The following is a 143,825-nucleotide window of genomic DNA, read 5'->3' as shown; positions in this document are numbered from 1 at the left end:
TTTACAATAGGGAGGTACATTATTCCCTATATATTCCTCAGTATAACTGAGTGAAAGGGTACATTTTATATATGAAAACATGCAGAGGTATTTTATGAAAAACACCAGTGGTGAAAGTTTGTGTGTACTGTCAGACTTAGGACCATTTGACTTGAAAGCTCTGGACAACTGAATGTGATCATTTTTGGTTTACATGTGATGCCAATTTTATTTTTTTTATCATTTCAATATGCAAACTATGGTTCAGATTCAGCGCTTTTAATATTTTGCCATTAAAATTTTAATTGTAAAAATGTGAATATCATATCCTTGCTAGGGGATAATGCGAGGGCGGGCGGCGCTGTAGTGCAAGCAGTGGGGGCCTAGGGCGCGGGCATCTTGAAATCCAGGCCCTGTAAAGCTGCAAACATTTTCAGCTCAGAATTAGTTTTACTAATGATGTGTCATTAGTTAAAGGGCAGGTAAAGCCTTTAATTAAATTTAGCTTAGGGCTGTTGGTTTTACGACCTGTACCACATAAGACATGGACTAGTGCAATAAATATCTGGGAATTGTCTCTGCGACAAACCCCCAAGTCAACGACCAGAAACCACCTTTTCTTATAAATCCTATTGACCCCAGTGCAAAATTTGCAATGGGGCCAAGTGGTTTTAATTTTGCCACTAGTTTTAAAGAGAGTTACCTTTAAACTAACTGCACTTGGTTTTGATTTTTTATAAATTTTTGTTTTTAAGTTATTTAGCTTTTTATTAGGCAGCTCTCCAGCATGCAATTTCAGCAATCTTGTTGTTAGGGTCTACATTTCCCTAGCAACCACATGCATGGCATATGCATATAATGGCACACCAAACTGCAAGGTGATGGTTCATGTTTCTGCCATTTACTACTAAATGCTGGACCTGGAGGAGGAGAACCAGAGCAAACTTGAAAGTATGATTTCAGTGAAAGGATGTCCCGAAGAGTAATTAAAGTACTCTAATAAGTTAATTAGAGGATTTAGTTGCCTTTTAAAGGGATAATGAATATCTCTAAATTAATGGCTGTATTTTGTGGGCGTTTTTTTTGAAGGTAAAGGTATGGGATCTATTATCCAGAATGCTTGGTTCACCTAATCTGCTAAAAGATATTTAGACAAGCACCTGTCTAGGGTACAGCTATTTTGGGAAAAGGATGGGTTTCTCATGCTTATAGCCCCGCCCCCTCTCGAGTCTGATCCATGCTAATACCATGCTCCCTAGCTTGACCCATACCTAAGTGTCTATAAGGTATTACTCCACTGCAGCATATCTTATGGTACATGCATTATCTTTATACAGTGTACTACTACTAGCGGCTGGAGTAAGTGTCATTTGTCAAGTGCCATATTTTTACATGCATTTGGTACCTTACTTACATTTATCACATACCTGACACATTAATCTGAAGCTTTTATTTTCCTATGCTCTCCAGGTAGCCTGGGCTTCCAAGTGTCAGGGTGACAAACATTTAAAATGGTTATTTAAATAAGGCAGAGAACTCTTCCTAAGGCTAAGGCCACACTAGGCGATAGCGCCGCGATTTGACTCGCGGCGACTTTTAAGCCGCAATCGCTGGGGAAACTTTTGCGCTGGCGTCTATGGGGAATCGCGAAAAATCGCCAGCGTAAAAACACACGCGGCGATCTTTTTTCTATTGTCGCTCGAAATCGCCTAGCGAGGCAATTTCAAGCAACAGTAGAGAAAAGATCGCCGCGTGTGTTTTTACGCTGGCGATTTTTCGCGATTCCCCATAGACGCCAGCGCAAAAGTTTCCCCAGCGATTGCGGCTTAAAAGTCGCTGCGAAAAGTCGCCGCGAGTCAAATCGCGGCGCTATCGCCTAGTGTGGCCTTAGCCTTACACAAGGAACTAGACAAAGCCCTGCCCCGACACCCTCTACGAAAGGAAGTCAGATTTCAAATATTGACATTAGCAGGTGTCAGTGTGTCATACCTCTTTCTCTTGCTTTATAGGGCTCACTTATGATTCTATGAATCAAATCCAAAGTATAGGTATGGGACGTATATGCTCAAACCTGGGGTTTTCCAGATAATGAATCTTTCTGTAATTTGGATCTTCATACCTTAAGTCTACTAGAAAATCATGTAAACATAAAATAAACCCAATAGGCTGGTTTTACTTCCAATAAGGATTAATTATATCTTAGTTGGGATCAAGTACAAGCTACTGTTTTATTATTACAGAGAAAAAGGAAATCATTTTTATTTGGATAAAATGGAATCTATGGGAGATGACCTGTCTGTAATTCTTAGCTTTCTGGATAACAGGTTTCCTGATAACATATCCTATACCTGTATAGATATGGGACCTTTTATCCTGAATGCCCTGGAGTTTACTGGTTTCCTAATTTGGAAACCTCTACTTTAAATTAATTTAAACATTAAATAAACCCAACAGTCTGGGTTTGCCTCTAATAAGGATTAGTTATATCTTAGTTTGGATCAAGTACAAGGTAGAGAGAAAAAGGAAATCAATTTTAAATATCTTAAATGGAGTCTATATGGCAGATGGCCTTCCTGTATTTCGGAAATTGCGGGCACTGCAACTTGTACCCAATTCATCAAAATGGACTCAATTTAGAATTTGTGTTTAAAATCTGGGCCTAAGCTGTGGCGACTATTTGGGAGAGCAACTATTGATTGCATGGCTGCACGGCGTCAATAATGCCCCAGCTCACTATTCTCTTAGCTCTAATGGCCTGTGTTCATAGACGCAACTTGCTGAGAGAATCATGGAATAACCCTGGAATTTATGTTTTATGCCATAGATTACTTTCCATGCTGTGCAACGGCAATTTTCCATTCTTTCTTTCATTTGTTGGGCATAAGCTCCAGCCGGCATCACATGGCCTTCACAGAATCACTTTTATCATAACACTTTCCCATGGAACCCGCTAACCTAAAAATATAAATATGTGCATGTCTGCTGGCTAGAAATACCATATATGGCACTGGCATAAGATGAATTCCTAGGACTGAGCTGAGATAATCAGAACAGCATTGATCCGACACAATTCTGATTAAGAAGCAGTATTAGTATTTAATCATTTAGTGACGTGTAGTGTGCACAGACTTTGCTACCATTGCTCAGCTTTCTTCTTATATTACATATCTGGCAAGTATAGGTTTTGCTTCTCCCACTGTCCCTGCTATGGGGTAAGAAGCATGTTAAAAATGCCTTTGTTACATTCAAGATTCATTTTCTTTCTTAGTTATGTGAAAAATATGCTTTATTGATATATACAGTGTCCGGCATCCGGCCGAACCCCCGAATCCTTCGCGAGAGATTCAGCCGAATACCGAACCGAATCCTAATTTGCATATGCAAAGGAAGTAAAAAAAATGTTCTCTTTTTCCCTCTCACTCCCTGATTTGCATATGCAAATTAGGGTTCGGATTCGGTTCGGTATTTGGCCGAATCTTTCACAAAGGATTCGGGGGTTCGGCTGATTCCAAAATTGTGGATTCGGTGCACCCCTAATTCTGAGACAACTTGCAATACTTTGATTGGATAACTGAAGACTCCAGGTGACAACTCTATGCATTTCAATGGAGCAGGTAAGTTACGTTTTGGGTGCAAATTACTGACAGTGGGTGTCTGATCCTTTACTGCAGTGAGGGTGCTTAAATAGAGTGAATTGACTTCCGAAAAGTTTGCTACTACTGCTATATGTGTGTAAGTTCAAGTCCCCAGTAAATAAATAGAGCTCTGTTGTTTTTGTGGTTGCCAAGTTTATTGTGAGCAGTGTGCAAACCCTTCCTCAAACTTGTGAGGTCCTCCGAGAGAGAGTCTAATTTAGTATGTGCTGTACCTGGAGTAGTCAGGGGTGGCCAGAATAGTATTTCCTTTTCCCAATAATGCTTTACACTGCTTAGACGGAGATGGGTGGGGAATGTGCAGAGAGGTCAAGGGCGTGGGTGGGAAGAAGCAACAACTGGTTAGGGAAATATGTGAAGATTAGAAGACCAGAGATGATTTCTTTTAAAGGGGACCTGACACCCTTAAAAATAATTCCAAATTCCGTTTTATGATGTTAGTCAAGCAAAATAAACTTCACTTACACTATATAAAGTATTTAGATCTTGTTTCTTTTAGTCTTGGAATTCACAATCACATGAAACAGGCAGCAGCCATTCTGTGGACACTGTTATTAAGGCAAGCTTTAGATCATGCCAAAATCTTGTTTATGCACCACAATGGGGCACCCGATGCCCATGTACTGGGGACCCAATAGAATTTTGGAGACAGAGGGGGAATGTAAGGAGAGCAGTGACATCATGCAGAATGGAAAGTGAAAGTAATTGCCTGCCCCGCCTCCATGCCTAAGGCATAGTTGAGGGGCGTGCAATATATGATTGACAGCTAAGCGTTTTAAATGAGTTTATAACCAGTATGGTTGTTTGATAAAAAAAAGAATTTGGGTTTCATGATTAATTTTAAAAGGACTTTTAGTATACAGATTTTCAGGTGTGGGCGACGGGTCCCCTTTAATATAATATTTTGTCTAAAATGTTGCTAAATGTATTACTCACGGCCCTAGGTTGTTTGATCAATATATATGATCTATCATCTTCACTGGCAAAGACTCCTACAAAATACCCCAACTTCCCCTCCCGAACATCTAACCCCCTTCCATCATTGTTCCATGCTCTAACATCAAGGGGCACCCCCGGGCCAAGCTGGCGGGCCACCCGAGATAGCCCACTTGGCCACCATGTCCCCTCCACCATGCAAACGCATGCACAAGTGAATAAGCTAGTGCACATGCAAATAAGTGGACACGCACACTAGTTGCTGATGGGTTGTGATATCCAAATTGCGGGCGGTGTAAGGAAAAGGTCCTAGACTAGGGGTCGGCTGCATATGAGGTACGTTTCAGCACCCACACAAGCTTTGCCGCCCTAGGCACATGCCTGTCCTGCCTACCCCGAGTTCCAGCCCTAGTAAAAGCTGTGCATAAACCTTATAAATATATATCTTGACCATCTTGGCCTACTGAATGGAGCTAACACTACAACAGGCTATGTCATTTTCCTAACCTGAATTTAGCTGGGTCAATTTGACCTGATGCATTGTGAAATAAAAGAAAAGCAGATAAGGGGCAACATTTACTAACCATACTGACAGCAAATGACTCTAGATTATAAAAAAAATCTCTCTAGTTTCACGCGGGAAAATAACATTACAGTAGAAATTACATTTTGATTACATTCTACTTATTTTTGCCAACGTGTATCTTACTGTCTCTGCCATAAGTAGATTTTACTGGACCCCACAACACTTCCAGGACTCAACCGTATTATTATGTCTGTATTATAACCCCATTCAAACTGGCCATTCCCAGTTATACCTAACCACGCTCAAATGCTTTGGTAGACACAACCAGCCTTTTTGCCCCTTCCCTTTTTGCATGGTAGTGTGATATCACTTCCTTTGCATGATGTCACGGCCTACAGGGAATTGCAGACTGACCCCCTCAGCTCCAGATTTGTGCAGGTAAGCTCTGCTGACAATAAGGGAGGTTTTTTATTTTTCAAAAAAAACAACTATTTAGGTACGCGAGGGCTGCCCCCTTAAAGCTGCCGCACTCTGGTGCCTATATATAAATACGACCCTGCCTAACCCTTGTGCTGTTGGCTCTGAGCTCACATAGGAAAAGTGCATCTAAAAGTGTCTGAACTAAAACAATTAAGTAAACATTTACCATAATTATTTCTGAGGATTTCTATGGCCTTTAACCAGCTTGCAGTGAACTTGAGCGCCTTACTGACTGACGCAAGAACATTATGTTCCTCTGTGACCTTATTTTAATCCTTAACAGCTGTCACATCTGGATATTGATATTAAGCTGCCCGACCCTATGTAGAGACAAGTGATACAGTCGTACTGTACTGTTAATTGTTTCATACTGTACATATGCTACGCTCATCTGAGCAAGGAATGATATTAGGCAGCTATTACTGCCATACCATAGACTATAGCTAAATGCACTATCCCTACCTTCTTGTAGGCTTCCACAAATGATAAAATAGCTTACTCCCATAAAACTTCTATTGCATTCTTGCAACCTCTAATGCTGTTTCTAGATATCCAGCAGGATAATTGCTCAGATATGGATTCAATGTGTCCACATAGCTCAATATCCATATTGGATTGGTCAGACCAAATGGCATGGACTGATTGATGACATCACTAAAAGGAAGTTGTGCTGTGTAACTGATGCAGTTCCAGGCCACCAAATGACTTTACCAACTTGGTGAACTAGTCTACCGTAGTGAATTAGTCGACCCAGTATTTTCACTGGAAATTGGACATGATCAATCCAGAGACTCACTGGCAAAGATGTTAATTAGGGGGCTAACATAGGGACAGACAGGGTTGGACTATGCACGTACCTCCCACCTGTCCCGTTTTTAGAGGGACAGTCCCTCTTTTGACACCTCAACCCGCAGTCCCTCATTTGTACTGGAAAGTCCCATTTTTCTCTGCACTGAACAGCCAGAAAAAGAAACAAAGTTTCTCACTTAAGTGACTTTTGGCAGAGAGCCCCAGAACAGCCACAACAGAAGATAAGATACATTTGTAACAATTCAAATGTATCTAGATAAGCAATCTAGATAAGCAAATAAGCAACAGACGGTAGTCCAGTTCAGTTAAAAAATGAAAAATCACATTGTACATGTGGCCCTATTTACTCTACAGATAAAAATGCAGTCTTTGGAAATTGTATCTGCTTCACTCATCCTTATTGGTAGGATTACACTGTACACCAACAACTTGTTATTCAACTAAAACTGAAGTACATTTACAAAACAGGAGGGACACCTGAAATAACCAGCTAGTTTTAAGCCAATTATTTATGGTATTTCATGATATAATTTAACATGATCACTCATCTTGTGTCTATGTACTTAAAGGGTGCAGGGGGAGGGGGTTAGTTTCCTTAAGTGAAATAAAATAATTATATTTGCTGATCCAAAACAAACACACATACATGCATTGTTAGAGTTTCATATTTGTTCCTAATACTAGTGGGGGAATATCAATCCTCTGTATAGTCATTTAGTTACAGTGCGTCTCCAAGCCTGTTCTGATTGGCCAAACAGAGCTGGGCTGCATTGTGCATTCTCCCACTGAATGGTATTCGCTGCCAGTTTAGAAGTATCAGATGATTTTCTAGATAGATTTTTTTCAGTAGGAAGCAGACTGCTTTTAAGAATTTTTGAGGACTGATTTCCTCAGTTCATTAATTTATTAATTTTTTTTGTGTTCAACAAATCGACAAATATTTAGCCAATTTATGTACAAAGCAAATAGACAATTTTTGGGGATTGTAATGACAATTCCACACTTGCCCCTATCCAAAGTGCACTGAATGAGTGTAGTGTTGTACAGATGTGCAGACACCAGAGCTTATAGGAAATATATGGCCAATAAACACAATATATGCCTATACTGCATGTCTGCTGTTTGTTTCAAATGATTTATGGCTTTCTGTATGTGTGTGTGTTTGATTGGTCAGATAAGGGAATCCACAGAATAGCGGTAATGCTCATAGTTACAATGACACTGAACTGTTTTGAAATCCAAGTTTAATTTTTAATTGAACACCAAAGAAGGTCAGTTATAAATCCACTGATGATGCAATAAAGCCTGGGAGTAGAATATTCCTCCTGTTACCTGGCAGAGTAAGGACTTGAGAGTAGAATGCCCAAATCTTTCTTCAATCTGCTGAGAAAAAAACTTTATTTTGTTTTGGGAAAAGCAGCATACCCACAGTCACCCACACTATAAGCTGTCGAAACCTCAGAATGACCATCACTGATATAAGGGCACACAAATATCTGATGCAGTTCCGAAGGTGCAAGCCAACCCATGAGCTGATTTGGAGAGGACAATGGGCTGACCCAGAAATGCACTTTCTCCAAGGTTGCAGGTTAAATAGCTATATCAGTAAAATACTTGGCAAGGAAGGTATTATCACTGAGGGGCATCAGATATCCTTACCCCAGGTCTATATTAAGCCATCTGTAAGGTACCCATACATGCTCCATTTTTAAGGTTAAACTGATCATTCTAACAATCAATTATTTGCCTATTACTGATTTGATTATATATAATACACAGGTATGAGATCCATTATCTGGAAACCCGTCATTAACAAAGATCCGAATTACAGAAAGGCCATTATAATCAAATAATCCAAATTTTTAAAAAAAATTTCTCTGTAATAGTAAAACAGTACTTGTACTTGATCCCAACCAAGATATAATTAACAATCCTTATTATTATTATTATTATTATTAATAATAATCCTTATTGGAAACAGAACCAGCCTATTGGGTTTGTTTAATGTTTACATGATTTTCTTTAGACTTAAGGATGGACATTCAAATTACGGAAAGATCTCCCCCCAAAAAAGCCCAGGTGTTTTATCGTAAAAGTATCAGCATGAAGGACATGGAGCACTCATGGGATTGAATTTATGTGCAGAAATTTTATGGTATAAGTCAGCGTTTTGGTCCTACATGGAGGACTTTTATCAAGACATCGTGTCTTGGTGACATCTTGTTAAAGGTCCTCTGTGTAGGACTGAAATGTCAACTTACACTACTAAAGTTTTGCACATACTGTAAATTAAGTCCCATGAGTGCTCGGTGTCCTTCATGCCGATATTCCATTTGCAATATATATAAAATACACAAGAGCCATGAATATCCTGTAAATTATATCCTTAAAAACCGTGTTTAGTGATATCATCAGTTATAATTGGAGCTTAGTGATGAAATTCCTGTCACATGACTCACTGAAACGTGTGTATTATAATAAATACAGTTCCCCCTGTTACAAAATATGAGGATATTAGAAGTTACCTCGGAGTTCCTTGAGCTGTATACAATATGGTCATGGAACTCCTCTGTAACTTATAATATTCTTATATTTTACAAGAAGGGGCTATCACATTTCTCTCAGTGCCTGACTAAAATCAAAGTATTTAAGGACCATTGTCCTCAGATTTTCTTGCAGAGATTTGCTCATGTCATTGGCAATACCTATACTGGCATATATTTATATAAGAAAACCCATGCTGCCATTCCCTACCCCAGAGAGTGTTATTAATGACCCTGTTTAACTGGTCACATCCCCAGTGATTTCATGCCAAGCCCCCATTTGTTATCTTGACATAGAAATTGGAGACCAACGAGTTGTATTAAAGGAAAACTATACTCCCCAACAATGTAGGTCTCTATATAAACATATTTCATACAACTGCTCATATTTAAAACCCTGCTTCATGTAAATAAACCATTTAAATAATAATATTATTTGTTAGTAGTTTGTGCCATTGGGTAATCATAAATTGAAAATTGCCATTTTAAAAAATAAGGGCCACCCCCTGGGATCCTATGATTCATGGTGCACACAAACAAACCATACATGTTAGGTCACATGAGCCAATTAACACAGACTTCTGTCTTTTGCTTCAACACGTCTTCCTGTTACAGTTAGAGCTGCAGTATTTCTGGTCAGGTGATCTCTGAGGCAGCACACAGACCATCATGAAATGGTGGTTCAAGGCAAGAGATGTAAAAGGGCAATGTTTACTTAAATATATATTCCAGTTTGGTAAGATTCTTTAATATGCCACTTTAAGTATTTATTTTGGGGTATAGTTTTCCTTCAAGTAAGATTCTGATCATCCTGGCTGAGAGATAATGCCTGCTGCAGGCTGAGCCATTATCACATTTATAAAAGCTGGCAAAATAAAGGGAAACTCCATAGGCAAAATAAATAAGTGATGGTACAGTGCATAGCAAGGAACTTTAGATTGTGAGCTGCACTGGGAACCAACGTAAATGATAAACAATCCATATAAAAGCCCTGATGAAAATGTGTCAGCACTATATAAATAAGGGAAAATATAATGGGAAAACCTAACAAAAAAGAGTTATTAGTCAACTTTTGGTGTATGAAACCTTATTTTCACCTGTTTAGCTGGCAACATATCATTGTGCATCATTACACTGCAGCTGATTACACTTTTGCTTCCTGTATTGTAACTCTGTTTAACTAGTAGTATAATTACCACTCAGCAGCAGAACTATTATGGTGTCACGGATGAACCAGGGAATCCTTCCTACTGAGCACTCAAGGGTGACTGTTTTACATTCAGGCTTCAGCTCGCTGTGTTTGCTTTGCCTTGTTTTCCATATTGCAGCAATCGGGTCAGTTTGTTCTAGAAATGCCCCATGTACATGCAAACATTTCTGTCCAACTCTAAGCGCCCTGTCTCTATACATCCTGTTTGCCTTTCTCAGCTCCTACTGGAGCTCTGGCCATAAATAAGGCCCAGTGAAAGTAGCTGTCAGGGTGCAGTGAAGCAGTCATTGTCTCTAGCACATTATATCTATTCTAATTTCTATTTAACTAGCAAAGGATCACAATTACAGAGTACACAGTCTGTCAAGTGGGCGGTAGCATTCATTTCTATTCCCTCAAAGCAATGCCCTTGTGGATTAAGTATTAATATTAATGTGTTTCTAAAGTGCCGACATATTCCACTGCGCTGTACAAAGGATGGGTGTGATTACATACAAATACCGACCAGAACGATGGCAATGGTAAAAGAGGACTCACATGCCAAAGTTGAGTGGTACTTAGATACACCCACTTGCTCTGGGCACACTTTTCTAAGAAAAGAAAAAAAAGTATTTACATAAGATGATTTTTGTGCAAGAAATTAGAGGGAACGTTGCTGCCAGTTTGAACATTTAAAACAGGTTTAGAACTCTGTTCAGTTAGGGATGAACTGGCTTTAGACTAATGTCAAATGTAGTGGATCTTGGACTGTGTTTTTCAAGAGTGGCGTAATGCCGGAGCGCAAGGGGGTCCCATTCCATGTCTGCTTTATAAGCCAATGACACGAAATGCATAAGGCTGAGGACACAATAAATCTTTTTATTTTGCTGCAACTATCTGGTGGAATATTGCCTTTATTTGAGTGCCTGCTCCACATTTATCTTTCCATGGGGTCTGTTTCCCCTATAGCTGATCAATGAAAATTTACACCCCAGCTTCCTGCAGGCATGCATACACTCACTCAGGCAGGCCAGGCCGGGCTCCTTCAAAGATGTTTTTTACTGAGCACCCGGCCCTGGGTCGTTAGTCGATGTTTGTCAGCATCTTCTCCTATACTTCTTGATATACCTGTTTCTGGATACATTGAGTCGGCCCTGGTGCAGGCACCGAAAAGTGGATTTTGGCATCAAAACGCATTTTGGCACTAAAATCTGTGCATATGCCAGCACCCAGGCTGATGAATCTCGGTGCAGACACATGACAAAGTGTAGGAGCAGATTCTCGGCCTGCATTTGTCCACATCTGACATTCTCCTTAAAAAAAAGATTATTTTCTGGGGGCCCCATCAAAAGAAAGCACAGATGGAGGAAAACACAGGGCATATTAAATTGTGACTAGTAGGTTTCTTGAAGCCGTAAGTGTGGTTGCACAAACTTGGACTCAATTGTTGTGCCTAAACATGCTCCTTGGACTATCTGGAGTGAAGGAAATTTCTGGGCTCCAAGTGTTCTCTGCATAAATAGGTGCAACATACATAACTAAAGAATCATGCACATATCTCATATTAATACCAACACCAAAAATGATGCAATCTCTACTCCAGCAAATTTGATCTCAATTTGTCTTTCGCACTCAACAATCACTTTGTTTCCAAACTAAGCCTTCCATGCTAAGCTTGCTTGTCTAAAGAAAAGCATAAGGGCCCCTTTAAAGGACCAGTAACATCAAAAAAATCAAAGAAAAAAAAATTGTTAGTATACTAACGAAAAAAAAAACACCAAGACAAATTAAACTTTAAAATCACAATGCCTTTATTAAGAAATAACTTACCGGAACTGCGCTTTCGCTTCTCTTCAGAAAAGGCGGCAGGGCAACTATCCAGCATGCGCCGCTCGATTTCTCCTCCCTGGCTATCTTCTATAAGGAAGGCAGGGAGGAGAAATCGAGCGCTGCACGATGGATCACCTGATCACCTTTTCTGAAGAGGAACGCAAGCGGAGTTTTGGTAAGTTATTTCTTAACAAAGACTTTACGATTTTAAAGTTTAATTTGTCTTGGTGTTTTTTTTTTAATGTATAATAACAAATTTCTTAATTTTTTTTTTATATTACTGGTCCTTTAAGCCATTTTATGCTTCAAGGCCTGCTACAGTGAATGCAATAAAAACAGTGCTTAAGTGGGCTCTTTAGATTAATTGTTGCAGAAATATCAGACCTGGAACATGTAGGTGCCGTATGTGCTACACACAAATCCTCTGGCTCCCTTAGCTGTAACTTGACACATATAAAACAGTCGGGGAACAGGCCTTGAGATCCCCATAAATGCCCAATAAACATTTTATTAAAACTGTAGAAATCCTGAGGGGAAAAACCAAATTCTAATTCAATAAACAAAGTCTCCTAAATATGTAATACTGTACTACAAAGAAACATTTGACTTGGGGACTGGAAAGCCAAAATGAATAAAATGTTTATGTCAGTGACATATATTGCCCTTATCACTTCCTGTCATGCCGACCCCACTAACCAAATTTGCAGATACTGCTGAAAATATTATGTTTCAATTAATTTTCCTATGTACATTGTAATTTGTCCTAATGTTTCTACAATCAGTTACTGTGGATTTTTAGGTTAAGGGCCTGATGTTGGGTTTAGACCATCGCTGTGTGTGGTTTTTTTTTTTTTAATAGATTATAAATTCTGATGAGTCGGACCCTCCTTACCTTCTGTATAGATCAGTATTTGTATCAGTGTTGTAACTAGATATTACTGGGCCCCATAGCAAATTATTTTTCAATCCCTCAAAATCATACCTCCCAACTGTCCCTTTATTCGGGGGACAGTCCCAACTCGTCCCAGTCCCAACTCGTATGTCCAGGCATGTTACTAAAACCGTTTGATCTCCTGCACTGAGCAGCCAGAAAAAGATACAAGTTTCTAACTTAATTGGCTTTTGCCAGAGAGCCTAGAACAGCCACCAGGTGCACTTGGATAACAATTTAAGATAAGCAAATAATTGTAACAATTTAAGATAAACCAGTCTCTTGGGGAAAACCGAGATTAGCAGTTTAAAGTGCAATTCACTTTCATAAGCAAAACTGTACTAACACAACACAAACAAAAGAAATGTGTTCAGACTTTCATAAGCTGCTAAATTTTGTAAAATAAACATGGTAATTAAGGGGTGTGGCCACAAAAATGGCCATAGATAAAAAACATTGCCACGATACGCACATCAAATCTTTTTATCCCTCTTTCTATTTCAAAAATGTTGGGAGGTATGCCCAAAATGCCTAGAGGTTAACTTGTTTTACAAATATTTATTGAAACTGTATATGAATAAGGGTCTCATGGGGCTCCTATACTTCCTGGGCCCCGCTGCAGGGTCTGCTTCCTCGGTAGTTACACCTCTGGTTTGTATGTTTGATATATACCCTTATTGTACAGTACAGGTAAATCTAAAACATAATATAAATTAACATTAATTAAACCAAATATGATTGTTTTGCCTCCAATAAGCTTCTAAGCAATATTTAAGCAATATAAAAAGCAAGAAGGCTTAAATATCTTATTTGGGATCAATGACAAGGTACTGTCTTATTACAGAGAAAAGGAAAATTATTCTTAAAAAATTGGATTAATTGGATAACATGGAGTCTATGGCCTAGGTAATTCAGAGCTTTCTGGATAATGGATTTCTAGATATGGGATCCCATACCTGTACTAACATTTGCAAGAGATAGTTAGAGTGACAATTGGGGTTTATGGTTAAAAAGTCACTTGGGGTGAGATTAAGGGTGAATAATTTGCATTTGCTGTCCTAGATATTCTTGAAACTATGACTAATTGGCAAATACATAGAATATTTTCCTATATTCATACCAACATTTGGACCTTAAAGAGTTCCCTGGCCAAGACTGGACATTCAAGAAGGGCTTGGATAAAAACCTTACGTAGTGCAGCAACCTGAAATAAGAAAGCTATCCATGATAACGCTGTTTTGCAGAAGAAAGGCACACCCAAGTATGCTTACGTGTGGCTTATTTCAGAATAAATATTTGTATTAGTAACACTTTCTATCACAGAGGGAAAACGGGATATCAGCCAAATTTTCCATTCCCTTATAACATAAAAATCTTAAAGGATTAAAGATGTTTGGAAGGCTATCATATATATATATATATATACATGACATGGAACATACATACCAATAGAAAATAATTTATTTCTTATGTGTAATAGCTGACGGGGGTGTTTTTTTTTTTAAATGTATTGTATTTTCACTAGGAATATTATGGGGATCAAACCCCTTTTAACTAAAAAATAAATAAAATAAAAAAAGGTATCAGTACAGAGATTAACTCACCCCTACATTGTTTGCACCTCAGATTCAGTAAGTAAACTCCTGCATTGTTCAAACCTGTAATCCTCCCAATATTGTTCACACTTGTGACACCTCTATTGTTTATATCCTAAAACCCTGTACTGTTCACACCTGAGACCCAGACTGAAACTGCCCACATTGTTCACCTGTTCACACCTTATATAAAATGCTGATGTGGCACCAGCACTGTGTCACTGTATGTAGTATAGTACAAACTGTTAATCTTAGAGTGGTCCTGATAGGTTTCCCCGTCTCCTGCTCTAATCTGCCTGCCATATGCTCCCTGTGTGTGCTGTACTCTGCCTGCCATATGCTCCCTGGGTGTGCCATACTCTGCCTGTCCTATGCTCCCTGTGTGTGCCATCAGCGGAAGACAGATCAGGCTTCTTCTGTTTCTTCCCAGCTTTTGAATTGGGGTCCCTGACCCCTGTGGCCAGGGCCGCTCCAAATATGACCCTAGCAGCAGACTGATGCTGGAATTCCAAACTGCATAGCTTCCAAATAAAAAGCTAAATAATTAACTTTTTAGAAGAAATAAAAAAATGAAGACCAGTTGCAAAGTGTCTCAGAATATTGCTGTCTACATCATACAGGTATGGGACCTGTTATCCAGAATGCTTGAGACCTGGGTTTTTCTGGATAACAGATCTTTCTGTAATTTGAATCTCCACTCTTTAACTCTACTATAAAATCATTTAAACATTAAATAAAGCCAATTGGCTGGTTTTGCTTCCAATAAGGATTAATTATATCTAAGTTTGGCTAAAATACAAGGTACTGTTTTATTATTAAATAGGAAAAGGAAATCCTTCTTAAAAATTTGAGTCTTTTCATTTAAAAGGAGTCTATGGGAGACGGCCTTCCAGTGATTCAGTCTTTCTGGATAACAGGTTTGCGGATAATGGATCCCATACCTGTACTAAAAATTAATTTAAAGGTGTATCCTTTTATTAGCATCACAGTTGTGCAATTATATATTTTGCCGAGTGCAGAAGATAAATAATATAAAGCACACACCATTCACTCTTGTTGCAGGTGGAGGCTGTAATGACACAATTTTCCAAAAATCCATTTAAGCCTATGGCACGTGTAGCATTTTCTTGCATAAAAACAATTACACCAAACCTCCAAAATCACCCTTTTCCATCCCATTGTTGCCAGAAAGGGTGACATTACATAAAAACACCATCACTGGCACACAGACAAAACCGCATACCACACTTTTTGGCAAAAATATTTTTTTTATTTTTATTTTGATGACAGTATTCCTTTAGTATCCCTATGCACTGTAGTCTATGCCTCACAATCTAACCATTTCAATTGTGGATAATAAATGCTTGCGCCTAGTCACAATAACCCTTGTAACGTATTACTTTTAACCTCTTCACAGTCTCCCGCTGTATCTGCAATGAGCCAGTCTCACAGTATAATGCAACTGATACTGGATAAGACCTGCACTTATGTGTTTTCCTCTGTAAATGACAACTCTGAATGAAAGCTGAATGTTATTTGTGTGAGGAAATGCTTTTATCCCCACTACTCAGGTATTCGGAGGCGGCCGATCCTCTGCGTATAGTTGTAATAAGGAGCAGTGATTGGTTTACGAAAGACAGGATTAATCATAAATCAGAGAACCTCAATAAACATTTAACATAAACTGAAAATAATGAAGTTGCGGGTACAGGTAATTGCAGGGTTCCTTTTCTTAGAATATCAGGCTGGATATCAGTGGAAAGCATTCTTAGGCCTGTACTTCCACACAGCACAGATCAGTCAACAGCTGTAATTTCCTCTGGCCCATGATCCAGTCTGTCATTGCTAGCGGCTGAGTGAAGCTCATCAATCAGTAGCAACATTCTGTGCTTCATTCTAACCGTCCTCAATGCTCCATTGTGTTCTCTTCCCATTAGTATAACATGGACTTAATCAAATGCAGAATAAAGATATACTCGCCATATTAGTTTATTCCATACATGATGGGCGAATAAATTCGCCAGTCGCCAGCGTCAAAAAAAATTGGGACGTGCATCGGAAAAGCAACTTTTCAATTGGTCTTCATTGTTTATTTTTGATAGCTTTTTAATTTATTTGCCTTCTTCTGACTCTTTCCAGCTTTTTAGACCTCATCTAAAAACATGCTCTGTAAGGCTACAAATGTATTGTTATTGATATTTTTTATTTTACTTTTTTTCTTTCTATTCATGCCCTCTCCTATTCATATTTCAGTCCCTTATTCAATTCAATGCATGGTTTCTAGGGTCGTTTGGACCCTGGCAGCCAGATTGCTGACACTGCAAACTGGAGAGCTGCTGAATAAAAAGTTAAATTACTCAAAATCCACAAATAATAAAAAATGAAAACCACTTGCAAATTGTCTCAGACTATCACTCTCTACATCATACTAAAAATTAACTCAAAAGCGAACGACCAACAACTTCATATGCATATTATTCTCACAAAGATGGCATGTTTTGTTTGGCCAGACCAAAAAGATGAAAAACAAATGAAAAATGGCCTGTCAAAATTGATCAAAATCTTGACTTTGAAAGTCAAGATTTTTGACTTTAATATTATTACATTTTCATCTCAAAATTCTGTACAAAAAGGCCAAAAACTGTAATGGCATGCCATAAAGCAGACTTTTCCAGTGCAGTAAAGTGCTTGCTCACAAACTATGATAGAGCAATGGGGCTATTAAAAATAAGTTAATTAATTTTTACTTTTGAAGATCAAAATGATGATGCTTAATCTCAAACTTCTGACTTTATGGGTCAGGCCACACTGGGCGGTTTGGGGAGATGTGGTCGCCTGGCAACCAATCGCCTCGTTTTTGCGGCGTCCAATCTCCCCAAACGCCTTCCCTCACTCTGCGCCGACTAAAATAAAAAAACGCCGGTGCTAATCACACGTGTCGATTTGTTTTCCGAAGTCGAAAGTTGAAAATTCTGACGACTTCGGAAAACGAGTTGCCGCATGTGATTAGCCCCGGAGTTTTTTCATTTTAGCCGGCGCAGGGTGAGGGAAGGTGTTCGGGGAGATTGGTCGCCGCAAAAATGAGGCGATTAGTCACCAGGCGACCAAATCTCCCCAAAACGCCCAGTGTGGCCTGACCCTAAACGTAAAGTTTTATTCTGAATCTCAAAATTCTCTTATGGTGATTTTTTTAAAATGTTGAAATTTTGTCTTTAATATCAAAATTAAAACATTCAACATGTGAATTTTGAGATCACAATTCTGACTTTTAAAAACTGAAAGTTTGACTTCTAATCTGAAAATTTTTAAGCCAAAAACAAATACAAAACAGTATTGAGGCCAGAAAAGAGGTGTGCTGAATTTCAACTTTTAAAAGTAAACATTTTTATCTCAAAACAATTCTGGCAAATTTTTACTTGAAATCTTTTTAAACTCCTAAAACTCAAAATAAAAATTTCAACTTTTTAAAGTGAGATGTTTTAGAGCAATCGTTATTAGCCCCACACTAAATGCTATACCTGCATTAGGAGATAAGTAGCTGCTGTTTGTCACTAAGGAAAGTTGGCCTTTGAACTCCCAAGTAACGACTACTAATATACTTCTGTGCCACTTATTGAAAGCATTAGGGCCATGGAAAAAAAGTATATTGATGCTTAGAAGGCCTGAATCTTGACTGTTAGAAGATTCTTGCCTTGCATTGTAACTTTCCTAGAACTCTGCTTTTTGCAGCAAAATATCCTGTGCCATGACCAGTTATCCTTGGCTCCTGCTTTGTGTACTTTTTCTTGGTACAGGTATGGGATTCCTTTTCCAAAAACACATTATTCAGAAAGTTCCAAATTACAGGAAGGCCATGTCACGTAAACTCCATTTTACACAAATAATTCTAATTTTTAATAATTAAATTTTTCTCTGAAATGATAACACAGTATGAATCCATATTGGTGGCAAAGCAATCCTTTTGAGTTTATTTAATGATAAAATAATTTTTTCATGAAGGTTGAAATCCTTTATTTGGAATACCCCAGGTCCCGAGCATTTTGGATAATAGATCCTATACCTGTAGTTGGTTTATATGTATCTTACATTGCTTCTGATTACTGAATATAAGTTTATGGGGCAAATTCACTAAGCGCGAAGCGACTAACGATAGCGTCAATTCGTTAGCGTTGGTCATTTTCGTTACTTCGCAAATTCACTAACGAACGCTGGCGTCAATTCGCTAGTGTTACTTCGCACCCTTACGCCTGGCGAATTTTCGCAACGGACGTAACTACGCAAATTCACTAACGCGCGCAGTGTACTGAACACTACCTTTTACGCTAGACTTCCTTCGCCACCTCAGACCAGGCGAAGCGCAATAGAGTAGATAAGGATTGTTTCAAAAAAAGTTCAAATTTTTTCTAAGTCCCAAAAAACGCGGGCGTTTTTTCTATATTATGGGTGATAGGCTGAAAAAGATCGAAATTTTTTTTGGGGCTCCCCTCCTTCCCCCCTACATTTCTTAACTCATGGCAACTTAACTATACAGTGGGCACATGTGTAGGGCAAAAAAACATTTTTTATATGATGTTTTGAAGGTTTCCCAGGCATTTGTAGTGATTGTACGTATTCCTCCATTGAAATTTGAATTTGGCGCCGTATGCAAATTAACCATCACTAGCGTAACTTCGCTTCGTGAATGAATGCTAGCGCAACTTCGCAACCTTACGCTACCCCTGAGCGCAACTTCGGATTTTAGTGAATTTGCGGAGCGCTGGGCGAAACTACGCCTGGCGAAGTGTGGCGAAGTTACGCCTGGCGCAACTACGAATCTTAGTGAATTTGCCCCCAAGTCTTTAAAGCATCAAATGGCGCCCAGAATTCCCATTAATATTAATTGTGTAAAACATGGTAATATGGTGCTAGTGTGCATACGAGCCGGGAAACAGCTCATACCATGTGATTAATCTCAGGCCAGCTGCCTGTTTCAGAGGGCGGGACAGTTGGCCAGATGTGACATGAAGCCAGCTGGGAACCTGCTGTTATGTTTATACTTGTCATGTAGGAACCCACATTGAAAGTTTATATAGCAATTTATAGTGCCAAATTGAAATATAGGTTCACATCTGACAAGAAACATGTATTTTAGCCCTAGAAGGGAAAAACCTTTTAGCTTAAAGAGATATATATTGTGCCAGTGTGCCAATACATTATACTCTTTAAAATATAGAAGAAATGTGCTTAGTGTTTCAGGTCGATTTATTGGAAATATCTTCAAAAACCCTACTAGTCCCGCCCATCCATTCCACTTCCTGCTGCCTCCTTTCCCAGGTTGTGCAGTGGAGCCGGTGGCACTCAGCACTGTAGGATAGGAACCAATCAGCAGCTAGGCTGACTTGATAGGAAACTGAAGCCTGTCTTTGCTTTTCTGAATAAAGGGTTGCGATTGGCTATCCCTCCTCCTACTGTGCTCAGGGCCGTATTTCCTACTTGGGCGCCACAAATCCGGGTCTGACTGTGCTTCTGGCGGGAACCATTAGAACACGCCCACCCCTCATTTGAAACATCGATAGGGACTGTATCAGATCTATAGGGAGCTCCAGTAAAGGGGACATTTTTAAAGATATTATTCATTTTTAGCCAGCACCATATATAGTTATGCTTAGGTGTAGGCAATTTCTGAGAGTTCTCTAAGAACTGAGGGGGCTGTTACAGGAGAATTTCTTTGGCAGAGTGGGGAGTATTGGCAGCCAGGACTGCTGCCAATGCCAATGATAAACTGGCAGTATGTGCGGTTGTCTTAATCTTCCAGCCTGGCTGCATCTGCTTCATGCATGGCACACAAATTATATGGCACATGTCACTCTAATAAATGAGCCCCATGAAGCAGATATCATTCTGCAAGCTCAGTTGCTTATGTGTGTGTCACTAATACCGGTTTTGCTCTGAACTCAAATCCAAATGGAGGCAGCTCTCAGCAGTGTAGAATCGTCAGCTTCATACACACCAACATGAAAATGCTTAAAAAGAAAAAGAGAGTGCACAAGAGAAAACCATAGTGTATCACCAATGGTATAGTTGCAAGGTTTCAAAATCCTGTTACCAATTAGCAGGGAATGTGAGTAATATGTAACAGGTAAGAGTCCACCACAGTGCCCCCCCCCCTTTTTAAGCTTATGTGTGTATATATATTTTTTTATTTATTTAGCAATATTCATATAAACAACATGGTACAGCAGAACAATAAATAAACAGGGGTCATTATTATAATAAATACTAATGCATACAAACTACAATAATAAATACAAATACATACAAAGTACAGTTACAATCAAGATTAAAAGCTTATTGCATAGGCAACGTGGCATAATTATCTGTGCAGAATGGTGGTTGGCTGGTATCATTTTGCACAAGCTACATTTTAAAATAATGGCAGCTTAGCCTAAAAATATCTTACTTTCACTCGGAGGGGTAAATTTACTAAGCGGCGAAAATTCTCCAGCGACGGCTTTGCAACCATCCCAACACTTCGCCAAGTGAAAATTCGCTCAGACAACGCTAATTTACTAAAATGCAAAGTTGCGTCCAGGGCACTGAACGATGGCGAATTTTCGCTCAATTCTGCCTAGCGCAACTTTGTTAGAGGTCTTTGCTCAGGCTAATTTGTATACGGCGGGAAATTTAAAGTTGAATGGACGTATATGTTGCAGCAAATACATTACATTACACAAGTCCAGGGAAGCTTAATAAATGAAAATAGAGTTGTTATATTGCCCTACACATGAGCCCACTATATAGTTTATGTTCCATGTGTTAGACAATATATGGAGGAACCCGGTTACCCAAAAAATTTTTAAGGTCTTTTCAGTCTATCACTCTGAAAAAAGGAAAAGACGCCAGCGTTTTTTAGACTTAGAAACTTTTTCCACTAAAAAATATGATGTAAGTAACAGAAGAATGAGGAAGATCTATACACTCCAATGCACTTTGCCTAGTCTGAGCTGGTGAAGGCAAGTCTGGCGAAAGAGGTAACGTTCAGTAAAATCCGCATCTTAATAATTTGCGGAGTAATGTCCATTTGCCTGAACGAAAATTCGTCTGGCGATAGAGTGCGAATGACCACTAGCATCTGTCTCTTTCACTAGCAAAGTTACGCCTGCATCCATTTTGCTGCTGTTCAAATCTGCTTGTTCAGACCACTGGCTAAATAAGGGTAAATGCATGTTATTTGGCCATCCAGGTAGAGGCAAAAATCATACAATAATACAATATCCAACCTTCAAGCCCAGTAGCTGATTGATCAGTAAATAACCTAGCCAGTCTGTGTAGATGTTCCTTAATGTGTATGATGTCAAGAATAGAATGCTTTCATTGGTTCAGAGGACTAAGTATCCATTTGAGCATTTTCACTGCAAAATCACAAATACTGAGCATTTAATTAGAGGCAAACCTAGTGTATGTGGATTCTGCATTTCATAGCTCAGTACCAGGCACAGGAATATGAGTCATTACTTCACATACTTCTGCACTGACAGAATAGTATGAACCTGAAACCAGTTAGAAAATAAGCAAATAATGTTTCTTCTAAGGATTTGGAGCTGCTGGAATGGGGAACTGTAGCAGAACATCCAGTGGTGTAAATGCTGGAAAAGAGATGAAATAGTCTTTCTTTTCCTCTTATATCAGTTATTCATTATTTTATATGTATTCTGTACGTTCCATGTATAAACCTACTTACTTATTGTAGAATATGTTGGTGCTTTATAAATACTTGTTAATAATAATGCTCCGAATCCAATAAATTTGGAAGCTCAATCTTTCATGAAGAATCCTAAAACAAATCGGAATCCTAATTTACATAGGGAAGTGGTGAAAAGAGCCGTGCGGAAAAAAAATAGCATATTTCCTTATTAGTGTGACAAAACGTCAAGTAGTTTTAGGGATTTGGATTTGGTTTGGCCAAGCACTTGGATTTGCCAGATCCTGCTGAAAAACACAGAATCATGGCCAAATCCATAACCAAATCCTGGAGCTGGTGCATCCATAAATAATAATGACATTAATAAAGTACAATAATAATAATAATAATGACAATGTTGTCCTTTAGGCTTGTGTCACAGGAGTAAGACAAGGTAATATCTGCACCGGCTTTGATAAAATGCACCCTATATCTGTAAAAGAAAAAGGGGGTGCCATTGCCCCTAAGGTGTGCCTGTGCATATTAATAAGACACATGCCAGGACACAAGCCTTTAGGATGTCACTAAGGTCAAGTATATAGTGATTGGTTTCTATGGTGTAACACGGTCCTAAATAATTAGGTCAACAACAAGGATGATAATACAGGTATGGGACCTGTTATCCAGAATGCTCGGAACCTGGGGTTTTCTGGATCCCGGACCTTTTTGTAATTTGGATCTTCATACCTTAAGTCTACTAGAAAATAATTTAAACATGAAATAAACCCAATAGACTGGTTTTGCCTCCAATAAGGATTAATTATATCTTAGTTGGGATCAAGTACAAGCTACTGTTTTATTACTACAGAGAAAAAGGAAATCATTTTTAAAAATTTGGGTTTATTTGAATAAACTCGAGTCTATGGTACATGGCCATCCTGTAATTTGGAGCTTTCTGGATAACGGGTTTCCGGATAACGGATCCTATACCTGAGATTGATCAAAACAGTCCACCAAGTTCACCCTTATACTGACCCCACAGTTAAACCGTTGTGTATTTATTTCTTGAATCAATACAATAGAAATTAAGTTAGGACTATACATTTATGCAAAAAGTTGCAAAAAGTTCGCTTTTGCAAACCCAGAAAATGTTTAGTCACCTCTTCCGACAGTGGAAGAAAGTTTATGGCTTAGAGTCCCACGCAGGTCCGTTTTTTGGAACCCGTACCCGACCCGTACCCGCAACCTGCAATCCACAACCAGGACCGACATTCTTACCCCCTTGAACCCGCTACCCGACCCGCAAGTACCGTATCCGCAACCCGTACCCGCGACCCTCTGACCATCAAAAATCAGGAAGTGCTGTCATTGTAAATGGATATGACATCATCGAAAGTAGGCGTGATCAGAAAAAAAGGAGTAAGGCAGGAAGTGCTGTCATTGTAAACCAGAAGTGACATCATCAGAAGTAGACATAATCAGAAAAAAAGAGTAAATATCGCTATTGAGAAGAATCGCAGCCCGACCCGCAAACACGAAGAACCGCTGACCCGCGTCTATACCCGCACCCGGAACTTCTACCTGCAACCCGCAGGTTACCGCTGCAGGACTCTAGCTTATGGTTTGCTCCAGTGCGCAGTGAATATAATGAAACATTTTACTGTAAAATTTGTTATTTTGTTCCAAGTTTACAATGCCTTCATGCACTTCGCAATGTGCAATTTAAATTTGCAATGCAATAAGAGTTGAAGGAAGAATATTACATTGCAAATGCAAATATTTATTCTTATTTGTGAAAATAGTTTTTTTATTTGTGAATTTTTGCAAATTTTATTACATTCTCCCAATATATGATGGTTTGGAATTGGCTGTCGGTTGGTTAAGGTGCATTCTATGGGTAACATGCACATACATAAGGGCACAGAGGAGAGGACTTTCATTTAAAAGTCATGCACAAAATGATTACATTTATAGCTAAATCCAAATACAGTTTTTAAAGGAGAAGGAAAGTCTTTGTGCACCTCGGGGTGCTAAATGTTAGGCACCCCAAGTGATTACATTGACTTACCTGAAACCTCGGGCCGGTGCTCCTATCAGCAGAAAACTGCACCGGCCCGGGGGGTCGTACCAGTGAGCACCACGGAGCGATTTTTTTATGTCCTCCTCTTTCTTCATGCGGCTGCGCATGCACAGTAGAACGAAAAGCTGAACTTTAACTAAAAAGTTGGCTATTTCGTTCCACAGTGCATGCGTTTGCCTCCTGGGAAATTTTAAGAAGCCAGAAGAGGATCGCTCCGTGGTGCTCACTGGTATAACCCCGGCCGGTGCAGTTTTCTGCTGATAGGAGCACTGGCCTGGGGTTTGAGGTAAGTTAATACAATCACTTGGGGGTGCCTAACATTTGGCACCCCCAAGTGCAAGATGACATTCCTTCTCCTTTAATGCTGTTAATTAAATATGGATACCTTTATATTCCCTTAAATGGGGTTTTCACATTTGCGGTAACTTTAAGGGGCATATTTATCAAGGGTCGAATTTTGAATTTGAAAAACTTCGAAATTAAAATTCAAAAAGACCAACCGAAATGAAGTCAAAGTTTTTTTTTGCCCGAATAGGTCCGTTTTCGATGGAATAGTTCCGAATTCGAACCGTACGAATTGAAGTAATAGCGCATTCGATCGAATTCGAATCAAAGTTTTTCCAAAAAAATAACTTTGACTTTTCAAAGTCCACCAATTGACTTCAAATAGTTTATAGGAGGTCCCCCATACGCTAAAATAGCAATTTAGCAGGTTTTAGATGGTGAATGGTCGAAGTCAAATTTTTAAAGAGACAGTACATAATACATTTCGATATTCGAATTTTCAAATTTTTTTTTCAAATTCGAATCGAATATAGACTATTCCCTAGTCGAGGTACACAAATATAGCTCAAAATTTAAATTTTTTTAATACGAAAATTTACCTCAACCTTTGATAAATCTGCCCCTTAATATGATGTAGATGCAATTGGTGTTTTTTCTTTTTCATTTGTGGTCTTTGAGTTATTTTGCTTTTTATTCAGCAGCTCTCCAGTTTGGTAGGGTCAAAACTATCCTAGCAACCATGCATTGATTTGATTAAGTACCTTCTCTGGAGCAATGTTGCTGGGGAGAGCTTTGCCTCATGTTGTGTATATTTAGGGGGTTATTTAAAGGTCGAATTTTAGAGGTTTGTGAGGTTTTTTATACCTCTAATGAAATTACTCGATTGTTTTCTTATTTAAGAAAAAACTCGAATGGAAAAAACTTGAATCAGTGAATTCAGCGTGAAAAACCTGAAACCTCGAATTAATCGAGTTTTCAGCTAAAAAAAACCTTGAATTTATTGAGCTTTCGAACAAAACCAACAGAAAAAAACCTGAACATCATAAAGGCTACAAACATCTTCAAATGGTTCAAGGGACCTCTGCCATTGACTTCTACATGACTTTGACAGGTTTTAGATGGAGTATTTTCAGATTCAAGCTATTTTCAGCTTCAGGGTAAAAATTTTAAATCTCTAAAATGTTAAAACCCCAAAAATTTTTTATCTTTAACCTGCAAATTTGAATTTTGACTTTAAAATACCCCAGAAAAAATCAACTCGACCTTTAATAAATAACCCCCTAAGTGTCAGCTCTTCCTTGAGACTCCATTGCTGGCTTCTGCTACATTTTTTCAATAGTTAGAAACACCAGTGCAGGGAATGCAGTGCAGCGACAAACACTGTTTTCAGGAGCAATTCAATTTACAAATAACTTTAAAACCACTGAAAATGAATCCATTTCTTTAACAAATGTCTGTTGTAAAGTTTATTAGAATATTTTCGGTTACATTAGGCAACATTTTAATTTTGGTTTTACATCGCCTTTAAAAAGGGGGAGACATCTCTTGAAAAAAAAAAGTAGGGAAAATAGAGGGTGACAAATTATTATTAACGGCCAGTAAAAACACACAAGCACTTTCTGTAACGCAGAATAATCATGTTATTCATAGATGTAACCACAAGAGCAGCAGTGTGAAATGTCACAATCTATCAGCCACTATTTGGGGAGAGGCAACAGTGAAACAGCCGGCCCTGATTAAACTTTAGTATGTTATAGAATGGCCAATTCAATGCAAATGTTCAATTGGTCTTCATTATTTTTTTTATAGTTTTTGAATTATTGGCCTTCTGACCCTTTCCAGCTCTCACTGACCCCATCTAAAAACAATATCTCTGTAAGGCTACGCATTTATTGTTATTGCTATATTTTATTACTCATCTATTTGACCCCTCTCCAGTCTGCTTTTCAAATTAATGCATGGTGCTAAGGTAATTAGGACCATAGCAACCAGATGGCTGAAATTGAAAACTGAACAGCTGCTGAATAAAAAAGCTTAATAACTCAAAAACAACAAATAATAAAAAATGAAAAACAATTATATCTTTTCTCTGAATATCACTCTCTACATGATACTAAAAGTGAACGCAAAGGTAAACAACCCCTTTAGCCCAATTCCTTTTATGGTTTGTGCCAAGTATTTGCTTTGACATGCCAAGGGACAGGGTCAGACTGGGGGGCCCAGGGCCCATCAGGAATGATGTTTCAGGGTCCCCCCGAGCCTGCCGCAAATCCCCCTCCAGACCCCAGTCGCAGCCCGCTTCTGGATTACCAGCTGCCACGACCCCACCCGTGCGTCAGGTCAAGGAGCGGTTCTGGGCTGGCGGGGCCCACAAGAGCCGGGGCCCACCGGGTTTTTAATTATCACCGGCCCAGTCCGACCCTGCCAAGGGATACTAAGTAATAAATGGCAAATAGTAAACTGGCTATTTAATAGTGGTGTAACCAGGGTCGGACTGGAGCACGGGGGCCCACCGGGTTCCACAGTTCCGGGGCCCCCATGCCCATGCGTGAACGCTGGCACATATGCCTGAACGCCGCTGCGCACGCGCAAACACCATCACGAACGCCAACGCACAAGCGTGAACACTGTCACAAATGCTGCCACATAGAGTGCCGCACAGTTTTTACTTGGGGCTCGCCAGATTAGAGGAGAGGGCCCACCGGGGTTTTTCCCCGGTGACTCGTCGGCCCAGTCCGACCCTGGGTGTAACTAGAGAGGAAGCAGACCCCCCCAGCTGCATAGTGAGAGCAAAATTGTACCCCCGTGTGACTTCCCCACTACAAAATATTTGCAGATGGGTCCTGGAAACTTTTCCCATGGGGGGCCCCCAATTTACGCCCCTATCATTTAACGTTGATAATGATTGTGTGTTAAAAGTGTAACCAGCAGTATAACCTGTGAGGCCCTTCTTTCCCTTATTACCTTTTGGTATTCTCCCCCTTAGGGTAAGCTTGATTTTTGCTGTTAACATTGTGCAAGCAGAGCTCCCTTTAAACATATATGAGCCTGTAGCAGTTTTTAAGTTTATAGAGTTTAAATAAAAAAAGAAGCTTGAGGTTAAAGAGAGTTAAACAGCTGTAGATCCATCAAATTCAACTGAAGACCCTGATAACTATCTGAGAATGAAGAGGAAAGCAGGTGAGGATAACACACATATATACAGTCTGGTGTATTGGCCCATTCCCATATAGCTGAGTCAGTATATTTTGTACACCCTCAAGCGATTGGCAGAATTCCCCCGTCTCAAGCAAAGCATTCCTTTAGGATTAGCTAGAAACTGCTAAATGACTGGAGACCGTTCAACAATAACAGTAAGTCAGCTGGCAAGTCTGGTAAACCTGATTTATGCCAGGTATGGATCTGGCACAGAGAGGCCGGAGACATTCCAAGCAAACAAAATCTGAATATATAATCTGCAGGCACATACAGGGCATACTGGAAATAAAGACTGTGGCCCTGAAAGCTTCATTACTGACAAATTAAACTCGAACATTTTGATTGTCCACAGTCTGATAAAAGGAGAAGGAATAGTAAAATGATTGGGGGGGGATTGTTCAGCATACCCCAGTGATTATACAGACTGGCAGGACACCGGGAAAATATCTGGTAGGCCCCAACCCTTGTGGGCCCAGCTGACCCAGGAGGAGGAGGAGGAGGTATGGCGTGAGGGGAAGGAGGACAGTGTTGGAGGTTGGCTGTGGGTTAGCACATCATGGAAATAGGAGTTTGCTACTGGGATGAGGGTAGGGTTTCCACCTTTTGCAACGGTGGAGACCGGGCAGGGGGCGGACTGTGGTGTAGATAGGTGTATCTGTGAGGTCAGGGGGCGGGGCTATGATGCGGTGATCGCCCCATCGCCATGTCAATAAAGGGAGTCCTGTCTGGTTTTCCTTATTTGGAAAACCGGGCAGGAAGTTTTGACCCGGGCAGCCTTTCAAAATACTGGACTGTCCAGGTCAAAACCGGACAAGTGGCAACCCTAGATGAGGGGCCCTAAGGTGGCAGGCCCCCTGATCCCCGGACACCCCAGTCTAACACTGACGATCACTAACCTGGTACCCCTCATTGTGCTTCTATTATCAAGAAACGTCACCAGCCCAGGTTACTTTTCAGCCATCATCTTCTACAAAGAAAGAAGAATTAAGAAAATGATAGCTTGTGGTGCTTGCAGTGACGTAACTATAGAGGAAGCAGACCCTGACGTCACGGGGGGCCATGGAACAAGGTTGGGTGCTTGCCAGACAGACCGCAGGCAGGTTTAGTTGTCTGCTAACAGGAACACCGTCCTAGGGTATCAGGTAAGGGGGGTACCTAACACTTGGCACCCGAACGGCACTACAGCAATTTGTGTGAGTTTTGGCGCAGTTGTCGTGCAGTGTAGGACTGGCCCAGCGGGATACCAGGAAAACTCCCGGTGGGCCCAGGTGTCAGTGGCCCCTCATGCTGCTAAACATTTGGCCTATTTCATGGTCATTCCCTATTTCTGTGAGAACAAAGAGGCTAAATAGATGGAATAATGGATTATTGTATTATAGTATGTAAAGAAAAGAGACTAGGAGAATAGTTGAGTGAGGAGAGGAAGAATAATCGCACCAAGAGTGGGCCCCTGGTCTAAGGTTTTTGGGTGGGCCCCCAGTGTCCCAGTCCGTCACTGTTGTTGCAAAACAGAAAATTGCTCCAACTGCGCATGCGCTGCTTCGCCGGTCTCATTCCGAAGATTACCGAAGAGAAGAAGATGGCGCCCATTAACTCAGCTGGACAGAATCTGTTCGGAGGATAAAGTAAAGAGTTGGGGGCATTGCATTTGCCTGGGGTAGCAGCTAGGGTGGGGGAGAGGAGGGAGGGGGTCTATGTAGGGTAGGGAGTAGGGTTTTTTTTTTTTAACTTCTGGGTTGAATTCTACTTTAAAAGGTAATTCATCTTCATTAGCAAAACTGTAATAACACATAAAAACCACAGAAATGTGTTCAAACTCTCATAACCTGCCCAATTTTTCGTCCTGCTTTCTATTTCCAAAATGTTGCAAGGTATGGGTTGCTAGGGCCCAAGTTTTTTAGATGGGGTCAGCCAGTCAGAAGAAGGGAAATAGTTCAGAAACTATAAAAAAAAGAAAAAAAATGCAGACCAAATGAAAAGTTGTTTTGAACTGGCCATTCTATAACATACTAAAAGTTAACTTAAAGGTGAACCCCTTTAAAGAAACATCAGAAGGGAGGAGAAGGGGGATTGTAACCGAGAATAGTGGGAGGAATATATTAAGGGACAGCACACATCATCTAGGTTTCATTATTTGTATGGTGCTCCTGCCACTCTAAAAACACTATCCAAATGTAAAATAATTGGAGTTAGTCTGCTTTAAGTGCGTTGTTCCCTGTTCTGAACTGACAGTGCTCTTTTTCTTCTACAGCATCAAGGTACGCCCAGCAAACATTTACTTTGAAGGAGGAAACATGAAAGCTGTCACATACAGGAATCCTAAGTGGAAAGATCACTATGAACATTAGTGTGAGCAAACATGAACAGGTGTCTCACTAAACTTTCCACCTGGTGGCTCTCACTTTCTGGCTCCGGGACGCCTTGAAAATCGGAAAGAGGGACAAAAAAGTTCTGCTGGCAATAAAATTGACCACGCCCATTTATGGCCTTACCCCCTAAATACCATGTCCATTTTACAAAATTTGGCAGGTTATGGAAAGTTTGAACACATTTCTGGGGGTTTTAGGGTCAGGTTTTATGTGTTATTATACTTTTGCTAATGAAGATGAAATTGCCCTTTAAGCTGTCTCAGTTCTCCCAAGAGACTTGTTTATTTTATAGGAGAACTAAACCCCCAAATAAAAAAAAGCCTCATCTACTACCATAGCTTGTTCCCCCTTCCTGCTTCCTACCTGCATAGTGCATTATCTCAGAAACTGCCCATGACAGCATTCTCACTTATTTATGCAGAGAAGCTCAGCGGAGCTCATGGGCACCATCTTCTGGGTCTTCGGATTCTCTTCCTTCCCTTTGGCAATTTTCGGAACCTTTTGGCACATGCACAGTTGGTACGAATACTGGACTGCTCCAACTGCAGGGCCGGAACTAGGGGTAGGCATACGAGGCACATGTCTAGGGCGCAAAGCTTGGGGGGCGCCAGGCACTTACCTTATATGCAGCCTACCCCTAGACCGGCAAGTGTAACCACATTGAAAAGTGGGTGCGCTCTGTGAAGTCAAACTGCTTTGCGCACAATTACGCACGTGCGTCCTCAGTTACGCATGATTACGCACGCCCTCGGCTACACACACGCATCCTGGGCTGCGGCAGGGACCGAAGTTGCCAACGGTCAGCTGGGTTGCCTGTGGCAACTGACAGACCTGACCCGGCACTGTCTATGCACTGTGCATGCGCCAAAAGGGCTTTCACTTATCGAAGAAGACCAGAGACCCGCAAGATGGTGCCGATGAGCTCAATTAGGGACATCCTACACAATTATATTCACCAAGTACCATTGGTACTAGTGGTACAGATTACCTGAACAGATATGCTGGTAAGAAGCATATCCACCTACAGAAACAATGATACAATGGAATCCAAGCCAATTCATCCTAAAGAAATGATTCCGCACAACCTTTTGAATACAAGGTGAAAAACAAAACACCCGATCCTAAAATCTCTGTGCATTCCATGGTTCCAACTCTTTTAGTTGTTGGCACTAAAGAGCTTAGCTAAGCCAAGCCCAAATTCAATAAGAAATCCATGTACTGGGCACTGGCAGACAGGACATACATGGGAGATGTTGATTTGGGGATGTACTATAGGCTTTGGGGAATAAACACTTCATATGATATGGACATTAGGCACTGACAGAGCCGCCATCAGGGGGGGACAGGGGGTACGAGTGTCTCAGGCCTGAAGGGGGCGCCCGGCAGTGCTGCACTTTCGAGAGCCGGGCCCCTCTTGACAGCGTCGAAGCCTGTGGCCATTTCCGAAGTACCGAACTGCCGAAATGCGGAAGTGCCGAAAAGCCGGGGGGCCTTGTCACCAATTATTTTTTTTAACTTGTAGTGGGGCCCTGACCACCAATTTTTTAAAAAACTTTTAAGGGGGGCCCTAGCACCACAGTTTTTCTTTAACTTATAAGGGGGCCCAGACCATCAATAGCTTTTTATAACGTGTGTGTGGGGGGGTTACCTTTTTTAGCACTGATGTCTGTGTGGTCTTTTAACTGTTGTGTGGGCGGGATCTGGGGTGGGGCTTGGGGGCTGGGATGGGCGGGGCCCAGGGGGCCCCAAAAATTTTGTTGTACAGGGCCCCGTGATTTCTAATGGTGGCCCTGGGTACTGATCCAAAGTAGAATAATATATATCAGTATTTTTATATTTTATGTCAAATTTTCACTTTTAAATTATACGGATAAATGAGAACACCTAAAATTGTAGAGTGATGAATATTTTATGGTGCTAGTTTCACCCTGGGCTATAAATTATGTCAGAAGCACAGTAGGAAAGGAATAGCCAATCACAGCCCTGCAGTCACACCAGCAAAGACAGGTTTCAGTTCCCTATCAGGTCAGACCAGCTGCTGATTGGTTCCTTTACTACAGTGCAAAGTGCTGCTGGCTCCCCTGCACAGCCTGGGAAAGGAGGCAACAGGAAGTGGAACAGGTGAGCGGGACTAGTAGGGTTTTTTCAGAAATTTTCAATAAATCAGCCGGAAATGCTACTTTTTTTAAGCACATGACTTCTATATTTAAAATAGTATAATGCACCGGCACATTCTTGTATGGCTCCTTTAAACTATTAAGACTTGCATGTAGAGTGTATTCGCATATCTGCAGCCCGATGCTAAACATATACAGCCTTTTCTTTTTGTCGATGAAGGAACGGAGCTTGTGTCAGGTCGTAGGATAAAAAGCCACGTTGTTTTTAGCCTGTTGCATGTTATTTGTCTCTTTGCCAGTGACAAGCAGAGGATAGTACAGCATTCTACAGGCCACACAAGCTGACTCCACTCGTGTTATCCCTGGCCCACTGCCCAAAACCAGACACATTTGTGTTCCATGAATTAGCTTACTTACAAAAACAGACATATATCTGTAAATGGGGCACTTATGCTTCAGCAGACAGTAAAATATCGCACAATAAATACCAAACTCGGATGACATTTTATATAGCTGTGCTTTTTGTTAAACTGAACCATTCATTTTCTATTCTAGTTTTGTACATGGCACCCCACAACATTCTGCCCTCAGGCCACTTCTTCACTTATTATTAAGAGCTAGCTCACCCTAAACTAAACTTTAAGTATGATGTAGACAGCATAAGTCTAAGGCAATTTGCAATTGGTCTTCTTTTTTTTTATTGTTTTTGAAATTCTCAGTTTGTCAGCTTTATTTGCTCTCTAGGGCTTAAGGACTTCAGCAACCAGGGAGCAGAGATGAAAATAGAGGAATATCGGGGCCTTGACAAGAACAATAACCAATTGAAAAATGAAAACAGAACCCAGTTAATTTGTTTTCTACTGTTGCCAATTAACACACAAAATTGCATTTATCTCCTTCTAAAGAGAGAGGGGCTACAGTCACCATTGTTTCATCTTAATGATAACTTTTAGGGGGTTATTTATCAAAGTTCGAATTTATCTCAATATTTTTTGCTACAAACTCCGATCAAATCCGCTCGGCTTTTTAACGCTTATTTATTATTACATTTTCCGGAAAATTTGCTTTGCGGGAAAAAGAAAAAAATCAGATTTTCACGTTTTTTTCGGGATTTTCACCCGAAAAAATTGCACGAAACCCAGCGCACATCAAAAAATCATTGGGACTTCTCCCATTGGCTTATATGCAACATTGGTCTGAGATGTCGGATTTTCAGATTCGGATTTTTCCATCCTCTGGGTTTAATAAATTCCGAAAGATGTGTGATTTTGTGAAGTCCGATTTTATAAAAAAAATAGTAATAGTAAATAACCCTCTTAGTATGTGATAGAATGTCCTATTCCTAACAACTTTGTGTTTGGTCTTCAGTATTTATACTTTTTGATACAACTTTGATACAACTTAACCTTAATTTTCTGCCTCCTTCCCGATTTCACTGACCTCGACAGCTGAAAAAACGATTTATTACTATTGTTAACTTTTTTTATTGCTTATCTTCCTATTCAGTCCTTCGCCTATTCATATTCCATTTTGTCATTTAAACCACTGCCTGGTTGCTAAGGTAAACAAGACCCTAGCAACCAGATAGCTGCTGAAATGCCATAAATAACTGAAAAAAACACAAAAACACTAAAAATTGCAATTGCAAATTGTCTATGTCATACTAAAAGTTAATTTAAAGGTGAACAGTCCCTTTAACTTACCAAAATGCAATATTAAAGCAAACATTTCTTTAATTATGTTACATCTCAGGGGAGTTATGCCAAACATTCAAATTCATTAAATGGGCAGTTCACCTTAATTTCTTAATTACTTTCCTTTTTCAGTTTTCAAATGGGGGTCACTGATCTCAGAAGCCAAAATACATTTGCTCTGTGAAGCTACGCTATAGTTATTATTTCTTTTTATGACACATCTTTTTATTCAGACCCTATCCTATTTACATTGCAGTCATTCAATCAATGCACTGCCAGGTTGCTAGGATAAATTGGAACCTAGCAACCAGATAGTTAGCTACCAGTGGCTAGTTACCATAACCCCAGCTGAGAGGGCTTATATATATTAAATATAGGTGTAAATTTCCCCTTTATTATTAATAATAATAATAAGAAGCGTTGAGCAATTCGCTAGTTGACCACCTGCTCTGTAATAAAAATAATAACAGTGGCATCACATGTAACTTTAGGAAAACACCACCCAGGTGGCAAACCTATTGCAGGGTTGGGGAGCAATTCCACACATTTGTTCAGCTGCAGGACAGTGTTGTATCACACTGTACATACTTGTGTCTGTTCCTACACAACACTGAGGGGGTTAATTACTAAACTCCAAATGCAAAAATCATGAAAAAATCCATGTTTTTTTTCTCCAATAAAATTGGACTTTTAAAAAATCACAAATTTTTATTAAACCCCGAGGATGGAAAGTCTGGATCAGAAAATCCAGCACATTGGATTTCTTTCCCGCAAAGCAAATTTTCGGGAAAATGTAATAATAAATAAGTTAAAAAACCCAAGCGGATTTGATCGGAGTTTGTAGCAGAAAATATTGAGATAAATTCGGACTTTGATAAATAAGCCCTTAGGGACCCAGATTTGCTGTATAAAACAATAGGGTCCTACTGTTCTAGTAACTGTACTGTAAGAAGAAGAGTAGTCAAGCACATACTCTAAAGTCAGCGATAACCCCCCCCCAACCCCTCCTGTTTCTGATACTGTACCCAGCATTGCCTGTGTTTACTAAATGGCAAAACATGACTTTTCAGGGAGAATTCCTCAGGAGAAACACCACCCAGAAATGGCTCCTTTAAGTTAACTTTCAGTATGTTATAGAATGGCCAATTCTAAGCAACTTTTCGATTGGTGCTTATTATTTATAGCTTATTTATAGCTTTTAAATCATTTGCCTTCTTCTTCTGACTCGTACCAGCTTTCAAATGGGGGTCACTGACCTCATCTAAAAACAAATGCTCTGTAAGACTACAGTGTATTGTTTATGCTTCTTTTTATTACTCATCTTTCTATTCAGACCCTCTCCTATTCATATTCCAATGTCTTATTCAAATCAATGCATGGTTGCTAGGGGAATTTGGAACTAGATGGCTGAAACTGGAGAGCTGCTGAATAAAAAGCTAAATAACTCAAAAACCACAAATAATAAAAAAAATTAAAACCAATTGCAAATTGTCTCAGAATCTCTCTCTCTACATCATAGAAGAAGTTAATTTAAAAGCAAACAACCCCTTTAAAGTACATGGGACTTTGTCTAAGAATTAAAGACAAATGAAAATCTGGAAGATGAATCGTTTTTACTATTTCCTGCAAGAGTAAGCTGTAGTGCTTATAATATTAATGCAAATGCTTCCAGTCTAGAGGGAAATGTATATGGGATTAGGGTTGCCACAGACGACCAGACACCCTGGTTTTCGGAAGGGCTGTACAGGTGAAAAAAATGTCTGGACCCCCAGCTACAAATAATAAAGACAATGTAATTTAGGGGTGCATGCTATCTTTCAGTGGGAGCTGTGCTTGGGTCCAATACCAAATATTACTTATAAATTAAAGGCATGCACACAAAGTCCCACTTAAATGTTTTAAGTGGAACACTGTGAATGCCTTTCATTTATATGAAAAAACTGCCTGTCTGGATTTCCAAATGAGATCATCTGTAAATCATCAATAAATCATCAACTGCCGATCACCATTTGCCTTGGCATATCCCTGCCCCATGACACCCTAAAACACAGCCCCCTGAACCATCTCCACCTTGCCTCTGCATGGACATAATATTATTATACTGTTGTCAAAAGTGGCAACCCTACATGGGATCCATCCATTGTTTAGAACTCTCTGAAAGGCTCCCAACTGCCATATATAGAATTTTAAGCAAATTATATTTTTAGGATCACATTAATGCTTGTTTTTAGTGATTTCCCTTCTCTCTGTAAAATGTTTGGTGCTTTGGATCATTTGGTGCAGAGGGTTAAGGCCTCTCTGCATACAGCAGGAAAAAGTAGAGCAGGACTCTCCGGTGCAAATTCACTAACCTGCGGAAATTCGCCAGCGACAGCTTCGCTCACATCGCCACACTTCGCCAGGACAACGCTAATTCACTAAAATGCAAAGTTGCTTCCAGGGCACCAAACGATGGCGGAGTTTTGCTAGCGTTAATTTGGCAAGCAAAGCAAAGGTGCACTAGCTTTGGTTAATTTGCATACGGCAGGAAGTTAAAGTTCAATGGACATATATGTTGCAGCAAATACATTACACTACACAAGCCCAGGGAACCTAAATAAAATAAAATTGTTATATTGTCCTACACATGAGCCCAGTGTCGCCAGCGTTTTTTGGGACTAAGAAAAATGTTCAATTTTTTTTTTGAGGAAGTCCTATCTACTCTATTGCACTTCACCTGGTCTGAGGTGGCAAAGGCAAGTAAGTCTGGCGCAAGAGGTAACGTTCAGTAAAATCCACATCTTAGTGAATTTGCTTAGTTACGTCCATTCGCCAGAGTTATAATTCGCCTGGTGTTAGAGTGCGAAGTAGCACTACTGTCTATCTCCTTCTCTAGCGAATTTACGCCAGTGCCCGTAAATCGGCGATGTCTGAAATGACATCACGCTGGTAAATTTTTCGCCAGCGTTAGTCACTTTGCCCTTCAGTAAATTTGCCCCTCCAACTGGTGGCCTACACCCAGGGAACATAGGAGTCAAACAGCTGTAGTCTTAAGATAGAAGCTAGTATTAAATCTCCCTGACAGCAACTTTGGTAGCAGAATCCATTCTTTTGACCAGGGGTCCCAAACCTTTTTTACCCGTGAGCCACATTCAAATGTAACAAAAGTCAGGGAGCAACACGAGCATGAATAAGTCCCTAGGGTGCCAGATAAGTACTGTGATTGGCTATTTGGTAGTCCCTATGATGTGGACTGACAGCCCAATGGAGACTCTGTTTGTCAGTACACCTGGTTTTTCTGCAACCAAAACTTGCCTCCAAGCCTGGAATTTAAAAAGAAGCATCTGCTTTGAGGTCACTGAACTCAACATCCGAGGGGTTGGTGAATAACATGTTGCGCCAGAGCCACTGATTGGGGATCACTGTTTTAGACAATCCATATATCTGTCAGACAAAGGAGCAGTGATCTATTTGGAAAGCTTTTATGACGGGATTGGACTGATGTTTTTAACAGGAAGGAAGTGACTCCACTCAGGCAGAAAAGCTTACTTTTGAAGTAAATCACCACCCCATGCTATGGAGCATAAACTCTCAAGTCGTAGCTCTTTGGGTAGAATATTAAACATCAGCCACAGAAAGAAATGCATGCAGATTTTAAAACTTGCAATTTGTATCTTAAGATTGTAAGCTCTTTTGGGCAGGACCCTCTTCACCGTTTATTGGTTACTGGTCACTATGTAAGTAATTCTATATGTTCTTTGTATAAAACCATTTATTGTACAGTGCTGCCGAATATGTTGGCGCTCTAAAGATACATGTTAATAATAATATCTGATGCTTCCAAACCATTTCACTGTTGCATTGCTGTAAAGTTAATGGCCGGACTATCATGTTCTTGGCCAGTTTTTAAACTTAAAAGCAACATGAGAAACTGTCTGCCTTCTGAACCATATGGCATGAATTAGAAAAGTAACATTTACATCTGGAGGACTTATTCCGTGGCATTCCTTCTTCTCGTCACTCTCATATGCTCGACGTTTGCACAGTCTATTTCCCCCAAAGATTCTGGAAGCGCAGTACAGGATGTAGGATTAAGAAATCTTTTGTGAAGGATTCTTTGGTTTGGCCAAATTTAAAATAGTGGATTCGGTGCATCCCTAATATTTATATATAAAGGTGTGTACATTATTTTACTGCAAAAAATGGTGTAAATGTTGTCCTTACTGTGAATTAATGCCGCCCCCCTCCAGCCAGGGAAGAAGATCAGACGCCGCTTCCGTGCAAGGACCGGGTCTGGGCCGACGGGGCCCACAGGGTTTTTTCCCAGTGTCCCACTGGCCCAGCCCGACACTGAACGCAGCACAACAGTCATGTAAATACTATACATGACTATATAGTATACTAGTAATAGTTAACAACAAAGGGGTAATTGTATAAAGTATTTTGTTTTTTATACCAGACCAGCTCAAGATCGATGTATATTCCAATATAATTAATAATCAGCCCTGTAGCATCATCTTATATTACAGACCAACCTCATTTTCTGCTGGATAATTAGTGACGAGCCCTAAGCTTAGCTTCTCAACAGCTGCTCAGAGCCCACTGAGCATGTGAGTGTCGCAGACACTTTCCAAGATGGTGACCCCCTGTGACAAGTTTGAAGTCTTAGATCATTGCTGCTATTGACAAGCTCAAACTTTAGGAGGTGCAATATGTTCAGTATATAAAACGTGGTATTTTTAGCCATATTCATTTTTAGGGTTGAGTTCTCCTTTAAGGGGGTTGTTCACTTTTAGATTAACTTTAGAATGATGTAGGCATTAATTAGACAATTTGCAGTTTGTTTTATTTTATTATTTTTTTATGTTTTTTAGTTATTTATCTTTGTGTTCAGCAGCTCTACAGTTTGGTTATTTCAGCAGCTATCTGGTTGCTAGGGTCTTGTTGTCGTAGCAAACAGACAGTGGTTTGAATGACAAAATGGAATTGGAGCAGGTAAAGGGCTGAATAACAAGGTAAGTAATAAAAAGTAACAATAGCAATAAAATTGTAGCCTTACTATTCTGACTCCAATTGCTGTAATAATGGCTGAATCCCCGTGAGACCTCCCTGCTGGGCCTGTATGGAGCTGTAACAACCACTGAGGACAATCTTTGCCAGATAGCTGAACTCACCAGACACTTGTAGTCCACAAAGCTGCTTTATTTGAGGTGGATAAACAATGTAGCAGTGGATGAATAAGTGCTGCAGGTCAAAAAGAATATTTCCTTCCTAACCTCTGAGCTGTAGCTCCTCACTCATGGAAGGCAGGAACACAAAAGGATGATGGGAGGAACTGACGTCACACATGACGTGCCTTGGTCAGCAGGTGGCAGTATAACAATGGGTATGCATATAAACATAAGCAATTAAACATATATATATTCTAACCCTGATAACTTTAACTGCTGGGACAGCACACTCCCCGTCTGGTATTTTTAGATACCACTATATTATAATAAACATAAATGCAATTATGAAAATGCAAAATAAACATTGAGCAGTTTTGCTTGAAGAGCTTTCCTGTGATCTGAAAAACAAAGAGGAAAACATATAGCCTTCTCCGTAGACTTCGGTACATGAAGTTGAAATCTTTGTTGAAGCAGGAACACATACTTGTTCCTCCCCGCCATGATTTGAGATGGGGGTTGGAGACTGTGGACTATCAGGAAGAGGTGTTGGATGCATTGCTGCAATATGCTTGTCACTGCTGCACTCGGTGCACTTAATAACAGTCTAGCAATCCTTAGCAAAATGATCTGAGGAGGCACAGCACTTATAGCAGACCCCAAACTTTTGGAGAAGCTCCTTGCGCTCCTGTAAAGACTTTGCCCTGAACCCACGGCATTTCTTAAGTGGATGTGGTTTCTTGTGAATTGGACACTGACGGTTGGGATCCTCGGTTTTCCCAGCAGAGGTTTTGTCAGCTAAAGAATTTGTAGCAGGAGGGATGTCTGTCTTTCTAACAGACACAGAGCCACGCAAGTCTCTGTGTTTAGTAGCTGTGTTGTCATGCTGTGCAGATGATGAAAGGTTGGGTTCACTAAAGTTGAAGCTTGGATCATTCTTGACCCAGGAATAGTCACTGATGAATTTGCAGAAGTATGAAAATGGAGGGAAGGATACATTATATTGTTTCTTGTACCTTGAACCCGCTGTGGCCCACTTCTCTGGCAGCCCATATGGTAGCTTCAATACTACTGGGTTCACCCCGTGAGCAGTATCCAAGTAGCTGAGTCCTGAGAGACGAGGGTCTGCCTTAGCTAACTCCAGCTCCATCAGAAGGTCACTGAGTTCTTGCAGCTTGTGATTGTCTTTGTTGGTTATTTTTGGGAAAGACTGTAGTCTCTTAAACAAGGCACTTTCTATGGCTTCAGAGCTGCCATAGGTTTGTTCAAGTCTTCCCCAAGCAGCAGCAAGACCTGCATCTGGGTAGTCAACATGCACAGCTCTTAGTCTCTTAACACGATCTGCAGACTCTGGACCTAGCCATTTGATGAGTAAATCAAGTTCCTCTTTGGCTGTGAGGTTGAGGTCAGCAATTGCAGCTTTAAACGTAGGTCTCCAGGCTCTATAATTCTCAGGACAGCCATTAAACCTTGAGAGACTAACGTTAATGAGCTCACGACGTATCATATACCTGGCAAAGTCAGACAGGTCTGATCTCTCACTCTTTGGTGCCTGGGTAACTTGTGGAACCTGCGGGTTGTATAAGCTTCCCGGTGTATAAAGGTGAGATGAACCAGGATAAAATGAAGTGGCGTAAGCATTCAGCAGTGGTTTGGTCTCTAAGGCACTTGCTGGCTCTAGTTTAAACTGAGGGTTGTCGCTGGAATTCACCTGAGAGATGGTAGGGGGTATCATGCTGAGTGACTACGTCTGTGTGGTTGGTCTGTCGCTGTGTCAGCTCCATGGTTTGGGTACTGTAAGGTAAAGCAGTGTTAGTAGTAACAGGTAAAAGAGACTGACCTGTATTATGAGTTGCAGGAGTTATCCTTGTATTTTGTAAGATTGGTTGATTGTCATTAGATGCATCCTGGTTTAGTACATATTTACTTGTGCGTTCAATAGGATCTTCAGACTCTGCTGGAATAGGGCAGTCTGGTTCATGTGATTCTCCCAGTGCTCGCTCAAGGACCTTTAGTCTTGCAATAGCTGCTGCCTTTTCCTTTTCCATTTGAAGAATTTCTAATTCAGCTTCCATTTCTGCCCTTTTGCGTGCAGCTTCTGCTTGCTGCCTTGCAACTTCTGCTGCTGCCTCTTATTGCTGGCGTGCAACTTCTGCTTTAAGTTTAACCTCTCTTTTAGCATAGGAAATTTGCACCTTAACTGCTTCCGCATTAGCACGGGGCTCTATTGTCACTTAGTGTGGATTTCCTAGAATGAGAGGTCTTGGAAGATCTTGATGTGAGCCGTGATGATGTGGATCTGTGAGACCTAGTCTCTTGCAGGTGTATAATCTTGAGCTCTGCCTTATCCTTAGTGCTTTGCACCAAAAGGACTCTTTCTTGGTCTAAGGCTTCAGATTTGGTTAGCTCTGCTGAGGATTCCTCTATATTAGTGTCCTTTAAGAAGGTAGTATATTTAGCAGACAGTTGCTGATAACGTTCATAGTTAGCAGATAAGCAATTTATACAGTCTCTTAAATCGGCTGCGTCATTGTTAGAATGTGAAAGAACAGACATGCATTGCACAGTTCTATCCTATAGTTCTGATAAATTGCTTGAAAACTCATCCCTTGTAATCTCATAATTTTCTCTGGACTTTTGAGATGGCTTTATTATGCGCTTGGGCCTGACGCTTTGCTCTGCAGTATATATGGGGTTTTCTCCCTGGATGTCTGTGAGCTCTGGTGCATGGTGCACTTGCTTAGCTTCAGGTGAAAATGAATGTACAGAGCCTTGCTGCGACATTTTGCACTTTTGCTGAAAATGGTTACTGTCTCTTTAAGAAAGTTACTGCAGTGGCAGGAGTGTGGGGCAAACTGCAGCAGTGTTATAGCAGGACCCTGAGAGCAGTGTATACAGCAGCTTGAGCAGCACAATAACACAATCCAGTTGCATAAAACAGTCCTGAACATTCACAGGGAACATCATGTGCTTGTATAGCCATGTGCTTGCAGGGAGCTGTTAGACTGCATTAAACTTGGCTGCAGATTGAATATAAATGACTTGCCAGTGAGTGGAGACTTGATGGAACATACAGTGTGACAGCAGGTTATAGAATTTTATTCTTTTTGACTATTCTGACTCCAATTGCTGTAATAATGGCTGAATCCCCGTGAGACCTCCCTGCTGGGCCTGTATGGAGCTGTAACAACCACTGAGGGCAACCTTTGCCAGATAGCTGAACTCACCAGACACTTGTAGTCCACAAAGCTGCTTTATTTGAGGTGGATAAACAATGTAGCAGTGGATGTATAAGTGCTGCAGGTCAAAAAGAATATTTCCTTCCTAACCTCTGAGCTGTAGCTCCTCACTCATGGAAGGCAGGAACACAAGAGGATGATGGGAACTGACGTCACACATAAGGAAGGAATAGGAGGAGGGTTTACAAACAAGGAAATACAGAGCTTGCAATACAGCCTTGGTCAGCAGGTGGCAGCATAATAATGGGTATGCATATAAGCATAAGCAATTAAACATATATATATTCTAACCCTGATAACTTTAACTGCTGGGACAGCACACTTACACTGTCCGGGTCAGTGAACTCTAAGTGAAATCTAGAAAGTGGCAGAAAATGAAAGGCAACTAAAGGCCTGAGCATGGAGAGTTGCTTGTTAGGGATGGGCAAATTTTTTGCTTTGTTTCACAGAAAAAAATGACGCCCATAGACTTGTATGGCGTTGTGCGTCAAAATAATGTCGACAACATTTTTTTGAAACCCATAGACTTTAATGGGTGTCGGGTGAATTTTTGGTGAAACAAAATGGGTCAAATTCGCCCATCCCTATTGGTTGTCTTAAGATAGCCATACACATTAGATTACATTCATTAGTCTATATGACTTCATTGGGTATCTGTATAATTTAAGCACTGCTGAACAGAGTTGATTCTATTTGACAAAGCACCAAATCTACTGCATGAAATATATACTTTGTCTCAGATCCCAAAACTGGTAAAGAGACGAGCTCTGTTCAAGGAAAAGGACGAAGATAAAACATCTGTAGACTTTCCAGCTGCTGTTTGTAGATACAAACACAAAGTTCAGCAATACAAGAATGCGCACATGGATTGAGGCTTTATTTTAATATTCAACTGTGCAGCCTGGTTTCATGAAACAGAACAGAATCTTAAAGGAGAAGGAAAGCTATGGAGGCATTTTATTGCCAATAGATTAGCTGCAATAGTGCAAGCTAGAATGCTATATTTATTCTGTAGAATGTTTTACCATACCTGAGTAAAAAGCTCTAGAAACTCTGTTTGTTTAGGATAGGAGCTGCAGTATTAACATAGTGTGACATCACTTCCTGCCTGAGTCTCTCCCTGCTCTGGGCTCAGATTACAGTAGAGAAGGGAGGGGGAGGGAGAGAGAGAGAGAGAGAGAGGAGCAAACTGAGCATGCTCTTGCCCAGGGCAATGAGGTTTAAGCTGAAGGCAGGAAGTCTAATACAGAAGCCCATGTGTACACAATAGTAGGAAAGAAATGCAGTGTTTCTTTTGACAGGGGATTTAGAGCAACATTACTTTGGGGGTTTACTGGTATATTAAGATGGACCTTTCTGATAAGGCTTACTTAGTTTTAACCTTTCCTTCTCCTTTAAAGCAAGTTAAACAGACTCACAGCTCATACACATAAGGAGAAATCACAAGGAGATATTTGAACTAAACCATACAATCTAAATGAAAGAATCCTTTTAAACAAATGATTAGCACAAGATACTTTGCACTAACTGTGAGTAATGTTCACACCTGCAATACCCTGCACTGATCACATGACTGACTGCATTGTCACCTGTTCACCTTATACAGACTGTAGGGACAGCACTGACATTGTGTCACTGAACAAAGTACAGTACCCACTGTTGATCTTAGAGTAGCCCTGATACATTCCCCTGTCTCTTATCTGATCTACCTGTACCTGCTCTACCCCCTGTGTGTGTCATACTCTGTCTGTGTGTGCCCAACTCTGCCTGTGTCATACTCTGCCTGTGTGTGCCCAACTCTGCCTGTGTCATACTCTGCCTGTGTGTGCCCAACTCTGTCGGTGTGTGCCTAACTCTGCCTGCCCTACACTGCCTGTGTGTGCCATAATCTGCCTTCCCTCCTTTGCCTTTGTGTGCCCCATTATTGGCCCTCCACCACGTAGGCCAGAAAAATTCCAGCCCTCAGTATCACAGACGTTGGACAGCCCTGCTTTATTCAGTAAGCGATAGATTACAGTAAAACAATCTCCCATAGAGCCAATTTTAAGTAAATAATTAAAATTTAAAAAAAAGATTTCTTTTTTTCCTTTGTAATAATAAAGCAGTACCGAGTAGTTTGTGGTAACTAAGCTGCATGAATATATATTGGTGTCAAAACAATCCTATTGTGTTTGTTTCATGTTTAAATCATTTTAGTAGACAATGTATGTAGATCCAAATTGCAGAAAGATCCCTTATCTGGAAAAGCTTAAGTACTGAGCATTGTGGCTAATGGATTCTACGCCTCTAGTACAAAAAGCACAATATAGTCTTTGCAGTTTGGTTCCAATGAACTGTAATTATCCTTTTCTCCATGACTGCAAGCTGACAAGCTTCTCTTTTATTTATGCTGAAGCAAAAAAAAAAAAAAAAGAGCCCCAAGAGAAACCATAAACAGGCAGGCACTGGACCTGTATGCCAAAAATGGTTTGCCCTATTAACATGACTGGTTTGGCTTTAATTATTTCACTATTTGGGTGGCCAAAGTAGAGCAAATATGTGACTGTTTTTAGGTCTTTCAGGAGCAATTTAATTTTCGTGAGGCAGCTATATCATCTGATCTCCCCTAAACTCCTGCCAGTTTTCCTTCACACGTATTTTCTTCATGTGAGAATGGCAGGGAAGGGTGTTTTAACTGATGCTGTTTCCTTAAGATGACTATGGAGATCAAGAACAGGTTTCTATACATAAAACATGAATTATAACATGAATGTACAGGTTCAGCCAGAAGTGCTCCATGACAGTCAAACCCACTCTCAAGCCATATAACTAGGGATGCACCGAATACACTTTTTGGGATTCTTTGTGAAAGATTCGGCCGAATACCGAACCAAAAACGAATTTGCATATGCAAATTAGGGGCAGGGAAAGAAAAGGTGGGGTTCAATAAGGTTAAAGGCGCATTCACTGGCTCAATGGTAGGGATAGCAATTACAATTGCAGTTTATATAAAATCCAAAATGTATTAATTCATTTAAAAAACTTTTGAAAAGTAAAAATCAGAAAAAAAAAATCAAAAATGGATGAAGCAAAAACAGGGGGGGGGAAATGTTTTATTACTTTTTTGTTTTGTGACAAAAACTCACGTGATTTCCCTTCCCGCAGCTAATTTACATATGCAAATTAGGATTTAATTCGGCCATGCACAAGGATTTGGCCGAATCCTGCTGGAAAAGGCAGAATCCCGAACCGAAACCTGGATTCGGTGCATCCCTACATATAGCCAATCACAGCGCAGGCACTTCCAAATAACAACTCTTTTTTTTGATTGGACAAGCTGTTCTTTCAATGAAGAAAAAAAAAAAACGCAGACTTTTAACATAGAAGCAAATTTATTTAGGTGAAAAAAAGCTTCCACTGAAAAACTGCTTATATATTGAACATCTCTGTGTAGGAAGACATCTAATGTAGCCCTTAAGAGTTAAAATAACTGCCCACAATATATCAGACTTAATAAACAAAACATTATTTCCATAGCACAGGACTTGATAAGCAGCCTCATTCCAGTTGTGGCCTAGTTATACCCCGCGACTCTGCAACATTCGGCCACTGGCTGAGCATGCTGGGAGTTACACGAAGGAATAGCGACAGTACTGCTCGCCAGGCTGCCATCATTTTCATTTTAAGAGACTTAAAATATGTTGAAACTGTCACATTGTTTCTTCCAATGAAAAGAATTTCTAGAGATGAGATGTAGAGATGCCCCTGGTCTGGTCTGGATGATGGACATCTGAAGTTGCGACTGGTGCGTATGGATCACAAGGTGCAGCACTTTAACTGTTCTTAAACAGGTCTATGCAGCTTTGTAAGAGGGAGATGTTGTTCTAGGCAGAACAGAGGGGAAGATTTTATTAGTGAAATAACGTAGTGTGACAACTCTGGCTGAGCAAAATGCAAATCCATGAGCTAAAAACAAAAATGGTCTCTGTGAAAGCGGATATCCTTGCACAAATTGTTAATGGGTGACATATGGCCTCCATAGTAACCAAAAATGCAGATACGGTGTTTGCTTACAATGTAATAAGGTCTCATTTATTCTTTTAATAAATACATTTCTTGGCTACTGAAAATGTGGGGGCTGTCTCAATTAAATGAGATGGTGATAGAATTTCTGAGCACAGCCATTGGCCAGAGACAGTCAACATAACTGACCCTCATTAACCCTTTCCCTGCCAGCCGTTTTGTCCTAGATGCGAACATCTACTGCCAAGCAGTTTTTAGATATTTTGCACTCTTTCACTTTAAGGGCCTTTCCTGGGGTGGTCTTTTAGTTAACCCAGGAAAACAATATATTGTTTTTTTCAGGACAACCTGAACTTTCACAATATGCAAGAATTTTGGTGTAATTCTACTTCTCTAAAAAAATATTGGATTCTAAGTGTCAAATAAAATGAAAAAAATCATGTTGCACGAAGAACAATCACATATATCAGAAACATCATTCATTTTACGTACGAGAACACAGCTGATTTAGAAAGGTCTATGTCTCCTGAACGCGACAATACCAAATATATATAGTTTTATGGAGATTTCTCACTTGTATAGCTCAAAATCTACAAGCAGTACACAACCAAATTTCCAAAGCAACACTCCCCAAACGGCATACTTTTGATTTCAAGGCCAAACATTCCACTAACAGTAGGTTTACCCAAGAAAACTACCCATTACTAGAAAGAACAGATTCTGGTGAATCAAAAATGGGTAGAAATATCTTTGTACTCCAAACCACCAAGTTGCAATTGTTTCCTAAAGTTATAGTGTTTTATAGAAATTGGTGAATTTTTTGAAAAATGACCTCAAAGCTTCCACTCTACAGCAACATATCTCCCACACATCATTAGGTATCAATGTAAAACACCCCAAATATAAAATCCTGGGTCCACTGAACAGTTTGATGCCCAATATGAATAGATGTACCCAAGCACGTGGCATAGGAGGCCCCAAAAGGAAGACCCCCCGTTTGTTCTGTAATTTCAGATACTGCAAAATCAACACATTTACATCGTTTTGGGGGGCGGCAAAGGTAGAAAACAGTACGTTCACCCCAGAAAACCATATATTTTCGGAAAGTACACATTCCCCTGAATCTAAATTGGGTATGCATGTCTTTCTACGCCAAAGTACCAAGCCGCAAATCATTCCCTAAATTTGGTGATTTTGGGGACATTTCCAAAAATGACTTCAAAATTTCGACCCTGCAGCATCGTATTACCCACATACTTTTAGGTATCAAGACAAATCACCCCAAATATGAAAGCCTGGGGTCCTCTGAACAGTTTGATGCCCAATATGTATAGGTGTACCCAAGCACGTGGCGTATAGGGGCCCCAAAACGAAGACCCCCATATGGTCTGTCATTTCAGGTACTGCAAAATCAACACATTTACATTGTTTTGAGGGGGGCAAATGTAGAAAAAAGTAAGTTCACCCCAGAAAACCATATATTTTCGGAAAGTACACATTCCCACGGATCTAAATTGGGTATGCATGTCTTTGTACTCCAAAGTACCAAGCCGCAAACCATTCCTAAATTTGGTGATTTTGGGGACATTTCCAAAAATGACTTCAAAATTTCGACCCTGCAGCATCGTATTACCCACATACTTTTAGGTATCAAGACAAATCACCCCAAATATGAAAGCCTGGGGTCCTCTGAACAGTTTGATGCCCAATATGTATAGGTGTACCCAAGCATGTGGCATATAGGGGCCCTAAAAGGAAGACCCCCATATAGTCTGACATTTCAGGTACTGCAAAATCAACACATTTACATCGTTAGGGGGGGGGCAAAAGTAGAAAACAGTAAGTTCACCCCAGAAAACCATATATTTTCGGAAAGTACACATTCCAACGAATCCAAATTGGGTATGCATGTCTTTCTACGCCAAAGTACCAAGCCGCAAACCATTCCTAAATTTGGTGCTTTAGGTGACATTTCCAAAAATCACCTCAAAATATCTACCCTGCAGCATCGTATTACCCACATACTTTTAGGTATCAAGACAAATCACCCCAAATATGAAAGCCTAGGGTCCTCTGAACAGTTTGATGCCCGATATGTATAGGTGTACCCAAGCACGTGGCATACAGGGGCCCCAAAAGGAAGACCCCCATATAGTCTGTCATTTCAGGTACTGCAAAATCAACACATTTACATCGATTTGGGGGGGCAAAAGTAGAAAACAGTAAGTTCACCCCAGAAAACCATATATTTTCGGAAAGTACACATTCCAACGAATCCAAATTGGGTATGCATGTCTTTCTACGCCAAAGTACCAAGCCGCAAATCATTCCTAAATTTGGTGATTTAGGTGACATTTCCAAAAATCACCTCAAAATATCTACCCTGCAGCATCTTATTACACACATACTTTTAGGTATCAAGACAAATCACCCCAAATATGAAAGCCTAGGGTCCTCTGAACAGTTTGATGCCCAATATGTATAGGTGCACCCAAGCATGTGGCATATAGGGGCCCTAAAATGAAGACCCCCATATAGTCTGTCATTTCAGGTACTGCAAAATCAACACATTTACATCGATTTGGGGGGGGCAAAAGTAGAAAACAGTAAGTTCACCCCAGAAAACCATATATTTTCGGAAAGTACACATTCCAACGAATCCAAATTGGGTATGCATGTCTTTCTACGCCAAAGTACCAAGCCGCAAATCATTCCTAAATTTGGTGATTTAGGTGACATTTCCAAAAATCACCTCAAAATATCTACCCTGCAGCATCGTATTACACACATACTTTTAGGTATCAAGACAAATCACCCCAAATATGAAAGCCTAGGGTCCTCTGAACAGTTTGATGCCCAATATGTATAGGTGTACCCAAGCATGTGGCATATAGGGGCCCTAAAATGAAGACCCCCATATAGTCTGTCATTTCAGGTACTGCAAAATCAACACATTTACATCGATTTGGGGGGGGCAAAAGTAGAAAACAGTAAGTTCACCCCAGAAAACCATATATTTTCGGAAAGTACACATTCCAACGAATCCAAATTGGGTATGCATGTCTTTCTACGCCAAAGTACCAAGCCGCAAATCATTCCTAAATTTGGTGATTTAGGTGACATTTCCAAAAATCACCTCAAAATATCTACTCTGCAGCATCGTATTACCCACATACTTTTAGGTATCAAGAGAAATCATCCCAAATATGAAAGCCTAGGGTCCTCTGAACAGTTTGATGCCCAATATGTATAGGTGTACCCAAGCACGTGGCATATAGGGGCCCTAAAAGGAAGACCCCCCCTTGTATGTTCTGTCATTTCAGGTACTGCAAAATCAACACATTTACATCGTTTTGGGGGGGGCAAAGGTAGCAAAAAGTAAGTTCACCCCAGAAAACCATATATTTTCGGAAAGTACACATTCCCACGAATCTAAATTGGGTATGCATGTCTTTCTACTACAAAGTACCAAGCCGCAAACCATTCCTAAATTTGGTGATTTTGGGGACATTTCCAAAAATGACTTCAAAATTTCGACCCTGCAGCATCGTATTACCCACATACTTTTAGGTATCAAGACAAATCACCCCAAATATGAAAGCCTGGGGTCCTCTGAACAGTTTGATGCCCAATATGTATAGGTGTACCCAAGCACGTGGCGTATAGGGGCCCCAAAACGAAGACCCCCATATGGTCTGTCATTTCAGGTACTGCAAAATCAACACATTTACATTGTTTTGAGGGGGGCAAATGTAGAAAAAAGTAAGTTCACCCCAGAAAACCATATATTTTCGGAAAGTACACATTCCCACGGATCTAAATTGGGTATGCATGTCTTTGTACTCCAAAGTACCAAGCCGCAAACCATTCCTAAATTTGGTGATTTTGGGGACATTTCCAAAAATGACTTCAAAATTTCGACCCTGCAGCATCGTATTACCCACATACTTTTAGGTATCAAGACAAATCACCCCAAATATGAAAGCCTGGGGTCCTCTGAACAGTTTGATGCCCAATATGTATAGGTGTACCCAAGCACGTGGCGTATAGGGGCCCCAAAACGAAGACCCCCATATGGTCTGTCATTTCAGGTACTGCAAAATCAACACATTTACATTGTTTTGAGGGGGGAAAATGTAGAAAAAAGTAAGTTCACCCCAGAAAACCATATATTTTCGGAAAGTACACATTCCCACGGATCTAAATTGGGTATGCATGTCTTTGTACTCCAAAGTACCAAGCCGCAAACCATTCCTAAATTTGGTGATTTTGGGGACATTTCCAAAAATGACTTCAAAATTTCGACCCTGCAGCATTGTATTACCCACATACTTTTAGGTATCAAGACAAATCACCCCAAATATGAAAGCCTGGGGTCCTCTGAACAGTTTGATGCCCAATATGTATAGGTGTACCCAAGCACGTGGCGTATAGGGGCCCCAAAACAAAGACCCCCATATGGTCTGTCATTTCAGGTACTGCAAAATCAACACATTTACATTGTTTTGGGGGGGGCAAAGGTAGAAAAAAGTGCGTTCACCCCATAAAACCATATATTTTTGGAAAGTACACATTCCTGCGAATCCAAATTGGGTATGCATGTCTTTGTACTCCAAAGTACCAAGTCGCAAGCCTTTCCTAAATTTGGCGATAAAAGCAACTGTTTTTACATTTCTGAAAATCGCCTAAAAATATTGCAATTGGCCGCATTTATCTCACCCAATTTCTTACATACAATTGTAAAACACCATAAATATTGATGCCAAGGGTCTACTGAACAGTTTGATGCCCAATATGCATAGATATACCAAGGCAGCTGGCATGTGCGGACCCCAAATAAAAATAGTGAATATGAGTTTTCTCCGCTGCCCATTCGCCTTCTGTGAACATAGACCCTTGACTTCATATTATTTGCCTCAAGACCCTCCTAACAGCAATGACCCCCCAAAACCATACATTTTTGGAAAGTACACATTCTGCCGATTCCAACAAAGATAACGACGTCTTTCTACACGAAACTACCAAACTGCAAAGCTTTTCTAAACATATAGGTTTTTACAACATTTCTGAAAATCGCCTAAAAATGTTGCAGTTTGCCGCATTTATCGGACACAATGTTTTACGTACAAAGAAAAATCTCTCTAAATATGGACGTCAGAGGTCTAATAAATAGTTTGATGCCCAATATGTATAGATTTACCAAAGTATGTGTTGTGTATGGACCCCAAATGAAAAACGTAACTATGAATTTTCACGCTAGCCAACTAAGCTGCAGAAAAGAGAACCCTAACTGTACGTTATGTGCCGTAAGACCCCCAAACTGTAAAAAGACCCCCAGAAACCCATATATTTTTGGAAAGCACATATTTTGGCGGATCAAACTAAGTAAAATCTATCTTTCTATACCAAAGCACCAAACAGCAAAACGATACTAAAGATACATAGGGAACAATAATGCAGGGATAAAATTGCAATAAAACCACAAAAATAGCGTAAATCAATGAAATAACAAAATAATTGTTCTGACAGCGTAATTAGTGGCCGAAATCGATTATCCAATAGTCACGCTGCCAAAATAACACGTTTTTAGGCAAAAAAAACAAAAGATAACAGTATAATGAATTCGTAAAAAAAAAAAAAACACCTGTTTGTGTATACATATTTGTGCACTAATAAAAGTTATCTGAGTGTGCAAATACATGTAAATAAGTGTAAATAAGTGTAAATAACTGTACAAAAGGGACCAAGTGTGCTAAAATTAAAAAAAAAAAATTTAAAAAAATTCCAATCTTTACTAAAATGCATAAATGTACTGTAAGTATGTGTAGGTGCAGGTAAGTGTGTAAAAAAACGTGCACTTACCGTTTTTGGAGCAGGAGAATCGCTGTCTTCTTTGGAGGAGTCCTGGCAGCGTGTCTGCAGAGTTGCTGCGCAGCAGGAAGTGCGTGGGCGGCTCTGCAGGCAGGAAGAAGGTGAGTGTAGTAGCAGACGCTCCATGCGATGCGTCTGCTACTTTGAAGTCGGATCTGCGACAATCGAGTCGCAGATCCGACTTGACAGCCCCCCAGCCTCGTTGCCTAGGGGGCTGTCTTCTCTCCCCACTCTCTGCGGAGGCGGCAAAAGCCGCCGAAGCAGAGAGAGCGCTCAGCTGCTAAAGAACGTACAATGTACGTTCTTGGCAGCCTGAGCATTTGCCTGCCAGCACGTACGCCGTACGTGCTTGGCAGGCAAAGGGTTAAAGCATCATGCAGATTTTATGAATCATAACTAGGATAAATCCTCGGCTCAAGGTGTACTGCTGGAATACATTTGCATCATTGATCCATCTTATTTATACTTGCATCCTTATTACACTTATTGCTGAAATGTAATTTTAGTTTTCCATTTTGGATAATTGTACCACGGCTATTGTACAGTATGAAAATAAAAACTGGGTAAATAGATAGCCCATGCAAAATAAAAAATATTTCTAATATAGTTAGCCAAAAATGTAATGTATAAAGGCTGGAGTGACTGAATGTGTAACATAATAGCCAGAACACTACTTCCTGCTTTTCAGCTCTCTTGGTTTCCACTGATTGGTTACCAGACAGTAACCAATCAGTGACTTGAGGGGGCCACATGGGTCATAACTGTTGATCAAACTCACTTAACAGTTATGTCCCATGTGGCCCCCCTTAAAGTCGCTGACTAACTCAGAGTTTGAGAGCTTCAAAGCAGTAAGTAGTGTTCTGTTCTGTTAGACATCCTGTCACTTTAGCCTTTATAAATTACAGTTTGGCTAACTAACTATATTAGAACCGTTTTTTTATTTTGCACAGCCTATTTAACCAGTTTTTATTTTTAAACTGAACTGTTCCTTTAAGAGAAGGCAGGAAGGAGGGTGTATAATTCGAAGAGGTGGTTTCCGGCATACTAGTTAATGGTATATTATTATATTCCATAAAATAAAATTTATGGGGAAAACATTGTTTTCTAAAGGGAAGAAAACACATAAGGTCATTCAGTTGGGCTTATATAAAAAAAAGGTATATAAACGGGTCAGATATAACTGATTTCTTATAAATTTAAGAGGAAACCAGGGATCTTCTGCCTTTAACTCATAGGAACCATACATATCATTACACTGTCTTTCTGTACCTTAAAGGACAGGTAAACCTTTTAAAAAAAGAGATTGTAACATTGATGAGGGTGCTATTCTAAGAACTTTTACAATGTACATTAAATATTCATTTATTTTTTTTAATTCCAAGACATTAAAGGATACATGTACTGTTAACATAAATGAATTGTGTTACAATAGCGCCACCTGCTGGTCTTTTGTTACCATTCTGACCACCAAGTAGTCAAGGAAGTTGTCAGGAGAAAGAAAGAGTACTGGACTGATGTTCTTCTAGTTAGGAAAGATTTGAAAAAGGTTTCTATTTTTTTAACCAGAAGAACATCTCTAAATGTGTTCAATCCATTCTCAAATCCATTAGCAATTAACAACAATCAAAGAATGATGGCAGACATTGAATGGTATATCTGTATTAGTTTTTTTTACTGACCTTTGCATGTTTAATTTCTAGTTCTGTCATTTCAACTAGGTTTTTGCGAAAAGCAGCTACTCTCCTTCGCTTGAAGCCAACCAACTCTGCAACAAAGAGAGCTTCCATGTGAAGAACCTTATGCATAAAATTTCCAAAATCTATACAGTTCATATACCTAACAGTAGGGAAAGTATGTGAATGCTTTGCTATTTCTTGGATTTCTGCACTTGTTTGGCGCGCTTAAAAAATCCCTATAAAACATTAATATTCAGTGCAACCACAGTTGCAAGAAAGAATTTATGATCTGCCTGTCACTGTGTTGAGGCAATGTTTTAAGGCTTCTGAAAGATGAGGAGATTTGTCTTTTCCCTTGCCTAACCTTTGGATCTGCACAAGCAAAACATTACTTGCTGCGATCCAGCTTAATCATGGGAAATTGGCTTCTTTCTCAATTTCCTGTGATTATTACAGATTGCCGCAAGGAATATGTTTTATTTATGTTTTAATGTGCTTTTTTTTTGTTCTAAAGCACCCCAATTATATAGAGGAGTTACTTCTTCAGAGCATAAATATGTAACCTGTGTGACATTAACCCTGAGCAAAACATTCTCTGGTTTCAATGTTCCCACTAGTTTCTTTCAGGCTTTAATTTGATTTGGATAGCAACAAAGACTGCTGGATATTGACTTCATAACTTAGCTGATGCAGTGGGGTAGAGTCCTGCAGTGCGGTAGAGTCCTGCAGCAGGTCAGGTACCTGCAAAAACCTGCGGTACCCTGCGGGTTCTGGGTAGAAGTTCCGATCATGCCTACTTCTGATGATGTTACTTCCGGTTTACAATGACAGCACTTCCTGATTCTTGATGGTCAGCAGGTCGCGGGTCCGGGTTGCGGATAAGGTACTTGGGGGTCGGGTCGCGGGTCCAAGAGGGTAAGAATGCAGGTTGCGGATTGCAGGTACGGGTGGACCCGCGCAGGACTCTACAGTGGGGCTTTTTCGTAACCCCTATTTACTGAGCAGAGGACACTTAAAAGTCTTAAGAACACATGAGCATTTTATGGCCAAAATCTACCATATATGCACAGTGCCAGGCAGATGCAATTATAGTGAATGGCAGGAGGCTGGGTAACATGGGGGTGTCACTGCCGTATCTCAACCAGATCTTCCATCAGCCTTAAAGCAGCTTGCCCATATTGGAAAAGCTCTCTTCCGATGAGGATGGCATGTGAACCTGTTATTCTAAATGAAAAAATAATATACACACTGGGAAATGTATGGATAAAGAGTATCTAAATTGGTTATTGTCTACTCTAGGAGAGAGCAAATTAATGTGGGTTAGTATAAGAAGGAAGAAAATGAGGAAGAAAGGAGATGACCCTGAAAGGGGACCAAAAAAAAAAGCAGACATATAGCATTTCTGTTGTGCACAATCTCTGTCTGGCTCAACAAGTGGGATCCCAGAAAGAATCATCATGCTCTTGACCAGTGGCAGGGCCGAGTCACACTTAAATATGTTAAGGAAGTGGGTGGAGCATAAATGATTATCTCTGTTCTGCAGAATATCCAAAAAAATACATTTAACAAATACTGTAACAAATGAAGCACCACTAAACTCTACCTTGCTTTGCAGACTCAGAGAGCTTTTCAAACTTCTGGCAACTCTCCTGTTGATGCTGTTCGGCTTGTTTCACATCTTTGCTTTTCAGCCTTGCTTTGTCGAGGGCTTTATTGGAATTCTCATAATCAGCCAGGCTTTTTGTCCGTCTGTGTAAGAGGTCCTGGAAAAGGGAAAAACATTAAACATGGTATAAATTATTTATTTTGACGGGGAGTTTAAAGCTTCAAAATAAATATTAATGTTTGTGGCCAGAGATACTCTCAGATACTTTCTTGAGTTTTATGTGCTTTTGAATTATTTCCACATTTATGTAGTGCTGCTCCCAATTTTGGCTGCTATCAGACACTGCAAAACACAACTATTCCAACAAACTGCAAGATGAGCAGGAGAGTATACAAAATACAAAGATAAATAATAAAAAAAGTACAATATAAACCTAACCTCATGATCTGTATACTAGCTGCTAGGTTACTGGTCAAATCAACAACAACTTAACATTCTTGGCTGAGGGTAAGCAGAATGAAGACTTCCAAAAATGCAAGCAAGTAAAAACCAAGACCAACAACAAATTGTTCCGTGTAGAAATCTGTGCCATTGCTGTTTCCAATACTTGAGCCATTAATTAGATTTATATAGCGAATATAGTGAATAATGTACCCACTTATTGTAAAATATTAGAATGATATAAGTCACCGAGGAGTTGAATGCCCATATACAAGTCAAGGAACTTAGAGGTGACTGCTAATCTCCTCATATAAAACAGGGGCAATAAGATTTATTATAATACACAAATTTCAGCAAATCATGTGATTGAAATTTCGTCACCAAGCACTGGTTATAAAGATATAATTTAGAGGATATTCATGGCTCTTGTGTATTATATATTTCATGGCTATTGTTTATATCAATATACACAATATGTCGTAATATATAAATGAAGCTGCATACTAAAAACAACCCTGGAAAATACGGTATGGGATCCAGAAAGCTCTGAATTACGGGAAGGCCATCTCCCATAGAGTCCATTTTACGGAAATAATTAAAATATTTAAAACTGATATCTTTTTCTCTGTAATAATAAAACAGTACCTTGTACTTGATCCCAATTAAGATGTAATTAATCCTTATTGAAGGCAAAATAATCCTATTGGGTTGATTTAATATTTAAATAATTTTTTAGTAGACAAGATATGGGTATCAAATTACAGAAAGACCCCTTATCCAGAAAAGCTCAGGACCTGAGCATTATGGATAACAGGTCCCATACCTGTGCATTCAAAACCCACTACATCCCCACCAGTGCTTGTTCCTTGATTGCTTTAAGGATATAACTTGTTCAGTGAAAAAAAGAAATATACAACATTTTCTAACTACATGAAGAAGGAAATGTTTTAGGGTTGCTACACCAAAATAAGCTTCTCCCTTGCAATTCTGAGTGTTTCTGAATATGCTTTTTATTCACCTATATGTTGTATGGCAATAAACACCTTATCACAAAACAGAAAAACAAATTATTACAATTAAAAAAGTCAGTGTATGTTGTCCATTTAAACAGAGGATGGCAGACTAATTTACCTTAGCTGCTTCAATGTTAAGCATGTAGTATCTTAAAAGCTCTGAAAGTTTCAGATCCTGATCTGAGGCAACTCTGGCTTCCACTTTCTGAAAAATAATGAAGATTAGAGAATCTATACAAATGTGTCACTGGTGTTACATGGTTATTATTAAAACTGTGTCATTTGGTATTAAGAACTCTTGGTATTGAATATACTGGAGTGCAAGACCCTGCTTTATAGGTTGAGTGTACTGAATTCCACATCATAACAGTTTCTATCTCTCAGAATGTTGCATTTCGGCAAAAGGGTGTTTAGGATTCAAGATAACGTACAAACTTGTTGGATAAATATAACTCACCCGAAGTTTTTCAAACAACTCGGCCAATTTTAGTAAGTATCTGAAAAATAAAGTCAAATCAAGAGAGTATTACTGAGAAACTTATAAATTTTTCAAACAGAATGTATCAGCAGAGACAATGAATAAATAAATGCTCATGAAAGTGATACGCTACGCTATCCCTCATCACCCAAAGGTGTGCCAAAAATGAAATGTTCAATGATTTTATAAGCCAACAAATTAACCATTGATATAGTTGTGTGCATCTGCTTTAAAGGTGTGGTTCACCTTTAAGGTAAACTTTTTAGTATGTTATAGAATGGCTAATCCTAAGCAACTTTTTAATTGGCCTTCCTTTTTTATAAAATACAAAAGGGGGTTGTGGGAGCACTCACATTGCTAAGTAGAAATGTATACAAGTATAAGGGAAGTGCTACCGACATGGCCAAATGGGTCAGTGCACATTCCCTGGGCCCCTGTCTAAGTAATTCAGTAGATATGCAAATGCATGTGTTCACAAAGACAGGGGTTTTTAGTTACAAAGTTATGATCATAAAGTTGAAAAGCCACCATACCACGTCAAGGTAAACCCCATATGGCGGTCCCTCTCTGCATAATAGCATTAGTTGAAGTAGAAGTCTGCTGAACCTTGGTTTCAGTCTGAGGGCTAGAGCCCCCCACCCCGCTGCTAACTTGCAGCTTTTAAGAGAGAGTGATTGCCCAAAACCAACGGCCATTTTAAAAAAAAAAGTATATTATGAAAATAGTAAAGACAAAGTAAAATTAAATATATAAGTGAATACTTATAAAGTGTATATATATATATATTATATATTATATATATATATATATATATATATATATATATATATATATATATATATATATATATACACACACACACACAGGTGTGAAAAACTATTTGCCCCCTTCCTGATTTCTTATTCTTTTGCATGTTTGTCACACTTAAATGTTTCTGCTCATCAAAAACCGTTAACTATTAGTCAAAGATAACATAATTGAACACAAAATGCAGTTTTTAAATGAAGGTTTACGTTATTAAGGGAGAAAAAAAACTCCAAATCTACATGAGCCTGTGTGAAAAAGTGATTGCCCCCCTTGTTAAAAAATAACTTAACTGTGGTTTATCACACCTGAGTTAAATTTCAAAGATTATAAAGCCATTTCTAAAGCTTTGGGACTCCAGCGAACCACAGTGAGAGCCATTATCCACAAATGGCAAAAACATGGAACAGTGGTGAACCTTCCCAGGAGTGGCCGGCCGACCAAAATTACCCCAAGAGCGCAGAGACAACTCATCCGAGAGGCCACAAAAGACCCCAGGACAACATCTAAAGAACTGCAGGCCTCACTTGCCTCAATTAAGGTCAGTGTTCACGACTCCACCATAAGAAAGAGACTGGGCAAAAACGGCCTGCATGGCAGATTTCCAAGGCGCAAACCACTTTTAAGAAAAAAGAACATTAAGGCTCGTCTCAATTTTGCTAAAAAACATCTCAATGATTGCCAAGACTTTTGGGAAAATACCTTGTGGACCGACGAGACAAAAGTTGAACTTTTTGGAAGGTGCGCGTCCCGTTACATCTGGCGTAAAAGTAACACAGCATTTCAGAAAAAGAACATCATACCAACAGTAAAATATGGTGGTGGTGGTGTGATGGTCTGGGGTTGTTTTGCTGCTTCAGGACCTGGAAGACTTGCTGTGATAGATGGAACCATGAATTCTACTGTCTACCAAAAAATCCTGAAGGAGAATGTCCGGCCATCTGTTCGTCAACTCAAGCTGAAGCGATCTTGGGTGCTGCAGCAGGACAATGACCCAAAACACACCAGCAAATCCACCTCTGAATGGCTGAAGAAAAACAAAATGAAGACTTTGGAGTGGCCTAGTCAAAGTCCTGACCTGAATCCTATTGAGATGTTGTGGCATGACCTTAAAAAGGCAGTTCATGCTAGAAAACCCTCAAATAAAGCTGAATTACAACAATTCTGCAAAGATGAGTGGGCCAAAATTCCTCCAGAGCGCTGTAAAAGACTCCTTGCAAGTTATCGCAAACGCTTGATTGCAGTTATTGCTGCTAAGGGTGGTCCAACCAGTTATTAGGCAATTACTTTTTCACACAGGTTTGGATTTCTTTTCTCCCTAAATAATAAAAACCCTCATTTAAAAACTGCATTTTGTGTTTACTTGTGTTATCTTTGACTAATAGTTAAATGTGTTTGATGATCAGAAACATTTTGTGTGACAAACATGCAAAAGAATAAGAAATCAGGAAGGGGCAAATAGTTTTTCACACCACTGTATATATGTGTGTTAATACAGGTATAAATAAAAAAAAAAGAGTGAACTAAAATAAGTAAAGGACAAATTAAATAAATGTAGTAATAGGTATAGTGAATGTAAATGGTGGTAAATAAGTTAGTGACTGCCATATGGGGTTTACCTTGACGTGGTATGGTTGCTTTTCAACTTTATGATCATAACTTTGTAACTAAAAAACCCCTGTCTTTGTGAACACATGCACTTGCATATCTACTGAATTACTTAGACAGGGGCCCAGGGAATGTGCACTGACCCATTTGGTTATGTCAGTAGCACTTCCCTTATACTTATATATATTTCTACTTAGCAATGTAAGTGCTCCCACAACCCCTTTTTGTATTTGCTTCCTTTTTTATCGTTTTTGGATTATTTGCCTTCATCTTCTGACTCTTTCCAGCTTTCAAATTGGGGTCACTGATCCCATCTAAAAACATATGATTTGTAAGGCTGTGCATTTATTGTTATTGCTACTTTTTACTCATCTTTCTATTCAGACCCTCTCCTATTCATATTCCAGAGTCTTATTCAAATCAATGTATGGTTGCTAGGGTAGTTTGGACCCTAGCAACCAGACTGCTGAAATTGTAAACCGCATAGCTGCTGAATAAAAAAGCTAAATAAATCAAAAACTACAAATAATAAAAAATGAAAACCAATTGCAAATTGTCTTAGGATATCACTCCCTACATCATACTAAAAGTTAACTCAAAGGTGAACAACCCCTTTAATGAAAGGATCAAAGAAATTTGTGACCCTTCAACTTGCACATCTGCTCATGACCCATCATCTGAACATTATATCCCAATAGGATATACTTGTTTTTGTTAAAACAAAATGAATACTTAAGCAACATATAGTTTATATCAAATTAAGTGGCATATTAAAGAATCTTACTCAACTGGTCTATATATTTAAGTAAATATTGTCTTTTTACATCTCTTGCCTTGAGCCACCATTTTGTGATGGCCTGTGTGCTGCCTCAGAGATCACCTGACCAGAAGTACTGCAACTGTAACAGGAAGAAGTGTGGAAGCAAAAGACAACTCTGTATGTTATTTGGCTCATGTGACCTAACATTGGTTTGTTTGTGTGCACAGTGAATCGTACAATCCCAGGGGGCGGCCCTTATTTTTTAAAATGGCATACTAATGGCACATACTACTAAAAAAGTATATTATTATGAAAATAGTTTGTTTACACAAAGCAGGTTTTTACACATGAGCTGTTTAATGCAATATCTTTTTATAGAGACCTACATTGTTCAGGGGGGGTATAGTTTTCCTTTAAGAAAATATAATATATTTTTAGGAGCCCTTAAAGGATTTGTCTTTTCTATGTAACATCATCCAGAACAGTTGTGTTAAATGTTATGGAAGAAATAGATACCAAGAACTTAAACCCTACCTAATTTCAGAAGAGCAGACATTCCAGATACAGGAATAATAAAGAAGGTTCAATCTATGGTTTTACATACACAGATAAAAATACAAATACACAGGAGGAGCTTACCTATTTTCTATATTCTATACACAATCATTTTGAGGGCTTTTTCTGCTGACAATCAGATATGATAACAGGCCTTGAATTCCATCTTGTATATTTTGCAAATTAAATTTACAGCATAGTAACATTTAATAGGAGGTATTTTATACCCATAATATTATGCAAAAGAGTGCCATACCTTTCACCAGGCAACTGACAGCATTTCATTCTGACATAAAAGTGCATCACAGTTGTGCAATTAGTCATTAAATCTTTGTTTAGCCAACCACAAATCCTGCACTTTAATCACCCAGAATGTTAGACGAGTAGGTGGCGCAACTTTGCCGTAGTCACTTCATTTAGGCCAAGCTCAGTTTTGCTAGCCATAAGGCACTGCTGTGCATGTACCATTATACTTTCTACTTAGAAAGTAAAATGAAACAACCCCCTCCAAAATAAACAAGCACACATCTTCTGCAAGTTGTATGTATGTTTACATTTAGCAGCTGATGGAAGATCAGACCAGACATAAGGAGCCAGCGTTATGTATGTGATAAAGAAATACCAATAGTAGTACAGGTATGGGACCTGTTGTTATCTAGAACACTCGGGACCTGGGGTTTTTTGTAGAACGGATCTTTCCATAATTTGGATCTCCATACCTTAAGTCTACTAGAAAATCATGTAAACATTAAATAAACCCAATAGGCTGTTTTTTTCTTTTCATAAGGATTCATTATATCTTAGTTTGAATCAAGTACAAGCTACTGTTTTATTATTACAGAGAAAAGGGAAACCATTTTTGAAAATTTGGATAAAATGGAGTCTATGGGAGACTGCCATAATTCGGTGCTTTCTGGATAATGGGTTTCCGGATAATCAATCCCACACCTGTAACATACCTCCCAACTGTCAGTCCCTCTTTTGACAGCTGAACCCGCAGTCCCTCATTTGTACTGTAGTGTCCCTCTTTTCTCTGCACTGAACAGCCAGAAAAAGAAACAAAGTTTCTCACTTAATTGGCTTTTAGCAGAGAGCCCAGAACAGCTAACAGGTGCAAATAAGATACTTTGTAACAATTTTGAGACACAAAAACACGGTTTAGATAAGGAGAAATATTTTCAAACTTTCATAACCTGCCAAATTTTGTAAAACAAACATGGTAATTAGGGGGTTTGGCCACAGAAAGGGGTGTGGTCAAAAAATTGCTTCGCTACGTGCGGAAAACAAATTTTTGTCCCTCTTTTTACTTCCAAAATGTTGGGAGGTATGCTGTAATACTGAGAACAGCCGCTCATAAGGTCTTGACCCTCTGCTGAAATCATTCCGCTGATTCTGCAAAAGTTACAAATTGTCTGCTGTTCTCTTTAATATTCAACAGAAACGGGAAGGGCAGAACCTTTGGCTGCTGACCACAAACCTGTTGACCCAAAGCTCAGTTTACTGGGAAAAAAGAAAGATCACTCAGACTTGACTCTAATAAAATGAGGCCTTCTAAGGCAATAAACACTAATGTTTCAAAAGTGTCTCAAAAAGAGAGGAAGTTGAATGCTGTTAGACTGTTCTGTCCGTATGAGTTTTTTTCATATTAATATGCTTGTGTTAATGCCAAAATCTACACTATTCATCTACATATTGATTTTAGCATGATGAAGTCTCCATAGATGCTTTTAATGCAGTCTGACCAAACCACAGCGCATACAGAGTTACAGACTTTATAAATATTTCATGGTCCGACCAGATGATCTGTCTTGAGTTTTTCATCTTTCGTCTACATAATTTTATTGTTAGGATTTAAAAACTATTTCTCCTAGAAATAAATGAGATGCACACAGACTTTATTCACCAAACATCTGTGCTATGTACTTGGCCTCTCCTCTTCTTTCGCGGAAATGAACGGTGAGCCATATGGGCCAGATGCATCAGCTATAACACAAATCTGTGCGGTAGTAAATCAGTGTTGTGATATAAAACTCAGGCCAAAAAACAGCAAATACTTTCAGCGTGTTGCCGCTGTTCATTTCTACAGAAACCTAATAAAAAGGGGGTATTCGGGGGTTATAAAGATAATATGTTTAATGTAATGTTTTGGAGGATTAAGCAATATTTGCTTGTAAAGGGAAAACTACCAGAGTTACAAAGCCTCGGTGTTGGTTAAAATTTTATGGGATCTGTCTAGGTGTGGATGTGATTGATGCTGCACTCTATTTGATGTGAAATGGACTTTGCATTTTGCTTTGAAAGATCAATAATGATAGTGGGCACTAGTGTTTATTAAAAAAAGAAAAAACCTTTTAGCACATACATTAAAAAAATACTGCTTCTGCATTCCCTGTTTAAAAAGGTGGTTCTTTCAGTATGTTATAGAATAGTTTTGGAACTATATTCCTTGTTCTTATGACTATTTCCAGCTTTCAAATGGTATAGAATGGCTAATTTTAAGCAACTTTTCAGTTGGTCTTAATTATTTATTTTTGATGGCTTTTTAATTTATTTGCCTTCTTCTGGCTCTTTATAGCTTTCAAATGGGGGTCACTGACCCCATCCAAAAAAACAAATGCTCTGTAAAACTACATATGTACTGTTATTGCTACTTTTTATTACAGGTATGGGACCTGTTATCCAGAATGCTCGGGACCTGGGGTATTAATGGATCATGGATAATGGATCTTTTTGTAATTTGGATCTTCATACCTTAAGTCTAGTAGAAAATCATGTAAATATTAAATGCACCTAATAGGTTGGTTCTGCTTTCAATAAGCATGAATTATATCTTAGTTGGGATCAAGTACAAAGTACTGTTTTATTATTACAGAGAAAAAGGAAATCATTTAAAAAAAATTGGATTGTTTGATTTTGGAGCCTATGGGAGGCAGCCTTTCTGGGAATTCAGAGATTTCTGGATAACAGGTTTCCGGATCACCCATCCCATACCTGTACTAATGTTTCTATTCAAGGCCCCTCCTATTCATATTTCAGTGTCTTCAAATCAATGCATGGTTGTTAGGGTAATTTGGCCCAGATTGCTGAAATTGCAGACTGCAGAGCTGCTGAATAAAAAGCTAAAGTAATAAAAAACACAAATAATAAAAAATGAAAACCAACTGCAAATTGTCTAAGAATAGCACATCACACTAAAAGTTGATTTAAAGTTGAACAAAAAAGCTGATTTAAAGTTGAATAAAATGTTCGGGTTTGTACACACAGGTTTTTTCATGTGTGAGATCACCAGTGTGTAAGAACCCTGAATTGGCTCTTGATGAAAAACTGTCCTTGTATGTGTGAATGTGATAGGGACCTCAGACTGCAAGCTAAACTACGGCAGGGAATGATATATAATCTCTGTAATGAGCAGCAGAAGATGTTGAAAATTTAAATGTTATAAGTTACAATCCTGAGTATACAGCAATTCACATAGCTACATAGAAATAGCACATATTCTTTTGGATTTAAAGGATAAGTAAACCTTTGAAATAAGTGAATGTAAAATTCATGAGGGTACTGTTCTAAGAACTTTTGCAATGTACATGCATTATTTTTCTTTTTTAATTCCAAGATATTAAGGGATATATGTACTGTTAATATGAATGAATTTTGTAACAAAAGCTCCACCTGCTGGTCAGTTTCCAACCATTCTGAACAACAAGTTGTCAAGGAGGTGGTCAGGAGAAAGGAAGAGGGCTCGTCTGAAGTTCTTCTGGTATATAGAAAACTTTCTAAATTTTTTTCTAACTGGAAGAACATCAGACCAGCCCTCTTCCTTTTGCCTGACAACTTCTTTGACTATTTGGTGGTCAGAATGGCCAGAAACTGACCAGCAGGTGGCGATGTTGTAACAAAATCCATTCATATTAACAGTACAGATATTCTTTACTATCTTGGAATTAAAAATAAATGAATGTACATTGCAAAAGTTCTTAGAATAGTACCCTCATCAATTTTACAATCTCTTATTTTAAAGGTTTACCTATCCTTCAAAAAAAATTCTGAACTGAAATGCACTGTGTAGTATTTCCTGGCTTTTTGCTTGGCAGAGGAGCCTGATGTAGAATTTCTTACTCCCCCCAGCCTACCCTAGGACTCCAGACTTTGTGATCATTTCAATATCTAGCCTGCAAAATTGATTTACATATAGAGAGAGAGAGAGAGAGAGAGAGAGATTGGATAATTAGCCTACGGAACTGAAAACACTGGGCAGCTATACATTACTTAATCCCACAGAATTCTAAAGTTTTATTTGATACTTGGAAATTCAGGCTATCTGTATAGTGTTTGGAATTACTCAAAGTCATAAGAAGCAAGAAAAATAAATAAAAATTCCCAGCCATTCAATATGGTTCCTGTGTAAAAAAATAAAGCCCAACATTGCCCTCTAGTGGAGGTTTCTAGTTTTCTAAATGTGTCAATTGATGTATTTAATTATGTTATTTCATAATTTTTTAGGGATGATTTTTAAAGCCATGGTTATGCCCGATGTCCTGCTACAGCTTTTCTACCAACTTTTCTGTATCGGAAATCCAACACCCTGTGGGTCACGCGTTCTGTACAAGAATTTGCAACATAAGCAACATGGATCATTTCCACATAACAAATGGGAAGTTTTCCAAATAACTTCCTACTCAAACATTCCTTTCCCCAACGCTGTACACTGTGGCTTACTTTCTAACTGGAGTGCTCTCCTCCTCGGCTACACACGTCAGTGCAGCCGAAATATGAATATAATCATCTGCGACAGCTGAAAACAAAAGAGAAAGATTTCAGGTCCATTTAATGCAAGCGTAACAACAGGTTTCGCGTGTGAAGATCATATTTTATATTCTGCAGTGCTGCATCGCTTTACAAAAATAATTATGTTTATAAACAGCAAATATTCATACTATAATTCAGCCATGTGATGGATCTACATTCACAATTATACTAAAGATAGAGCCTTATAATCATCTTGTGTAGAGCAAACAGAAATGGCTAAAAGCAGAATTGTATTCTGTGTTCACATACTTTTTTGAGTTCTTGTCATTCTGTCAGCTTTTGCACACGAGTCCTTGATCCTGTTGTAGTAGTTTACCAGGAAGGTTTTTTCTTGCTCAAAGAACTCATCAACTTCCTACAGGAAGTAAACAGAGATACTGCCACATGTAAACAGCCTAAAAACTACTGACATTTTTTAAACAAATTAAAAGTATGATTAGATAAGATTTGCATTTGAAGCTTTCAATAACAGGCTCTGTGAAAGAAGCAGCGGTTAAATAATGCCAGGGGTGTAACTGTACTATGGTAATGAACAGGCTGGGGATCATGGAATCTTGAGGCTCCAGGAGCATAAAGAATTCAGAATTTCCAGTGACATTTTTTTTAACTGTAGAATGAAGGAGCAGGGGAAGAAGAATAAAGGTAGATTGGATTAAGATGCCTTTGACAAGTGAAAATATGCAGTTTAGTGGTGCCAAGCATGGATCCAATGCTCACATTCTGCACCATGGGCCAGTGTCCTTTAAGAATAATATCAGCTCTTTCTGCTATCAAAGAGGCCCTAACACCTCATAGATTAATCGGCAAATCACCAATATCATAAAATATATAACATTAGATAATGCTGGATATTTATACACACAATCAGCCAGTTGAGGCACAATAAGTACCCCTCTACTTTTCTTTTGCTTTTCCTGGTGCTGTTAGAAGAACCTAATCAAAGCATGTGAGCATCTTGTGGCACAACTTTAAAAAAAAAAACATAATGAAGAGTAGTAAACACCCCTATGTCCACCAACACTAAGAGGGTTATTTATCAAAGTTCGAATTTTAGAACTATGTGAGCTTTTTTAGACCTTGAATGGTTCCTAATTTCAGAATAAACTTGAATGAAAAAACTCGAATTAGTGAATTTGGGGTTAACAACCCAAAAACTTGAATTGATCGTGTTTTCCGATGGAAAAAAACTTGAATCGCTCGAATTGTTCAAGTTTTTGAGTGAAATCCACTGAAAAAAACTCAAGTATCATGAAGGCTATTAATATCTTCAAATGGTTCAAGGGTTTTAGATGGTGTATTTTCGGATTTGAGCGATAATAGATCTCAAAATTTTTTAGTTTTTTTTAACTCGAAAAATGTAAATCTTTTTTAACCCAAAAAAACTAATAGATTTTTGACTCAAAAATACCCTCGATCTTTAATAAATCTGCCCCTAAGCATCATACTTCAGCAATCCCACAGTACAACAGACTTTGTCTCTGCTGCTTCTAAATCTAAAGGTGGCCATACACGGAGAGATACGCTCATTTGGCGATGTCCCCAAATGAGCGGATCTCTCCCCAATATTCCCACCTTGAGGTGGGTGATATCGGGCTGATACTATAGTGGACCCTAGGGCCCAACGATCGGATCAGAACAATGGGTAAACGGGAGGTCAGATCGTGGGACCGCATCAATATACATGTGGTCCGCGATCCGACAGGATTTTTAGTCCAGTCCGATATACATCTGCCCGACTTTTGGCCAGACAGCTTTTATCGGCCCGTGTATGCCCACCTTAGGTCGTACATGACATTTTAAGCATTGCAAAATAACCCATGCATATCTTAGAGGAGGACACAAGGGGGTTCAAGGGAGAGCACTCACCTTTACTCCAGAAAATAACATCTCATCTGCACTTTTTACCATGCTCTTAAAGAACACCCCAAACATCTCTTTTGTATTCTTCCTCCTTACACTTAACTATGAGACACAGAGAAAAAAAGATAAAGGAACAGATACCAGAATCCAACTGATGTTCTGATCATATTTAGTTAAAAACTATGTCCATATTTCTCATATCTTTATAAATCTAGTAGATTAGGCCTGTTATAGTTTGCATAACTGCCCTGCTGCTAATATGCAAGAGTAATGTGTTTCACACTTTAGGGAAATTAAACACACAATTACAGTTTGCTATCCGCTCCGGAGGTTTAATATGGGAGCCAAAAAGTCAGAAAGTAACTTTGCTTTGGTGTCAGTGTGAATCACTGGTAAAACACTTGATTCATACAAGGGAGGGAACTTGTGGGAGAAGGCAAATTACAGCACTTCGTGATTCAAATGTTTTACTACCAGACAACTGAACATACCATGTGCTATTTCAGAAAACTAAACTAGAGGAAAACCTAATACAGGTATGGGATCCGTTATCCGGAAACCCGTTATGCAGAAAGTTCTGAATTACGGAAAGGCCGTCTCCCATAGACTCCATTATAATCAAATAATTCAAATTTGTTAAAATGATTGTCTTTTTATTTATAATAATAAAACAGTAGCTTGTACTTGATCCAAACTAAGATATATTTAATCCTTATTGGAAGTAGAATGAGCCAATTGGGTTTATTTAATGTTTACATGATTTTCTAGTAGCCTTAAGGTGTGAAGATCCAAATTACGGAAAGACCCATTATCCAGAAAGCCTCAGGTCCCGAGCATTCTGGATAATAGGTTCCATACCTGTATATAATTCTCAAGGGCATACATGACAATTACCGAATAGAAACGCAGCAAAATGGAACAAAAAGCACTCACATCTTGGTCATATTCTAGGAATATGTGGAAGTTGGTGTCCTTGCATAAAACAGGGTGTGATGCTATCCTCTGCAGGAACACTTCATGCACTGCCACCGTCTTCTTAAACACTGCCAAATATTCACTGCAAACACAACAAAGAAGAAGTTCAGATCCTGTGATGTCTTTTCTGTAGAGAAAAAAACATCATGGGGATCTCCTGAGCCCTAAAATGTTAAGGTTACGGTTAATCTTGCATATATTTTATCTTAATTAGAACTAGAGCAGAAATTATTGGGTGCAAATACAGCTATTATGTTATAAGTATTCATATGCACAGGAGCTGACAGACTGTACAGGATTCACTAAAACTATAAAATAGTCAAACAGTAGGCTGGTAGCAAGACTGCAAACTAATAGTTTTCTAGCTCAACACATCACGCATTCTGCACCAAGTCTTCAAATGAAGGGGCAGATTTATCAAGGGTCGAATTGAAAATTAGAATTTGAAATTCGTATTTTCGAGTTTTTTTATGGTCAAAACTGTCAAATTCAACTAGGGAGTTATGCCAATTTGATTAGAGTTTTTTTAAATAATTCAATTTATCTTACTCTGGCCCTTTAAGAACTCAAATTCAACTATTTGCCTCCTAAAACCTGCTGAATTCCTGTTTAAGCCATTGGGAGTGGTCCATCGATCAATTTTGAGCTGTTTGCAGCCTTTATGACACTCAAGTTTTTTAAATTTGAATCAAATCAAATTTGAATCTGATTCGAGTTTTCGGTCGATTTTATTCATCCGAGTTTTAAAAATTTGATGTTATTAATAAATTCCGATTGGTCGAATTTCGAGTTCATGGGAGTTTATGGGAGTTTTGAAAAAAACTCACATGAATTCGAAATTTGACCCTTGATAAATGTGCCTCTAATTGGGGTCAACACAGGATTCCCTTATTTGAAACATCCCTAGTGATAGAACATAACTGCACCTGAAAATAGTCATGGAAAGAGTTAAAGGGGTTGTTCATCTTTAAATTAACGTAAAGAGTGATATTCTGAGACAATTTGCAATTGGTTTTAATTTTTTATGGGTTTTGAGTTATTTAGCTTTTCATTCAGCAGCTCTGCAGTTTGCAATTTCAACAATCCATTTGCTCTGGCCCATATTCCCCTAGCAACCATGCACTGATTTGAATAATAGATTGGAATATGAATAGGAGAGGGTCTGATTAGAATGATAAGTAATAAAATCTAGCAATAACACATTTGTAGCCTTACAGAGTATATGGTTTTAGATGGGGTTACTGACCCCCATTTTAAATCTGGAAAACAGAAGAAGGCAAATAATGTAAAAACTATAATAAAGAAAATAAATGGAGGCCAATTGAAAAGCTGCTTAGAATTACCCATTCTATAAGATACTGAAAATTAACCTAAAAGTGAACCACCCATTTAATATATTTTAACATTTCCTTAACAAGAAAAACTCGGGACCAGAACAACTGGAATGCAATATTTTGGCAATATGTCAAAGTAGCTAAACCAGGGGTGCCCAAAAGGTAGATCGGGATCTACCAGTAGACCTTTAGCTCAGTAGATCTCAAGACACTGTCATCAAACAGCTTGTCTAAATCACCCTCCTGTTTTATGCTTTTCATTCAGATATTTATTATTTTAAAGTTACATAAGGAATAGATGTTTAAATATACTGTAACAATATCCATTTTCTCATAAATCAATATTTAAGTAATATTTTTTCATGGAACAGAATGGTAACAATGCTTTAATGGATGTAGATCATAATGGGACAACATCACTAAAAGTAGATCTATCATTAGTAAAGTATGGGCACTCCTGAGCTAAACATACAGCGATCCATGAGAGGAAGGAGCCCCCTAAATTCTCACTGGATTACTGAATGCAAATCCTGCTGCCGACTGACTATATGTAATAGATGCTGTAGTCCAACAGCAGCAGGCATACATCACTTTGGAAGTCACAGCTGCAAAACAACGTTTCAAAATTTTAGATATATTTCCACTACAGATATGCATGTCCTAGCCAAGATCTGCCAAGTTTACTTGTGAAATACCACTTCAATTTACAAGCAAAGAAAAAGAAAAGGAGGTGTTGATATGAGTAAAGATAAAGCAGGACACTGCCTGGCAGCCCAGCACTGTCCGGATGTGACACTTGGCAAAACCACGCATTCCAAAATGGCATGCACAGGCATCAAATCCCTGCAGGACACGGCTCCACTCACAATAGTAAAGACAAGTAACCCCCTAACTACAGACAAACTGCCAAAAATGCATCTCTGCCTTGTGCCAATAATGACACCTGCTAAACAGTGTCTGCCAAATAAACCAATCAACTTGCGGTTGTAGCCCTTCGTAGTAAACACATGCACAACCCACTCTAAAATATGATTCACAAAGATATTTATTAGAATTGTTACCACACCCTAAAGTAGTGGTTTCTAAAATGTAGAGCTGCTGCCCTTGTGTGGCTCAAGGCAGTGGATAGTGGGACCCCCATGAAATTCAAGTAGGGTAATATTTGAGAGTTTATGGTCTCTGCTATGCATGTCTGTCATGTGTATGTATGATAATGAAAAGGTGTCTGTTTAGATCAGATATCTTCATATATCTGCACATTTATTATGAGCTAAGTAGGGCCTTAAAGGAAAACTATATCCCACAAACAATGTAGTTCTCTATAAAAAATATATTAAATAAAACAGCTCATGTGTAAAACCCTGCTTCTTGTAAATAAACCATTTTTTTAATAATATACTTTTTTAGCAGTATGTGCCATTGGGTAATCATAAATAGAAAACTGCCATTTTAAAAAAATAAGGGCTGCCCCCTTGGAATCATATGATTCACGGTGCACACAAACAAACCAAACATGTTAGGTCACCAATTAACAGACAGAGTTCTGTCTTTTGCTTCCACACTTCTTCCTGTCACAGTTAGAGTTGTAGTATTTCTGGTCAGGTGATCTCTGAGGCAGCACACAGACCATCACAAAATGGTGGTTCAAAGCAAGTAAAATTACAATATTTACTTAAATATATATATATATATATATATATACCAGTTTGCTAAGATTCTTTAATATGTCACTTAATTTGATATAAACTATTATATGTTATCTGTTGCTCAGGATTTATTTTGGGGGTATAGTTTTCCTTTAAGTAAATGTATAATTTGTAGCTTTTTATTCAGCACCTCTCTAGTTTGCAATTTCAGCAATCTAGTTGCTAGGGTCCAAATTACCATAGCAACCATGCATTTGAAGAAGGGACGGGAATATGAATAGGAGAGGGGCTGAATAGAAATATGAGTAACAAAAAGTAGCAATAACAATAAATGTGTGTCTTAGATTATTTGTTTTTTAGATAGGGTCAGTGACCCCCATTTGAAAGCTGGAAAGAATCAGAAGAAGGCAAATAGTTCAAAAACTATAAAAAATGAAAAAATGAAGACCAATTCAAAAGATGCTTAGAATTGGCCATTCTATAACATACTAAAAGTTAACTTAAAGGTGAACCACCCCTTTAAAAAAGTTGTTTTGTAAGCATAGGGCCCCCTGCTCAGAGCCCATCTACCCGCTCTACAAGAACCAGGTCCCAGAGAATGGCTCTGCTCCCCTGTATCTGGCCTCAGAAGGCAGAGCTACAGTGGTGGATGCTGGAGAGCTTAATTTCCAGTCCCTGGATTTCTGAATACGAGTATGAACACTGGAGACCTTCTGGTTGAAGATCACTGCCCGAGAGCCAGGGAATGGGATGGAAGCTGCCAGACTAAAAATCCTGAAAAACTCCTAAAGGATATGACCTTGAGTGCATCATTATCTCTGCATCCGGGAAGGCTGGATGCATGTTTAAATGTTTTAAAAAGTATTATTGTATTGTTAAATGTTTTCAATAGATGCTAAACATGTAGGGTCGTATTTATCAAGGGTCGAATTTCAAATTGAAAAAACTTCGAAATCTGAATTCAAAAAGATCAACCAAAATTAAGTCAAACTTTTTTTTGGGTCGAATAGGTCAGTTTTCAATCGAATAGGTACGTATTCGGCAGAATTCCAATTGTTTGAATCGAAGGAATATCTCATTCGATTTTTCAAAGTCCACCAATTGACTTCAAATAAATTCTAGGAGGTCCCCCATAGGTTAAAACAGCAATTCGGCAGGTTTTAGATGGCAAATGGTCAAATTTTTAAAGAGACAGTTCATGATAAATTGATATTCGAATTTTTTGCAAATTCGAATCGAATGTGGACTATTCCCTAATCGAAGTACACAGAAATAGCTCAAAATTCAAATTTTTTCAATTTGAAAATTCCCCTCGACCCTTGATAAATCTGCCCCTGTAATGTTTGGTACAGGTATGGGATCCGTTATCCGGAAACCTGATATCCAGAAAGGTCCAAATTACGGAAAGGCCTTCTCCTACAGACTCCATTTTATCCAAATAATCCAATTTTTTAAAAGTGATTTCCTTTTCCTCTGTAATAATAAAACAGTACCAAACTCAGATATAATTAATCCTTATTGGAAGCAAAACCAGCCTATTGGGTTTATTTAATGTTTATCTGATTTTCTAGTAGACTTAATGAATGAAGATGCAAATTATGGAAAGATCCCTTATGCAGGTTCCAAGCATTTTGGATAACAGGTCCCATCCCTGTGCTCCATTAATTCAGTGTGTTTTTAGCACAGTGGATGTATTTTCTTCTCCTTGATGACAATCAGCACCTAAAGCTACCAATGCCTCAGCTTCTCTGAAAGGCAGAGGGAAGGGGTAGAATTCTGCCACATAAAGACAGAGGAACCCATTTGTGTAGTGAGAAGAAAGTGAACAGCAGCATCAATGGCAGCGGATTCCCTTACAATCCAGGCAGAGTGCAACTGGATAGAACCTAAAAAAATTCAAATACGTCATTAAAAATACATCCAGTATTACAGTAAAGTGACCAGTCTACAGTCATTAAGGGGTACTGGCTGGCCAAGAATACCAGGAGATGCTGGCAGGCGGTAGAAGATTGGGGGCGACTCCCCGAGCCAACAAACTATTGCTCTGTGAGGCTTAAGTTTTATTGTTACTTTTTCTAAAATATCTTTCCATCAAAACTATCTAAAAATATCTTGATCAAAACTAAGAAATAATTAATCCTTATTGGAGGCAAAACAATCCTATTGGGTTTTATTAATGTTACAATTATATTTTTAGTAGACTCACGGTATTTCAAGGTATTAAGAACCAAATTACAGAAAGACCCGTTAGCCAGAAAACCCCAGGTCCCATACCTGTATATGTAACGCCATAGCAACTAAAACATTCTATATATTTATGCTGGCATAAAACTAATGGCCACTGATACAAGCTTTGCAAATGAGCAGTAGGATCCAGTAAAGATCAAGAAGTGTTTTTTCTGAGAATTCCCTTAAGATAATAATATGCCAGAGTCACCACATGCTCTCTATACTTCCTTTAGATGGGGACTAAAACTTAACCAAAGAAGTAGCTAGAAACATTGTACAATATGTTTTGGGCTTCTGTGCCAGCCCAAGGCAACCACAGCCATTTAGCAGGGAAGATCTGTGCCCCCAAAGATGCCCCAGTAGCTCCCCATCTTCTTTTCTACTGATTCACTGCACATGCTCTGTGCTGTGTCACTTACTGAGCTTATGGACCCACTCACATTATACAGTACTCAGAATATAAATGTCACAATATAAAGCTGATTAGTAATTAATACAGATAATTACTACATGGCAGCACAGAAAAGAGTGCAATTAGCATCAGAATTTAATAATCAGCTCTGTAGAATCAGCTTCTATTACAGGACAACCTCGCTTTCTGCTTGATAATTTTTCAACCCCTAAGCTAAACTTCTTAACAACTGCTCAGAGCCCACTGAGTGTGTGAGTGTTGCAGACACTTTCCAAGATGGTGACCCCATGTGACAAGTTTGAAGTCCTAGATCATTGCTGCTATTGAGAAGTGTGAAACTTTAGGCTGGTGCAATAAGTTCAGTATATAAAATATGGCATTTTTAACCATAATCATTTTTAGGGTTTAGTTCTCCTTTAATGAATTGCAAAAATGAGCACTTACGCTTCCAGTTCCTGTTTCATTTTGGCAAATTCATCCTTCGTCATGGAACCTTCACCCTCTCCCAACTTCTGCATTTTTTCTCGGGGGGCATCAAAATCAGGTTTTGCTGGGGCCGGTGGAATCTGTTAAGAGAAAGAAAGAAAACAAGCACAAATCATTGGATAGTTAAAATAGTGTTGAATTTAAGGGCCATATAAACATGCAAAGATTTTTCATGCTTTTAGCTCATTGCTGAACAAACCGTGCCATTGTTTGCAGGCCCAACAACCAGTGAGGCGGGTTATCATGTGGTTATTAGCACAAAAATGAAAAATTAGTATGCCTAATGACCCAGTCTTGTTTGTATTAATTGGAGGACTTTGCTTCCACTTCTGAATAAAGGTCCTTTACATCAGCTATAGTCTGACCAGTTGGAACCCTTTTTTTTCTTTTTGTAAATACTTTTAGTTCTCTTTTTTTTTTGTTGGAACACATAAATCATTAGGAAGTGGTTTACCATAAATATATAGAAACACACATATCAAATTATACCATTTCTGACACATCAATAACACTTCAACGGTGTCATAAACAACTCCCAATTAAGTCATTTTTCCCCCCAGAAAACAGCTTAGACAGATCTAAAACTGAAAATAATGGGTCACCATGAGCTCACCCTGGCAGTTACTCTAGCAATTGACAATTTTTTAAGCTTGTTACTGCAGCTAACAAGGCAGCGCTGTGTAATTTGTACCATTCCAAAAAAAAAAAAAAAAAAATTCTACAGATGGAAGGGAGATAGTAAGGAAAATGCCTTGATGCGCTTGGGCAGCAGTGGGTAACAGTTCATTAATTATGAGCACAATTCCTTCAGCCACTGCTGCTTTCTCAACAACAAGTGTACTGTGCAATGTGTCCTTTGGAAATAGACAGCAGCTTATTTGGAATACTTACAATCAATCCTGCATAGTCTTCAGTCTCAATGAGCGAGTCATGTAGCCAGATAAAATCTTCATGGAAGCGGGCTACATCGAATTCAGGGTTCTTAAAATTGGGAAGTTTGGTCTAAGGGAAATAAACACAGACTTTCCTTTAAATTATTATACATACACATATATCATGTTGCTTTTGCACAAGTTAAACAATATCCAGAACCATTTCTGTAATCCTCTCTAGCTATAAAATACTTCATTTCATTCATCAACAACCTACTATAGATTACATGTGGACAGAAACGGAAGAAATCCTTCACTACAATTGATCCTGTAAAATACTATCTTAAGAACAGTGGTCTACTGGGTAATTTTAGGAGTATGGCATGAAAATACATTTTCTGTTTTAAAGCATTGTAATCACCACTCACAGCTGCATTTGTACATTATTGACATACTCGCGGTGATTACAATGCTATAATAAATGAGGGTATTATGAGGTGTCCAAAAAAAGGCTTGGGTTACCTACTTTGGACAGCTGGGTGAAAAATTAGGGGTTTTAAGGAAGGAGATAACATTCAAACAGCAGCTCAGCTTGCACAAAGTTAAAAAAAAAACCAAACATTCATCAATTCCATTTTGAATTACATGTTTTTCCAGAAAATGGGGTGAGATGAAAAAGTAGCCAGACGGGAATATATATAATTCACCCTGCACCTCAAAGCCTGCCACAACCTTGCACACTGCAACAGAAAACTTTTTATAGAAGCCAATAGGACTGCGTGCTTCTGCAAATACTATGAACAGTAAATGCATGATGCATGCTGTCCTATCCGGAAACAGCAAGACCAAAAAATGAAAGTGTTTTAAAGTAATGAAAATATTGTGTTCTGTTGTCCTGCATTGGTAAAACTGATCTGTTTGCTTCAAAAACACTACTATAGGTTATATAAACAAGCTACTGTACAGTAATGGTGGAAATTGAAAAAAGGCTACTGTATATGGCAGAGGTTAAATAGTGGATAACAGATAACACCATTATGTTCTACAGAGCTTATCTACTATCTGCTGTGTAAACCTGAACCTTTTCTCCTTTGAATGGCTGCCCCCATTAGTACTCAGCAGCTTATTTATGTAAACAATAGTAGTGTTTCTGAAGCAAACACAGCAGTTTTACTAGTGCAGGGCAACACTGTATTATATTTTTATTACTTTAAAGTACTTTAATGTTTTAATGCTATTGTTCCTTTAAAGCAAATGAGGTTGGGGCAGGCTTTGAGGCGCACTGTATTCAGATTTGTAGAAGCAGAGCGGTGAGCCGGATACAAAGTTCAGTGGCAGAACTCTGCATTTTTAGAGTTTACAATCTCCTTTTGGGCTCTGGCACACGGGACGATTCAGGGTGATTTCCAGTTAGTGGCAGTAAGCATTTGTGAGCGATAGCTGCGTGACCTGTGAGTGCACTGTGCAGTTCCAGGCAATTAGCATACAAAAGAATAAAGGGGTGATTCAGAGCATTTGTGCCCACTCACTGAGCAAGAAACCACACGGCAGCATTATAATCTGAATCACAGCGTATGTCTGTGAATGCACAACTACAATGTGTAATGCATTTGTGTCCAAAGAGCACTTTGAACTTGAACATTATTACCTTTGTATGCACAGTAAACTTGACTTTGTCTCTCTCGCTGAGTGCATCTGGAATATCAATCTGCAGAGCAGGATCACTGTTCAGATCCACAGACACCGATCTGAGCTGGAATGAAAAACAAGTATGAGTCTACCATTGCTGTACAAAAAAAGAAAATTAGGACTTGAAAGGAGAACTGAAGAAGTAGACTAGAAAGAGGTTATTCATGATTCATGGGGGTGCAAGAGTGCCCATTTTAGGAGCACTTGTATCCCTGGGCTTGCTTCACCTTCCAAACAGTTTTTCAGTTGAGTCTTTTTCAGATTGTTCTCCCAAAATAAATACTTTTTTGAATTACTTTCCATTTTTTATTTTTTACTGTTTTTCCAAAATCTAAGTTTAAAGTTGAATGTTCCTGCCTCTGGGATTTCAGTCTGGCAGCTCAGTAATTCAGTTGCAGACTCTGAACTGTTACAATTTTGCAACATTTAGTTGATACATTTTTCACAACATCTGTGAAGTATTAGCAAAGGAGTATTAGTAAAGGCATCTGTCAGGTTCATAGGCTTCACCAACTGCTCTTGCTCTGCCATGACAATCATTCCATGCCATGTCCCTAAAGGTTCGTGTTTTAATGCCGCAGCCTACTTATACGACCAAAGCCAGAGAACAAGTCCAGTAACTTTTTAAAGAAAGAAATAGAGGGAACTGAAATGCAGAAATAAAAAGAAGAACCAATTTCAATTTTAAAACATTGTTTTATGACAAGGTTAGACACAGTTAACTTTGTAACTTTGCACAATAAAGCTTCAGTGCATTTACCCTTGTAATGTTATTAGATAGCTTGCAAATCTTCATTTCTCTGTGTTGCCATGAATTTCAGGTAGTTTGCCCAGAATGATTTTCTTTTACCCAGTGGAGTTGGATCTTCCCTACCTGACCTTCTGAGACAAGAAAAGGTTATAAAACCCTCCTGGGTATATAGTTGTAAGATGATGTACTGTGTTAGCCATTAAAAAAATGCAGAAAATGTCTGATGAAGGGACCTGTGTGCTCCAAAAGCTTGCAATTGTTATTTATTCAGTTAGCCAATAAAAGGTATCACCAATTTACATTTTCTGCTGGGTACATACAATTTTACAGAAGTGTCATGTGGTCCCTCTGATAGATACCTGGATATGACATTTGTCACACACACCAGCTGAGCACGCATTCTAGACACAGATTAGACTAGTACTTGAGAACACAAAGCAGGTGATTAGTGCCAATTCCTTATTGTACCTTTGCCAGGGGTACGGTATTCAATAGGAAGTTAAAGTTGCAGGGTATAAGGAATAGCCAGGTTAACTGCTCAAAGTGTTTATTGTAGGCACAACATGTTTCAAACCTTCTTTTGTCAAAGAACCGAAAGGTTTGAAACATGTTGTGCCTACAATAAACACTTTGAGCAGTTAACCTGCCCCCTGGCCATTCCCTATACCCTGCAAATTTAACTTTCTATTACGGTAAGCACCCATTCTAGTGGTTTTCCTAAGCAAATACAGCCATTCAGGACATGCTGATTAAGGACAACTTTCTTGTCATTTACAATTTAGGTGGCTAATGTGAGCACAAACCAGATAAAATTCCATCCTCTCTAGATGTTGAATTTTAACTTTCAGGGCCATATCAGGCCCTAGATAAAAGGCAGTCTCGATTGTCCCATCACCTCTTACTAATTTGAATGGGAAGTGCACACACAAGTCAATATCAGGTGCTAATTGCTGGTAGTAGTAGATGCTTGGAGTTGCAGTTCACCTAAAGCTGAATTATGTCAGGTTTGCTAGTCCTTCATTACCCAAGACATTTCCATTCAACGTCTCAGTGTTTTCTAGAAAGCATTACCTCTGTACTCATTTGTAGCTTGGCAGGGCTTCTGCAGAAACATTTTATCTATATTTGTACATACCTCCCAACAGCTGAATTCTCAAATGAAGGACAAAATAGGCCGTGCCCTGTTTTGCCTCAACCACAACCAGTTACACCCAAACAAAGCCCCTGATCTAATCAAACCCAATTCACATTACCAAGAAATCCAGGACTGGATCAGACTAAAGTTGAAGGAAGGTGAGGTGCTTGATAAAGGGGATCGCCCCGAAACGTTGCACGTTCACACCAAATAAACTAGCAAGGGGTAATCCTGCATTGAAGTTACCTTGAGTGCCAGTGTATTTCTATTCTCAGACTAAAGCTGGCCATAGCTGTACAGATTATTACGCTATATCGGACTAACGAACGTCTGTTCCAATCTTCCGACCTGCAAATATCCATTCAGAGTAATATAAATTAATAAACAGAACAAATCACAGGCCCTTAAATGACAGGCAGCTAACGTATAAAAGTTATGTCAGACAAATAGTAGTGACAGTCTCCAATTGATAACATCAGACAGACAATGCAGAGATCTTATCAGAATTTGATAGAAAAATTTTAACCTGTCAAATTGACTGAACGACTGATCGCCATGGCACGAAAAATGTCTGGAAAATCCACACATGGTCCAAAAAGCTTACGAATCTTCATTTTGAATGATAGAATCTTCTTCGTCTATGGCCAGCTTTATGGCCCACCTAACTGGCAATCCTTTAGGTTTATGGTCAGCTCAAGAATGTAAATTGTTTGGTGTTATTTGCCCTTTAAGTCACATAAAATAACTCTGCATACTAATTTTAAATGTGCTTTGTCATCAAATAATTTCCCTATAGTCAGAGCAAAACACATATGCAATATAGTTTTACAAGGTTCACAGGATGTAATTTTGCACTACCGGCTTAAAAAAAATAACAATACAAATGTGCTGAATCTGTGAAAAGCAGAGATAAGCTGGACAGGCTGGTATCCTACTAGATAACATGCAGGAAACAGACTTCCACTCGCTGATTTATTTAAAACCACAGTCCACCCTGACCAAAAAAACACATAACAGAAGTATCAGTATGGAGTACTTTGCTCAAAAGGAATCGATGCATTTTTATCAATTGTATTTTTCATTATAGCATTTGACTTTGCCTTATATATATAGGACATCTGGTAAAAGCAGACATATTTTTTGCTTTACCCAATGAAGGCCCCTACATATTCCCAACTGGGGTCAAATATTTCTCACGCAGGAAAAGTTATTTTTACATTTTAAAAAAAAATCATACTTTCTGTATCTAAATTTTCAGTTGAGGTGTTATTCTCCGGTTACCTAACAGAGTATAAGTACACTGCATCTGCATGTTTATGAAACTGATCCAGCTACGCACAACAACAACATGTGATCATCCCAAAGGAACAAATGCACCTTGGGTACGTAGCAAATATGTGTACACCAGAGATTAGGGCACTGTCACACTCTTTATTCATGCAGTCAGTGATTCCTGCATAGAACCCAAATTATTATTATTATTATAATTGTTATTTAAATCATGGAAATGATACCTGAAGTTAATGGTACATGGGACTGATGAATCAATGCAATTGTTACCAGCGACAAGTGTACCAATCCAAATGAGAAATGGCTGCTGATCCTCTCGCCTTGTGGTCAATGGGAAGCACATGGCTTATGACACAAGCCCTCATGAACGGAAAGCCTCTCTGCTCATACCTTTGTTTCAGTCAAGAGATTTCCAGGGACAGAGGGAAGCCCTCTTCACTCTGCATTTTACATATTTGCCAGTGTAGTAACCGCAGCGATCAACTTCATACCTTGTGGTGTTGAGCAACAAATCACTGAAGATGCCATTCCCTATTCAGCAGCTCTGATGTTTTCATCGATAGACAACTCAAACCCCCCTCTTCTCCCTTTGAATTTCTTTACCAAACTGCACCACATGGCTCTCATACTTAAAGTGGACCTGTCATCCAGACACAAAAATCTGTATAGTAAAAGTCCTTTTCAAATTAAACATGAAATCCAGTTTCTATTTTTTATTAAAGCATTCATAACTGTTGTAAACTCGTTTAAAAATCTCAGCCGTCAATCAAATATTGCCTGCCCCTCCTCTATGCCTTAGGCATAGAGGCGGGGCAGACAATTACTTTCACTTTCCATTCAGCACTTCCTAGATGTCACTGCTCTCCCTACATTCCCCCATTCTCTTCACCATTTAATTGTGTAGCCAGGGCATGGGAATGGACATCGGGCCCCCCCATTCTGGTGCACAAACAAGATTCTGAGATGATACAAGGCTCGTCTTAATAACAGTGTCCACAAAATGGCTCCTGCCTGCTTGCTATAATTATGAATTCCCAGACTGAAGGAAACAAGATTCAGACAATTTATACAGTGTAATTAAAGTTAATTTTGCTTCATTAATATGATAAAATAGGCTTTTGAATAATTTTTTTGGGTGACGGGTCTCGTTTAAACGGGTGGTTCACCTTTAATTCTTCTTCTGACTCTTTCCAGCTTTCAAAGGCGGGTCACTAACCCCTTCTAAAATACAAATGCTCTGTAAGTCTACACATTTATTGTTATTGCTACTTTTTATTATTCACCTTTCTATTCAGGCCCTCTCCTATTCATATACCAGTCTCTTATCCAAATCAATATATGGTTGCTGGAGTAATGTGGACCCTAGCAACCAGATTACTGAAATTGCAAACTGGTGAGCTTCTGAATAAAAAAAATATGGTTACACATATAACAAGTCTAGCAGTAGCTTCATTACAAGCTATAGAACTCTTCATTGACAACTGTATTAAAGGAAGAGTAATACCAAAAAATTAAAGTGTTTTAAAGTAATGATAAATATCATGTACTGTTGCCCTGGACTGGTAACACTGATCTCTTTGCTTCAAAAACACTACTATAGTTCATATAAATAAGCTGCTGTGTAGCAATGGTGGAATTGGTGGAACTGAAAAAGGCTATATGGCACAGGTTAAACAGTGGATAACAGATAACACCATTATGTTCTACAGAGCTTATCTGCTATCTGTGAGCCTTTCCTCATTTGAATGACTGCCCCCGTCGCTACACAGCAGCCTATTTATATTAATAATAGTAGTGTTTCTATTAAAACACACCAGTTTTACCAGAGCAGGGCAACACTGCATTGTATTTGCATTGCTTTAAAACAATTTCCTTTTTTTATGTTACTGTTCTTTTAACAGCACAATCAATGTATGACCATCTGAGGGGCTGCTTAACCAGATAACCATTCCAGCAGCTACATACTGGCAAACTGCATTTTTTTATATGCTCCTCCTAAACAGACGTTGTAGTTATAACATTGATAAAGTCAAAATAATCTGTATTTTATGTCTCATGCAATTAAGAATGTAATTTGTTTAATGGGGTGTACATTTCTCGTATGAGTTCTACTGTTTAGTGTGCACTGGGAATTGTTCCAAGTCGTTTCTGTTATCAGACCATCACTAGAATGGGATTGTATTACCCTAAAGCCTTAACTGTAAGCTACTGCCTGCCTTTACACTCAATGGAGTAGATTGCTAAACAGCACAGAACTGTTCCGCTATACATTTTTACTTTTCTTTATGTTTGAAAACCTTATTATATGAATACAAATTCAGGTGACCCTGTACACCATCAAAAGGAACAAAAACCTTGGTGTAGATTAGATATACTGATATATCCCGAAGCCGAACTCCCGAAGCGGCAAAAAGACCTGAAGCCACGAAGACAGGCAAAGCCGAACTCCCGAAGCGGCGAAAAAACCCAAAGCCATGAAAACAGCCGAAGCCGGACTCCCGAAGTGGGGAAAAGACCCGAAGTCACGAAAACAGCCATAGCCGAACTCCCGAAGCCACGAAAACAGCCAAACTCCCGAAGCAGCGAAAACACCCGAAGCCACGAAAACAGCTGAAGACGAACTCCCAAAGCGGCAAAAGACCCAAAACCACGAAAACAGCTGAAGCCAACCTCCTGAAGCGGCGAAAAGACCCAAAGCCACGAAAACAGCTGAAGCCGAACTCCCAAAGTGGCGAAAAGACCTGAAGCCACGAAAACAGCCGAAGCCGAACTCCCAAAGCGACGAAAAGACTTGAAGTGACTAAAACATCTAAATTGATGTCCTGAAGCGGCGAAAAGACCCAAAGTCACGAAAGGGGGAGAAGCTGAAGCCATGAGTTCAATTCTACTGAACACCAATTTGTGTTTTTTTATTGTTTTTTTTATCCCCTGGCCACCAATGTATTATTTTAATATTCTATAGGCCCCTGCCACCAATGTTTTTTTTTAAAAATATTCTTTGGAGCCCCAATTTTTTGTAACTTGTAAGGGGGGGCCCTAGCGCCAATGTTTTTTTAAAATATATTCTTTGCGGCCCCAGTTGTTTTTTTTAACTTCTAAGGGTTTTTTTTTAAAAAAAAACATATTCTTTGGAGCCCCAATTTTTTTTAACTTGGACACTGGACACCAAATTTTTTCTTAAACTTATAGGGGGCCCTGACCACCAATTTTTTAAAAAAAAATGTTAAGGGGGGCCCTGACACCACAGTTTTTTTTTAACTTATAAAGGGGCCCTGGCCATCAATAGCTTTTTATAACTTTGTTATCCGTACTACTGCTGCTAGAGCATTACAGTATCAGTAAGTCAAGGTAATGAACAGCAGGTAAATAAGCTTCATCTGGATATGCAGAGCTGCTTGATGGGCAGGCCCGGATTTGCGGCAAAAAATAGGGGCGGCATGCCGCCCAGCCGCATTATGGGGACGTTCGCATCCCCATTCAACTACATCAGCTGCGCCGGCGTTTTTTCGGCGGCGCGCTGGGAAGGCGGGTACAAGGACCGCGCGGCCGCCTGGTCGGACCGCGCGGCCTAGGGGCGGCCGGAGAGGAAATCCGGCGCTGTTGATGGGAGGTTTTTTGGTAAAAATCGGAACCCAAATCTAGCACTCTTGAACAATGTACAATCAGAAACTGGACCTATTTGAAATACTGCATTGTACTGACCAGAACCCACCAATTACAACACAGAAAGTAAGAAGCAAACAGGCTACATTGGGTAGGCTCAATTTAATAGTCTGTTCCATTGTGAAGTATAAGGTATGTGGAGAATCGGAGTCCAGACCTGTCATTAGAAGGAAAGTAGAGAAAGGGTTGGAAAGAGGATGCAAGAGAAACACAAGAAGAAAGAAACAGACAAGAAAAATATAGGGCAAAGAGGGAAAAGAAAAGGGGTTGTTGAGAGTAGAAGCTGAAATTAAACAATGCCAAGGAAACCAGATACATGGGGCTAAGAACATGAAATTAAGTGAAAGATCTACCAAACGCTAAGTACTGAATGGCCAGGTTCTCTGAGAATGTCTGCAGGCTTTTCCGAAGTCGCCTGAAGTTGCAGATACGTATTATTGCCGGCGGGAAGGCAGTACGGGAAGATTAGTCTCCCGGAGTAGAGGAGATTTGTCACTGGGCGACTAATCTCCCCGTCTGCCACTATCTTTAGGGGTGTGAACAAGAGAGTTACAGGTGTGAACAATGCAGCGGGATTAAATGTGTGAACAACAAGGTATTTAAATCTGAAATTGAGGTGTTACAATGCATGGGACAGGTAATCTCAGTACTGATACCTTTTAAATCTTACACAAGTTTAGCAGCCACAGTAGCCAGAAGTTCATGTTAAAGCCACACAAGGGAGGGTCACAGGCCACCAGTTGGACAGAACAGATTTTGGGTATTCTGATCAATAATAATATTTAATAAATTTAGCTATTGGGGTGGGTCGTTGAAAATGTGTAGGGCAACCCGAATTTTCTCACATAACCCCCATTTATTGGATTATACTGGCAGTTTTTATTCCATACTGAATGCAAGTTTTCTGGTGCAAATAAAGAAATTATAAAAAAAAAAAAAAAAAGCAGCTAAATGCTCATCTATCTAGCCTGCAAGAGAAATAACAGGAAACAGATTTCAGATTTTATTTTGTTCAAATGAAGTGTCTCTTTAGTGGCACGTTGTCACAGATCAAAAAAATTATCTACTAGATAAGTTTGTCTTATAGCCAAAGAGGTGGTTTTTTTTTTAATATCTTGACTGTACAGACAGAAAAAGAAAAAAACTGCGGTTACATGAATGACAATTCAACGACATAAGGTATTATCTCTCAGACAAAAATGACAGTACTGTGTGCCCAGACCGACACGCCCCAGAGATGCAACTGCCGACATTTCAAGCAAGATTATTAGAATTGGCAGTTTGTCAGAAAGGCTTGAGCAACATGGAACTCCTTTAAACTTGCAGGAACAGGCTGCACCTTTCTGTGGACAAATTAACATAAGGCTTGCAAAGGGAGAGAATGGAACCGCATGTAAGCAACAAAATAAGACAACTCAAAATGCTATAATGTGCTGAAAATGTATTATTTTTTCCTATACTGAGCATGGATGTGGTTCTGGGCAGCTGAAAGGAATGTTTAGGGTACTTATAGGAATATACCCCAGGCTAGTGTGTTTTTTAGCAAAGAGAAGCAACAGTCCTATGTCTGCGTTTAAAAGAATAGTAAGATCAAAAAATAAAAGCATTTTAAAGTAAATAAAATAAAATGTACTTTTGCCTTGCATTAGTAAGGTTATGAGTTTGCTTTAGAAATAGTTCTAATATAGCTTTTAATTAGAGAACTTATCTGTTATCTGCTAAGATACCTGTGCCTTTTCTACATATTTAGCTTAAAGGAACAGTAACACCAAAAAAATTAAAGTGTTTTAAAGTAATGAAAATATCATGTACTGTTCCCTGCACTGGTCAAACTGACCTGTTTGCTTCAGAAACTCTACTATAGTTCATAAAAACAAGCTGCTGTGTAGCAATGGTGGAAATTTAAAAACGGCTATATAGCACAGGTTAAATAGTGGATAACAGATAACACCATTATGTTCTACAGAGAATATCTGCTATCTGCTGTATAACCTGAGCCTTTTCTCCTTTGAATGGCTATACAGCAGCTTATTTATATATAATAGTAGTGTTTCTGAAGCAAATACAGCAGTTTTACCGGCGCAGGGCAACACTGCATTTATATTTTTATTACTTTAAAACAATAACATTTTTTGATGTTAGTGTTCAACTAGACGTTACTGGCCCCACGGCAAATTAATTTTAGGGCAGCCATTCAAGCTAAAGAGGGATGAAAATGCATATCTTATACTTATCAGATAACAGATAAGCTCTGTTATAGAATACAATGGGATTCTACAGAGTGCATCTGTTGTCTCCTATGTAACCTGTGCTTTGAATGGCTTCCCCCATGGCTACACAGCAGCTTGTTTTTATAAAATAGAGTAGTCTTTCTGAAGCAAACACACCAGTTGTAACAGTGCAGGGAAACAGCACATTATTTTTTTACTTTTTCAATGTTTTGGCATTACTGCATCATCTGCATCACCAATACCCCGAAAAGGGGCATAAACACACATCTGTACAGTGGGGATGGAAGATGCCATGTTAGTTAGTGAGCCTGTTAACATGGTACAACTCTCAGCTACTATGTATATGCCCACAGCAGATGATGTTATGCACACAGTATCTATTCATACAAAAATCTTAAAATGTGAATTAGTTCTGCAGTTGAGGTCAGTCCAACATTAATGTATTATTGTAAACTGCTTTTCCCAAAACATTTGCTTTCCTAGACATTTACTGTGAGCCCTACAAAAAATCTCCCCAGAGGGCTATTATTCTATGATTGCACTGTTGTCACTTATAAAGAAACCTTCTGGACCTGAAAGGGGAAGTCTTTATTACTTCATTTTGAGAAATGACCTATTGTTCTAAAAGCATATAGTGAATAATTACATCCTCATGAAAGAACCTACTTTAAACCAGTATAATACATCCATAGAGCCACTGTAGTGGGGCCATTGGAAAGGATAGGTGTCACCCCTCCCCTTTTTCCATTGGTTGGCGTCAGTGCGGCTCTTGGAGTAAGAATTGGTTTCCAGTGCAGGCCTACCTTGAGTGAGTCACAAGTGTGCATCAGACTGGGACTGCACGGTCTTCTCTGATGCATGTAAGAGACTGGGTTAGTGCCATTATGCACAACGAGGGAGCAGGGGGATGGGCAAAAAGGCGGTCACTGAGTGTGCCCGGCCCCATGCTTGAAAAATTTTTTGGGCATGGAGCCCATGTTTTTTGAGTTACAAATTTTTGGGCAGTGAGCCCACGCTTGGAGAATAAGAGCCGCAGCTGGGGTCAGGGTGTACCTAGACTTTGATTCTTTAAACTGTTAAATAAAGCATGTGACCTCCTTTTTTAGCCTCCCTACCCTGCCCAGCTAGCCTCCTCAGGTGAGAACAATGGAAGGGGGCTAGCAGTGGCGGGAGAAAGAGTGGCGTGCTGGGGGAGGAGGCAGAGGAGGAGTTTTAGTGGAAGGCAGGGTTTTTAAGGGGTTGCGGTTTGTTCAGGAGCTCATTACTTTCATGTTTTTTGTTAATTTCAAAGAAAGTGACACATTCCCCCCAAAAAAAAGCTTTTTATGGTGTGGGTGTATATAAAGACAGCAGAGACAGCAGAATTATCCCTATGATTAAGGGATAATTCCCGAAACGCGTCAGGTGTTACCAGCAGGTACTCCAATAAACCCCATTTTCAGAAGTGCCGTCTGCTTCCTTGAATCTTTGCTATATAAAGACAGCAGAGAGCATAATTAAACAGGTCTTAGCATTAAAAGAAAGAACAGGTATGGGATCCATTATCCACAAACCCGTTATCCAGAAAGCTCAGAATTACTGATTGACTGTCTCCCATAGACTCCATTATAATCAAATAATATACATTTTTAAAAATTATTTTTTTTTTCTTTGTAACAATAAAACTGTACCTTGTACTTGATCCAAACTAAGATATAAAGAATCTTTATTGGAAGCAAAACCAGTTTATTGGGTTTATTTAATGTTTACATGCTTTTCTCGTAGACTTATGGCATGAAGATCTAAATTACAGAAAGATCCGTTATCCGTAAAATCCCAGTTCCCGAGCATTATGGATAACAGGTCCCTAACCTGTATTTTTTAATGAAGCAAGGAAAAGGTCACTTTATGTGACCGAAATGTCAGATTTTCTAATAATAATGTTTTCATACCAAGGCCTGCGAGTGCGTTATATTTTATTTCATTTCATATATATTTGTAAAATGCTTGGTGCCTCAAATTATTGTTCTACTAACATGGCTTTCTTTAAAGCGATACTGACAAGTTCTTATATCAGTATCAAGAAAATGCTGCACCCGGAATAGTTCACCTCAAAGCCGCCCCCAGCCCCACAAACCTGTGTGCAACCGACCTGCTGACACTACTAACAGATCTTCCGTATTTCTTCAGTGACTTGGGGCGGAGCGATCCTTCCATAGGCTGAATTCCTGTTTTCATTCGTAATCAGCCAATGGAAGGATCGCTCCACCCCCAGCCCAGCGTCAATGAAACGGTACAGAAGATCATTTAACAGTGTTGAGGGTTCGGGTTGGGGGCAGCCACAGAGCAATCAGTCCAATTAGAATTTGGGGGGGGGGAGAAAGTGTGGGGATTCAGCCTTTGGATCTTGTATCATTCTTAAAAGGTCCCATATGCTGACAGAACAAACAAAATATTCACATGATACATATGCATGATTTATATTGGACTGAAAGTCATTGTTAGCAGCCATTTAATACACTGGTCAGGCTGCACTTTTGCCCCTTATTTTTCTTTTTACATGGAACAATCCCAAATCACAAACCCCATGTCACGGTCGGCACCCAACACCAGAACAAACACCAGGCACCCTGGTCTCGGCTCGGGCTTCACCAGTAGTGTGACCGCCTTTGGGCCCTCGGGAGGAGCCATCGGCTTGCTTGGATGCCACCTGGACTTAAACGAGAGGTGCAAGATGAGGGTTCTGGATAGGCAGAGGGGCACGACTGTAAAGCAAAGTCTTTGGACAGAAGATCGTAGTACAAGGCGTTAGGCAAAAGAGTAGTCAGATCAGGCCGGGTCGAGGCAGGCAGAGAATAAACGTAGTCAGGCAGGCAAGGGTCAAACCAGGAAGTCAATCAGAGGGGTAATGAGAAGAGGTAGTCGGTAATCAGGCATGGGTCAGAATCCAGAAGTCAGAATAGTCAAAATAGCCAGGCAGGGGTCAAAACAGGAATCAAACAGGTTCAGAATATAGCAAACAAATAGCACAAGGCTCAGGAGCACCAGGAAACACAATCCTATCACGGGCAGTTTGTAAAAAGAAAATGTACCTTTAAATACATTTAAAATTCGCACCATTGCGCGCTGATGTCATACGTCAGTGCGCCTGCGCCTTTAAGACGCAAGAAGACGCGGCTCGCGCACCCTAGGCGCAGAAGATCATTGCGGGCGTCCCAGCTTGGAGTGCGGCGGGCGTCCCCGCAGACCCCCACCACCCCTGCCGGGGTAAGTTGTTACAACCCAATGGTGAAAACTCAAACAGGGGAAATATGGACAATTCTGGGTGTAACTACATTGAACTAGCTACACAGTGATCAAACAAGCACATCATTTCCAATTTGGCCATACATCAGTACATCAGGAGTGCACAAACCCAAATTGTATGCCCCCCCCCGCCACGGGTGTATAGGGGGTTACATGAGGTCCTAATACATATACAATTTCTATAAATATCTGTAAAACAGGTCAACTTCTAGACATTTTGGGGTCCTGAAAAATAATTTGCTGTGGGGCCCAATAATATCTAGTTATGCCACTGCCCACTCCCCTTGAGATTAACTTTTTCAGTGAGCCTAGGGTTGCCATATCACAAAAGAGTAGACTTAGGGGGTTATTTATAAAAGGTCGAATTTTAGAGGTTTGTGAGTTGTTTTTTTTTTACACCTTGAATGAACTCACGACTCCAAATGTTTTCTAATTTAAGCAAAAATTTGAATGGAAAGAACACAATTCAGTAAAATCAGGGTGAACAACCTGAAAAGTCAATTTAATTGAGTTTTTCGCAGGAAAAAAACATCTTCAAATGGTTCAAGTGACCTATTATTGACTCCTACATGACCTCGACAGGTTTTAGATGGAATATTTTCAGATTGGGGCTATTTTCATTTTAGGGGTATAATAAATTTAAAAAAAAACATTTATACGACACAAAAATATGGGGGTATTTTGAACCTGAAAATTCAAGTTTTTAACTGAAAACTACCATGGAAAACTCAATTGGATGAATGACCGTAAGCAAATTTCATAAGTGTCATATATTACATAATCAATATGGTGTGATATGGTAACCCTAATTGGGCCAGATGATCAGATCTCAAAAGAAGCGGATGACCTACCATTGGTTGAAAACAATTTATTTTATACCATTGACTGAATATTAGGGATGCATCGAATCCAGGATTCGGTTCAGAATTCGCCCCCGAATTCTGCCTTTTTCAGGATGATTCGGATTTGGCAGTACCGAATCCGGCGTTCGAACCGAATCCGAGTTTGCATATGCAAATTAGGGGGGGAGGGAAATTGTGTGACTTTTTGTCGCAAAACAAGGAAGTAAAAAATGTTTTCACTTTCCCATCCCTAATTTGCATATGCAAATCAGGATTCGGAATCGGTTTGGTAATTAACCAAATATTTCACTAAGGATTGGGGGGTTCGGCCGAATCCAAAATAGTGGATTCAATGTATCCCTACTGAATATGATTTATTTTATACCACTGGCTGAATTTATATAGTGAATAAAGTACCCCCTCTTGTAAATCAGAGGATATTCTAAGTTACGGTGGAGTGTCATGACCATATAAAAACACGACGCCAAAGGTATTTATACAGGTCATGGAACTCTGAGGTAATTTATAATATCCTTATATTTTGCAACAGGGGGGTACTCACCATTTATAATGATATAATTTACATGATATTCATGGCTTTTGTTTATTATATACATATAATACACAAAAGCCATGAGTATCTTGTAAATGATATCCTTATAAACGGTGAGTTATGATGTCATCAGTTATAAACGGTGAGTTCTGATGTCATTTCTGTCACATGACTCCCTAAAACTTGTGTATTATAATAAATAAAGTAACCCCAGTTGCAAAATATGAGGATATTAGAAGTTACCTCGGAGTTCCATGACCTGTATTAAACCACTCGGCCTTCGGCCTCGTGTTTTGATATGGTCATGAAACTCCTCGGTAACTTATAATATCCTTATATTTTACAAGAGGCGGTACATTATTCACTATATATATCATAGCACATTGAAAGAAGACTTTGGAACACCTCCCTAGAAGTGTCAGCTAAGGGTGAATATCAATGTGCCACTGACATTTCATGATGATGCCCCTTCTCTGGTAATGGTTCAGCTCATACAATGTACAGAAGTAGTTCAGTGCGAGCCATTAGCAGAGATGTTCAGTTCAGCCAGGTGAACCCATGAAGCTGCCACCCTAGGCTCTGGTGCGTGTGCGATTCTAAAAAAAACAGCTCTAATGACTGTTACCGTTTTATGAATTGATCCTGCATGCATTAATGGGGCAAACTTGTGGGATATTTCTGGGAATATAACTGGATAGCACAACATGAAAAAAAATGTTCTGGTGAGCCGCACTGCCTTTTCCTCCTGGAAACAAGCCAATACCCATAAATGTGTTTTTTTCTGTCTAGTTAGACCCACAGACGTGCAACCTACAGCAGCCACATACCAGGAAGCCTATGGGTACAAAGCTTCACTTGTAACAAGTCATTTTACAGCAGCTTTTTCATATCACGCAGCTCCCACTCTTGGCTTGACTTCCCCTTTAATATATGCTCTCCCTCAGCTCACACTCTCATATCATTATATTTAGTATTGGCAGGTACCCCTACATTCCTAGGCATTGCTACACTTCACATCAATATTCTGATAATAGAATAATTTTCAGGCAAGTACATTTTGCAGTTGCAACTGAGAAAATGCTGATTTTATGCTAAAAACTCTGCTGACAGGAACTTCTTATACTTATATTCATTTACCAGACACAGCATAATAATGAGCTGAATAATTAACCAGTGAGAATAGTGTATGTGCCCAACACAGTGGAATGAGGAAGTGTCCGAGCAGACTGTGCGCAAGGAAACAAGTTAACTGTGTGAAAGGCACGAAGTGGGAATAACAAGAGGCAGCGAACGGGCGCGCTTTACTGCTCTCACCTTACTGCTGCAGCTCTCCTCACTCGCTGGGGCAGCCATGCTGCTGGGGCTCAGCTGAGAGTCTTAGAACGGTAGCTGCAAACTTTGATGCTTCCTGACACGCAATGCAAATGGTTCACCGGCTCCCTGTCCCAAACTCCGCCCATGTCCTACAGCGGGACCGCCCAAAGTGTTTCAAGCCCAGCCCTCTCAATTCCTCTGGCCTTGTCTCAGCCACGCCCCCTGTGCGACGAGTGATAAGACCGAAAGGATCGTGTCAGTGAGGCTCCGCCCATTTCCCCCTAGAGATTGGGGGAGATTGTTGTGTCAGGTTTCCTAACCTTCTCCTCAGGGGACGCAAAACAAGTGGAAAAAATTAAAGTGAAAACCAGTTGTGGTGATAACAACTGAAATCTTTTACTTTTGCCATATATTAGTCTCATACTTACTTTATGTTATATAGGAGCAAGGGCCACCATTAGAAATCAAAGGGCCATACAACAAAATGTCCCTGACAGCCCACTCACCCCACACCAGGTCCAGACTGAGAATTAAAATAGGCCCTACCATTTCAGGTACACAGAGGCCCAATCAGCCCACATAGAGGTCCAAACAGCCCTCCATCAGCCCACTAAATACTGACTTTCTATGGGACCTTATAGCTGCATTTGCCTCTGGCATTTGCCAGAACCCACAGATTGGCAGTCCGGGCCTGTGCACACTACAGTTGAAAGACCACACAGACTAAAAACTGTGAACTCCCCCACACAGTGTTGGACTGCGACACCAGGGTCCCACCCAAAAACCTCAGACCACAGGCCCACTCTCAGTACTATTATTCTTCCTCTCCTCACTAGGGTTGCCACCTTTTCTGGAAAAAAAATACAGTCCTTCCTATATATTTATCTTTTTTTCCCTATTTTTAACATTGGGATCAACCATTAGGGATGTAGCGAACGTCGGAAAAAAAGTTCGCGAACATATTCGCGAACTTGCGCAAAAATGCGAGCGGTTCGCGAACGGTTCGCGAACCCCATAGACTTCAATGGGAAGGCGAACTTTAACATCTAGAAAAGACATTTCTGGCCAGAAAAATGATTTTAAAGTTGTTTAAAGGGTGCAACGACCTGGACAGTGGCATGCCAGAGGGGGATCAAGGGCAAAAATGTATCTGAAAAATCTGCCTGTGTGTGCTTGGAAGAGATAGTGTAGGGGGAGAGCTGTTAGTGATTTCAGGGACAGATGATAGTAAGTTTGCTGGCTAGTAATCTGCTTGATACTGCTCTGTATTGGAGGGACAGAAGTCTGCAGGGATTTGAGGGACATTTTAGCTTAGGTAGCTTTGCTGGCTAGTAATCTACTGTTCTCTTTAAACAACTGCCATACGTTGACCTTGTAGGCATTGTTTGCCCAGTTTTTTTGGACGCAGCCACTGAAGCACAGTTGCCAGAAAAAATATGCCATATAAATGCTGAAAATAGTCATTTTTCGCCATACGTTGACCTTGTAGACATTGTTTGCCCAGTTTTTTTGGACGCAGCCACTGAAGCACAGTTGCCAGAAAAAATATGCCATATAAATGCTGAAAATAGTAATTTTTCGCCATACGTTGACCTTGTAGACATTGTTTGCCCAGTTTTTTTGGTTGCAGCCACTGAAGCACAGTTGCCAGAAAAAATATGCCACATAAATGCTGAAAATAGTCATTTTTTGCCATATACGTTGAGTCAACGTATGGCAAAAAATGACTATTTTCAGCATTTATATGGCATATTTTTTCTGGCCTCTGTGCTTCAGTGGCTGTGGCCAAAAAAACTGGGCAAACAATGCCTACAAGGTCAACGTATACACTACTACAGCGGTGGATACGGATTACGTAAAATATATGAATGCTGCTTGAAAAAAGTGACTCCGGTGTTTTTTCTGGAGACGGTAATATTATGGATATTTAGACAGAATGTGAACAAGGTCACACAGCTCGATGGCGGGTTGAAGAAAACAGTGTGCAAATAATGCCTACAAGGCCAACGTATACACTACTACAGCGGTGGATACGGATTACGTAAAATATATGAATGCTGCTTGAAAAAAGTGACTCCGGTGTTTTTTCTGGAGACGGTAATATTATGGATATTTAGACAGAATGGGAACAAGGTCACACAGCTCGATGGCGGGTTGAAGAAAACAGTGTGCAAATAATGCCTACAAGGCCAACGTATACACTACTACAGCGGTGGATACGGATTACGTAAAATATATGAATGCTGCTTGAAAAAAGTGACTCCGGTGTTTTTTCTGGAGACGGTAATATTATGGATATTTAGACAGAATGGGAACAAGGTCACACAGCTCGATGGCGGGTTGAAGAAAACAGTGTGCAAATAATGCCTACAAGGCCAACGTATACACTACTACAGCGGTGGATACGGATTACGTAAAATATATTATGGCTGCTTGAAAAAAGTGACTCCGGTGTTTTTTCTGGAGACGGTAATATTATGGATATTTAGACAGAATGTGAACAAGGTCACACAGCTCGATGGCGGGTTGAAGAAAACAGTGTGCAAATAATGCCTACAGGGCAAATAATGCCTAAAAGGTCAACTTATACACTACTACAGCGGTAGTAAAATAAAAAAAAGTAAAATAAAAAAAAATGAATATTAAAAAAAAAAATTAAAGTTGGTGCTGCTGAACTACTAGGAGCAGCAGATTAGCACACCAGTCCCACTCCCCAACACTGCTAGACTAATAGCACTGGGCTCTTATAGTAGTAGTAGTAGTAGTAGTAGTAAAACAACAAAAAAATAAATAAAAGCAGTCCTTACAAGGACTACTGTTATTGCAGCAGTCAGCAGATGAGATCAGAAGCAGGACAGCTGCCCACTGCAGCTACATACAGAGCACTGCAGTAGAAGGTAGATTACTAGCCAGCAAAGCTACCTAAGCTAAAATGTCCCTCAAACCCCTGCAGACTTCTGTCCCTCCAATAACAGAGCAGTATCAAAACGATTACTAGCCAGCAAACTTTCAACTGTCCCTGAAATCACTAACAGGCAGCAGCTCTCTCCCTACACTATCTCTTCAGCACACACAGGCAGAGTGAAAAACGCTGCAGGGCTTCGGTTTTTATAGGGAAGGGGAGTGGTCCAGGGGAGAGCTTCCTGATTGGCTGCCATGTACCTGCTGGTCTGGGGTGAGAGGGCAAAAAAAAGCGCCAACAATGGCGAACCCAAAATGGCGAACGTCGCGCGACGTTCGCGAACTTCCGGCGAGCGCGAACACCCGATGTTCGCGCGAACAAGTTCGCCGGCGAACAGTTCGCGACATCTCTATCAACCATCATTTTTACCGACCAGGTGTCAACCCTACTCCTCGATCAATGTCTTCTAGACTGTTCTTTACACAGTATAATCTATTATTCCATCTATTTAGCCTCTTGTTTTCTTATACAAATAGGGAATAGCCATAAAATAGGCCAAATGTTTAGAAGCAGGAGGGCCCACTGACACCTGGGCCTACCGGGAGTTTTCCTGGTATCCTGGTGGGCCAGTCCAATAGTGACCCCACACAAAAGTTATAAAAAGCCATTTATGGTCAGGGCCCCCCTATAAGTTTAAAAAAACTGTGGCTCCAGGGCAGGTCCGGACTGAGAATTAAAATAGGCCTTGGCATTTCAGGTACACAGAAGCCCAAGCAGCCCACATAGAGGCCCAAACATCCCCCACCAGCCCACTAAATACTGACTTTCTATGGGACCTTATAGCAGCCCCTCTGGCATTTGCCAGAACCCACAGATTGCCAGTCCGGGCCTGATTGCCAGAACCCACAGATTGCCAGTCCGGGCCTGCTCCAGGGCCCCCCATAAAAGTTAAAAAAAACATTGGCACCAGAGACCCCATAAAAGTTTTTTTTAAAATCATTGGTGGTCAGGGCCCCCCATAAATTAAAAAAAAATGTTGGCGTCAGGGCCCCTCTTACAAGTTAAAAAAAAATTGGTACCGTAGAGTATATAATAAAAAAAACATGGTGGCGGGGCCTGTAAAGTATTGAAATAATACATTGGTGGCTAGGGCTTTAAAAAAATAAAAAAAAACACACATTGGTGTTTAGTAGAACTGAACTCATGGCTTCAGGACTTTAAGTTTGGCTCTTTTTGTGACTTTTGGGTCTTTTTGCGGCAGTTCGGGGCTTTTCAGGGCGCTGCCAAGGGGGGCTGAGCTATTTCAAAAACTACAGCACAGCCGGGCCCCCAGCCCGGCACATTTGTACCCCCTGTGCCCCCCTGATGGTGGCCCTGTATAGTAGCACTATTAGCGAGAATGTAGAATGGTTGCCATCTTTTCTGGAAAAAAAATTGCAGTTGGCTTTTATTTTTTATTTATTTTTTATTATTTGTGGTTTTTGAGTTGATTAGTTTTTTATTCAGCAACTCTGCAATTTCAGCAATCTAGTTGCTAAGGTCCAAACTACCTTAGCAACCACACATACATTTGAATAAGAGACTTGAACATGAACAGGAGAGGGCCTGAAAAGAAAGACGAGTAATAAATAGCAATAACAGCATTACTGAACATTTGTTTTTAGATTGGGTCAATACCCCCGTTTGAAAGCTGAAAAGGGAAAATGAAGACAGTTGAAGAGTTGCTGAGAATTAGCCTTCTATAACATACTAAATGCTAACTTTAAGGTAAACCATCCCTTTAACCAAGTATAGCGTTCAGTCCAAGCAGTGTCGGACTGGCCCACCAGGATACCAGATTAATTGGATCCTGATAATGTTGATCATAATATGAGTGTGATAGGGAACTTAGATGGTAAGCTCCAATGGGGCAGGGACTGATTTGAGTGATGTAAAACCTCTTTGCTGCACATCAGTTCTTTATAAATAATAGGTATACTATCACTGAACTTTTTGCTTTAACATTTTTAACAGACTCTTTAAATAGGTTGTTCACCTTTAGATTAACTTTTATGATATGATATGTAGAGTTTAATATTCTGAGACAATTTGCATTTGGTTTTAATTTTTTATATTTTATGGTTTTTCAGTTATTTTGCTTTTTGTTCATCAGCTCTTCAAGGGACTTGTTTACCTTAGTAACTAGGCAGCTGTGTAAATAAGTAGACTGGAATATAAATATGAGAGGGGCTGAATAGAAAGATAATTAATAAAAACAATAATAATAACAATAAAAAAACAATCGTTTTTTTTTGGCTGCTGGGGTCAGTGAGCCCCCATTTAAAAGCTGGAGAGATATAGAATTCGAAGGCAAATAATTTGAAAACTATAAAAAAAAAAAAAAAAAAAAAAATTGGTGTTCTACCAGGAAATGCAGCAGATTTCCAAGCAAGACCTTGCTGCCATCTAGTGGACTATAACACAGTCGTTTTTCTGATTTTTGAGAAATACTGGGAGCACTAACAATAGTTTTTATTAAAAAGGGACTAATATAACTGCCTCTGAGCAATAGTCATTGACTATTAGCCATTTTTTCAAAATTGGAGTATGGCAGCAGCCCCTCTGGCATTTGCTAGTATCAACAGATACAGTCACTCAAAATTTTTATTGCTAATTTTGAGTGATGTGTTTGTCGCTAGGCAGCAGGGCCGACATCAGGGGGCACGCCACAGGGTGTACAGTCGTACCGGCCTGGGCCTAAAGGGGGGCTTGGCTGTGTTTCTGAATTAGCAGGGCCCCCCCTTGACAGCGTGCAAGCTGAACCCGAAGTCCTGAAGCACCAAAAATCTGAAGTGTTGAAACCCTGAAGTGCAGAAAATCCGAAGCTGTGTACTGAGCCAAAGCCACGAAGAGACCTGAAGCCACAAACAGGGCCAAAGCAGTGAAAAGTCCAGAAGCCATGAAAAGACCAAAGCTGAAGTCCAGAAGCCGGAAAAAGACCCAAAGCCATGAAAAGAGCTGAAGCTGAATCCCACGAAGCTGCGAAAAGGAAACCAGAGAAGCTGTCATCACTGAGGAAAAGGAAGAACATAAAGTAAGTTCCACTGAACACCAATTTTTTTTTTTTTTTATTAAACCCCTGGCCACCAATTTATTATTTTAATACTCTATAGGCCCCTGACCACCAATGTTTCTTTTTAACTTGTAAGGGGGGCTTGACCACCAATGTTTTTTCTTGTAAGGGGGGCTGGCCACCAATATTTTTTTTTTAACTTGTAGGGCCACCAGTAAAGTTTTTAACTTTTATGGGGGGCCCCTGACGACCAATTTTTTTTAACTTGTAGGAGCCCTATGATTTCTGATGGTGGCTCTGCCCACTATTGCCCTGAGATGCTACACTTATTGTTACTAGGGTCAGGACCGCCATCAGAAATTACAGGGCCCCATAAGACAAAATTTCCTGGGCCCCCTGGGCTGCGCCCACCGCAAGCCCCACCTACAGGTCCGCCCTCCCCACCCCACAAGTCCGCCCCCACCACACAGTAAAAAAACAAAAAAATATTGGTGGCTAGGGTTCCCACATGTTAATAAAAAATAAAAAGATTTTGGTGGTCAGGGCCCCCCATAAAAAAACATTTGTGGCCAGACCCCCCATTAAAAAATGTTGGTGGCTAGGACCCCACATGAGAAAAAAAAATTGGTGGCCAGGCCCCCCCCCACATTATAAGAAAATTGGTGGCCAGGGCCCCTTAAACGTCCATGCCTTCCCGAAGTCAGCAGCTCTCAGAAAGATGGGGGGCCTGGCTAATCAAGTAAGTGTGGAGTGGCCGGGACCCCTTACCCTCGGGACCCCCTACAACTCTCCCTCCAGTCCCCCCCTGATGGCTGCCCTGACCTGGCTGGTGTTTTACCAGCCTGGCTGGTAAAAATGATGGTTGATCCCAATGTATTTATTTCCAGAAAAGGTGGCAACCCTAATTCTTACTCATCTTTCTGTTCAGACCCTCTCCCTTTCATATACTAATCTCTGACTCGAACCACAGCCTGGTTGCTAGGGTAGACTGGACTATAGCAACAGGATTACTGCTGAAGTTCCAAAGTGCAGAGCTGATGAACAAAAAGCTTTATTCAAAAACTGCAAAAATGTTTTACATCACAGTTAAATGTAATCTAAAGTTGAACTACCTGTTGTGACCTGCATCAAAACTACCTACAGAATCTGTACAGAATCCCCAACTCCCTGTGACCCATCTCCTTTTCTCAGAGTACCCAGGATAGCAGCAAATCAGTGCACAAATTCACTTGGAACAATGCATAAGGGTTTCCCATATTTTGTCTGGGCAGATTTTTATAAAGCCACTGGAGTGGAATTCTTGATATTTAATGGAGAGAGGAAAACAGAGGCAGGGTCTTATCTACTCCTACTATCCCTGCTTCTCTGACTGTAATCTTAGCAAGAAAATACACTGTGTTTGGAGAGAAGGAGTAGGATTTGACGGGCATATATTCAATAGCAGGCAAGAATGCAGTGTGATTGGCTATGCGATGAGACGTCACGTTATTCAGTGAAAATAAATACTTTAGTCTGATTGGCTGAGCGAACAGAGAGGTAGGGCCACAGAGTTAGGGACCGGGAACAAATATCCAAAACGTACAGGGACTTTAATGCACACTGCATTGGCCATTATACCAATACCGGCTTTTGGCAACGGTTTTGAGGTAAGTGTGGACATTATGAGCAGTCCTCTAACATTTACAATATGGGATATGCCCTGCTCTTAAGTACCTAACCTTCCACTGTATTCCACTAAATGTTCAGTAAGACACGTGGTCTGGGTGACCTGACACACTGAGCTATATTTTAAAGGGGACGTAAAGGCAAAAATAATAAAATCCCTTTTTTAATTTCTTTAATAAAAAAGAAACCTATCTCCGATGTACTTATTAATTAAAACATTTGTACCGTTTTTATAAGAAACCTGGAAGTATGTGCAGTGTAATTCCTCCTTCGTTTTATTTGCTCTGACTGCTGGGGATAGGAAACTTTAGCCGGTCCCTAGCTCTTTTCAGACAGCAGGGAAGCAATGTGCAGGGTTATTTAATGTTTTTGTTCGCTTAACCTGGCTAGCCTTTGCTAATCTCTATATGAAACTCCCACACCTTCCTTCGTAGCCATGCCGAACTGGGGTCTGTTCTGTTTGTTTCCCTGAAGAGCAGATGGCGATTGTGTAGAGATTTGTATCTGTAGCAGTCAGAACAAGAAAACGCATACCTCCCAACATTTTGTGCATTAAAAGAGGGACGAAAAAAATTGCCGCACATTTACCATTTTTGTGACCACACCCCCTAATTACCATGTTCATTTTGTGACCACAACCCCTTACCATGTTCATTTTACAAAATTTGGCAGGTTATGAAAGTTTGAACATAATTCTGTTTTTTTTATCCAGTTATTACAGTTTTGCTAACGAAGGTGAATTGCCCTTTAGGGCAGAGACAGTGTGGAGATTCAGGGAGATTTAGTCGCCGGCGACTAATCGCCTCTTTTTTGGGCGACTAATCTCCCCAAAAAGCCTTTCCGCTGGCTAGAACCTGAATCGCCGGCAGGATGGCACTCGGAGCACTTTGTTTTCCGAAGTTGCCTCATGTGGAAACTTTGGACGACTTCGGAAAACTAATTGCATCCCGCTGGCAATTTAGATTCTAGTCAGCGGGATGGCAGTTTGGGGAGATTAGAGGAGAGAAGAGTTGATTAGTCGCCGGGCGACTAAATCTCCCCAAAACGTGTGCCCTTACCCTTAAGTCTAACTTTTCCCAAGGGCCCCTTATCTAAATTGTTACAATTACTTATTTGCTTATCTCAAAATTGTTATATGTATTTTAGTTTCACCTGGTGGCCTTTCTGGGCTCTCTGCCAAAAGCCAATTAAGTTAGAAACTTTGTTTCTTTTTCTGGCTGTTCGGTGCAGAGAAAGTCGGGACTTTTCCGTACAAACGCGGAACTGCGGGTTGATCTGTTAAAAGCGGAACTGTCCTGCTGAAAATAGGACAGTTGGGAGGTATGGTATGTAAACAAAAGGGGCATTTCACTGCCTACAATCGGTTTTGTCATAAAAACGGTGCATATTTCTAATTGAAGGATATTGGTGATAGGTTTTCTTTTTCAGTAAAAAAAAAAAAAGTAAATATTGGATTTTATTTTTGCCTTTACATCCCCTTTAAGAAAAGGAGCTGTCACCTACAGCACTGGTAGCAGCGATGGCACTGGGCAAGAAAGGGAGCTGTCACCTGCTACAAGTGGAGGCAGCACAGGACACCCCCAGTCCGACACTGGATCTCTGCATTGCTTTAGGCAATATATTGGGACAAACCATATGGCTGTGTCGCCTGCTGCCACCACATTATTCATATTTTTTCTCTGTCATACTTAGTGGTCAAACTGCCTCTTAGGGCCCAAACAATTACCACTTGTACAATTCCGTTTCTGGACTGGGATTCAAAATAGTCCCTGGCATTTCAAGTACACATAGGCCCAAACAGCCTCCTACTAGCCCAGTAGATAGTGACTGTCTTTGGCAACTTACAGCAGCCCCTCAGAATCCACAGATTGTCAGTCCTGGCTGATTACTGTACCCCTTTGATGGCTGCTTTGATCCAGATTCTGTTTTGCGCCTGAAAGTTGCCACAGCCTGCATGGAACTGGAATGTATACTTGGAACAATATACCGTCCAGGTATATATGAACTACAATTCCCAACAGCATTGACAAGGAATTCTGGCATGATGCTGGTGGTTATTGTTTAACTATAGCTGAAGGCTAGTTATACTTGTCTATTGCTGTTTGCTGTCTTCCGATACCCCACCAAAATACTTTCCTGGCCATAACCCGTCAACATGGAAAAAACACTGATGGGTTAATCTGCTGCTTCCCAGCCTGGACCCCTTCCTGCCTCTCATTAGACTTTCCTTCTGTCCCAGCCTGGATAGCAGAGGAGATTGTTCCCTCTGTGTATGGCTTTATTTTCCTCTTTTATGCCAGAGGATCAGTACTCGCATACAAGATTCGCTTACCGGGTGCAGTTAGGAGATTCTCTCTGCCCGTAGCCCCTATCCTGTGTGGCAACAGCGTTGTCTGGAAAGGGATCCCTGTGGGGCTGGGGGTGTCATTGCCGCACTCGCAGCTCCTGTTGTGCAGCTTCCTGGTTGGGTTCAGAGTTTATCTGCCGACTCCCTTAGTGTTTAAAAATCTTTAATCCTGATCTGCCGCTGCCCCTATTGCTGCCTGTTTGGGAGTGCGCTAAAAAAACGTACCCAAGGCTGCAGTGTGAGTTGTTTTTTTTTTTTTGCTACATATTTCTGCAAAAAGAGTCTCCATTACCTACATGGCTTATGCCTGCCCTTACTCTTTTAGTGCCTTTGTTCCTTCTGAAGAGCCCAGTAAGAAGAGAAACAAGCAAGATTGTGAGAGACGCTGCAGGGCATGTAACAATACTGCTATAAAGGATGGTGTTTTTTCCTATTCATAAGGATGTACAGGATTTGATCTGTGTGGAGTGGGCTACAATTTCAAAGAGAATCCCAGTTGAAAGCAGGATTGAAAAGTTATATCTCTTTTTAGATGAGATGCAGGATGTTTGGAATACGCCTCTTTCAGTGGAAGCTTCAGTGGCGAGGTTGTCAAGGAAGACAACATTATCTATAGATGATATCTCTGCCTTAAAGCATACATTGGACCACTGCATGGAGACTGAGTTAAAGAAGTGTTACATGTCAGCTGGAGCAGCCATCTGTGGCCTTGGTGTCCATTACAAAAGCTCTCTTTTTGTGGGCTGAAATGGATATGGTTCCTAAAGGGAAGATTTTGGAAGGTCTTGAAGACTTCAGACTAGCTTCTAATTCTGCCTTCAGGCATATTTGAATTTAGTGCAGTTGTCAGCTCACTCTGTCTTTTGGAGTTGCAGCTCGTAGAGTCCTTTGGGTGAGATCTTGGTTTGCTGACACCGGTTTCAAAAACTCTCTTTGTAAAATGCCTTATGAGGGGAAGAGACTATTCCTAAGGCCCTGGATGACATAATCTCCAAGTCATAAACATTGCCAAGCCCCAAATGATTCCAGCTCAAAGAATGGTGTATCTTGGAGCTCAGATAGACATGATTCTGGGTATGGTTTCCCTTCCACTGCAGAAGTATTTTGTTCTTCAAGTGAACAGTCCTTCACATCAGCAAGGAAATTCATGAGACTTCAAGGTCTCCTCACTTCAACAATAGGTCTGGTGAAGTGGGCCAGATGGAGGTTGAGACCTATTCTACTGACATGTCTCAGGCAATGGGATCCTCTTGTGCAGAATTGGTCGCAGACAATTCGGATCAGCAAAGAACACCTCACTTGGTGGAAAGTTCCCTGCTATCTCCAGAAGTTCTCTTGAGGAGCCAGCTTGGATGAAGATATTTACGGATGCCTTGGGGTCAGGTTGGGGAGCTGAAATCAGGAAATATTTGTCTGGGTGACATCTGTTTGGGGCCGTCTGTGGGTGGATCTGATGGCGACAGATCAGAATGCCAAGCTTCCAATTTTCTTCTCCAGAGCTCTTTTTCCAGGAGTTGCAGCAGTAGATGCAGGTAACTCTAAGAGTCTTGTGGAAAATTCTGAGCATGAGGTGATTGCTATTCTCCCGGACTGGCCCAGGAGACCCTGATATCCACTCCTGAAGTGCCTGTTGATTGCAGATCCGTTACCACTTCCACAAATTAGGAACCTTCTGCTCCAGGGCAGTTGGAAACACCCCAATCCAGCGAATTTCAGGCTGATCTCCTGGAAGTTAAAAGGAAAATTCTGAGCGAATATGGCTGTTCTAATTTGGTTATCGAAACCCTGGTTAGAGCTAGGAAGAGCAACACAAATTCAAAATATCATAAAGTATGGGACACCTTCTGTTCCTGGGCTTCGGGTTAACCGCTTTGTCACCCTCTGTAGCAGATATCTTGGAATTTCATCCGGAGGTACTTCAGAAGGTGTTAAGCCTCAGCATTCTGAAAGGCCAGGTCTGGGCTTTATCTGCAGTTTTGGAAAATAAATGATCTAGGGATCCACTAATAGAGAGATTCTTTCAGGAAAAAATTATAATTCGGCCTCCAACTACATCCATTTTTCCTACCTGGGATCTTCCACTCATGTTGAAAGCCCTGTCTGCCAAGCCTTTTGAACCTCTGGATCAGGCTTCCCTGAGTATTCGTCACTAGATGTCAAAAGATGCTTAGAAATCGACTTCAAGAGAACAGAATCAAGAATGCTATTTGTTATTCCAGTAGGAAAGAGAACATGAGAGCCAGCCTCTAAGTCTACTCTGATTTCTTGGATAGTCAAGGCCATATCAAGAGCATATAAGTAGCAAGGCAGTTCTCTACCTAAGGGAGTTAAGGCGCACATGGTGTGGCGGCTTCTCGGGCAGCGGAGGCAGAAGTTTCATCTGAGGCAATTTGCAAGGCAGCAACTTGGGTTACACCTAATACGTTCATTAGGCATTACAGATTGGATGTTATGTATACATCTCAAGCCCAGTGCTTTTTCCATGGTGACGGGGGATGGCCAGGAAAATAAAATTCCCGTAAGTATTATATTTATTTTCTATTTTCTTGCGGTGACACCAGCACTAGCTGATGCAAGTTTATTCTGGGAATTCAGATTCAACTGCAGCTTGAGGGCTGCATGTCTTATATTTCTGTTGTGGGATTAAATGGATTTTCTACATCAGTTTTTACAACTTTGGCCCTTCCAGCACTGAACATATGCAGGTGATCACTGGTCTGATCGATAGACTGGCAATGATCACAAATATATGTTCTGAACTGTCAGCCACACTGGGGCTTCCACCTCAGGGCCCCACTCTAGCCAAATCCTAACTATGTTTTCTTCCTTGCGCAATCAGTGTCCCACCGGCCCAGTCCGACCCTGACTGTCAGACTAGAAACGACATAACCAGAAACAAAACTTCTAGATGGTGGGTGTTGCAGCTGGTATGCTCATATTGACCCTGCCACTTTTGTGTTTGCAACCTTATGATTGCTTTAGACCAGTGATCCCCAACAAGTGGCTCGTGAGCAACATGTTGCTCTTCAACCCCTTTGATGTTGCTCCAAGTGACCTCAAAAGCAGGTGCTTATTTTTGAAGTACTGGCTTGGAGGGAAGTTTAAGTTGCATAGAAACCAGGTGTACTGCCAAATAGATATTCCTGTAGGCTGCCAGTCCACATATGAACTATCAATAGTCAATCACAGCCCATAATTAACACCCCCAGGAACTTTTTGAATGCTTATGTTGCGCTCCAACTTTTTTTTTTACATTTGAGTGTGGCTCACTGGATAAAAAGGTTGGTGATCCCTGAAATGTTACTGGCTGGAATTGCCATTTTAAATTGTTTAAAATAACAGGGAAGACAGATACACTGTGAACTGGTGTGTATGGTCACTATGAACTGGTTACTAAAGTTGTACTTATGTATTAACAGGCAACCAATCATTAAATGCGCAAAAACTGGTGCCAGAAATGAAGCCACTCCAGCAAATTCATGTCACCTACAGTAGAGTTATAAGGGATGTACAGCAAGCAAATCTACCTGCTTTTTTATCTACCTCCTGCAACCGCCCGAGCAGGAAGAAGAAACACAACGGTTATGATGAGGTTAACCAAACAAAATATGAACGTTTGGTGCGGACTGTCACTGCCTCCCGTGTCAGCCCACAGACACCTGATAGGTTATTTGAAGAAGACAACGTTTTGTTTGGCAAAGTGGTAAAATCAAAGACTGTAACACAAACACCTGAGCCTAAGACCCCACAGAATTGGGTCCCTCTAACCAACCCAGATAAAGTTAGTTTGCCCCTGGAGAAAACAGACTTTGACTTACCCATCAAGATCAGTTTACCAGCAAGAACCCATATGCCAAATGGCAAAATCCCTAGTGTCACCAGAATTCTACAACAAACCATGCCCATGGAACAGGCATTTTACCTTGAGAGGTGGAAGCAGAGGATGATCATGGAATTGGGAGAACAAGGCTTCTCTGAATATACTGCAGGTTTCTATATGTTCCAAATCATAACTACGTGCAAGGCCGTTTAAAATAAAGTTAGTAAGTACAGGTAAAAATGCATTTAGAATATGTATGTTTTAAATGGAGATGCCATCGATGCTCTGATGTCTACAGGTGGTTAAGTCTGGCCTGCACATTCAATTAATGTAAGACAAGACTGGTTCTTTTGATTACAAATCTGAAAAGAATAAAAAATGATGCAGAAGAGGATATGAGATAATAGATAGGTCTTCGGTAATTAAGAGTAGAAAAATTCATAGAAATAGTACATGCTGATGCTGCCTGTAGGGCACTGGCCATCTCCACAGGATTGAATCACATGACAAATAGATTTTTCCCAAAACAGACATTTTGGATCTCTTAGAGAGCTACTGTTTTGTTAGTTGGAAGAGTAGATCTGATTACTGGAAGTACCACTGCTATAGGGATTGTCATTTTTCATCAGTTGTCACCAATAGCCAGTTCTTCTCAAATGGCTGCAAAAAAACCAGATTCTGATTTGCGATGCAGACCAAACACTGATATTTGGAAGAGAACCACACAAGGCAAAAACCTCTTCTAGAATGGCAGTTCCGATCTTTTGATCTGCTGTAATGGAACAATATTTTTAGTAAGAACAACCCCTCTAAAGGGATAGTGAACATGTCGCTATACCTATATAAAGCATGCATCCTGCATTTGAATGGTGCCCTCTGACTCCTCCAGGCCTTTTTATACTCACCCATGGTGCAGCTCTAGGCAGCAGATAAAAGTCATTTCATTTTATGTGAGCTGGAAATTCTAAAATGCAGCAGCATTGCTCTGTAGGAAAATTGAATGATCCATGAAACATGGATATAAATGGATATAAAGTTAGGTTTTAAGGGGTGGTTCACCTTTAAGTTAACTTTCATCATGTTATAAAATGGCCAATTTTAAGTAACTTTTCAATTGTCTTTAATTTTTTTGTATAGTTTTGAATTATTTACCTCCTTCTTCTGACTCTCTCCTATTCATATGCCAGTCTCTCTTTCAAATCATTGCATGGTTGCTATGTAAAATGTAAAATTGATGAGGGTGCTGCTATTCTAAGCACTTTTGCAATGTACATTACTTATTTAATCTTTAATTTCAAGATGTTACATGTTAATATGAATGAATTTTGTTACAACAGCGCCACCTGCTGCTCATTTTCTCAAAGGAGTTGTCAGGAGAAAGAAAGAACTACTGGTCTGATGTTCTTCTGGTTAGGAAAAAAAATGAAAACCTTTATCAAATCTTTCCTAACCAGAAGAACCAGAAGAACATCAGACCGGACCTCTTTCTTTCTCCTGATAACTTCCTTGACTACTTGGTGGTCAGAATGGCCAGAAACTGACCAACAGGTGGTGCTGTTGAAAAAAAATTCATGCATTTTAAAGGAAAACTAAACCCTATAAATGAATATGGTTAAAAATGCCATATTATATATATTGAACTTATTGCACCAGCCTTAAGTTTCAGCTTATCAATAGCAGCAATGATCCAGGACTTAAAACTTGTCACAGGGGTTCACCATCTTGGAAAGTGTCTGTGACACTCACATGCTCAGTGAGCTCTGAGCAGCTGTTGAGAAGCTAAGCTTAGGGGTTGTTGCAAATTATCAAGCAGAAAATGAGGTTGGTCTGTAATATAAGCTGATGCTACAGGGCTGATTAAATTCTGATGCCAATTGCACTGGTTTCTGTGCTGCCATGTAGTTATTATCTGTATTAATTACTAATCAGCGTTATATTGTGACATTTCTATTCTATGTGTACTGTATATTGTGAGTGGGTCCCTAAGCTCAGTAAGTGACAGCAGCACAGAGAATGTGCAGTGCATCATCAGAAAAGAAGATGGGGAGCTACTGGGGCATCTTTGGAGACACAGATTGTCACTGCTAAAGGACTGTGGTTGCCTTGGACTGGTACAGAAACCCGAAACTTAATGTACAACATTTCTAGCCTACTTTTTAGTTCTCCTTTAACAGTACACATATCACTTAGGGGCCCATTTACTTAGTTCGAGTGAAGGAATAGAATAAAAAAAACTTTGAAATTCGAATGGTTTTTTTTTGGCTATTTCGACCATCGAATTGGCTACTTCGACCTTCAAGTACAACTTCGAATCAAACGATTCGAACTAAAAATCGTTCGACTATTCGACCATTCCATAGTCTAAGTACTGTCTCTTTAAAAAAAACTTCGACCCCCTAGTTTGCCACCTAAAACCTACCGAAGTCAATGTTAGCCTATGGGGAAGGTCCCCATAGGCTTTGGAACAATTTTTAGGTTGAAGAAAAATCCTTCGGTCGATGGATTAAAATCCTTTGAATTGAACGATTCGAAGGATTTAATCGTTCGATCAATTGATTTTTCGATCATTCGATCGAACTATTTGCGGTTAATCTTTCGAAGTCGAAGGATTTCTATTCGGCAGTCGAATATCGAGGGTTAATTACCCCTCGATATTCGACCATAAGTAAATTTGCCCCTTAATATCTTGGAATTAAAAATAATAAATATAAATGAATGTACATTGCAAAAGTTCTAATAATAGAATAGCACCCATGGCAATTTAACTTATTTTAAAGGTTTACTTATCCTTTAAAGGTGAACAACCCCTTTAATCTGTGTTTATTCCATTTTTCAAACCAGGATTATATCTGTAAATTGACAACAGTTCCTGTGACGCATAATGCAAGTGAGAATAATGTTCATAAACCTGTAGACTTGGAAGTGACTGCACAGTTGTAATTCTGACAGCAGATTGTTGTTTTCCAAGCTCTATTTTCACAGGGAAAGCAGTTCCATACACAGCTGGAAGATCTGCTTTTATCTCTGGACGGCCATGGTAAAAAAGAGGAGCCTGAGGGGTTGACCGGGTACTTGACTAGTGTTCAGCATGTCCTGACAGACATTGTTGGAGTTAAGTCACTTGAAAGTGCAGTGCAGCACTCACAGCTGCAGTACTTGGGTCTTGTGGATTGTGTGGCTGAATATCGGTAAGAAAATGTTCTCTGTATCTCAGTAAATGAATCTGTTCAGTCTGTTCAATGTGTATGCTGTCCCAAAATAAGATTTCAGGGCAGGGTTAACTTTTTTTCTAGGGTCACTGCACTCGGGGGGAAAATAAGAATCCAGGAGCATATTTATCAAAACAGAAATCACCCAACTGTACCAGAGGGAATTTGTTTTTTCCATTCATGGTTTAAAACTTGTAGGGGCACATTTTTTTAACATAAATATGCCCCTTAGGCTCAAATGTTACGGCAAAAGCACTTTGTTTCCTGACCCCTGCTTTTGCTTGTGACCCCTACATTGAAATTTTCAAAGGTTTTTCAATTCGAATCGAACTCGAAGTCGAATTTGGCCTATTCGATGGTCGAATTACCCAAAAATTACTTCGAAATTCAAAGTTTTTTAATTTGAAAATTCACTTCAACCTTTGATAAATCTACCCCTAACTAATAACTATACCCTCAAAATGAATACTTAAGCAACAGATAGTTTATATCAAATTGAATGACACATTAAAGAATCTTACCAAACTGGAATATATATTTACATAAATATTGCCCTTTTACATCTCTTGCATTGAACCACCATTTCGTGACTCTATCTGTGCTGCCTCAGAGATCACCTGACCAGAAATACTACAACTCTAGCTGTAACAGGAAGAAGTGAGGAAGCAAAAGACACAACTCTGTCTGTTAATTGGCTCATGTGACCTAACATGTATGGTTTGTTGGTATGTTTGTGAGTACAGTGAATCCTACGATCCCAGGGGGCGGCCCTTATTTTTTAAAATGGCAATTTTCTATTTATGATTACCCAATGGCACATACTACTAGAAAAGTATATTATTATGAAAATGGTTTATTTACATGAAGCAGGATTTTACATATGAGCTGTTTTATGCAATATCTTTTTATAGAGACCTACATTGTTTGGGGGGTATAGTTTTCCTTTAATAAAATATTTTGTGATTTAATTTGTCTGTTTTGCAGGGAAATATACTGCGCTATTCTGAAGAAATAATAGTGATGCACCCGTAGCATATCTTTAAATATTGTAAAACAAAATGTTGCAGCGAGAGAACGCTGATAACAAAGGACCAGTAACACCAAAAAATGTGTTTTAAAGTAATGAAAATATCATGTACTGTTGCCCTGCACTGGTAAAACTGATGTGTTTGCTTCAGAAACACTGAATATAAATAAGCTGCTGTGTAGCAATGGTGGAAATTGAAAAAAGTCGATATGGCACAGGTTAAATAGTGGATAACGGATAACATTACGTTCTCCAGAGCTTACCTGCTGTCTGCTGTGTAACCTGAGCCTTTTCTGAAGCAAAAATAACAGTTTTACCAGTGCAGAGCAACACTGCATTATATTTGTATTACTTTAAAACAATTTTATTTTTTAATGTCACCTTTAAAATAACTTTTAGTATAATGTAGAGAGTGATATTCTGAGACAATTTGCAATTGGTTTTCATTTTTCAATTGAGGGTTTTGAGTGATTTAGCTTTTTATTCAGCAGGTCTACACGTTGCTATTTCAGCAATCCTGTTGCTAGTGTCCAAGTTATCCTAGCAACCATGCACTGCTTTGTATAATAGACTGGTATATGAATAGGAGGGGGCCTGAATAGAAAGAGGAGCAATAAGAAGTAATAGCCATAGCAATAAGAATACATTTGTAGCTTTATAGTGCATTTGTTCTTGTGTATCTACATCATACTAAAAGTTAATTTAAAGGTGAACAACTCCTTTAAGTATGACCCTGCCCTATTTGTGGCCTCTCCAATCTCCAAGACTGATCAGTGCTAATTGCTGATTGGTTGCTATTCATCAATGCACTGGAGCAGCTTTGCCTGCTGTTTGTGCTTATTTACACAATTAAGGAGAGTTTTCTGTTTTTATTATTGATTCGATTCTTTTCTCAGCTAACAAAAAGCCTTCTGTTGAGATTCACTCTAGTGTGTGTCATTTTGCAGGCAGAAGCTGTGTGTAATAGACTGGAAGACTTCAGAGAAACCAAAGCCATATTTACGGAACACATATGACAATCCACTGCAAATTGCAGCTTATATTGGAGCAATAAATCATGACAACAATTATCATTTTCAGGTCAGTGTACAGGAGCTATCCGTTTGTTTTTAAGATGTCTATTCATGCTACACCAGGAGGGATGGCATAAAATATCATAATTCTTTAAGGGCTTAAAACATTGGAAGGGTGACCTAGCCTATATACCATATTTGTATAATTATAAATGTATCTGTTCATTCCCAGAGCTATAAATGTGTGACTGGTATAATTTCATATGTTTTTAACTTTGTTGTGAGTTAGGGCAGAGACACATGCTCAGATTCGGGGAGATTAGTCGCCCAGCGACAAATCTCCTTTCGGGCAACTAATCTCCCCGAACTGCCTTCCCCAGCCTTGATTTCCCTTTTTCTCTGTAATAATAAAACAGTACCATGTACTTGATCCAAACTAAGATATAATTAATCCTTATTGGAAGCAAAACCAGCCTATTGGGTTGCCTCACAAGGATACTTTGGGCGACTTCGGAAAACGAAGCGAGAGTGCCAACCCGTCGGCGATTTACATTCTAGCCGGTGGGAAGGCAGTTCAAGGAGATTAGTCGCCCGAAGAAGAGGCGATTAATCGACGGGCGAGATTACAGAGAAAAAGGGAAATCGTTTTTTAAAATTTGGATTATTTGGATAAAATGGAGTCTATGGGAGACGGCCATAATTCGGAGCTTTCTGGATAATGGGTTTCAGGATAATGGATCCCACACCTGTAATAATACTGAGACAGGCTTTCTCTGGATAACGGGTTTCCAGATAAGGGATCGCATGCCTGTATTATAAATAAGTATTAGAACCCAAAATGTGTGCCCTTGGCACAGACAAGCAGTGCAAGTTTTGTTCTGAACCTAATGTCCAGAGATTGCTTTAAGATATGCTTACCTACTATATAAAATCTAATATTTCAGGTGAACTGTGGTCTGATAGTGGTGACATACAAAGATGGCTCCCCTGCCCATACGCATTTTATGGACACAGATCTTTGTTTGCACTTCTGGAATAAGTGGCTGCTACGCTTAGAGGAATATAAGAAGAAGAAGAAAGAGGAAACACAGCAATGACAGCAAGACATGGCAGTGAATTCTCCACATTTACAGTCTGTTGTATTGCCTATGCTCATCGCCTAGACCTTACGTGAATGGAACTCGAAAGGGGGAGCTCCTAATCTCTGTGTTTGATTGGATCTTTAATATTGGATGGAATAAAAATAATATTGATGAAATATTGATGAGGGTGTTGTTCTAAAAACTTTTGCAATGTACATTCATTATTTTTTATTTTTTTTAATTCCAAGATAAAAGGATACATGTACTGTTAACATGAATTTGTTTTGTTACAACGTTGCCACCTGCTGGTCATTTTTGGACCACCAAGAAGTCAAAGAAGTTGTCAGGAGAAAGTAAGAGGCTGGTCTGAAGTTCTTCTGGTTAAGAAAAAATTTAGAAACCTTTCTCAAATCTTTTCTTACCAGAAGAATATCAGATCAGCCTCAACTTCTTTGACTAGTTGGTGGTCAGAATGGCTGGAAACTGACCAGCAGGCAGTGCTGTTGTAACAAAATGCATTCATATGTCAGTACATGTATCCCTTAAAATCTTGGAATTAAAAAAAAAAAACAAATAATGAATTAATGTACATTGCTAAAGTTCTGAGAATAGTACCCTCATCAATTTTACATATCCTAGTTTAAGGGCATATTTATGAAAAGGCAAAAAATTTACTTGAGGCATGGTTATACGTGGCTGGGGTGCCGGCTCTTTGTGATACAATAGTAACTAAAGCAAAAACCAGTCTGTACCTTATAGGTGGCACACATGTTAAAGACATTTGCTCCAACCAGTCGCAGTATGAGAATGTACTGTGGCTGATTCTTAACCAGTTTTTTGTGAAGTACCACAAGCTACGTTTAAGCATATTTATCAAAAGGTGACACAGATCGCCAAAGAGAAATTCTGCCACCCTCTAGATATGAAATATTTAGGAATTTTTGAAGCATATTCATTAAAAGTGCAATTCTAACTTTCACACTTTGATCAATATGTCTCTGAAAGTAAATCAAGAGCTGAGAAATTTGACTGGGGGGGCCGTGATGCTCTCTATTTTTTACTGTTTGAAACATTTGCTTTGTAATAAGTCATTTGGTCACCAAGTGACCTAAATTTAAATAAAACCTACTTAATAACCCACATGGTAATCTATTTTTTTTTTTTTTTTTACACATTATTACCATGCACTTTTGCATTCCTTGACGTTTTACTTTACATATATTGCCTTCATTGTGATTCAATTCAAAAACCGCAGACCTATGCTTGCTGCATAGTTTTATATAACTACATAAATCTATTGTACACAATTGCAGAATATGTTGGAACTTTATAAATACATGTTATCAATGATAATAATATCCTGACGTTTTCCCATTTATTAATCAAGCATAATAACTGACCATCAGTAAAATATATTTTATTATAACCCCATGCATCTAGTTTTTGTCTTTATTTAGTTTTAAGGTGTCAATACAAAGTAGACTCTGACTGCCATATTGGCAATTTATCTATCCCTCATATTTATATCTTAATCCATACTAGGGATGCACTGAATCCAGGATTCGGTTTGTGATTTGGCTTTTTTCAGCAGGATTTGGATTCGGCCGGATCCTTCTGCCCGATGAACCTTAATTTGCATATGCAAATTAGGGGCGGGGAGGGAAATCACCTGACTTTTAATCACAAAACAAGGAAGTAAAAATGTTTTCCCTTTCTCACTCCTAATTTGCATATGCAAATTCGGATTCGGTCAGGCAGAAGGATTTGGCCGAATCCTGCTGAAAAAGGCCGAATCACGAACCGAATCCTGGATTTGGTGCATCCCTAGTATGGATGGTTCTCGGCCGAATCTTTCGCAAAGGAATTGGGGGTTTGGTGAAATCCAAAATAGTGGATTCGGTGCATCCCTAATCCATACATAAAAATATATAGTGAATAAAGTACCCCCTCTTGTAAAATATAAGGATATTATAAGTTACCGAGGAGTTTCATGACCATATAAAAGTACGAGGCCGAAGGCCGAGTGTTTTTATACAGGTCATTAAACTCCGAGGTAACTTCTAATATCCTCATATTTTGCAACTGGGGGTACTTTATTTATTATAATACACACATTTTAGTTCGTCATGTGACAGAAATGACATCAGAACTCACCGTTTATAAGGATATAATTTACAAGATATTCATGGCTGTTCTGTATAATAATCCTATACCTTATTTATAACAATAAAACAAAAATATTTGAGTCTTAAATAGCTGAAGACCACAAGGAAACATTTTCCCTGTTTTGTGTGGGTCACTTTATCAACTAAAAGGGGCCATCAGTCCTGCCTGAAATTGTCATTCCCTTGCAAAGGAGGAATAGACAATGCAAAAGTTATCCTCTCCCAGCTCATCGTCCGTGAAGACTTTTATTTTCATTGGAGTATCTGTTGCTGCTCCGATTTTTGTGGAGCACCCTTGCAAAGGGACCCAGTAATGAAGCTGTCATCTATGTGGCCTAATATTCTGATCAATTTGACTTTAAAAGGGGTGTTCACCTTTAAATTAACTTTAATTATGATGTAGAGAATGATATTCTGATGCAATTTACAACTGTTTTTTTTTTTTTTAATGTATTTGTGGTTTATTTCACTTTTTATTCAAACAGCTCCCCAGTTTGCAGTCTGCAATCTGGCTGGTAGGGTGCAAATTGCCCTGCAATGATTTGAATGAGACTAGAATATGAAAAGAAGATATTCTGAACAGAAAGAGGAGTTTTAAAATGTAGCAATAACTATAAATTTGTAGCATTACAAAGCATTTATTTTTAGATTGGGTCAGTGAACCCCATTTCAAAGCTGGAGTCAGAAGAAGGCAAATAATTAAAAAAACAAATAAGTATGAATAAAGACCAATTGAAAACTTGCTTAGAATTATCCATCCAGTCGTGTCGGATCAACGCTGCGACTTCATCCGACATTGCTATCTCTTACCTTATTTCCGTTGCATGTGAGTTGACACCGGCGTTTTGTCGCAGCGCGTTGGATCGCACCGAAAACCTCTGTGTAGTCCGACCCTAGATATTGCTACATACTGGGTCTTCCACAAAGGATTACTACATACCTACATGAGCGGTATCATAACTCAATGCCCCACATCCATATCCCAATACATAATTAGAGAGGGAAGGGAATCGAGCCATATATGTTATTCTTTCTCTACAGGATCTTGCAACGTACAAGTCTCAGGTATGTTTTAATTGATAATATCTATTTTGTAACTTTACCTTATACCCCAATCCACACTGTGATGTGTAGTTACACCTTGGGGCCCATTAACTTAGCTCGAGTGAAGGAATAGAAAAAATAATACTTCGAATTTCGAATGGTCGAATATGGCTACTTCAACCTTCGAATAGGCTACTTGGACTACGACTTTGAATCGAACGATTTGAACTAAAAATCGTTCGACTATTCGACCATTCGATAGTCGAAGTACTGTCTCTTTAAAAAATACTTGACCCCCTAGTTCGCCACCTAAAACCTAGCGAGGCCAATGTTAGCCTATGGGGAAGGTCCCCATAGGCTTCCTAACAATTTTCTGATTGAAGGAATATCCTTCGATAGATGGATTAAAATCCTTCGAATCCTTCGATCGAACGATTATTCCTTCGATCGTTCAATCGTAGGAATAGTGCTAAATCCTTCGACTTCGATATTCGAAGGATTTACATTCAGCAGTCGAATATCAAGGGTTAATTAATCCTTGATATTCGACCCTATGTAAATCTGCCCCCTTGTGTTGCCTTGCTCTACTCCTTTATATTTTGTTGTTTCTTTTACGTTTTTGCTTATGACTTGTGTCAAAAATCAATTAAATAAAGAGTTAAAAAAAAAAACTGCTGGAGAGTTCTTCCCTTGCTAACTACCTGAAATCTTAATCAAAGCTGTAAAACGCCACACCCTTGCCATCAGCAGCCATTTACTTATTTAACTGCAAGAACACTTCTCAAAGACAGATTCCAACTCCTATTTTTCTTGAATGAAAACTTGGAACACAAACTGTTTTTTGTTTTGTTTTTTTATTAAAAGGCACCAGCACCCATTTTCTCTATATACATAAACATGTAGCCATCTTGATAAAAAAAAACAACAAACATTTATATCAAAGTAAAAATAGTTTTTTTGTTTACCAAAATTGCTTTCAAGGCACATGCAAATCAAAAGGAATCTACCACAGTTTTGCATTCATTTCCAGTAATTCTTCATACGATCATTCCATTCTTAGCTACTGTCAAATCCACATTCAGGCTGATGCCACGTGTGATTTTTTCTCCACGACTGAAAAACACGGATATGGCCCTGTACCACCTGCTGTGGTATTTTCTGTCCAAACCCACCCTGTTGGCACAGTGACAGAACCTGCTACAAGATCCATCTACATTTTTTTGGTCGGTGGTGAAAACATTACAGGGCAGATTTATTATGGGTCGAATTGAAAATTCGAATTCAAAATTTTTTATGGTCAAAACTGTCATATTCAACTAGGGAGTTATACAAACACGATTTGAGTTTGTTTTTTTTTAAAAAAGATTTGGATTTCGAGATTTAGACTATTTGCCACCTGAAACCTGCCAAATTACTTTTTACTACCATGGAGAGGTCCGGGGATCAATTTGGGGATGTTTGAAGCCTTCCTGACATTCAAATTTTTTTCAGAGAAAAAACTTGAATCGAATTTGAGTTTTCGAGTCGTTTAAATGAATCCGAGTTTTATTAATACATTTCAACTAGTCGAATTTTGAATTTATAGGAGTTTAAAAAAACGCACATGAATTCAAAATTCGACCCTTGATAAAAGAGTCTCTACTTGTGACATTAGCCTCAATGTTACAGTGATTCATTCCCAGGCCTAACTGACCCATACTAATGAGTTGCCAACCCACTGCATAAATAACCCATGTTTGCTTTTGTACGACCAACACCAATCACGTATGAAGGCACTTACTGGTCTCACTATTGCAAGATACATATTTCACATTGCTTGTAGCATCTGTAGGGGATTCCTGTGTAAGTGGCAGTATTGTTCTTTTTAGAATTAATTGAAGAGAAGGTAGAGATAAATATAAATGGTTCCCCTAAGAAAGGCCATACTTGTGAAATTTTGTTATACAATTCATAATACATATGCATTTACCAAGAGCTTCTTAAGTCATTCATGCACGATATAAATGTGTGTGTGTGTATATGTATATGTGTGTGTATATATATATATATATATATATATATATATATATATATATATATATATATATATATATATATATATATATATATATATCCTTCTGCCCAGCCGAACCGAATCCTAATTTGCATATGCAAATTAGGGGCGGGAGGGAAATTGCATGACTTTTTGTCAGAAAACAAGGAAGTAAAAAATGTTTTCCCCTTACCACCCCTAATTTGCATATGCAAATTAGGGTTCGGATTCAGTTCGGTATTCGGAAGAATCTTTCACGAAGGATTCGGGGGTTCGGCCGAATCCAAAAAAGTGGATTCGGTGCATCCCTAATATATATATAAGTATCCACTGTCTTTACTCCGTGTGCTGCACTTGGTTGCTTTCAAAATATTTAATCAAAAATAGTGCACACTCCTCACATTGATTCTCCATGTATTCCAATATATAAACATATATTGCATTAATGCTTCCGCTTGGTCTCAAAACCTTTTGTCTCCGGGGGAGAGCATTTTGACAAAGGATTTTAGACATATATTGAAATAAAACGAGAATCAATGTGAGAATTGCACAAAATTTTTCAGTAAAAAAAAGAATATATATATACAGTATATATATACACACTGTATTTAGTATATATAATATATATATTATACACACACAAAGGAATATTGTTATTATGTTAAAATTAGGGCCAGATTTATCATGGGTCGAACTGAAAATTTGAATTTTCGAATTTTGTTTATGGTCAAAACTGTCAAATTTGACTAGGGAGTCATCCAAACTTGATTCGAATTTTTAAAACATTCAAATTAGATTTTTCGCGATTTATCAAACTCTGGCCCTTTAAGAAATCGAAAACCTGCCAATTACTGTATAAGTCAATGGGAGAGGACCAGTGACCAATTTGGAGATGTTTCTAGCCTTCCTGACATTCAAGTTTTTTCCAGAGAAAACAGACAAATCGAGTTTGGTCGAATTTGAATCGAATTGGATTTGAGTTTTTGGGTTGGTCAAATTTGTCCTAGTTTAAGATATTTGATTTTTTTCTTAAATAACCCACCATTCGAATTTCAAAAATATTGAAATTTAAGGGCATTTAAAAAAAAAAATCCCATGAATTCGAAATTCGACACTTGATAAATGTGCCTCTACATCTGGAGCCATCTTTATCAGCAGAAACGCTGCATCATTGGTGGTCGTTTATCAACACTGGGCACATTTGCACATGGGCAGAAACCCATGGCAACCAATCAGATTGCTGCATTCATTGTTCTACTTGCCGCTGGCTTTAAAAAGCTAATTACTGATTGGTTGCTATAGGTAACTGCCCATGGGCAAATTTTCCCAGTGTTGATATATGAGCCCCATTGTCTTTACTGAAATGAATGTTTTGCAGCATGTACCAGATGCATCTCATATTGCCTCATCCATGTGTATAAAGCAACATGCGCTTCAGTGTTTGGTCTCCTACTGCAAATGTTGATCGGCTCGTATGCACTAGGAAAGTGGAATAGGGCAATGCAATGTTGGTCTGCATACCTCCCAAATTTTGGCGCTCGGAGCATAGGCATACATTTTTTGACCATGCCCATTTTAGTGGTCACACCCCCTAATTACCATGTTCATTTTACAAAATTTGCTTATCTCAAAATTGTTACAAAAGTATCTTATCTGAATCGCGTGGCTGTTCTGGGCTCTCTGCCAAAAGCCAATTAAGTTAGAAACGTTTCTTTTTTTAGCTGTTTGGTGCAAAGAAATTCGGGACTTTCCAGTAGACACAGGTCTGTGACTGCTGTCAAAAGCGGGACTGTCCCACTGAGAACGGGACAGTTGGGAGGTATGGCTCTGTTGTGGTGCTGCAGCTCCTTCTGTCTGATGGTGGAGTCAGGAAATACCAACATATTATTGATAAAGTCACCTGCTGGCATTATTCACACATATGATAGATTCCCTTCAATGTAAGCACTAATACATTTATATACACTGCTATACAATTGTACAGTTCATACCACATCCATGAGATAATTATTCTAAAACGTATATTTAAATTTTTTTGGCCAAATCATTTATCGTAGCATAAAAAAAGTCTATCCAACTATGGTGAGTTCACTGTATAATTTAGAAAGCTCCCCCCACTTTAAAAAGCAACAATAAAATAGGCAATAAAATGATGGTAGGTTCATAAAGGCTGTAAACATCTGTCTAAGTGCCAACTTGTCGTCTCACTCTGCCTCCGCCTCGTCCTTTTCTGTGGAACTTATCTGGAGAACAGATGTGATTTTGGTTTGTAAAATGGCTGCCAGTTTTTTGGTGGTTTTCTTGAGGAAAGCGCTTCCTGGGTGGCTATCATAAACGTGTAGGTACAAGTCCTCTTGGGAAGGTCCGGTGTAGCCACAATCTTCACAGACAAAGAGCTTGTCCCTGCGTTGCTTGTAACCGTAACCCTGCTGCACCCCGTGGATTTTCTTGAGATGAGATTCCAGAGAACACCTCTGAGTAAATGCCTTGTTGCAGACCTCACACTTGTAAGGGCGGATGCCTAGAAAATAAACCGCACAAAAAAAACATCATTCCTCGTTGAACCTTCTCATCTGATAAAGCATTTCCATACACCTAAGGGATATTCTGTATTTACCCTTGTAAAACAAAGACACCTCATATTGCAGCACTTTCAACATTTACCAAAAACTGTTGGGGGTGATAGAGGGCCATCATTTCTAATCTTTCCAAAGAGAATAAATAAAGGACATAAAACATTGGTATTTATTTAATCATTATATACTATACCCTGTAGCCATGGGGCATCCATTCACAGTTGAAAAAGGAGAAAAGGCACAGTATACACAGCAGATAAACTGTAGTATACAATGGGATTCTTCAGAATTTATCGGTTATCCATTGTGTATCCTGTGCTTGAATGGCTGCCCCCATAGCTCCACAGCAGCTTGTTTATATAAATTATATTAGTGTTTCTGTATCAATCACACCAGTTCTGCCAGTGCAGGACAGCTCTACATTATATTGTCATTTCTAAACACTTTAATATTTAGTTGTTACTGTTCCTACTGCCATTTACCATATATACACTGTATCTGCATACCTCCCAACTGTCCCTTTTTCGGAGGGACAGTCCCTCTTTTGACAGCTCAACCCGCAGTCCCTCATTTGTACTGGAAAGTCCCTCTTTTCTCTGCACTGAACAGCCAGAAAAAGAAACAAAGTTTCTCACTTAATTGGCTTTTAGCAGAGAGCCCAGAACAGCTAACAGGTGCAAATAAGATACTTTGTAACAATTTTGAGACACAAAAACACAGTTTAGATAAGGAGAAATATTTCAAACTTTCATAACCTGCCAAATTTTGTAAAACAAACATGGTAATTAGGGGGTGTGGCCACAGAAAGGGGTGTGGTAAAAAAATTGCTGCGCTACATGCGGGAAAAAAAATTGTCCCTTTTTTTACTTCCAAAATGTTGGGAGGTATGTCTGCCCCACATTTACTCAACAAGAAACTGCAATACAGCACAATGGATGCAGCATTACTACAGAAACAACCAGTCTTTAAATGCATATGAGTCCATTTTCTGACACTTGAGCAGTATATGACAACCATTTAGTAAGAAAAGAGAACACAACCTTGTCTCTTATATATCATATAATTTTCTTTATGATAAAAAAAATCCATTAAATTTAGAGTTAAGCACACAAAGAGGGATCAAGAATTAATTGCCTAATAGTATTTTTGAAATGACATAATAACACAATTGACCATAATAGTAGGAAGGATAATAAATAAGCAACTTAACACAGACCAGTTTAATGCCTAAGGGAGGCAAGCCTCATACTGCTCAGTGGGATCAGTACTTATACTAAGACCCCCTCGGTAGATCAACTAGTCCACACAGGGCGTTTTGTAGTCCACACAGAGCGTTTTGGGGAGATTCGGTCGCCTGGCGACTAATCGCCTCGTTTTTGTGGCGACCGATCTCCCCAAACGCTTTCCCTGACTCTGCGCCAGCTAAAATGGAAAAAAAAAAAACGCAGATGCTAATCACATGCGGCGATTCGTTTTCCGAGGTCGCCCGAAGTTTCCTCGAAACCAAATCTCCCCAAAACGCCCTTACCCTAAAGGTCAAGATAGAACTGATCAGATTATTAGCAGAAATTGAACTAAGGATCCCAGTACTGCAAGGCAGAAGAATTGGCCATATATTGGCAAACTGGTAAATGTGATTGCAAAAATAATTTTGTAAGGCTCCCTTATGGTGAAATGCATAAAAGACCCCTTTCTGTTTTATTTAAAAAAAAAAGTAATACAGGTACGGGACTTGTTATCCAGAATGAGTCTTCATACCTTAAGTCTACTAGAAAATCATGTAAACATTAAATAACCCAATAGGCTGGTTTTGCTTCCAATAAGAATTATATCTTAGTTTGGATCAAGTACAAAGTATTGTTTTATTATTACAGAGAAAAAGGAAATCATTTTTGGATAAAATGGAGTCTATGAGAGACGGCCTTTCTGTAATTCTGAGCTTTCTGGTTAACGGGTTTCCAGATAACAGATCAATACCTGTATGCATTTTTTTTTTTAAATTAAATGAATTGTCAGAATCTATTTTCTGCACACCTTCCAGATATGCTCATATTGAAAAAAGGTCTACATGGGTGTAGAACCCTTTATTATAAAAAAGAAGAGATCTACACCATGTCATTTTGTTTCACTGGCATAATTATTCCATATTTAAAAAACACTTTTTACATTTCAGTATGCAAACGATCATATACAGGTATGAGATATGTTATCCAGAATGCTCAGGACCTGGGGTTTACTGGATAATGGATCTTTCCATAATCTGGACCTTCTTACCTTATATCTACTAAAAAACATGTAAATATGAAATAGACCCAATAGGATTATTTTGCCTCCAATAAGGATTAATTATATCTTAATTGGCATCAAGTACAATGTACTGTTTTATTATTACAGTGAAAAATTTATTTGGATAAAAAAGGAATCTTTGAGAGCTTTTGGGAGTATTTTGGAGCTTTCTGGATAATGGATGCCCTACCTGTATAATAAAAGGGGAATAAATCTGCTACTTAGATAAAATAAAAATATATAGATTAAAAGAAAAATATAAAACCAATGATTTTCAGCTGCTACCTGTAAACTATATAAACACAAAATTCTCTCATCAGTATTTAGTGAGTGCTGTTACACCCTATATAATACCTAAACCCCACCACCACCAGATAAGTGGTGTAATGTCTGCAATGCCCTCCAAAAAATATTTTTTAAAAAAGTAAAATTAAATTACAACAAAGTGTTAATCTTGGAACGCAGTTTTATTATCAGAAAGCAAATGTGCTCAAGTCGCATGGCAACTGTATGTAATCATGAGTCGGTGTGTTCTGTTTGCAGCCATTTTATGTTGTATCGTGTGCAGTGACAAACGTATTCATGTATGGTCTGCTATGGATGTGTGCAGGGCTGCAGCCATTTCCTTATTTCACATAGAAATAAATCAACCCAACAAGATTGCGGGCTGAGCAAACATAGCTCACCCTGGATTTATAGACTTTGCGCACATAATACACACCTAGAGCTGAAGCGGCAGCCGATAACAGAGGGCAAAGTTTGCACTTCCTGGAAATTCAGCCATAATTTCCAAGGCTTGACTAACCCATTCATGACTGACCATAGCACATGGAGTCACTGGCATAAAGGAAAACCTCATTCAACTATTTTATTTGACAGTTGGGGTATGGGATCTGTTATCCAGAATGCTCGGGACCTGGGGTTTTCTGGATAAGGGATCTTTCTGTAATTTGGATCACCATACCTGAAGTCTACTAAAAAGTAGCAATAAGATCAACATTAAATGACCCCCATAGAATAATTTTGCCTCCAATAAGGATTAATTATATCTTAGTGGAGATCAAGTACAAGGCACCGTTTACTACAAGGAAAAAGGAAATCATTTTTTAAAATCTGAATTATTTGATTATAATGTAGTCTATGGGAAATAGGGATGCACCGAATCCAGTATTCGGTACGGGGTTTGGCCTTTTTCAGCAGGATTCGGATTCGCCGAACCGAATCCGAATTTGCATTTGCAAGTTAAGGTCAGGAAGCGAAATCACACGACTTATCGTCACAAAACAAGGAAGTAAAAAAAAAAATCCCACTTTTTCCTTTCCTGGATTCAGTGCATCCCTATTTCCCATAGACTACATTATAATCAAATAATTCAGATTTTAAAAAATGATTTCCTTTTTCCTTGTAGTAAACAGTGCCTTGTACTTGATCCCAACTTGGATATAATTAATCCTTATTGGAGGCAAAATTATTCTATGGGGGTTATTTAATGTTGATCTAATTGCTACTTTTTAGTAGACTTCAGATATGGTGATCCAAATTACAGAAAGATCCCATATCCAGAAAACCCCAGGTCCCGAGCATTCTGGATAACAGATAAGCATATCTTTCAATAAGGATTTGAGGATTCACCCGAATCCCATATAGTGGATTTGGTGCATCCCTAATGGGAGATGGCATTCTTAGTACGCAATCACCTTAATCAAAATTTTAAAAAGCCATAAAGCATATACAGTTACTTTTTTAAATAACAGTGATCTACAATACAAGTAAGCAACCTTTAGAGGGCAGAAAATAGATAGTGTTGTGCTGTATGTCTGTACCTGTGTGAGTCCTCACGTGTCTCTTTAGGTCAAAAGTATCATTAAATCCTTTCCCACAGAAGGTGCACAGGTGCTTTTTCACTTGATTATGACACTTGAGGTGACGATTGAGCATGCGTTGTAAACGGAAGCCTTTTGCACAGATCTCACAGCTGTAAATCTCCTCACTGCATGATCCAGTTGTGAACTAAAAGGGCAAGATGATGAGAGTGGTTAAAGAACAGGTAAAACAGCTCTGGGAGGTGATTACTTGTAAAAACAGCTTGTATAACACGTGCCCACGCACACAAAAAAAACAGCATTGCATGTTGCGCTCTTTGCTTACAAGTTTCTTTGCACCCTCTGCTTTTTTGGGTTTGTAAGCAAAGTAAATGCCAGTACCTTGATCATAACAATGAAGTATTGATTGACCCAATAAAAGTATTGTTTGATAGATCTTTCCACTGAATGACCCCTTAGGCTAATGCCACACAGGAGGCTCCTCTTCTGTTCACATAAGGAACCATTGTATCGGCTTCGGCATGAACACACTCTGTTGATTTTGGCAAGTGAAAGTTTTTATTTTCGTATGTGAAATCACCCTATGTGAACAGAAGAGGAGACTACTGCCCACATAGGGGCTAATTTTTGGTTTGTATATTTCAGCAGGCTGATTTCAGCCCCCATGCAGGCAGTAGCCGCATCTGATTTCCGCATCCAGAACCATTGTGTAGGCTCTGGCACAAACAGAAGCAGCCTGATTTCAGCCCCTGTGTGGAACTAGCCTAATATTATCAGTGTGAAGCATTTTAAGTAACTAGTTGCTCCCATGGGCTATAAGTCCATTCCTTTCCACTACTAACCAGGACGGTTTCACCCCGCTGAATTCACGTACAGAAACACAATAATCTAGCAGCCCTGTATGCTCCTGACTTTAACTATTCTATATATTACATCGGGAACTAGCACTGATAATACATTCTTAATACATTCTCTGAAGAAATTATAGTTACACATGTCAAAAGTAAGACAACATTCACTGCAATTTCAGTGCATCCATATATGCTTTATTTGGAGGAGGTTAACCAAATGTTTCAGGGAAACCGACCACTGATCATTACAGATTTTCCAAGTATTGTCCTGGTTTTGGCTCATGTGTACCAGTTTTCAATCAGAAACAGGCAAGCCGTAAGTTAAAGGGGATGTAAAAGCAAAAAAATAAAATCACATTTTTACTTTCTTTAATGAAAAAGAAATCTATATTCAATATACTTTAATAAAAAATGTGTACCGTTTTTATAAGAATGTTGTTTAGAATGATATTTTGTTTCCTTATGTATTGGTTTTATTCACCTGAGTGAATAAAACAAACATATAGGGGGTTATTACAAAACCTCCAATTTATCTGGTATGGCTTTTTGTGGCAAAAACTAAATTTTTTTCATGGACAAAAAAACAAACTAAAATTTTTCAATATCACATCGGTGGTTCCCATTGCCAATTTGGAGGTGTACATTTCCATTTTACTCTATGGTTAATATGACCTCATGTGATTTCCATATTATTATTATTATTATTATTAATAATAAAGGTATGGGACCTGTTATCCAGAATGCTTGGGCCCTGGTGTTTTCTAGATAAGGGGTCTGTAATTTGGCCAATAGGCACAAACGCTTTAGGCTTTTCATCTGTCATGTCCCAATAAACGTTTTTGTCATTTCAGTTTTTTCGGTTTATTTTTTGGAAAATCTCAGTACTTTTGTTTTTGCTTCATATATATGCATCCACAGACAGGGGTGAACTGTGAGCTCACCCCTGTTTATTTTTGTTCTAGGACTTTAATATACTTTTGGTAGTGCGGATATATTTTTCAGTGGCATTTTGCTATATATATATATATATATATATATATAAACATTAAATAACCTCAATGGGGTTGTTTTTTCTCCAATAAGGATTAATTATATCTTACGTATGATCAAATACAAGGTACTGTTTTCTTAATACAGAGAAAAAGGTAAATGGAACCTTCCCGCAATTCTGAGGTTTCTGGATATACAGGTTCCGGATAACTGATCACATACCTGTACCCGATGATTCTTTTTTTATGGATGCACTAGTGTAAACGGTACCGTATATACTCGAGTATAAGCCGTACCGAGTATAAGCCAAGGTACCTAATTTTACCTCCAAAAATTGGGAAAGCTTATTGACTCGACTATAAGCCTAGGGTGAGAAATGCAGCAGCTTCTGGTAAGTTTCAATCAAAAAACTTTGGGGTTTTCTGCTCCCATTGGAGATGCCGGCGACCATTCTTAGACACCGCGAATATTCTTGGATACTATTCTTAGGCGCGGGCGACTATTCTTAGGCGCGGGCGACTGTTTTTGCGCTTGACCCGAATATAAGCCGAGGCAGAGTTTTTCAGCATATTTTGGGGGCTGAAAAACTCGGCTTATACTCGAGTATATACGGTATTTGCTTCAGAAGCTCCAATGCCTTTTGTTCTAATGTGACTTTTGAAGCAAAAAAGGCTAACATGATCCTGCAGGACCTCACCCCTCACTTGCACAATGAATAGACCTTGTGCCGAAAAAACTTTTTGCCTTTTTTTTAATTCATAAATATCTATGCATTTTGTATTTTTATTTACCAAGAAAAATCCCTATGGATAATAAACTGCTCTTTAACTTAAAGTGGTTGTTCACCTTCCTAACACTTTTTTCAATTCAATTGTTTTCCGACTGTACACCAGGAATAAAGACTTTTTTTTAAAAATTACTTTCCATTTTTTATTTTTCACCGTTTTTTTCAAAATGTAAGTTTAATGTTCGTGTCTCTGGTGTTTGAGTCTGACATGTCAGTAATCGGGTGCCGATTCTAAACTTTTACAATTTTGCAACATTTAGTTGATACATTTCTCAGCACCACCCCTACAGTATCAGCAACTAGTGTATCAATTCTACCAGCTGTCTGTAATGAAACCTAGAGATTCTGCTCAGCAGGGACAAAGATAAGAAATGTATCAACTAAAAGCAGGGGCGCTCCACCAATGAGGCGAGTTGATCCACTCGCCTCAGACGGCAGCGCCCCCCCTGGTTGCCAGGGGCGGCAAAAATGCCGCTCCTGGTAACTAAGAGCCGAATTTTCAACCTAAAATTAAGAATCACACACGCGGTGATTCGTTTTCCTTAGTCCAAAGTTTTCATTTTAGCCAACGCAGAGTGAGGGAAGGCGCTCGGGGAGATTGGTCACAGCAAAGACGAGGCGATTAGTCGCCTGGCGACTAGATTTCCCAGAAGCTCAGTGTGACCTTAGCCTAAAAAGCAGTCGACCCCCCCTCCCAGAGCAGCTTTAGAAGGTGAAAAATTAAACTATACACTTCAATATTAGAAAAAGCATCACACATATAAAATAGAAAGTAATTTAAGTTATTTCTGTTGAACTGTCTGAAAACAACTAGGTGTTTGAAGGTGAACAACCCGTTTAATTGCTGCAGCACAGTTAAAAAGGAGGGGGGGGGGTGTTATACAGAACTCATTATCTAAAGTTGAGCAAAATACCCTAAGGGAGTTCAGCAGAAAAATGCACTGGCCTATGGAACTTCAGGCAGATTGCAACACAGCTATCTTAACTGACTTTTCCAGTCCCCCTCTGGTAGACTTGCACATGCACAGTAAAGCAAAATGTGAAAATGTTATTCTACTACACGCATACAATGTAAATCTAACTAGGGATGACTGAGAAAGCCAGATAAGATGACTCTCTGCTGGGTATTCTATACAGTTCCCCAGACAGGACACTAGCAAAGGGATAAAGACTAGATGCACTAGAATGGGGAAGGTTCCTGATGCCAGATGAACCTCTCACATGTAGTCAATCAGGCTCTGATCCAGATAACTCCACTGATATACTGGTAACAAACAGAGTCGAGGAGATAGGAGGGAAATTGAAAGCTGGACTCCATCACGGACTTCATTGGCAGGCTCACTATTATAGGTTGAAGAATATAGTGGTGCTTCCTATCACCTATCTGGTCACTCTCACCCTCTCACCATTGGATGTCAAACTGACACTTGAACCCGAGTGCTGTGCCAGTGACAAGTTAAATGTCAGTATGTAGACTGCAATGTGAGCAGTTTTTCAGCTAAAGCCTGCCCATCTGGCAACAGCAGGAGTATAATTGCAGAGGAATGCTGGAGGTTTATTCTGAAGATTTCAAACCACAATGATAATACCTGAATAATGCAGCGGATTACTACTAAAGTTTTGTTAAAGGTAAAAAAAAAAATAGTATCATAACTACATGTAACAATATGGGCAGATTTATCAAAGGTCGAAGTGAAAGTTCAAAGTAAAAAAATTTGAATTTCAAGCTATTTTTGTGTACTTCAACTAGGGAATAGTCCAAATTCGTTTTGAATTTGAAAAAATTAGAAAATTTGAATATCGAAATTTATCATGTACTGTCTCATTAAAACTTCGACTTCGACCACTCTAAAACCTGCCGAATTGCAGTTTTAGCCTATGGGGGACCTCCTAGAACCTATATGGAGTCAATTGGTGGACTTTGAAAAAAAATATACGTTTGACAATGTTGCAATGGTTATCTGTAAGAGAAAAATACATTTACAAATAACTTTAAATCCATTAACATTTTTAAATGAATGTATATTGGAATGTTGTTTAGAATGGCATTTTGTTTCCTTATGCACTGGTTGTATTCACTTGAATAAAACAAACGTATAGGGGGTTCTTTAGTAAACCTCTAATTTATCTGGTTGGGCTTTTCTCTGAAAAAAAAAAAGTTTTATTATACTGCTGCAAAAAGCCTGAATCTGAAAATCCATCATCTCAGATCTGTCGAGGTGATGTACAAGTCAATGGGAGATGTCCCTATCTCAATTGGAAGATATTATGGTCTGCCCTGGGTTTACGAGGATAATCCGATAAATCGGGGGTTTTCGGGCAAAAACCTGATAAAAAAAAAAAATCGAGCGAATCAGGAACCAAAATTGCACAATTCGGGTTTTTGCTCAATTATATCAGGGTTTTTTTCCCGATCCAATTTATTCGAGTTCTTTTATTAATAAATAAGGCAAAATCGGGGATAGGAGTTTGGTCGAGCATTTTTAATGACATATTGTTGTTATGTTAGGTTATGACATAAATGTTGATTTTAGTAAATAACCCCCTCAGACTTGGTCCATGGAGAATAAATCACTTGCAAATGCACGTTCATTCATGATCTGATTATTTCTTATTTAAACAAATCCAGAGACGTAAATAAATAGCATAAAATAGTTGCTTCGCTTTACTAAGCAGCAACTATAAAAGAAACCATCACGTGTCCCTTTATGCTACATGTATGTATGTATGTATGTATGTATGACCAGAGACTATTTTGCAAATGAGATAATAGAGACAAAATAGGTTTCAATTACAAGAACTATAGTACAAAGTATGGAACATTAGTAGTCTATTAAGTTTGCTGTTGAAATGCTTGGAACTGATCTAATCTGAACTTTTGTTTATTTTCAATCAGATTTTGTTTCTAGTGAGAAATCCTGATGGTAAATTATTCCAGCTGCAAGTTATTGATCCCTGGGGGGGAACTGCACGGGCCATCAAGCACTCAAAATACTGCATCGGCCATTATACTTATCCTGCTCTATTTCCTTAGCCTGATCCTTCATCTGTAATTAGGAAAGACACTACAGGAAAATAGATCAAAGGATCTGGTGTTCAAGTAAGGGAAGCAGTAAATCTTAAAATTACTGAAACATCAGTTCAATACATCCTCATGCCAAAAAAAAAAAAGAAGACTTACAAACCAGTTATAAATTAAATTAAGTCTATAAATGCAAATTATTGATCAGTGCACTTGAAAAATATTCATGTTTGATTACACAACTCTATCTAGAAAAGTTTTTAGAATCTAAGGCTCATTATCTGTGTTTTTCCCATATAATTATTAAATATATACATACAGGTATGGGATCAACTGAGATGCTTTTGAGACCCACAGTTATTTGGATAAGAGGTCCTTCCATACTTTTGATCACCATATCTAAACATTCAATGTGTTTGCTGGTCACTAATAATAACTAAACTAAACTATATAAATCCTAAAGTACAAGGTTTGCAATCTCTTAAACAGAAATACAATATTCAGAACACTTTAAAGCAAATAATTCAAATTTTTAAAAATGATATCCTTTTTCTCTTTAATAATAATAATAATAATAAAAAAACAGTTTTTAGTAAACTTTAGATTTCAGATAATAGATCCCCTACCTGTACTGTTTTATTATTACAGAGAAAAGGGAAATTAAAAAAATAGTTGCTTATACAGGCATTCCTATATTGCAGTGCTTTCTGAATAACAGGCTTCCAGATAATAGATTCTATTGCTTTCTTTTATGAATAAACTGTCAGAAAGTATTTATAAAGCTATTACATACTGTGCTTCACTGTACAGTTACAATGAAAATGAAACACTATCAGCAGTTATATTTGCACCTGTGAATAAATATTTGAAGTTTAGTAAAGACAATTTGGACGGTGCAAATCCTTTGTGCTGGTATAGAGGAGTGTACTTGCATACCCGCCTTGTTCCTTTCCCTTACGAACCAACAGTTACGTCCCGTTTTATGGCTACGGCACCATAATTCTACGCAACTTTCCAAAACAGGTACAACCCTTTTCCCTATAGGTTTTAAAGTTAATCTTTTAAGGAGGTTGTTCAACTTGTACAACTTTAACTTTTTTAACTTTTAGTATGTTATAGAATGGCCAATTCTAATCAACTTTTCAATTGGTCTTTATTATTTATTTATAGTTTTTGAACTATTTGCCTTTTTTCTTCTGACCCTTTCCAGCTTTCAAATTGGGGGGGGGGGGTCACAGACCCCATCTAAAAACAAATGCTCTGTAAGGCTACAGGTTTATAGTAATTGCTGCTTTTAATACTCATCTTTTAATGTAGGTCCTCTCCTATTGATATTCCAGTCTCTTATTCGAATCAATAGTTGCAAGGGTAGATTGGACCCTAGCAACCAGCTTGCTGACACTGCAAACTGGAGAGCTGCTGAATAAAAAGCTAAATAACTCAAACACCACAAATAATAAAAAATGAAATCCTATTGCAAATTGTCTCAGAATATCACTCTCATCACTCACATCAAACTAAAATTTAATTTAAAGGTGACCCTTATCTGTCAACGGTTTTATTTGGAGATGTAATTGCAGCTAAAAGCAGTTATTGGTTTATACCTTTCTGTTCTCTGGTTAAAAAAAATATTTCGGGTGGAGATTCCCTTTAAAGGGATATGTCATGGGGGAAACATGTTTTTTTCTCTAAACGTATCAGTTAATAGTGTTTGCTCTAGCAGACGTCTGCACTGAAATCTGTTTTTCAAAAGAACTGATTTTTTTTCATTTTATTTTGAAATCTGACATGGGGCTAGACATATTGTCAGTTTCCCAGGTGCCCCGAGTCATGTGACTTGTGCTCTGATAATCTTCAGTCACTCTTTACTGTTGCACTGCAAGTTGGAATGATATCACTTCCATCCCTTCCCTCCAGCAGCCCATCAGCCCATCAGCAGAAGAATGGAAAGGTAACCAGATAACAGTTCCCTGGTAGATATAAGAACAGCACTCAATAGTAAAAATCCATGTCCCACTGCGACTCCTTCGGTTACATTGAATAGGAAAAAAAATAACCTGTCAGAAAGCAGTTCCATTGCTTATTCTGAAAGCACATGACCAGGCAAAATGACCTGAGACGGCTGCCTACACACCAATATTACAACTAAAATAAATACACTCATTTGGTTAGGAATTACATTTTATATGGTAGAGTGTATTATTTGCAGTGTAAACAGTGTAATTTAAACATAAAAATCATGACAGAATCTCTTTCAGCTAGAAGCACTCCTCCGTACATCTATAAATAATAATAGTCATGTATCATCTAACAGCAATATGCCATCCCGTGGCCGACTGCTTTGACATATCTTTTGTTACTGTTTGTATGCATACATTATAAGTATTAATGGCAAAATGATATAAGAAACTGTGAGACAATCTGTAGTGTAAATTACACGTAAATTGGAATGTATATACACAGCCAGTGGGGAAATGAGGGTGAACTCCAGATAGATGGAGTAGGACTTGATGGATGTGTGTCTTTTTTCAACCTAATTTACTATCAGGGGCGATCCTGGCCCCTCTGCCGCCAGAGAGGGCCAGTACGTTAGCGCGGAGAGCCTAACTGGGCTCTCTGCACTAGAAGAGCCGAATTTCCGGTTTGAAAACCGTAAATTCGCCTCTTAAAAGTACCAGGAGCAGCATTTTTGCCGCCCCTGGTACCTAGTGGGGCGCTGCCGTCTGAGGCGAGAGCCTCAACTCGCCTCATTGGCAAAGCGCCCCTGCTTACTATGTTACTAAGGTTATACGATAGAGCATTGCCCACTGACTTAAATATATATATAGTTATTCCCATCATTTTTAAAAAAAATATAAAAATTAAAATACCTTAATTTTTGATCTGGCCGATGGTCTTTTGTCATGAGGGTCGGAAGCCTGTTCCTCCTCCTGCTCTTGCTTTGTGGTGTCGGTTCCAGAGGAAGAGACAAGTCCATTTTGGGGGTCGCTGGTGATGCTGCCATTACAGCTCCCGGAGTCACTGCTGCTCCTCTCAGGACTCTCCCCCGAAGGGTCGCCAGCACTGCTGTTACTGAGGCTATCTTCAGTGACATACTTCAATATACAATCTATAGTGTCTGCAGACAAACAAGAGAGCAGCAGATAAAGAGATAAGGAGCCACACAAAAGCCCGGCATCACCTGCAGGTAACTTTTATTTGCCTTTCATTAAGGCAGAGCTGAGCCCTTGTCCCCAGGAGCAAGAATCACTAAAGAGGGAGGGGGAAGGTGGATTACTAGGGGAGGAGGAGGCAAGCCAGGGCACTGTTTGAACTGAGGGTGTAGCTACAATGTTAGGTTCTCTCATTAACAAGTCAATGGCACAATGCAAACAAGCAAGGCTTGGAGTGATGGCGTGGATCTTTTCCGTTAGATTGGAAAACACCTATACAAGTACATAGTTCCCACCCCCCTCACAGCTTTGGTACAGCCAGGTGTGTTGTGGGGTACCTGAACCACTCTACAGCGCCCCGAGGGGGGTGACACGACACAACATGAGCCCGTTCCGTGCGTGGCACCTGCGCCAGACGCACCCACACCCCCGCAGATAGGACCTACCAAGCCAAGAAGCACGGGACGCCCATTTTATCAATTCAACTCTGCCCTACCTCATGTGCACTGTCACTCGCACACAATACAAAGTGCGCTACTCGTACACTGCCGGCCCGTGGGCCACAACTTTATCTTTTTTTTAACATTGTACAAGTCCCTATCAAAACAAATATCGCTTGACACAAAATAAACGATACTTTAAAAGCGAGGCTCCTACAACAGAACCCCGTTTAAAAAAAACTGTAAGAGTCGCAATTATAAGCAGCCTGATGAATAAATACTAATATAGCTTAATGTGTTTGAATACAGAACCCCCCGGTATGTGGGGCGCTAAGTGGATCCGTCTTCGCGCTCCGAAGGATAGTTGGAGCGTTCCACTGTGCAGGGGGGGAGGTAGAGAAAGTTGAAGGTACGTGTGTATCACGGAGCCATGTAATAAGAGAGAGGCCAGTGCATGTGGCCCCCCGTGCTCACCTGGGATATAGGTATCTGCTCTCTCCTCGTCCGGGAGTTCGTCCCAGTTACGGATGACGGGCGGAGGACTCCTTCGCTTCACCAGGAAGGCTCTAGGCATGATAGCAGGAGACGGGGTGCTGAGCCCGCGGACTACACCACTTCACCTTGCGGTTTCCTCCAGAACTTTTCCTTCCCCGCTCTGTCGCCACCACCCTCCCCCCCCTGCCCTCACCCAAGTGACGAAGCCAAGTGGCGCAGGGGCAGCTCCCACACAGGTAGCGATAAGTCTAGGCGCCCACTCTCTGTACCCACAAAATGTCAAGAAGAAAGTGGAAGAGAAAAAAGCAGCAGGAACTGGAGGAGCGAGCATGCGTGCTCCAAATATAACGGTGTCAACAAGCACTCCTCTACCTGTCCGACCGGTTTGAGCAGCAGCAGCAGCAGTACAGTCCCTGCCCTTCCTCAGACGCTGGCTGTTTGCAGAAGAATGTAACGTCTGCCACAGACAAAGCGCTCACCCAGCAGCAGCAACAGTCGCAGAGTCGCTCCATCCAGGGGCCCGGCCCGACAGCGCACCTCAAGGGCCACTGCACAACATGGGACTCACGTTACATTAGCCAAAGGGAAAAATTACACTCGCCTCTGTCTTTAAAACACAATTTGATAGGGGGTGGGGTAAGGGTGACATTATCTTGAAGAAAGCTGATAGGGCAATTTAGTGGGACTGATACAGGTATGCCAACGGTTTGGGACAAGTTCTGATGATAATTAGCAAATACAACAAATAAAGTACCCCCTCTTGTAAAATATAAGGATATTGTAAGTTACCGAGGAGTTTCATGAAGCACGAGACCATGGAACTTCGAGGTAACTTCTAATATCCTCATATTTTACAACTGGGGTTACTTTACTTATTATAATACACAAGTTTCAGTCAGTCATGTGACAGAAATGACATCAGAACTCACTGTTTATAACTGATGACATCAGAACTCACCGTTTATTAGGATATCATTTACAGGATATTCATGGTTTTGTGTATTATATAGTGAATAAAGTACCCCTCTTGTAAATTATAAGGATATTATAAGTTACCGAGGAGTTTCATGACCTCGGCCTCGTGTTTTTATACAGGTCATGGAACTCCGAGTAAGTAGTGATGTCATTTCTGTCACTCGGCCATCGGCCTCGTGTTTTTATATGGTCATGAAACTCCTCTGTGACTAATAATATCCTTATATTTTAAAATAGGGGGTACTTTATTCACTATATATTAACGTACCCTCTATTATAAATTATCAGAAGATTATAAGTCAGAGGAGTGACACAAGTCACATGACCAGGACACGTCAGGGAACTTTGAGTTGGAATAATAAAATATTCATATTTTACAATGCAGGCAGTGGCATAACTAGATGTCACTGGGCCCCACAGGAAATTATTTTTCAGGCCCCCCGAGTGTCTAGAGATTGACCTGAAGCTGTATATGACTTAGGGCCTCATGGGGCCTGCTATACCTCCTGAGCCCCCCTGCAGCTGCACTGCTTCCTTTGTAGTTACGCCCCTGAATGCGGGCACCTCATTTTTTTAAGAATCCACACATTTTGGGGAGTCACGTGACACAAATTACATCACTAAGCGCCAGTTATAATTTATGACATCTCTAAGCACTGTTGATAAGGATATAAAGGATATTGATGGCTCTTTTGTTATCTGGAAATCCATTATCCAGAAAGTTCACATTACAGGAAGCCCATCTTCCATTTTATTAAAATCAGGCCCGAATTTCTGTATCGGGGGCCGCATCATGCCTAACGCCTGCCAACTTCGCTCTGCAGAGTCCTATCGCCCGCCAACTTCTCGCCGCAGGCTCCTAGCACCTGCCCACTTTGCTCCGCAGGGTCCTAGCGCTCGCCCTTCGCGAGCAACCCCCTGCATGGCAGATAATATAACCACTAGGAATGTCGTTTTTCATAGCATTTACAGCTCGCAATTCCCAAATCCCTATAATTAGTGCAATTAAAGAACACAAATTCATTCTGCTCACCTCAAAGCACTCTAGACCTATTAGTTTTGCCTCTAGATTGTATAATTCCCAGTAGCGTTTTATACCATATTGGGTAATTCATTTCATTGGTAAATTAATCCTTGGTTTTATTCATTTACTAACAAAGGTTATGTTTTAATATAGAGTTCTAGTCACCGTTCAAGATACCCAGAATGAATGTGTTATATATGGGTGTCTTATGGGATTGTCCCATGGTTCCCTAGAATTTTCATTTATTGAAATGATAAATTCATCCAATGACATATCAGTGGGAGGTGGATTTGATTATCCATAAATATGTAATTCACAGTAGATAGAGAACTGGGGGTTTACATTGTGACTTCAAATAGCTACATCAAGGAAAAGGTACCTGCATTAGGCACACAAAAAAATTGCAATTCGCATATATCCGCTTTCCAAGTGCAGTCACATGTTATAATATACAGCATAATATAAACTAAGCTAAAATAACGGGGCTTTTTGAGGAATAAAATTAAACCCAAACAAAGATCTTTATCACACTGTTTTATGTAGTTAATTGTCCCATAACAATAGATAACATTTCCCATATATCTCAGCAAAGAAAAAGAATACACTTGATTAGAAACACATTCATTCTTGGTTTAGAAGCAAGTTTTGGTTGCATAAAAAACTTCATAAAGGCACCACTCCGCCTTAGGAACATGCCTTGGGTGCACGGCAATGAAGTACACAAGCAAAAAGAAGACCAGCAACACCGAGATAGCTTGTGAATTACATGCAAGCCATGTAATTTCAAGTTTGAGCATTTCACAAGCTATCTCGGTGTTGCTGGTCTTCTTTTTGCTTATATATATATAGATATATATATATATCTATATATATATATATATGGATACACAATATCCAATCACAGCCCTTATTTGGCACCCCAGGGACTTTTTTTTCATGTTTGTGTAGCTCCCCAACTCTACAATTGAATGTGGCTCACAGGTAAAAAACGTCGGGGACCCTGGATTTCAGGCAATAGCGCATGGGGCAAATTAGAAAAAGAATTAGAGGCACATCTATCAAAAGTCGAATTTCGAATTCAAGTGAGTTTTTAAAAACTCCCCCAAACTCAAAATTTTTTAAACTCGGATGAATGGAATCGACCCAAAAAACTCCAATCAAATTCGATTAGAATTTTAAAAACTTGATTCAAGTTTTTTCTCAGAAAAAAAAACTGGAATGTCGGGAAGGCTGCAAATAACTCACAATTTATCCCTGGACCTCTCCCATTGACTTAGGGCTAGTCCACACGAGGAGATTCGGGGAGATTTTGTCCTAAGGGGCAGATTTATCAAGGTTCGAATTAAAAATTAAAATTCGAATTTTCTATTTTTTTTATGGTCAAAACTGTCAAATTGGACTAGGGGTTATTCAAATTCGATTTGAGTTTTTGAAAAAACGCATCGCAGGCGACAAAATCTCCCCGAATCTCCTCGTGTGGACTAGCCCTAAAAGTGAGACTAGTAGAATCCACCCCTGAGTTCGGTTACCTGTATAAAAGGCTACCTGAGTAACCTTGTATGTATCTGTAGTCATGGGGCTCCTGTGTGACTTGTAATAACAATAGATGTCTTTTCCCTGCAGTTTGTGGATCAATATGGGTCATTTTGGCACCTGAGTTGAAGTGCAAGCAACAATTTGAAGAGATGCTGCCTGATTATGCAATTTGAATAATTGACTTGTGGTGATTTCAGTCAACAGGCAACAAAAGACCCATGTATCATTGCCCCAAATGAAAAATTCCATAGCTGCCCTTGTTTGTTTTGGGGGGAAAAAAACATCAGGCCTGAATGTAAGGCTCCATGGTTTGGGGCATTCATTGAAGGTGTGAATCATTCATCAGAACTGATAGTTTCACTTGTGCTTTAACATCGTCCTACACCCTATTGTTCAAATGGCTGTATTCATGTCGGGTTTTGCCTTTCCAGACACCTGAAATCTCTTTTATTTATTTTTAAATGGATTTTCTTGTTTGTAGGATGTCATTGTTTGGGACATTTACACTTGATGCTACAGAAACACAGACAGAATAGCATTCTGGTACCCCAACCCATCACCAGCAACAACGAGTGTCCCATGTTAATTTAATAGCTATGAATTTTCTTTACTTGACTACATTGTATAAAAGCACAAAAGGTGATTTGTAATTAGCCTTGATCCCTTTTATTTCAAAACCTATTAACACACCGGTTACATAATTTACACTTGTGCAAAGTCCATCTTTTGATTAATGAGTAGCAATTCCTCCCAGTTGCCTTTTCCCCAGTCACAATTTAATTAATTCTCTATGACTTGCCCAGTGACATTGCAGCCGGCATGTCCACCTCTAAACTTTCTATTAAACTACAACAATCAACATCCCTGCCAGGTACATTGGTGGCTGTAGTTCAAGAGCAGCATATACTGGCCTCAGGACTAGCAGTCAAACCACTGTCTGGTTGCTAAGGCAAACAAGACCCTGGCAACCACACAGCTTCTGAAGTTCCACACTGAAGCGCTGCTGAACAATAAGCTAAATAAATAAATAACAGGAACAAATTTAAAAATAAATCCAATTGCAAATGGTTTCAGAATATCAATGTCTATGTCATACTAAAGGTAATTTAAATGTGAACATTCCCTTTAAAAGTGCAATGAAAGTCAGCCTAAACATTTCTAGTCTTCTCACCCTGTGATACCTTTCTGAATAAAAACCTGCATGCAGAGGAGGTATAAAAACCTCTGAAAAGAAGCCTCTTCCACTTTCCTTATTGTCATCATATTAGGTATATGTATTTTTGTCCAGAGTGCTTAGCATCCTGCTTACCTTTACTTATTAGTGATGGGCAAATTTATTCGCCATGCATGGATTCACAGTAAATTTCCGGAATTCGCTGTCTGCAAATGTTTTTGCAAAACTGACGAAAAAAAATGCCGTGGAAAAATTTGCTGCGACAAGAATTTTCTTGATCATCAGTATTGTCGCACGTCAAAACTGTTCGGACGCCCATTGACTTTAATGTATTTGGGCAAAAGAGTTGCGCTTGTAAAAATTGATGCGCACATAGAAATTTTTGCACGTCAAAATTAATTTTGATGCTCATTGACATTAATGCATTTGGACAAAAAAGTTGCCCATGTAGAAATTGTCGCGCGTGTAAAAATTATCACGCGCCAAAATAATTTTGTTGCCCATTGACTTCAATGCCTTTCGCAAATTTTTCAGTGAAGCAAAACAGGACAGATTTGCCCATCACTACTTGATAATATGAGATTATTTGGAGATTTCACTCAGCCCCCTCCCCATGACTTTGCTGTGCGCTTGTCTTCTTCCATTGCTTATAAAAACGGAATCTGTGGATAGAAGTAGGCACATGGTGGTAGTCACCAATGTTTAGATCTCCGTCAACACTGCTCACAGTGACAGAGCTTAGTCTAGGCTATTTCTGCACTGAAATCAGTTTCTCAAAAGAGCAAACAGATTTTTTTTATATTTAATTTTGAAATCTGACATGGGACTAGACATATTGTCAGTTTCCCAGCTGCCCCAGTCATGTGACTTGTGCTCTGATAAACATCTGTCACTCTTTACTGCTGCACTGTAAGTTGGAGTGATATCACTCCCTTCCTTCCCCCCCCCCCAGCAGCCTAACAATAGAACAATGGGAAGGTAACCAGATAGTAGATCACTAATAAAATATAATAGCTGCCGGGTAGATCTAAGAACTGCACTCAGTAGTAAAATCCAGGTCCCATTGCGACACATTGAGTAGGAGAAACAACAGCCTGCCAGAAAGCAGTTCAATCCTAAAGTCTGGCTCTTTCTGAAAGCACATGACCAGGCAAAATGAGCTGAGATGGCTGCCTACACACCAATTACAACTAAAAAAAAAAATACACTTGCTGGTTCAGGAATACAATTTTATATTGTGCAGTGTAAACAGTGTAATTTAGAAATAAAGGGAATATATTGTGTCAAGAACAAACCTGTGCCATAGTATTATATGTATCTACCGTATATACTCGCGTATAAGCCGAGTTTTTCAGCACCCAAAATGTGCTGAAAAACTCGACCTCGGCTTATACGCGGGTCATACGCCAATCCCTCACCGGATCCCTCACCTCCCTCTCCCATAGCGCATCAGGACTCTGTGACTGACGATCGCCGCCCGGAGCAGGTCCAGGAGCTCCGGGCGGCGCGTCCTTCCCTGCCGGCGTCCTTCCAAAATGGCGGCGCCCATGGCCGCCACGTGGGTAGAGGCGCCGGCGCCGCTACCCACGTGGCGGCCATGGGCGCCGCCATTTTGGGAGCGACGCCGGCAGGGAAGGACGCGCCGCCCGGAGCTCCTGGACCTGCTCCGGGCGGCGATCATCAGTCACAGAGTCCTGATGCGCTATGGGAGAGGGAGGTGAGGGATCCGATATTACGGGATTTGAATTTCTTATACGCTGTTTGCTTGGGGAAGTGCAATCCTTATTCTCAGCAGGGCTGTCTATATGACTAGAGGAGCGTTCCTGTACAAAGTACAGATTGATTTTCAATCAGCCCCTAGGCTTATACACGAGTCAATACATTTTTCCAGTTTTCTTAGGTAAATTAGGTACCTCGGCTTATACACGGGTCGGCTTATACACGAGTATATACGGTAAATATAAAGGAATGTACTTTGCTTCTGGACAAGGACTTTTAGGACATGCCCACTACTCATTTGTAACAAAGCAGAATTGATCTATGGGAAGCTCCAATAAAGGTGTTATTGTTAAATGTAACTTTATCCAATTTTTTATCAGAAACCATGCACCATATTATAGACAATTATTCATTGCCTGTCAAAATATTAGGTCCAGACTTTGACAAAATCAGCACAGCATTATAGACAAACTCAGTTATGTAAATCTGAACTTAATCTTTACTTCCCAATCTTAACAGATATTTCCATTTGGTTTCATGGTATAGGTATGGGACCTGTTATCCGGAATGGTCAGGCCCCGGAGTTTTCCCTAATAATCAGGGTCGGACTGGACATGGGGGGCCCACCGGGTAACTATACTCCGGGGCCCCCCACGCGCATGCGCGAACGTCTAGCCGCACGCCAGCGCGCATGCGCAAACGTCTCGGCGCACGCTGGTGTGTATGCAAATAAGAATAATTGTTTATTATATGGTGCATGGTTTTTGGTTTCTGATAAAAAATTGTTACATTTAACAATAACACCTTTATTGGAGCTTCCCATAGATCCATTCTGCTTTGTTACAAATGAGTAGTGGGCATGTCCTAAAAGTCCTTGTCCAGAAGCAAAGTACATTTCCTTTATATTTAGAATACCGACGCGCATGCGATACCGGCGCACCGATTAATTTTTATTTGGGGGCCCAGACATAGGCGGAGGGGGGCCAGAACATTGGGGGAGGGGGGCTGGGCCGGCGGGGGCCCATGAAAGCCGGGGCCCACCGGGTTTTTTCCCGGCCCAGTCCGACGCTGCTAATAATGCATCAATTCGTTGTTTGAATCTAATTACCTTAAGTCTACTAGAAAATCATGTAAACACTGAATAAAGCTAAAAGGCCGGTTTTGCTATCAATAAGGATTGTTTATATTTGATTTGGGATCAAGGTACTAGGTACTGTTTAATTATTACAGAGACAAAAGGAAATCAAAAAATTTGTTTGTATAAAATGAAGTATATGGGAGACGGCCTTTCCATAATGTGGAGCTTTCTGGATAACAGATGTCCGGATAATGAATCCCATACCTGTACTCTAAACGGCCTTGTGATTTAAGTTGGCTATATTGCGCATATGGTGATGTCCCTTAAAGGAACAGTAGCACCAAAAAATGTAGGTTTTAAAGTAATGAAGATATCATGTACTGTTGCCCTGCACTGGTTAAACTTACCTGTTTGCTTCAGAAACACAACTATAGTTCATATAAACAAGCTGCTGTGTAGCATTGGCAGAAATTTAAAAAAGGCTATATGGCACAGGTTAAATAGTGGATAACAGATAACACCATTATGTTCTACAGAGCTTATTTGCTACCTGCTGTGTAAGCCTTTTCTCCTTTGAATGGCTGCCCCCATTGCTACACAGCAGCTTATTTATATAAATAGTAGTTATTATTATATAACAGAAGTGTTTCCGAAGCAAATACAGCAGTTTTACTAGTGCAGGGCAACACTGCATTATATTTTTATTACTTCAAAACAATTTAATTTTTGGATGTTACTGTTCCTTTAAAGGGATACTGTCATGAGAAAACATGTTTTTTTCAAAATGCATCAGTTAATAGTGTTGCTTCAGCAGAATTCTGCACAGAAATCCAATTTTCAAAAGAGCAAACAGATTTTGTTATATTCAATTTTGAAATCTGACATGGGGCTAGACATATTGTCAGTTTCCTTTTACTATTGAGTGTTGCTCTTAGATTTTCCACGGAGCTGTTATATTGTGTTAGGGAGCTGTTATCTGGTAAATTCCCATTGTTCTGTTGTTAGGCTGCTGGACAATTGGTGATATCACTCCAATTTGCAATATAGCAGTAAAGGGTGACTAAAGTCACATGACTGGGGGCAGCTGGAAAATTGACAATATGTCTAGCCCCATGTAAGATTTCAAAATTAAATATAAAAAAATCTGTTTGCTCTTTTGCAAAATGGATTTCAGTGCAGAATTCTGCTGGAGCAGCACTATTAACTGATGCATTTTGGAAAAAACATGTTTTCCCATGACAGTATCCGTTTAAATTAGTGGATCTTTGTCGAACTGGACACTCCAGCTCCTAATAAAGACCCATGGGAAGAGGACTGCATAAATGCACTGATGTGGGTCTCGTTCATCTGGATTTTGTAACCTGCCCAATAGATATCTGGCCAACTCTCTGCAACTTTTATGGGCCTATGTACGGCCAGCGCAAGTCAAGTCTATTTCTTGTGTTCTGTAGCAGTGAGTCAGATGTTGCCTTATCCTTATCTCTTTCTTGCTCTGTGATTTGGGGAAGTTGTCAGCCCCATTCCCCAGCTCCTGCCTCTCTTTTCCTCCTCCTATAACTGCCTGCAGCACTGGGAGGTGCAGAAACCATTCTCTAACCTGACACCTCACCTGCCTTGGTCTGAAACATGAGCAGCTTCCAGACATTGAAAGCCCTGGAAAATATGCAAAGGGATAGCTATTCACCTTCAGTGTGACCTTTGCACACACACAAAAAAAACTGCTTAACGGATCGGATCATGCTTTCCCCTCGTAGGAAATATTTCTGATTGGCTGTTGATAGCGAAGACTCACTGGAACAATGTATCTATTCTCTGTATGATGGAATTTTTATGCAGCTTGTATTTCTTTGTAACCTAGAAGCCTGGACACATCACTTTTAGGTTCCGTAATACAAGTAGTTAAAAATGATCTTGTATTATGTTGTTGTAGACAGCAGAACTTTAGCACTATTTGCAATTAGTCTTATTTATTTTTTTATTTTAAGTTCTGAAACTCAGGTTTGGAATTTCATATAGTTAACATAGTTAAATGGGTTGGAAAAAAATGTATAACCGTCAAGTTTAACCCTTTTGTGTTTCCCCAACATCACT

At 39.5% G+C, this 143,825-nt stretch overlaps 3 protein-coding genes across 5 annotated transcripts; 1 reads left to right on the top strand and 2 right to left on the bottom strand.

Annotated features, from left to right (window-relative positions):
- Nucleotides 1-45,613: 45,613 nt before the first annotated feature.
- Nucleotides 45,614-102,469, bottom strand: snx5.L (sorting nexin 5 L homeolog). 2 transcript variants are annotated; one of them, XM_041562304.1, is made up of 13 exons: nt 102,400-102,469; nt 77,344-77,448; nt 75,715-75,825; nt 74,782-74,903; nt 68,675-68,798; nt 67,748-67,843; nt 66,131-66,236; nt 65,792-65,867; nt 57,328-57,367; nt 56,989-57,075; nt 55,414-55,573; nt 53,814-53,899; nt 45,614-46,124 (listed from the first exon to the last, which is right to left on the bottom strand). In XM_041562304.1, the coding sequence occupies exons 4-13, from the start codon at nt 74,853-74,855 to the stop codon at nt 46,074-46,076; spliced, it is 900 nt and encodes a 299-aa protein (XP_041418238.1). In that variant the 5' UTR covers nt 74,856-74,903; nt 75,715-75,825; nt 77,344-77,448; nt 102,400-102,469; the 3' UTR covers nt 45,614-46,073.
- On the top strand, nt 99,867-114,015 carry mgme1.L (mitochondrial genome maintenance exonuclease 1 L homeolog). 2 transcript variants are annotated; one of them, XM_018262897.2, is made up of 5 exons: nt 99,867-100,048; nt 105,834-106,403; nt 109,203-109,422; nt 111,418-111,550; nt 112,428-114,015. In XM_018262897.2, exons 2-5 carry the CDS (start codon nt 105,872-105,874, stop codon nt 112,578-112,580), a joined length of 1,038 nt encoding a protein of 345 aa, XP_018118386.1. In that variant the 5' UTR covers nt 99,867-100,048; nt 105,834-105,871; the 3' UTR covers nt 112,581-114,015. The 2 variants fall into 2 exon arrangements, with proteins under 2 accessions (XP_018118386.1, XP_018118388.1); XM_018262899.2 differs by lacking the exon at nt 99,867-100,048 and adding an exon at nt 102,561-104,932.
- Nucleotides 114,016-119,747: 5,732 nt separating this feature from the next.
- LOC108716629 (transcription factor Ovo-like 2) lies at nt 119,748-134,814 on the bottom strand. Its single transcript, XM_018262895.2, has 4 exons — nt 134,208-134,814; nt 133,012-133,259; nt 124,492-124,678; nt 119,748-120,327 (listed from the first exon to the last, which is right to left on the bottom strand). The coding sequence occupies exons 1-4, from the start codon at nt 134,305-134,307 to the stop codon at nt 120,011-120,013; spliced, it is 852 nt and encodes a 283-aa protein (XP_018118384.1). The 5' UTR covers nt 134,308-134,814; the 3' UTR covers nt 119,748-120,010.
- Between the last annotated feature and the right edge of the window lie 9,011 nt (nt 134,815-143,825).

The sequence above is a fragment of the Xenopus laevis genome, chromosome 5L, assembly GCF_017654675.1.
Source record: "Xenopus laevis strain J_2021 chromosome 5L, Xenopus_laevis_v10.1, whole genome shotgun sequence".
NCBI classification, from domain to species: Eukaryota; Metazoa; Chordata; class Amphibia; order Anura; family Pipidae; genus Xenopus; species Xenopus laevis.
This window is presented reverse-complemented; position numbering and strand designations above follow the sequence as displayed.

Bases quoted from the DNA above. Each gene is read 5' to 3' on its own strand.
- snx5.L (XM_041562304.1), bottom strand. From the start codon at position 74,855: ATGCAGAAGTTGGGAGAGGGTGAAGGTTCCATGACGAAGGATGAATTT. The intron at 67,844-68,674 runs GTGAGTGCTTTT...TGTGTCTCATAG, and splicing joins TCCTAGAATATGACCAAGAT to TTAAGTGTAAGGAGGAAGAA. The intron at 66,237-67,747 runs GTGAGTGCTCTC...TACTTCCTGTAG, and splicing joins TGTTATTTTCTGGAGTAAAG to GAAGTTGATGAGTTCTTTGA.
- mgme1.L (XM_018262897.2), top strand. From the start codon at position 105,872: ATGAAGCCACTCCAGCAAATTCATGTCACCTACAGTAGAGTTATAAGG. The intron at 106,404-109,202 runs GTTTCTATATGT...TTGTTTTCCAAG, and splicing joins CTTCTCTGAATATACTGCAG to CTCTATTTTCACAGGGAAAG. The intron at 111,551-112,427 runs GTCAGTGTACAG...CTAATATTTCAG, and splicing joins ACAACAATTATCATTTTCAG to GTGAACTGTGGTCTGATAGT.
- LOC108716629 (XM_018262895.2), bottom strand. From the start codon at position 134,307: ATGCCTAGAGCCTTCCTGGTGAAGCGAAGGAGTCCTCCGCCCGTCATC. The intron at 133,260-134,207 runs GTGAGCACGGGG...GTTTGTCTGCAG, and splicing joins AGCAGATACCTATATCCCAG to ACACTATAGATTGTATATTG. The intron at 120,328-124,491 runs GTACAGACATAC...TTTATTTTCTAG, and splicing joins ACACGTGAGGACTCACACAG to GCATCCGCCCTTACAAGTGT.